Raw genomic sequence first — 144,179 nt, forward strand, 5'->3', positions numbered from 1 at the left:
AGAAACATTATGATGAATTTTTCACGTGCACAAGGAAGTTGTCCATCTACATGGTTTTTTAGCTGTTGTGCATGAAGATTTCCCAAACTCTTAAAGACATACATGCTGCTATTGCACACGCACATGAATGGACAATGAAATACAAGGGAGCCTTGCTTTCCTTTCATAAGAAATGAAGCCGCACGCAGAGCTAGACAAAGCACAGATCCGTAACTATGAGCAGATCCCTCAATTCATCAGTATCATTGAGGATTCTTATGCATTGTTGTTGAAGAGTTTGGATGTCACAGTGAGGACACACAAGATCTATTCAATCAGTTCCCCCACCAAAGCCATTGAGAAGAACCAAGTTGGGCTGGAGGTCGACAGGTACATGGGACAGTTCATGCGAGAGGCCACCAACGATGACTTGCAGCTGAATGTAGAAAAAATGTAGAGGTACATCAGTGGTCCAGCCACACTCAGGACAATGTTGCGCATGCTTCAAGGTGAGTTGGACAAAGGTTCCAAGACTGTATACCCAGAAGCCATGGAGGTAAGAGTATGTTTCCAGAAAGACATCACCAAGCAGTATGGGGACACCATAGCACAATACCAAGATTGGTATCAGTTCGTTACTAAAGGCCATCAAAAGGATGTTTCCACGTTGGTATTTCCCCAAGCTTCTGAGTGATGGTGTTTTTCTTGTTAGGCTGACTCAAGCCTAATTTGTCCCACATGGGTATATGTTGAAATTGTATATTATTTGGAAATATATTGTAAGTGAAATTCCAAGTGTCATTAGTGGAATGTGAACAGTCTCTATGTAATGTAAAGAGTTATTTGTAAAGGATTTGAAGAGTCACGAGGGTAGTTAAAGAGTCAAAGGGGAATTTCAAGGGTCATCCCACCCTTTGCTATAAATAGAACCTCATAATTCATAGACTGGGCTTTTGGGGAGCCAAGATTTTGGCTAGGCTTAGGCTTAGAGAAGGCTTGGGAGTATTGTGACAAGCCTTGGCTTCTCCAAAGAGTAGAGTGAGTACACTTCTTTGGAGGAGCAAGTGGTGTTCACTGTAATGTTTCACTATTGGGGCTAGTGGCTTTCAATGGTGTATGTATGGATTAAACTTTCACTTAATAATAATAAAACTAAGCCAACACATTTTCATGCATATGTTGTTATTGTAGTTCGATTATTTTGGTTAGATTAACATTGTATGTTGTTTAACTTACACATTTTCTCATGAACCATTTTGGCAACACTTCCATAATATCGCTTTTCAATTCCCAGATGTTCATTCGAACCCCTCCCAACATACCTTGGTGTTTGTGGAGTACTGAAGAAGGTATGTTCTTATTGATTATTTTGTCATCTTTTCTTTAGAACTCGTGACATCTTTGCATTATGAACTAGGTAGATAATAGGAAATCATGACAAATCTATAAAGATTTATATGCAACGCAAAAACACTAATAATTTCCATTTCCTATGCAAGAAAAGGGAAAAAACTAAAGACTGTCGCTCCAAAGAAAAAGACAGGGCCAAGCTAACCGCTGTCCCTTTGGCGGGGAACCATATGCAAACAAGACGATCTAAATTAAAACATCTCAGCCAAGGAAAGGAAAAAGATATTGACTCGGTGCAAGAAAACGACTGAATAACTGAGGATTAACAGCTTGGCGAATCCCTCAGGATCCTTTGATCCTGAGGGATCGCTGCTTTAACTATTTTTGCATCTTTGATATCTTCTCTTCAGCTGTTATAAGTAGGGCAACATTGCTAGCCCGAAAAGAGGAGGAGAGACTGCTAATTTTTATGTAATGTTGCTCTGTATCTGAAACTTTGATCATCGACTCTCATTGAGAAGTGATCCACTGTAACTCTGTTTTAATGCTTTAATACAAATTTGGTTGCTGTTCCATCTGTGATTCTAGAATAATTTCAAGCGGTGTATCCCTGGAGGCTAAGGGCCCGACCCTGGTGGAACACTTGTTCCTGTACCATTACCTTTAGTTCGTGTGTGGTTTGCATTATCAGTTGTAATTAGTAATCTGGCATGTTTTGTTATTTTATATCACAACTCTGTTATATTTACAATATCGTTCTCTGCAACAGGAAAGTCGTATTGCTCATTCTGACTTGATAACGTATTGATGTTCCTTTAAGTCATTAATGTAACATTACTGTCTTTACAGAAAGCTATTGATGTTCAATTGTGGAGTAATTGAGCTGTAATATTCTTAAGTTGGTACTACTGTATTTGCCTATGGTTTATACTTCATATGATTGCTGTTCCATTGACATTGCTGTTCCATTATGAATTGCGATCATTATCCTTTCTAACTAAGATCAATATTTGTGGTATCAGACTCAGATTATTGTTTCTCTTAATATCTCTGTATGCTGTGTGAGTTATTTATTCTGGTATTGTATATTCATCATTGGCTTTAGCGTTGTTCTATATTCCATTGATAATTGGTTGCCATTCCGTTTCTATTTGTTGTCCGATTTACCCTTTCAGTAAACATTGCCATCTGATTTTTGTAGGATACGATTACTGCACTTGTTCCTGTAGATTACGGTATTGCTGTTCATCAGACTTAGTTGCTGTTACATTTTCTAGTTGTTGTTCCATTTCTTAATTGTTGTTCCATTTCCTGTTATTTGCGTTATTGTTGCTTTGGTGTGCAGAACAATCTGAAACTATAGAGGGCGTTGGCATTTGTTGTCTAGCCCCCAGATTGATGATCTATTCCTTGATTACTTTTAGTTACATCAGTTTCCAAAGGGATGAGTTATTGTTACTGGACCCTTGACTGATAAATTGCTTAGTTTTCCAAGTGCATGATTTCGGCTTTAAAGTATTTTCCTGTAAGTAGATTTTCTTTCAAGCATTTTTTTACTCTTGCATTTCCTTGGGCTCTATACTACTAGCATTACTCTGGCAAATGACAACCTCAAACAGAGTACACTCTTTGAGATAACAAATTGTTCCTGGATTGACAAGTTAATGTGAGGTAATTAGAGGTGAAAAAGACCCTTTTTACGGCTCGACATTTTGGTGTTGTTTCCAGGAACAATGTAAACTTTGAAACGGGAACTGATACTGTTACCCGTTTCGTAGGGATAGCAAAAAAGTGACCTGATTTTGAAAAGGGGTGATGCAGAACGAACATGTTTTTTTTAGAGCATAGTTTTTGGAAGGAATGTCATGGGAAGGATAGCTTTATGTACATTACGTTTTAGAATGGTAGTGATTTTCATGCTGATTTTAAAAAGTGAGTATTTTGCATCAACCCCTTTTTTTAAAAGACCTGTTTTTTGGCTTTAAATTTTCTAATGTATAAAATGTAAATAATTATTTTGTAAATTTGATCATTTTTGAAGTGGTCGTTTTCTTCACATTTTCTTGTTTTTTATTTTAATTTTAACTTTTTTTTTAGTGAGGTTTTTATTGTTTTGCATTTTTAAATTAGGAGGTCGATATTTAGAATTTTCGATATTCTACATATTTATACATCCTTACTTAATTTTTCAATTCACATGAAATAATTTTTTCTAAAAAACAATATTTTTTAACAATGGACATAAAAATAACCATTTTTAACATAAATATAACTAAAAAACTACATGTTTTGATAATTTTTTGCTAGAATTGACATGTCAAAATCACAATTTTTATACGATAATTTTAACTAAAAATGGTTAAATAATAGCTTTTTTTTATGAATTTCATGTCAAAAAAATAATAATAATCACTTTTTTTTTCAAAAAATAATGATTAACTTAAAAATCAATGCGAAAATCACATATTACAAATATTGAACGTATAACAACCCTAATTGAGTGTTTATTCTTCTCATAAAATGTCAAAGTCAAAACATTGCAAAGCTTGATTTACAAGCATAACTTAAATTTAATCAACAATGTCACGTAATCCAAACTCTTCGTCCTCTAGAGTTTCATCATTGTCTTCTTCCACAATATTTTCTGTTTCCTTTTGCTCATTTTCCTCTTCTAATGGGTCTTTGATGTCTGCAAATCTCCCAATGTATGTCTTTCCAAACATTCCATGTAATGGTGGTTGGGGTTCCTTTGCCTTTTTTGCCACACATGATTTACTAAAGTCCCCTTTCTTCAACCCAATTTCTTGCATTGCATCTAGAAGAAATTGAAGAGCATTAATTCTTTGCTGAATGAAATTGCACTATAATGGATTTTTCTCAATTGCAATGCAATTTCTTCCTTTTTGAAGGCAGCATGCTAGTGTTGTACCTAATTATCAAGCACAATAGAAATAATGAAGTAAATTAGTACAATGGCATATTAATTAAAAAAAGAACATATTGAAATTCAAATCCATATAACAAAACTTACTTGAGCCAGAAAATAAATCCAGAACCCAATCTCCTTCATTTGACTGTCGCAAAGACATGGCTAAATCGAGCTCCTAAATAACATTGGGTTACATTGTTTAAGTGCTCAAACAGCTCGATCGAGTGCTTAAAAAGGGTTGAATTGAGCAATCATTTTTTCCACCCAAATGTGCCATCTCTTGCCAAAAAGTGTAACCCAACTCCATGCTTTCACCCTTATAGATTGTGAATTTCTAACAATGTATATCCTAATTATTATTATTATCCAATTTTAGGGTCATAGCCAAGCCAGACACCAAATTGGTGTATGAAACCCCCTTGTTTGTGGGATAAGAGACCCACCTCCACGCAACGATTTGATTATTTTCTACAAAGGCATACCTACTCTAACCCCTTCTGGTTTTTGAACCTACGACCTCTTAGGAGGAAACACATGCTCTTAACCATTAGGTAGTTGACCTGAGATGCCTCATGTTTAACTCTAATGTTATAGGAGCATTTTCTCAAGAACTCTATCCAATAATTGGACCTCACACACTCTATTGACCTCTAATTTCAATTTTGTGGCATTTCAAAGTTTACCCTCCAAAACTCATTTAAGGCCATAAATCACACTTAATATTGGTTTACTATATTTTTGAAATTTCTAATTCTTTATAACTAATCATTTAGTTTAGGTTGTTGTTTCTAAAAGGATATGGCCCAAAGCTTAATTATGTCCAATGTCACTTCATTATCCAATGATATGTAAGAAAGATCTCTTCCACTTGAATTAATAAGACAATAGAAACCTCACATACTCAAAACAAACATATTGAAAACCAATTTGATTCAATAGACCTAATCAAAACAAATAAAATCATTTTTCACATAAATGGCTTATTGAGATTAGTTTTTCATATTGTACAACTGTACATCGATTGACGCGTTTTTCATTTGATTTCATGGCGTACATTTTGCTAACAATGTTGACAAAATCCAATCCATTTAATGTTGACAAAATACGATCTATTTAATGAAGTAAAAAATTACAATAAAATTTTTGCCTTTTTGGAAATGAAGTTCTAAAACATCTTTAATCCATCTCTTTTACAGGGCATTGACAACAAACAAGCAGTTCACATCACAAGGCTCAACTGACATATTGCTGAGCATAGATGCTATTTTAGATTTGTTTTCAACCTCTTCAATTTCTTGCAATGATAATATGAATGTGTTGTGCCTTATTTTCATAAAAAGTTCACATCACAGGGCTAATGTAATTTGTCTTATTTTTTTTATCTATTGTAACAACGTAAATATCTATCTCTCTTTTTGTGTCTTCATATAATTATGTGTATCTCTATGTAAGAAAGAAACTATATAGCTACAAATAGAAAGTAAATAGTATATCTATCTTAAGAAACTAAATAGTATATCTATTTTAAGAGGAACATGATTATTCACAAATGAATGTACTATCTATTTGTGATGAACTTGATGATATATATTGTATTATCAAGATTCATTGTCTCGATTTTTGTTAGTAGTTAGTCACTTGATGACATATATTGTATTATCGAGATTCATTGTCTCCATTTTTGTACGTAGTTAGTCTGTTTTATCCATGTCTCGATTTTTATACTTAGTTGGCCTGTTCTATCCATGTTTATTTAATGTTCATATATGATATTGTTAAATTTATTTATTTAATTACAATAGTTTTTTCTTTTCTAACATATTTATATTGGTACACTCATATGTATGACTTTTTCGGGACATTAATCAAGAATTTCCATTGCAAATTTGTAAAAGAGAGATCTCAAATATAGTTTTTACTTCTCTATCCTAAAAAGAGATTTTTGTCTTGAATAAAGCTTGAATGATCTTGGATCCAGTTTCAAGTGCAGATCAAGAAAAAGTTACAGAGTATACCTAAGTAAGCAGCAAAGCAAAGTCAAAGGTAGATGGTCCTTTCCGTTCTTGTCACGGACTTCCATCCACCACTGTTGTGGCTCTTGTTATAAACTCGTTTCTTTTATCTACCACTGTTGTGGCTCTCGTTATAAACTCGTTTCTTTTAGACAAATTGGTTAGTTTTATCTCATGGCCAGTAGCCATTTGGATACAGAGTTTATGCGATATGTACACAGTGATAACGTAACGTTATAATAGACCCTGCGCTGATACTATCAAACCATTTTCGGCATATTGTATTTTGTTTCATTTACATGAAAGCATTGTCCTCTTTTTAAGCTACACATTGATCCTCTTTGTTTCATTTACATGAAAGCATTGTCCTCTTTTTAAGCTACACATGAAATTTGGAATTTTCACGCTGGCAAACTACACATTGATTATTTGATATCTTCTTTACTATCAAACTTTCATGGTATTTTTCCGATCGATCCTATTAAAATCTATAAAGCTGCAAGCATTTAACTTTTGCTTAGTGGACCATAAATCTAACTGTAGAGTATCTCGGCCTATATTTAGGAGGCAGTTACTTGAACCAGTGACAATGTCATTAATGGGGCAAATATGTTTCAGGGATTACGAATCATTAGGTGATAAATCTTTTCTATTTATGAAAAGTTATACCAGTGATAACCACCGTAATAAATTCATTGTTGTCTTCTTCAAACAGAAAAAAAAGGTTTCTATTACCTAGTGTAAAATATATTCATTTTTTTTAAATTGAGGAGAAACCCATTTACTTAGGATCTACGGAGCCATATCCGAAATAAATAATTGGAAAAAATAAATAGTCACAGCGTTGATCGCATTTACCTCATAGAGTTCTCAATCTGCACTGCAGTCATGTTCCTCTTGTGATTTGACAGTGAAAAAAATGTTTTTAAATGATGTTGTTACGGCGTTCTTTTATCTTCCATTATATCAACTTCGTAACATTAAGACGTTTGAAAGGAAATATTATTTTTCACTGTCACTGTGCAAAATTCTCCGTGGGTTATAATATGTCCTCGTATGGGATCTATTCGTGGGCACATATATTACTTTAATTATTTTAAATATATGGAAGAAATTGACATGATACTTGTTACTAAAGAGTTAAGATAATAACTTTTATTAATATACCTAATAATAGCCTTTATTAATATAAAATCAATAGGTAAGATAATAGTTTTTATTAATATAAAATCATAGTTTAATAATTTGCTCTGGTTGTTTCATGATAAAGATGACCATCTCCTTATGAAAGTTCTGCCAGTAATCACTGTTTGGGGCGATTCTCAGTTATTAATATACCTAATAATAGCCTTTATTAATATAAAATCAATAGGTAAGATAATAGTTTTTATTAATATAAAATCATAGTTTAATAATTTGCTCTGGTTGTTTCATGATAAAGATGACCATCTCCTTATGAAAGTTCTGCCCAGTAATCACTGTTTGGGGCGATTCTGAGAATCGCCCCACCACCCGGCGATTCTCAGAATCGCCCCAAACAGTGCTTACTGGTCAGAACTTTCATAAGGAGATGGTCATCTTTATCATGAAACAACCAGAGCAAATTATTCTTCTAAAATCTTAATATCCACCCTTCAAATCATTAACAAGTACAACCAGAGATCGACCTGAATCCGAGTGAGTGTTGTCTCCCCACGACACATTCCCACCGGGCCATGGACTAGGTTTCTACTCTACTGGCTTCGGGTTCAAGTGTCAGGGTTATAATATTCTTGGCATTGCGTTGAATTGGTACCGAGGTACTATATGCATTAATTACGTTGAGGTATTATGCGTCAATTACACTGCAGAGTTGCATTGAGAATTTGACAAACATTATATGGTGATAACATTATATCATATGCGTTATATTATATCATTACCGAATTGTATTTAAAATGGTCACCAATTTCCATGTCTGGAGGATGCGTGAAAGTTAGTGGAATTCCATGTTGTCATGGACTATCCATAATTGGTTGGACTATCTTAAGATGACCATCTCCTTATGAAAGTTCTGCCCAGTAAGCACTGTTTGGGGTGATTTTGAGAATCGCCGGGTGGTGGGGCGATTCTCAGAATCGCCCTGCCACCACCCAGCCGCCAGTTGTGGTGGCGGGGCGGTGGCAGGGCGATTCTGAGAATCGCCCCACCACCCGACGATTCTCAGAATCACCCCAAACAGTGCTTACTAGGCAGAACTTTCATAAGGAGATGGTCATCTTTATCATGAAACAACCAGAGCAAATTACTCTTCTAAAATCTTAATATCCACCCTTCAAATCATTAACAAGTACAACCAGAGATCGACCTGAATCCGAGTGAGTGTTGTCTCCCCACGACACATTCCCACCGGGCCATGGACTAGGTTTCTACTCTACTGGCTTCGGGTTCAAGTGTCAGGGTTATAATATTCTTGGCGTTGCGTTGAATTGGTACCGAGGTACTATATGCATTAATTACGTTGAGGTATTATGCGTCAATTACACTGCAGAGTTGCATTGAGAATTTGACAAACGTTATATGGTGATAACATTATATCATATGCGTTATATTATATCATTACCGAATTGTATTTAAAATGGTCACCGATTTCCATGTCTGGAGGATGCGTGAAAGTTAGTGGAATTCCATGTTGTCATGGACTATCCATAATTGGTTGGACTATCTTAAGATGACCATCTCCTTATGAAAGTTCTGCCCAGTAAGCACTGTTTGGGGTGATTCTGAGAATCGCCGGGTGGTGGGGCGATTCTCAGAATCGCCTTGCCACCTCCCCACCACCACAACTGGTGGCGGGGAGGTGGCAGGGCGATTCTGAGAATCGCCCCACCACCCGGCGATTCTCAGAAACACCCCAAACAGTGCTTACTGGGCAGAACTTTCATAAGGAGATGGTCATCTTTATCATGAAACAACCAAAGCAAATTACTCTTCTAAAATCTTAATATCCACCCTTCAAATCATTAACAAGTACAACCAGAGATCGACCTGAATCCGAGTGAGTGTTGTCTCCCCACGACACATTCCCACCGGGCCATGGACTAGGTTTCTACTCTACTGGCTTCGGGTTCAAGTGTCAGGGTTATAATATTTTTGGCGTTGCGTTGAATTGGTACCGAGGTACTATATGCATTAATTACGTTGAGGTATTATGCGTCAATTACACTGCAGAGTTGCATTGAAAATTTGACAAACGTTATATGGTGATAACATTATATCATATGCGTTATATTATATCATTACCGAATTGTATTTAAAATGGTCACCAATTTCCATGTCTGGAGGATGCGTGAAAGTTAGTGGAATTCCATGTTGTCATGGACTATCCATAATTTTACTTTCTCCTCAGGTAAGGGTTGGTTACTTATAAATATCGTCCTGAAGTGACGAATCCCTTTCTGTTTGAGTTAATTGCATATGTAATTGCTAGCACGTAATCGACTAGTGTAATCACATGGCGGTGGTATGTGTATTTGCTGACCGTTATCATATGGCAATGGATCATATATTTATTGTTATATGTTCAATATTTGCTGGTGGGGCATTGGCATATAATGAGAGAGTGAGCATTGTTGCAAGGAATGGTTATCATATGGCAATGGATCGTATATTGATTGTTATATGTTCAATATTTGCTGCTGGGGCATTGGCGTATAATGAGAGAGTGAGCATTATTGCAAGGAACGGTTATCATATGGCAATGGATCATATATTGATTGTTATATGTTCAATATTCGCTGGTGGGGCATTGGCATATAATGAGAGAGTGAGCATTATTGCAAGGAACGGTTATCATAGGGCAATGGCTCGTATATTGATTGTTATATGTTCAATATTTGCTGGTAGGGCATTGGCATATAATGAGCGAGTGAGCATTTTTATTGCAGGGAACGATAACGCTATAAGTGAATTTGGATACGAAAGAGGGGACTGACTAATAACAAAATCATATGGAATAGGTGTGACTGTCTCCAAAATAGCACCCTCAACAAGAAATCCTGGCTTAGGGCCTTCAGGCTGCCTCTTAGCACTGATAGGAGGCTCACCACGTGCTTTACCCTCTGCCTTCAATCGGTCATTGGTTTTTCTTCTTAACAAGGCATCCTCTGCGCACCTAGACGGTTGCACATGCTCAATTCGAACATGAACTCTCTTCTTGATAATCTTGTTACGAACCTCTTCCATGCCGATGGCTCGCTTCGTGACGTTCCAGACAACGCCGGTGCAGCCATGGTAGAACTTGTGAGGCATCCCTTTGTGAATCGAACCATTGACCTTAACGTCCACGTACTGACCTATCTTGAAGGTCCTGCCGGGTGGTAGGGCGATTCTCAGAATCGCCCCGCCACCAACTGGTGGCTGGGCGATTCTGAGAATCGCTCCACCACCCGGCGATTCTGAGAATCGCCCCAAACAGTGCTTACTGGGCAGAACTTTCATAAGGAGATGGTCATCTTTATCATGAAACAACCAGAGCAAATTACTCTTCTAAAATCTTAATATCCACCCTTCAAATCATTAACAAGTACAACCAGAGATCGAACTGAATCCGAGTGACTGTTGTCTCCCCACGACATATTCCCACCGGGCCATGGACTAGGTTTCTACTCTACTGGCTTCGGGTTAAAGTGTCAGGGTTATAATATTCTTGTTGTTGCGTTGAATTGGTACCGAGGTACTATATGCATTAATTACATTGAGGTATTATGCGTCAATTATACTGCAGAGTTGCATTGAGAATTTGACAAACGTTATATGGTGATAACATTATATCATATGCGTTATATTATATCATTACTGAATTGTATTTAAAATGGTCACCAATTTCCATGTCTGGAGGATGCGTGAAAGTTAGTGGAATTCCATGTTGTCATGGACTATCCATAATTTTACTTTCTCCTCAGGTAAGGGTTGGTTACTTATAAATATCGTCCTGAAGTGACGAATCCCTTTCTGTTTGAGTTAATCGCATATGTATTTGCTAGCACGTAATCGACTAGTGTTATCACATGGCGGTGGTATGTGTAATTCTCTTCTTGACAATCTTGTTACGAACCTCTTCCACGCTGATGGCTCGCTTGGTGACGTTCCAGACAACGCCGGTGCAGCCATGGTAGAACTTGTGAGGCATCCCTTTGTGAATCGAACCATTGACCTTAACGTCCACGTACTGACCTATCTTGAATGACCTATCTTGAAGGTCCTGCCGGGTGGTGGGGCGATTCTCAGAATCGCCCCGCCACCGCCCTGCCACCAGTTGTGGTGGCGGGGCGGTGGCGGGGCTATTCTGAGAATCGCCCCACCACCCGGCGATTCTCAGAATCGCCCCAAACAGTGCTTACTGGGCAGAACTTTCATAAGGAGATGGTCATCTTTACCATGAAACAACCAGAGCAAATTACTCTTCTAAAATCTTAATATCCACCCTTCAAATCATTAACAAGTACAACCAGAGATCGAACTGAATCCGAGTGAGTGTTCTCCCCACGACACATTCCCACCGGGCCATGGACTAGGTTTCTACTCTACTGGCTTCGGGTTCAAGTGTCAGGGTTATAATATTCTTGCCGTTGCGTTGAATTGGTACCAAGGTACTATATGCATTAATTACATTGAGGTATTATGCGTCAATTACACTGCAGAGTTGCATTGAGAATTTGACAAACGTTATATGGTGATAACATTATATCATATGCGTTATATTATATCATTACCGAATTGTATTTAAAATGGTCACCAATTTCCATGTCTGGAGGATGCGTGAAAGTTAGTGGAATTCCATGTTGTCATGGACTATCCATAATTTTACTTTCTCCTCAGGTAAGGGTTGGTTACTTATAAATATCGTCCTGAAGTGATGAATCCCTTTCTGTTTGAGTTAATCGCATATGTATTTGCTAGCACGTAATCGACTAGTGTTATCACATGGCGGTGGTATGTGTATTTGCTGACCGTTATCATATGGCAATGGATCATATATTGATTGTTATATGTTCAATATTTGCTGGTGGGGCATTGGCATATAATGAGAGAGTGAGCATTGTTGCAAGGAACGGTTATCATATGGCAATGGATCGTATATTGATTGTTATATGTTCAATATTTGCTGCTGGGGCATTGACGTATAATGAGAGAGTGAGCATTATTGCAAGGAACGGTTATCATATGGCAATGGATCATATATTGATTATTATATGTTCAATATTCGCTGGTGGGGCATTGGAATATAATGAGAGAGTGAGCATTATTGCAAGGAACGGTTATCATAGGGCAATGGCTCGTATATTGATTGTTATATGTTCAATATTTGCTGGTGGGGCATTGGCGTATAATGAGCGAGTGAGCATTTTTATTGCAGGGAACGATAACGCTCTAACTGAATTTGGATACGAAAGAGGGGACTGACTAATAACAAAATCATATGGAATAGGTGTGACTGTCTCCAAAACAGCACCCTCAACAAGAAATCCTGGCTTAGGGCCTTCAGGCTGCCTCTTAGCACTGATAGGAGGCTCACCACGTGCTTTACCCTTTGCCTTCAATCGGTCATTGGTTTTTCTTCTTAACAAGGCATCCTCTGCGCACCTAGACGGTTGCACATGCTCAATTCGAACATGAATTCTCTTCTTGATAATCTTGTTACGAACCTCTTCCACGCCTATGGCTCGCTTGGTGACGTTCCAGACAACGCCCGTGCGGCCATGGTAGAACTTGTGAGGCATCCCTTTGTGAATCGAACCATTGACCTTAACGTCCACGCACTGACGCCGGGTGGTGGGGCGATTCTCAGAATCGCCCCGCCACCGCCCCGCCACCACAACTGGTGGCGGGGCGATTCTGAGAATCGCCCTACCACCCGACGATTCTCAGAATCGCCCCAAACAGTGCTTACTGGGCAGAACTTTCATAAGGAGATGGTCATCTTTATCATGAAACAACCAGAGCAAATTACTCTTCTAAAATCTTAATATCCACCCTTCAAATCATTAACAACATCATATGGAATAGGTGTGACTGTCTCCAAAACAACACCCTCAACAAGAAATCCTGGCTTAGGGCCTTCAGGCTGCCTCTTGGCACTGAGAGGAGGCTCACCACGTGCTTTAGCCTCTGCCTTCAATCGGTCATTGGTTTTTCTTCTTAACAAGGCATCCTCTGCGCACCTAGACGGTTGCACATGCTCAATTCGAACATGAATTCTCTTCTTGATAATCTTGTTACGAACCTCTTCCACGCCGATGGCTCGCTTGGTGACGTTCCAGACAATGCCCGTGCGGCCATGGTAGAACTTGTGAGGCATCCCTTTGTGAATCGAACCATTGACCTTAACGTCCACGTACTGACCTATCTTGAAGGTCCTGCCGGGTGGTGGGGCGATTCTCAGAATCGCCCCGCCACCACAACTAGTGGCGGGGCAGTGGCGGGGCGATTCTGAGAATTGCCCCACCACCCGGCGATTCTCAGAATCGCCCCAAACAGTGCTTACTAGGCAAAAATTTCATAAGGAGATGATCATCTTTATCATGAAACAACCAGAGAAAATTACTCTTCTAAAATCTTAATATCCACCCTTCAAATCATTAACAACATCATATGGAATAGGTGGGACTGTCTCCAAAACAGCACCCTCAACAAGAAATCCTGGCTTAGGGCCTTCAGGCTGCCTCTTGGTACTGAGAGGAGGCTCACCACGTGCTTAAGCCTCTGCCTTCAATCGGTCATTGGTTTTTCCTGTTCCTTTTTTAAAGGGACATCATTTTTGTTTGCTGATCCTTTTTCAAAAGAATAGCACCTTGTGTTTCTACCGTTCTTTTTCATTTTCATTTTTTCTGTTCCTTTTTCAGAGGAACGACATTTGAGTATTTTGCTGTTCCTTTTCCAAAGGAACACTTTTGATTTTTTTTTTGTTGTTCCTTTTCCAAAGGAACAACACTTTTGATTTTTGCTGTTTCTTTTTTTCAAAGGAACAATGCTTTTGATTTTTGCTGTTCCTTTTCCAAAGGAACGGCATTTGAGTTTTTTGCTGTTCTTTTTCCAAAAGAACAACACTTTTGATTTTTGCTGTTCCTTTTCCAAAGGAACGACATTTGAGTTTTTGCTATTCCTTTTCCAAAGGAACAACACTTTTGAGTTTTTGCTATTCCTTTTCCAAAGGAACAACACTTTTGATTTTTGCTGTTCCTTTTCCAAAGGAACAACACTTTTGATTTTTGTTGTTCCTTTTCCAAAGGAATGACATTTGAGTTTTTGTTGTTCCTTTTCAAAAGGAACAACACTTTTGAGTTTTTTATGTTCCTTTTTCCAAAGGAATAGCACTTTTGATTTTTGTTGTTCCTTCTCCAAAGGAACAAAACTTTTGATTTTTGTTGTTCCTTTTCCAAAGGAACAACACTTTTGATTTTTTCTGTTCCTTTTCCAAAGGAATGACATTTATGTTTCTGCTGTTCCTTTTCCAGAGGAACGACACTTTTAGCACTTGCATTTTGGCTATTCCTTTTCCAAAGGAACGACACTTTTTGATTTTTGTTGTTCCTTTTCCAAAGGAACGTCATTTGCATCTTCGCTGTTCCTTTTTCCAAAGGAACGACACTTTTTAGCACTTTCGGTTTTTGCTGTTCCTTTTTCAAAGGAACAACACTTGTATTCCTTTGCCCTTCCTTTTTCAAACAACAACATTCTCGTATTCCTTTTACTTATTTGCTATCCCTTTTGTTTCAGGTCTTTTGAAGCACAACTATACATTCATACAATGGATACAAAGCTAGAGCATACTGAAATCAGCAAATTATATAAAATTGCTACTTTTACAAGAAATTGCTATAAACTGATAAAGAGGAACAAGCAAAGAACACAATTGTTCATCACTTTTGCCGTCATTACCCTACTAATACTGACATGATTGGTCATCTTTATCATGCTAGTTCTTTCAAAATTCCCATAATCTTCTTTGATAATTATTAATGGATAAGAACAAAGGGCTTGTATTTTTCTATTGAGATGTTAAGAATTCTTCCACCATTCCTACTCTTAAGGAGGGCCGAACCACCCTTTGTGTATAAAGAGGAAAACATTTTATAAAAAGAAAGAAAGAAGAATGTTTTGAATTGTCAAATGCAGGACAGGGGGTCTCATCAAGAGCCAGCCTACCATGATCATAAGGAAGAAAGAGAAGTGGCATTCCCGCTATGGCCACCACACCAGGGATGTGGTCCAAGAGGCACATCAAAAAAAAAAATATAAAGTCCTTGGAATAGGAGGTCTTATCACGAGCCGAGCTGCCCACCTTTCACTCCTTCCTGGTGAATGGCATTATGATTTAACTGGTTACCAAGCCAGCATAATGATCTCCATTTTGACACTCAACAATACTTCCTAGGCATGCACAAAGAATCATGGTTCCACGGGTGAAATAAACAACTCTGCCAAGGTTATGGAAACCTGTCGGCAGTAGAGCTCTGTTAATGGTATTGAAATCACATTTCTTATACACCAATAGTAATCATTAATACCCTTCTCTATCTTATACCTTTGTAATATGTCAAATAAGATTATGCATATCACTTCCCCGAACCATTAAACATGAAAATCCATCACAACCAATCATGACGGGAAAAGTAGACAGTGATCGCATTACACTCGTTGTGCACGTCAGTTGTCCTATCCTCCCAGCCTCACATCATGTAACCACATTTTCTTATTTATTAAGCGATCCTATTATACACCTCGATTTCGGTAACCTGCTCCTTTTTGTAAACATGGCATCTTGGCATACGTTGTTCCTTTATGACCCTGTACCAGAACAGATCGGCCCGCCGCTCCTTCATTTGACGGCCGAGGATGGCTTATCACATTGTGGGGGGGGGGGGGGGGGGGGGGTTGACTTCATAATTTTCTGACATACGTGTCAGGCTATTATTCGGCAAAATCTTACTCGGGAATAGCAAGGCTTAACGGTATCTCTTTTTTCAATTTTCATGCATTGTTGTTCCTAAGATATTTCCGTCTGCAGCAATTAGTAAGATTTGAATGAGCCTTGCGATTTCGCTATTTTCTTTGTGTTTCTAACAGGTTGAATAGCTTGCTGTTCCATTGCCGTTTTTGTATTTTTACAGTAAGCTAAAGCATGGGAGGAACGTAAATTCGAAGAGAACCACATGTATCGACAGTTTCTGATGCTGCACGGGAAATCCTGGCAAGGGCAGGGTGGCTAGTCTATCTTAATCATCTATAGGAATCCAACGAGACCGTGGCAATAGAATTCTTGCAGAACTTGCAAGAACACCACTCCACAGTAAAGGGAAAACACATAGTAGTTACTGATGATGTAATTGCAGACGTCTCGGGACTGCCAACCACTGGACCTGTGTGGACTCTAAAGAAGGAGAGACTGCAAAAGATCATGAAGATATTCCAAGATGAAGGTCAGAACCTAACAGTCCGAGGAAAGGGAGTCCTACCAGTAGCATTAGGAGAGCCATGGGTAGAATTGGCGAATATCATCCGGAGCTACATCACCTATGAAGGCAGGAAAGACGTGGTAAGACCATGACACCTTAAACTCTTAGCTATATTAAAAGAGAAATGCTTTGTGAACCTACCTGCATTTTTAAATTCATTACTTCATGATGTTGCCCGAAGCATGAAAAAGTCACAACATGTGGAATCGGTAGTAAGTCACCATGGACTAATACGGTTGATAGTTATCCATAGTCTTGCTCAGTAGCAGAGCAGCTGGGAGGAACTAATTGCTATGATAGATGGGGCGCCGACTCGGCCAGCCCCAAAACGAAAACATACTACCAGTACACCAAATAGACCATCAAAATGGAGAAAATCAGTTAGATTGGCACGGATTAGAGGGAGGTTGGAAAATCCCCAAGGGATTACCAGCCAGCCTGTGGAGATAGACGACTAAGGGGACAAGCAACCCCCACAATTGGAAGGAGAAGAGAATGAGAAAGAAGTGAGAGCAAATGAGGAAGGAGAAACAGAGGAAGAGATCGGGCAACTTGAGCAGGAGGAGGCAGAAATAGAACAACACGAAGAGAGTCCATTGCAGAATCCATTGCAGGAGGACGAATTGGCCAAAATTCTGGCCAATATGGGCGAATATGCCCAACCTCTTAGCCCGCTAGGCCTCCAGATTGAGGAAGAACCAAAAGAGAATTCTGCTCAGGATAAAAATGCACCTGAAGAATTGTGCGACGAGGAGGAAAACAAAGAAAATAATTCAGTTCATGATGTAAGCATGACAGGAGAAGAAAATGATGAAGACATAGAATGGGGAACAATCCGCTCCTAGTCAGACTACACCAAAAGAATTGCATGAGGAAGAAGGGGTGGACAAGGAAGTTACCCAGGAAGTAACAGAGCCAGCTAGGGTTTCTACTCCTGAGCAACCTAAACAAAACAGCGAAGGAGCACCCCTAGAGGAAAACCAGGAAATTTGTCAAGATATTAGTCCAGGCCTGAGTAAACAAATAGTTCTTCCTTCTAGGGAAATAGAAGAAATTAAACGACTACAAAAGGAACAGAAAATATTGCTAAATGTGATAGCCCAACTCTAATAGCAAATCAGGGTTTTGAAAATGAGAAAGAGAGCAAAAAGAACTTCAGGGGGAAGACATGCAACCACTACGATGAAACCCCCCAAGAAAAAGGTTCGAAAGACCCCTATTCAGCCTGTTGTTCAAAACCCTGTCAAAGAACAGTCTGCTGTTCAAACTGCTATCAAAGAACAGTCTGTTGTTCAAACCCATGTTGAAATGCGGACTGTTGTTCAAAAGAAAAAGGAACAACATTCCACTGTTGCCCATGTTGAAGTGCAAACGGATGATATACTGGCCTATGACAAGGAAGTTCAGACAGAGGAACAATCCTCTGAAGAGATACAAATTACAAACACAAGGTGACGCAATAGGAATATTCAAGTAAATATTCCATTGGCCAGCACTATGTGGGACAATGATCCAAGGATAGTAACCCTACGAGAGGGTTGATGCAAGCTCAACAAGTAGTAGAAAAAATTACCGAACAAACGATTCCTTGAGAAAAGTATGAATAATTGCAACAACAGCTAAGGAATGTCAATTTATCCGAAAACCAAGCCTTTGAAGGGTGGTGAAAAGAACAAGAAAAAGTCGCAAAGGTAACTCATAGATTAGATGTTGTTATTAGACAGATGGATACCTTATGCTCTTTGTATACTGACGTCCTAGCATGTGGAGCCCCTGCTAAGAATTATGCCTTGTTTCTATTGGAACGATATTTGCAATTGAAAATTAAGGCCATTAAAGTAGGAGCCCCTATACAAATTAATACTATTAATGATTTTATAAATTCTTGTATGCACTATGGAGTAAAGGTTCAAATATTACTGTGTGAATTCTACCTGCATAACCTTGTGCTAGATCAAGACACAGAACAAAACCCTGGCCCTTTCGTTGGGGATATCCAACTGCAGGCATTCATTTCGTTTGGAGTTAATCAAATCAAATGGCTTAAAGCCTATACTGCCTTCCAAAGACAAGAAAACAGATTAGAATTATGGGTAAGAGCTGAGCCTAGAGATCCATTACGGTTATGGAACAAACACAGGAGCCTCATGAGGACTCTGGGCGTGATTGACGCGTTAGGACCCATTCATACAGTAATCAACCGGCAAGGGATAGAATACTTGTTTACCATTAAGGACCTTGCCATTGCAGTTGCTAAATTTCGATATCAGCCCTCTAATCCGAACATCCAACTTAGGGAACCATTTAATTACGAGAACTTTAAGCTAGTCGTTGTTCGTTTGAACCTCTATGGCGAAGTTATCTTGACGACAGGGCCATCTTGGTTAGGATATAGGTTCCGGAGTCCGATTATTTGGCACCTTGCACCTGGATGCCAAGCCCTATATGAAATTCCTGAAGGTCAGACATGCCATCTTTTTGAACACCTAGTTAGGAATTATGGCTGTAGACCACCACATGAGATCCCATCTCTAGCCTACTCTCTCACTGCCTTACATGTCAACTACAATGTTTTCATGAGGGCATGAAAAAGGGTAAGCAGGGGGGTGTGTGGAGTACTAAAGAAGGTATGTTTTTATTGATTATTTTGTCATCTTTTCTTTAGAACTCGTAACATCTTTGCATCATGAACTAGGTAGATAATAGGAAATCTTGACAAATCTATAAAGATTTATATGCAACGTAAAACACTAATAATTGCCATTTCCTATGCAGGAAAAGGGAAAAACTAAAGACTGCCACTCCAAAGAAAAAGACAAGGCCAATCTAACCGTTGTCCCTTTGGTGGGGAACCATATGCAAACAAGACGATCTAAATTAAAACATCTCAGCCAAGGAAAGGAAAAGGAGATATTGACTCGGCGCAAGAAAACGACCGGATAACTGAGGATTAACAGCTTGGCAAATCCTTCATGCTCCTTTGATCCTGAGGGATCGTTGCTTTAACTATTTTCGCATCTTTGATATCTCCGCTTCAGTTGTTATAAGTAGGGGTAGCATTGCTAGCCCGAAAAGAGGAGAGACTGTTAATTTTTATGTAATGTTGCTCTGTATCTGAAACTTTTATCATTGACTCTTGCTGAGAAGTTATCCACTGTAACTCTGTTTTAATGCTTAATACAAATTTGGTTGCTGTTCCATCTGTGATTCTGGAATAATTTCAAGCGGTGTATCCCTGGAGGCTAAGGGCCCGACCCTAGTGGAACACTTGCTCCTGTATCATTACCTTTAGTTCGTGTGTGGTTTGCATTATCAGCTGTAATCAGTAATCTGGCGTGTTTTGTTATTTTATATCACAACTTTGTTATATTTACAATATCGTTCTCTGCAACAGGAAAGTCGTATTGTTCATTCTGACTTGATAATGTATTGTTGTTCCTTTAAGTCATTAATGTAACATTATTGTCTTTACAGAAAGATATTGATGTTCAATTGTGGAGTAACTGAGCTATAATATTCTTAAGTTGGTACCACTATATTTGTCTATGCTTTATACTTCATATAATTGCTGTTCCATTGAAATTGCTATTCCATTATGAATTGTGATCGTTATCCTTTCTAACTAAGATCAATATTTGTGGTATGAGACTCAGATTACTGTTTCTCTTAATATCTTTGTATGCCGTGTGAGTTATTTATTCTGGTATTGTATATTCATCATTGGCTTTAGAGTTGTTCTATATTCCATTGATAATTGGTTGCCGTTCCATTTCTATTTTCTGTCTGATTTACCCTTTTAGTAAACATTGCCATCTGATTTCTGTAGGATACGATTACTGCACTTGTTCCTGTAGATTACGATATTGCTATTCATCAGACTTAGTTGCTGTTACATTTTCTAGTTGCTGTTCCATTTCTTAATTGTTGTTCTGTTTCCTGTTATTTGTGTTATTGTTGCTTTGGTGTGCAGAACAATCTGAAACTATAGAGGGCATTGGCATTTGTTGTCTAGCCCCTAGATTGATGATCTGTTCCTTGATTACTTTTAGTTACATCAGTTTCCAAAGGGATGAGTTATTGTTACTGGACCTTTGACTGATAAATTGCTTAGTTTTCCAAGTGCATGATTTTGGTTTTAAAGTATTTTCCTGTAAGTAGATTTTCTTTCAAGCATTCGTTTACTCTTGCATTTCTTTGAGCTCTATACTACTAGAATTACTCTGGCAAATGACAACCTCAAACTAAGTACACTCTTTGAGATAACAAATTGTTCCTGGATTGACAAGTTAATGTGAGGTAATTAGAGGTGAAAAAGACCCTTTTTACGGCTCGATAGTGTTAGAGCTTCGAAATCTAAGATGGAAAAGGTTGTTGTCACAAGTGACTCTTCATCCTCTTGTCATCAAACAACTCTATCTCCACAAGACGAGGTGGGAGAATCTGTGAACCAACCTATTGAATTGTTACCTCCTCCCACCTTGTTGGTTATCATGTGATCTCATTTTCTCAACCTCCGTCCTTCAATTCCTTTGATCCTCTGGATTTTGGTGTCTTGTGTTCATCTGTTCTGGATTTCACATGTGGTGTTCACGAGGATCAAGTCTTCGACAGAGTTGGTGTTGAGAAGCCATCTTGTGCTATCATTTTTTATGAGTATCTGTGGGAATATGAGGAAGACGTCGTGGCAAAGGATGGCCTCCTTCTTCCCGCACCTCATCTACTCTATGTTGACATCTTTTGTGATTATGCCACTTCTAATTTTTCTCGTGAAAATTCATCCCCAGATGTCTCTACTTCCGATCACTCGCAAAAAACACAGGATGTCAGTATGTCATTTCATCATGGAGAGGAAAAATATTTATTTTCGAATCCAATCGACCTCTCATCTTTCATTTCTGGAAATTCAGAGGGTGTTTTTTTTGTTTCTCATCAACTCCTTTGTATGATTCGTCAAATCATGAGGATGTCGATGTACTTATCAAATTTTCTGAGTATGGCTATCATGATCTCTTCACTCATTCATTTGATCACGATTTTGATCCACTTACTGTTGGTCTTGTTAAGCCACCGGTCTTTGATGAACTACTTGCTAATGAAGTGGAAACCCCTCAAGATGTCGAGGCACTTCAACCCAATCTTATGGTTATGTAGGTTCTCGTAGTGTTGAGGTTAGTTCCACTTCCTCTCAGAAATTTTTTGAATCACGCCAGGCTCCTCATCACTCTCTCGTGCACATTGAAAATCAATATGATCTACAATTTTCACATCTTCCACCAGAATCACACGATCCTATCACTCATGCATTGGAGGAGTTATCCATAGAAAGTCATGTTGTGAAATGAACATTTTCTTCCTTTTGCATGTTCACTCATTTTTCAAGGCCCAAAGGGTGTACATGCTTGTCATCTATGCGCAATGTGATACAACACCATGATATGTCTGTAGAGTGCCTTTCTTGTGCTTTTAATATTTTCTTTTTTGTGGACGCATTAAAACTTCGAACGTGTTGGTTTTCATTTCTTTATCTTTCTTGTGTGCTAGTTTTCCTGAATATTTTTCTTATAAGTCGTGCCATCATTCACATGGGCCAACCAATGCATCGGTGGCTACATTGGAAATATCACTTCACATGAATAGGCCCATACACTATTTAGTTTAGGAGTAGGAATAATGTTTTCTTTCATGTTTTTATTTTTCTTAATTTCTTTTGCTTTCATTTTACTTCTTTCCCTTTTTTTTGTTTTGTTTATGCACCCTTAGGATTAGCTTTCCCATGAAACCATGTTTGGATTCTTGAGACAAGCAGAGTGAAATACAGGAGGACTTATACAAGTATCAACATTTTGTTATCTATCTATTCCCTTTCCTTATGAATATCTGGCATTTCTCTTAGTCAATGATACCCTGATGGAAAATGTTTTCCTTTCAAAGTGAGTCTTAGTGAAATCACAATGTGTGCACTTTTATCTAGTACCATCTACTCTAATCAGTTTTCTATATTCAATTAACCCTTGTCAACTCATTCAAGAAGAGTAAGGTGTGGGGGAAAACCTTAAAAAGTATGTCAGGGGTATATATAAACATCCTTCTCTGAAGGGACAACCTCTTCTGCTCTCAATAATTCAGGATCCCTCTTCTGCCTCATGAAATAAATAAGTGAATATGCACAGTTCTTTAAAAAATGAAAACTAAAAATTAAAATAAAGGTGAAAGAAGAGAAAGGCTTCTTGCACAGGGAGGTGAAGTAAATAACTCTGCCGAGGTACTGTCCAGGCTCACTGGCAGCGGAGCAATGCTTGTGTTCCTAAAGTGACTCTATCGGGGTGCTGTCTAGGCTTGCTGGTAGCAGAGAAACATCAAATATGAAAGAAGCCATGACGATTAAAGAATTGAACAATACTTCTAGAAGAGTTAGACTCACTTTATAGTAGACAAGGTCCATACATAGAGTTGGAGTTCTACCAGTTTATCCCCAATGTTGTAGTAGCTACAAAAGTTGTCCAAAATTTTCTGTATGCTTCATTTTGGAGCCTCCCTACTAAAATCCCAGCAACTCATCTCACATTGACCTAGGTATTTTGGGTTGTGTTATATTCTTTCCACGACTAGCCCACGTAGTTAATTGGGGGGTTAGAGGGGGGACGAAGCACCCCCTCCGTTGCGCCGATTGTGTAGCGCGGGGGGGGGGGTCACAAGGGGTTTGAGGTGTACCTGTAACCCCACTTTATGGGGTCCGGGGTAGCACCCTAGAAAATTTTGGTTTTGGACCCTATTTTAGATTGGGCAGACCCACCTATGGTTTTGTGCATGATTTTCGTACATGTTTTTTGGACGCGGTGGGTTTTGGTCCATGGTATTGGACGCGATGGTTTTCGGTCCATGGTATTGGACGCGATGGTTTTCGGTCCATGGTATTGGACGCGATGGTTTTCGGTCCATGGTATTGGATGCTTCGGCATGTATAAATATGTATTATAACACTGAAAGGAACATAATGAAAAATCAAGCTGGTAGTCCCGGTTTTGGGATCCAGGGGAAAATCTCTGTGTACATGTGTTTTATATGTTATGCTCTCGCATTGTTTATTTTCTGTGTTTTAGAATTTGTATGCAGGTAATTTATGTACGGGGTTAAAACCTACATTTGGTATCAGAGCTGTTTTGGCTTCAAGGCGATGCCTTTGTTGCTGAGGGGTTTCGCTCGGGCCTGTGGTAGACCTTGTTCAGTGGGAGATCTGCGAGATCGATTCTGGTGGTGAAAGAAGATGGCGAGCAGTGGAAAGATAGAGATCGAGAAATTTAATGGTCAGAGTTTTGAGTTATGGAAACTCAAGTTGGACGATTTGTTGGTGGATAAAGATCAGTGGATCACGGTAGATTTGGGTACTAAACCAACGAGAGAGTCCGATGAAGAACGAAAGAATTTGGATCAGAAGGAAAAGAGCACAATACGATTTTGTGTCTCAGATTCAGTATTGCTGAATGTATCAAGGGAAGATACGACAAAGGCTTTGTGGGACAAGTTAGGGACTTTGTACCAATCTAAGTCTTTGGTGAATAAATTGTTCCTACGGAAAAAGCTGTATAACCTGAGGATGAAAGATGGAGACTTGGTGACAGAGCATTTGAATGCTTTTAATACTGTGGTAAGTCCGTTAGCATTTGTTGATATTAAATTTTCAAATGAAGATAAGTGCATTAGTTTGTTGTGTTATCTACCAGATTCGTGGGATAGTCTGGTTATTTCAATAGGTAGAAATGCAACTACCTTGCAGTTTGATGAAATAGTCTCAGCCTTGTTGACAGAGGAGATGAGACAGAAAAATATGGAGAGCCAGGATGGTGATGTCTTGTCTGTATGAGGACGGTCCCAGAACAGAAACAAAAATAAGTCATTGAGTGGGAGATCTAAATCTAGAGGGAGATCTAAATCTCCAGGAAAACCTGTAAAGGTGGTGTGCTGGAAATGTGGAAAGGAAGGCCACTTTAAAAGGGACTGTAAATCTAAAGCTCCTAACAAAGGAAAGGGATCTGATGAGGCTCCTTCTACAAAGGTGAAAACCACCTCAGATGAAGGTGGGGATGTGTACTTGGCTTCTTCAAGTACACATGTAGATCATGAGGCATGGTTAATTGACTCAGGTGCATCCTTTCACTTCACTCCCCATAGAGAGTGGTTCTGCGAGTATGAGAAATATGATGGTGGTGATGTCTTCTTGGGGGATGACAAGAAGGCTAGAATCGTTGGACATGGAAAAGTAAAGTTGAAGTTGTAAGGTGGAAGGGTTAGAACACTTCTAGGTGTTCTACATATTCCTGCATTAGCCAACAATCTGATTTCCGTAAGAAAGCTGGATGATGCAGGTGTAAAAACAGTGTTCGAGAAGGATACCTGCAAAATGGTTCAGGGAGCACTGGTATTGAGGCAGGGAGTTCGGATTGGAACTCTGTATAAGTTGCAAGGTAGCACTGTTATTGATGGGTGCAATAGTTCTATGGTTCCTGAAAGTGGAGCAGAAAATCTGGTGGTCTCTGGAGAGAAGACCATGCAGTGGCATCAAAGGCTTGGACATATTGGAGAGAAGGGCCTTCGAATACTTCATGGTAAAGGTATGGTAGAAGGTATGAGTAATAACTCTCTGGATTTTGATTTCTATGAAAACTGTGTATATGGGAAGTAGAATCAGGTGAGTTTCCCCTCTAGTGGTAAGAGGGCGAAACATATATTAGAGCTTGTGCACAGTGATGAGTTTGGACCTGTGAAGGTTCCATCATTGGGTAAGTCTGTGTACTATGTATCATTTATAGATGACTTCTCAAGGAATACATGGATATATTTCCTTAAGAAGAAATCTAAAGTCTTTGACAGGTTTAAAGAATTTAAGGCTCTCGTGGAAAATCAGACAGAAAAAGAAGATAAAGGTGCTGAAGACAGATAATGGTGGAGAGTTTTGCAGCAAGGAATTTGAAGAATTCTGTAAGAAGTGTGGTATAGCACGATAGAAGACTACTCCATATACACCTGAGCAAAATGGAGTTGCAGAAAGAATGAACAAGGCATTGATGGAAAGGGCAAGAAGCATGCTCAGTGGTGTCGGGTTAGGATAGGAATTCTGGGCAGAGGCAGTGGATACTGCATGTTACCTGGTCAACAGATCACCTTCATCAGTTTTGGGGGATAAAACTCTACAAGAGGTACGGACTGGTAAGAAACCCTCTCTTTCACATCTGAGGGTATTTGGATGTGATGCATATGTACATGTTCCAAAGGAGAAACAAACCAAGTTGGATAGTAAATCTGAAAAGTGCATCTTTATTGGGTATAAGGATGGTTTAAAGGGTTATAAGCTTTGGAACCCAGTAACAAGGAAGGTTGTGTACAACTGAGATGTGGTGTTTAGAGAGGTGAAAGATGTTATTAAACATGAATTCCAAGCAAAGGAACATGAGAAGATAGAGTTTGAGCTAAAGGAGGAAGAACCAGACTCTACAACAGAGGAGGAATCAGAAGATGAAGAGCCACAAACTCCGGCTGTGAGAATATCAGTTCGAGAAAGAAGGCAGCCAGAAAGGTATAGTACATCTACTTTCTATTCAAATTTTGCTTTGTCTGTTACTAATGATGATCCCAGTACTGTGAAGGAAGCAGTGGATTCAGAGGATGGAAAACTCTAGAAAGAGGCCATGGTTGATGAAATGGCATATTTGCACAAAAATGAGGCTTGGGATCTGGTGGAGTTGCCGGCTGGAAGGAAACCCATTGGCAACAAATGGGTGTTCAAAAAGAAGAAAAATGTAGAAGGAAAAGTGGAGAAATACAAAGCTTGGTTGGTAGCAAAAGGTTATCCCCAGGTGCCGGGAATTGATTTTGGTGATATTTTTTCTCCTGTTGCCAAGGTAACTTCTATTAGATTACTTTTATCTGTTGCTGCTGCTTTTGATTTTGAGGTAGAACAGATGGATGTGAAGACAACATTTCTTTATGGGGATCTGGAAGAGGAGATCTACATGAAGCAACCTGAAGGCTTTACGGTGAATTGTAAGAAAGAACTGGTATGTAAGTTAAAGAAGTCTCTGTATGGGTTAAAACAGTCACCAAGGATGTGGTATCAGAAATTTGATACATTTATACGGGGACTTGGCTTCACCAGAAGCAAAGCAGATCACTGTGTGTATTTTAATTTAATTGGTGACCGTGTTATTTATTTCGTCTTGTATGTGGATGATATGTTTCTAGTTGGAAATGACAAAGAAATTATCAAGGATTTGAAGACCCAATTGTCCTCCAAATTCGACATGAAAGATCTTGGTGCTGCAAACTATATTTTGGGCATGGAAATTAAAAGAGATCATACAAAGAGGAAGCTCTGGTTAAACCAGAGGAAGTATGTTGAGACAATACTGCAGCGGTTCAATATGCAAGATAGTAAACCGGTGAAGGTTCCTATTCCTGTAGGTGTGAGGTTATCTGCTGAACAGTGTCTCAAGACACAAGAAGAGGAAGAGGGCATGTCCCGTGTTCCATATGTAAGTGCAGTCAGTAGCCTGATGTATGCATTGGTCTGTACTAGACCAGACATTGCATATGCAGTGGGAGTATGAAGGAGCACTGGACAAAAGTGAAGCGGGTTTTCAGGTATTTACGTGGCACTAGTGATTATGGTTTGTGCTACCAAGGAAGACCAGGAATGGACAGAGTGTTGGATATTCATGGCTTTGTTGATGCAGACTGGGCTGGAGATCTAGATCAGAGAAGATCTACAAGTGGGTATGTGTTTAACCTATTTGGAGGTGCAGTCAATTGGATGAGTAAGAAACAATCTGTAGTGGCACTATCAACTACAGAGGCAGAATACATGGCAGCCACTCATGCAAGCAAGGAAGCAGTTTGGTTGCAAAGATTTTGTTCAAGTATGGGGTTAGTACAGGAAGCTATAAGGATAGACTGTGATAGCCAAAGTGCAATTTTCTTGGCAAAGAACCCTGCATATCATTCAAAGACAAAGCACATTGATGTTCAATATCACTTTGTGAGGGATATGATAGAAGACAAAAAGGTGTTGCTGGTAAAGGTGGACACTTTGAAGAATACTACAGATGTATTGAGAAAATCTGTGGGCTCTTAGAAGTTCTCTTGGTGTAGAGAAACAATGGGCCTTTCAGGGCTGGAAAAATGACTAAGCTCTCTTATGGTCCCCTGTGGAAAGAAAACAACAAGTGGGATAATGTTGGGTTGTGTTATATTCTTTCCATGACTAGCCCATGTAGTTAACCGAGGGGTTAGAGTGGGGGCGGAGCACCCCTTTCGTTGCGCTGATTGTGTAGTGGGGGGGGGGGGGTCACGGAGGGTTTGAGGTGTACCCGTAACCCCACTTTCGCTGCCCAAGAAAATTTTGGTTTTGGACCCTATGTTAGGTTGGGCAGACCCACCTATGGTTTTGTGCATGATTTTCACACATGTTTTTTGGACGCGATGGTTTTCGGTCCATGGTATTGGACGCGATGGTTTTCGGTCCATGGTATTGGATGCTTTGGCATGTATAAATATGTATTATAACATTAAAAGGAACAAAATGAAAAATCAAGCTGGTAGTCCCAGTTTTGGGATCCAGGGGAAAATCTCTATGTATATGTGTTTTATGTGTTATGCCCCCGCATTGTTTATTTTCTTTGTTTTAGAATTCGTATGCAGGTAATTTCTATACGGGGTTAAAACCTACAAGGTACTTGTGATTTCATTGAGTTTATCTTTTTGTTTATAGCTTTTGTTTTCTTACTTGCATTGTTTTCTAACAACAAGCTGACCTCTTGACTTGGTTGCAATCCGGTTCTAGCCTTGCCTTAGTGACTTGCGCAATCTTAGAGGGCAACCAGCCTTTCTCTCAGGAAATGCATAGTTCAAGCCAACAGTGAGCATCAACTCTAGAATTGCATAAACCTAGTTGGAAGCATGCCTTTAGTTGGGAAGGTGCATAGAGCATGAGAGGTAACTGGATCCGCTAAGCCCAAGAATTGCGCAGAAGCATTCCCTTAGCAGCTGCCCGATGCATGTGCCAGTGGGACCGATGCTTGTGCCAGTGAGTTTCCCAATTCTCCCTGGAACTATGCAATTTCTCTGTGCATGCATGGCAACCTTTCCCCGAAAAAGTAAAAAGAAAAAATGTGAAAACTCATCCCTAAAAAATAGGGATCTATTTTTAGCACTCAATGTTACACTTGAGCTATTTTTCGAAACTACTGCCATGTGTCATTTTTTCCTAGATTTTTGGCCTTTGCGTCATAAACCCTAAATCAATAAAATCTATTTAATGGATGCCGCCAGAGTCATTTGCACATTCAAAACTGGATCTCTGGAATTCCTGAGGAGATCTAGGAACCTTTAGCACAGTCGGCACAACTTTTCTGGGTAAGTTTTGCTTTTCTAGTCTTTTGCTTCTTTTTTTATCGCTTTTGTTTCCTTGGCTTGTGAGAGTGTTGTTTTACCCGTTTTATTGAATGAATGCTATTGTTTTGATTTTTTTTTTAGCTTGTATAAGTGTTGTTTTACGTTTTTCATTTCCTTTTCTAAGTGTCGTATGCATAACCCAGTTTTGGCATGAACAATCGTTGTTGCAGCGGTTCTCTCCATAAGCTTCATTTTCCTTCTATTTGACTAATTCTTGCACTTTTTTTGATTGCATGCATCACCATTCACTCAAATATGCACCAACTATCACTCACACTTTTAGATCTTCTCGTTTTCATGTTTCCCTTGGGAAGTTTCGAGCTTCCTTGTCCCATATCTAGCTCTTCCCAACATGCAGTACGAATTCTTGGATCTCAAGGCTCTACCTTGGATCTAGGAATTATGGAGAGGATGCCAAGGACTAGCTCCAACTGCACACTGCACAGTCCTAGGAGCTACTCCTGGAGCCTTGGCCACTAGGATTTTGCAATACGTAATTCGAGCCAACACAAGCTAGAGTGAACTGCACATTGCACAGATCCAATTAGAATCACCTCCCCACTAGCAGCTGGGACTGCACAATGCGTAGCTCTAGCTGTCATTCTCTCATCTCTGAAACCCAAAATTGTGCAATCTATCCCAGTAGTTTCCCAATTTGTTGCTTTATTTATTCTTAAAGTGATTTTGATTTCAGTCTAACATTTACATTCCATTAATGTCCTCTTGGTCTCACCATTCACTCAGAGATACACCAACCATCAATCACAATTTTATATATGCTCGTTTTCATGTTTCCCTTGGGCAGATCTGGGCTTCTTTGGCCCAGATCTAGCTCTTCACGACATGCACTACGCATGCCTAGATCTCAAGGCTCTGCCTTGGCTCTAGGAATTGTGTAGAGGCTTTTAAGGATTAACTCCGACTACGCATTGTGCAGTTCCAGGAGCCAGTCCTAGAGCCTTGGACACTGGGATTGCACAATGTGCAGTCCCAACCAACATAAGCCAGACTGAACTACACATTATGTAGTTCAAGTCAACATCACCTCCTCACTGGTAGCTAGGATTGCGCAATGCGCAAATCTAGCTGACAGTCCCTCACCTCTGAAACCCACAATTGTGCAATCTGTCCTAGTAGTTTCCTAGTTTTTTGCTAGATCTGTTCTTCAAGTGATTATTATTTCAAGCTAACGTTTGCATGCCATGAGTGTCCTCTCTATCTCTAGGTATAAAAATTATTGAGAAGCTCTTCAGTAGTACAGGTAACATGGCTTACAAAGAAGTTACATCAAAGGATATTGTCGAGAGCAGCATTGGGGATGTAGTTTAACAAGTGTCAAAGAACTTGCCAGTCTATGCAGACACACAACTACTCATAGAGAAGAACATGAAGATAACATGGCAGGAAATCAAGGACATCTTTGACGATAGCTTCAAGGAAGATATAGAAGATCCACAGGTCTATGTCAACATCCACAACTCAGGCTTATATAAGGTTGCATGTAGGTACCCCGCCTTCCCATGCGTGAACATCATTCACTGAATTGTCTCACATACCGATCTTGAGATGATGACATTGAGCAGTGCTAATGGAACACAACTTGCTACCTTCAAGACGAAAATATATCATCATATGTATCACTTATCACAACCAGTGAACTGCATGGAAGCACTTTTCTATGCCTCCAACAATAATGTGAACACTAGAGGCATCGTAAAGCATTGGGTGAAGGAGCCGTCGAAGTTCATATTGACACCCAATCATGTTTACAAGACTAATTCACTCAAAAAGGCCTAACAACTCTTAATCATCTTTGCATGCCAATTGTACAGTCAAGAGAGCACGAAAACCTTTCTGTAGAATTGGGTGGTTGTATTGGACCAACTGGCGAATGAAGGAAGGCCATTCAATTGGTCAGATCTATTGGCTCTTCAGCTGAAAGTGCATATGACTAATGCATGGAATCTTCCCAAGGATGAGCAAGCAAGATTCTATATTTCCGCATACCTACCTGATGCAATATATGCCCAACATTAGTTTCCTAGCATGGCTTGGACATGGACACCATCAGAGACTGTTGTGAACATTTATTGCAAGTTGCTTTCTGAGTGCAACTACTGAGGAGTAATGGCGAGGCTATTTGACCATTTCACCATCCTATTTTACAAGTTTATCTTTGAACATGATCCACCTTGCATGTCCCAAGAAGCAATGGATGCATTACTTAACTTTGAAGATTGGTATGCCTCACTTGGTGGCACATTCATTAGGATGTTTGGTAGAGAGAAGCATATGCATGTGCTACCAAGGTTTTCCACATATAAGTTGGTCATGCAAGAGGTTGCATATCACATCTCCATAGGGTTATCAGCAAGACTGCATAGGAGGAAGAAGGCACCATGGCCTACTCTTCCTTTGCGGATTGGATTGTACGAGATCAGGAGCTTGAAGGATGTAGATGTCGAGGCCAAGAACTTAGAAAAGTTTGAGTTTGGCACCAAGGACTACAATCCATACGATCCCCACTGTATTTTCAAGAACCACTGTGTAAAGGTGTATTATCCATGGATCCACAGGACATTTCATTGGGCAGAGGAATATCCTTGGAGGTACTGTTACAACTCCTCTAAGCTCATTGAACTAGTTAGCATGTCTATAGAATGGAAATATGCTCTACAGTAGCAGCACCATAGGAAGCAACAAAAACATCAACAAACTGGAGCAAGATAGAGGCAAGAGTAAGATTGTTGAGAACCTAGACGCTGAGGAAAGCTACAAGTTCAAAGAATATCCTCTCATTGAGAAAGGAGCTTTGGCAGTGGAGGAAAAGAGGCAACAACATAGAAAGAGAGTAGAACGGAGGAATAAAGAGAAGAAAAGGTTGAAGGAAGCAGAATGGAAGTTGCAAGAAATAGAGAAGAAGCTGAAAGAAGAGTAGGAGCTAAGAAGGAGAGAGAGGGAAGAGAATCAAAAATAGGAATAGGAAGAAGGGAAAGGTGTGATCATAGAGAAACATGCATCAATACAGGTAGAAGGGTCAAAACAACCAACAAATGAAGAAGAGGGTGAGTAGTTACAGGATTAGGAACTTGCTTAGCAAATTGAGAAAATGGTTGAAGAGATGGACACGAAGTTGGCATAGGAGTCATAGGACCAAGACATCGACCTCATGCCAAAAGCATCCGAGGTTGCCCCACAGTATCCACCAAATCCAGTATCAGAACCAGTCTTGAGCGTGAAGGGAGAGGTCGTTCTCCTTGATGATGGTCCGTTGATGGACGTGTACAATATCTCATTTGATGAGTTGCAGAAGAGGATTGTACAAGCACAGAGAAATCATTTCCCGGATGATCAAGCACATAGAAAGGAAAGGGTGATTGTATCAGATGTTAGGAAACATCCAACTGCCATGGCCAATGCCTCTAAGGCTTATGCATAAGCCACAAGATCAAATGTCAAGTTCTTGTTAGAAGAGAATGATTAGATGACAAAGGACTTGCAAGAGGCCAAGCAGAAGGTAGAACAATCTGTAGGATCCGCTATGGTAGAGATGAGGAAAGTGATACTTGCTGAAGTATCGACTCTTGAGACCACCATGCGGAAAAATTATGAAGGATTTGTAACTGTGCTCAAAGAAGTTGTCCATCTACATGGTTTTCAACAACGGTGCATGAAGATTGCCTTAACTCTCAAGGACATACATGCTGCTATAGCACACGTATAGGAATGGAAAATGAAATACAAGGGAGCCCCGCTTCCCTTGCACAAGATAACGAATCCGCAGGCAGAGCTAGACAAAGCATGGATCCAAATGTTGATCTGGAACTATGATCATCTCCCTCCGCTCAACAGTAGCATTGAGGCTTCCTATGCATGGTTTTTCAAGAGTTTGGATGTCATAGTGAGGACACACATGATCTCTTCAATCGGTTCCCTCACTAAAGCCATTGAGAAGAACCAAGTCTAGCTGGAGGTACATGGAACAATTGATGTGAGAGGCCACCAATGATGACTTGAAGTTGAGTGCAGAAAACATGCAGAGGTACATCGGTGGTCCATCCACACTCAGGAAAATGTTGTGCATGCTTCAAGATGTATTGGAGAAAGGTTCTAGGACCATATGCCCAGAAGCCATGGAGGCAAGAGTCTGTTTCTAGAAAGATAACACCAAGCAGTATGGGGAAACCAAAGCGCAGTACCAAGCTTGGTATTAGTTCGTTACTGAATACCATCAAGAGGATGTCTCTGAGTTGGTCTTTCCCCAAGATTGTTAGTTACGGTGTTTGTCTTGTTAGGATGACTCAAGCATATTTTGTCCCACATGGGTATATGTTGAAATTGTATATTATCTGTAAATATATTGTAAGTGAAATTCCAAGTGTCATTAGTGGAATGTGAATAGTCACTATGTAATGTAAAGAGTTATTTGTAAAGGAGTTAAAGAGTCATGAGGGTAGTTAAAGAGTCAAAGGGGAATGTCAAAGGTCACCCCACCCTTTGTTATAAATAGAATCTCGTAACTCAAAGAATGGGCTTTTGGGGAGCCAAGCTTTTGGATAGTCTTAGGCTTAGAGAAGGCTTGGGAGTATTGTGACGATCCTTGGCTTCTCCACAATGTAGAGTGAGTACACTTATTTGGAGCATGCAATGTTGACTATAATGATCCACTATTGGGGCTAGTGGTTTTCAATGGTGTATGTATGGATGGAACTTTCACTTAATAATAATATAACTGAGCCAACTTGTTTTCATGCATATTTTGTTATTGTAGTTTGAATATTTTGGTTTATTTAGCAATGTATTTTGTTTAACTTACACATTTTTTTATGAACTATTTTGTTTGCAATTGTATGATTCTGGTTGAAGGCATGTTTTTGGATTAATCTGTCACTTTGGTTTGTGGACTATTCCGTTTCTAGCTTGTGATGTCATTCAGCTCGTGTGTTCCTTTCAGGCTACGTACTAATACAACCTTCTAAGGGATAAACTTCCTTTTCCCCTCTTAGTGTTAGAATTCCCATGCATCTCACTTGACTCACTACAAGGTCATACACATGCTCCTAACAAAGTCATTATACTTACCTCTGCATGCTACCACAATCAAGGCGCTACATTACCACCCATTGTTGGGACTTCTACTCCAAACGGTCCAAGGTCTAGTTGGGGCTTCTTACCGAGGAGATCCCCTCGAATGTTCGCAGCTCCAACACTGTCAATAGGTACTTATCTTTTAAGGAAGGAGGGGAAATTTATAGCTCTCTCTTGATCCTTTCCATCATGCAAAAATCATCCATCTACAAACTCATCATTCTTGTCTTCATCACTAGTTACTTTCCTTCCTTACATGAACTAGGGTTTTTTCTTTTAGCGGAAACATTGATATAGGTCTAGCTATAGGGTTTTATCCACAAAACCTAGGGCTTTCTTATCCAAGCCTTTTTACCTTGCTAGGGTTTATAAGCCCTAGAATTCCAATTTTCATCTACACATTTATTATATGCACATTTCCTTTTCATATGAAAATTCCTAAACAAATAGAACCTTTATGCCCATTGCACATGTGATGAAATTTATCATTTTCGTTAATTAATCAAGGATGTTCCATCAAATGATTATCATTGGTCCTTCTAAACCAAGTAACTTGAATTCCTCAAAAACATTATAGTAACAATAATAATTTGTCCTTAGAGACTTGGTCATAAATGATAGTGATCCCATTCTTCTTTTTAATTTGCAGAGATTAGACTCCACCATTTTGGGTTGGGAATCCACTTAAACTTTCCACATTTACTGCAGAAATTTTGAATAATATGACACTTATTCATAGAGATTATCCCGATTATACACTATTGCGGAATACATGCATAATACATAACCTCCTCTACGTTGATCATCAATTTGTAGTATTCAGAAACAATCGCATGCGCACATTGAAGCATCAATCGCACATATCAACACAGTATATCATGGGGAAAGCATACAGCTGAAAAACACCAACTATCTGTATATTATATTGTTTGAGAACATGTAACAATACATAGTACAATACTCCTCACAAGTACTGAGTACTATCTCCACCTGTTACAAACAAAACTAGCTCAGATCCGAACAAGTCACAGGTTCAAATCTCCTCTGCTGCTTTTCCTGCCTTCACTGCACAATCCAAAGTGAAAATCGTGTGAGCACAAGCTACAATTGCCTTGGTATTGGCCCACACTGTGCAATCCTCATTGGCATTACTCAATCCATGCATGTGCAAAATCTCATGCACAACTATAGTCACAACTGATAGCAATCTCAACCTCTAACACCTGTCTCCACTGAACTGTACATGCACTGAGTTAACCAATGTATTCTTTAGTTGCTTTATGAGTTAAAAATTAGTGAATAAATTAACAATTAATTCACATCACTCATCACTAGTGTATTCTTTAGTTAGAATAAATACAAGTAGTTCAACTAAGTCAAACTGAACACAACTCCATCAACTCCACATCCAACTCCACAGAACTCACATGCATGAGTTCTAACTGAAGTCCTCCATGTAATAGCTCAACTAACACATAAGCAACCACATGATTCCTTTTTTCAGCTACATGTGCCACTTCCGTAGCTCGAACTGAAGTGCTCCAAGAGAATAAGATAATGTTTAGAGTCCAAATATTACTAAGGGCTAATAATATTTGACTGTTTCTATTTTTAGCCTAGTAGCGTAAAAATAGACTCTGATCACTCCACTGTGAACCAAAAATAGAAGTCCATCTATTTTTCCCAACATGACCAATCATCCATAAACATCATCCTACAACTCATAAACCATGATCCATATGTCTAAAAATAGACTTTGCACCAAAAATACCCTGCAGGACCACTTAGTGAAGGCGAATTCTTTCCACTAAGCTCCATCATCTTGTTGCATTCTCGACACTCCCTCTCAACAAGATATGGATTATCAGTAACCCCTATCCTGCAACTTTGGAATGTTCTGCATGCAACACATTTTCCCGGTCCACTTGCTCCAACAACACTTGGAACAAAAACACTCCCAACTGACCACTCTGTTGGGCTAGGAAAATACTCTGATGCTGAAGCTCTACCTGCTGCTGACAAGTGCTCCCTCTCTAAAATCTGCGCTACTGCAACATCTCCATGCATCTCGCACCATTGCACACCTCTCTGTGCCACCTAGCACTGTTCAAAACACTTGTGCCTCTCGCATTGCTGTAGCCTGCTAGCTATGCGCTGTCCTAGGATTCCCTACACTGTCGCTCTCTTTGCCGCTCCATCCGAATCTATCTCTACCCAATTAGTCAATTCCTGCTACTCCACATCAAGGCTCCCGTAGCAAGGTCTCATCCAAGAGGTTGGGTACCTCAAGGATCCTGCCCCTCCTCCTTGGTACGATCAATCCACATCACCCCACCTCCTACCTGGAGGTATTGGCTGCATGTGATCCCTCAGCCCACCTTGCTCGAAGTTTCCCCCTACTGGAGGTCTCTGTATGAGTAGATGTCTCTACTCGATCTCCTCTCAGCTTCCCTTGTTGTGGCTGCTCCACAATTTCCTGAAGCTGCTGCACCAATCGTGGCTCCTCCACAATCGTCTGAGACTTCTTTTGGCTCTGATGTTGAGAGGTAATATACCCTCCCTCTCAACCACCAAGTCTCCATCAGTTGCCTTGCTTCTCAAGGCTTTGCATGCATCTACATGCAACTGATAAAGGTTCCTGACTTGAACCCCTATCTTCCGGGTTTCTCCAGTTGTCTTGCTGCGCAGGAAATCCTTTCCCTCGCTGAAGACAACATCATATCCCTTGTCTTCTAACATCACCACAGAGATAATATTCTTCTTCAATCCTGGAACATGCATCACTTCCTTCAATCTGAAGGGTTTACCAGACTCCCTCTCAAAGGAAATGGTACCGACACCATTCGCACTGTATCAACCATCATCGCTCATCTCGATGTGAACTCGAAGATCCTCATCCATATCAGAAAACAAATCTTGATCTCCTGTCATGTGAGAAGACGCACCACTGTCCAAGAACCATATCGATCCCATCACACTTGATACCAAGTATGCGATCAGCGAAAAATCCAGCTCAAACTGCGAGGCTGAGGCCTCTCCCGCTGTAGATCCAATAGCTTGCTTATTTTTCTTCTTTTGCAGACAATCTATGGCATCTCCATTCTCAGCTTTGATGTTTCTGAGTTTATCCTTGAGCGCCATTCCACCAACTCAAAACTCAACCGCTTCTGATCTAAAATTCATGAGAACAAAGTATTTCTTGTACAGAGATTGATTGTATGGGCATTCACCGAATATCTCACCTTCCAAAAGAAGGATGAATCCGAAGGCTACCTGGCCCGATTACAGACTCTGCCTAAAGAAATAAAATGTAAACACTTAGTGAATAGTAGATCTGATGATCAACAGCTCTGATACCATGTATAAATTTTGAATAATATAACACTTATTCACAGAGATTATCTCGATTATACACTATTGCAGAATACATGCATAATACATAACCTCCTCTACGTTGATCATCAATTTGCAGTATTCAGAAACAATCGCATGTGCACATTGAAGCATCAATCACACATATCAACAGAGTATATCACGGGGAAAGCATACAGCTGAAAACCCCCAACTATCTGTATATTATATTGATTGAGAACATGTAACAATACATAGTACAATACTCCTCACAAGTACTCAGTACTATCTCCACCTGTTACACACAAAACTAGCTCAGATCCGAACAAGTCATAGGTTCAAATCTCCTCTGCTGCTTTTCTTACCTCCACTGCACAATCCAAAGTGAAAATCATGTGATCACAAGCTACAATTGCCTTGGTATTGGCCCACACTGTGAAATCCTCATTGGCATTACTCAATCCATGCATGTGCAAAATCTCATGCACAACTATAGTCACAACTGATAGCAATCTCAACCTCTAACACTTGTCTCCACTGAACTGTACATGCACTGAGTTAACTGATGTATTCTTTAGTTGCTTTATGAGTTAATAATTAGTGAATTAATTAACAATTAATTCACATCACTCATCACTAGTGTATTCTTTAGTTAGACTAAATACAACTAGTTCAACTAAGTCAAACTGAACACAACTCCATCAACTCCACATCCAACTCCACAGAACTCACATGGATGAGTTCTAACTGAAGTCCTCCATGTAATAGCTCAACTAACACATAAGAAACCACATGATTCCTTTTTTCAACTGCATGTGCCACATCCGTAGCTCGAACTGAAGTGCTTCAAGAGAATAAGATAATGTTTGGAGTCCAAATATTACTAAGGGCAAATAATATTTGATTGTTTTTATTTTTAGCCTGGCAGTCTAAAAATAGACTCTGATCACTCCGCTGTGAACCAAAAACAGAAGTCCATATATTTTTCCCAACATGACCAATCATCCATAAACAGCATCCTGCAACTCATAGACCATGATCCATATGTCTAAAAATAGACTTTGCGCCAAAAATACCCTGCGGGACCACTTAGTGAAGGTGACTTCTTTCCACTAAGCTCCATCATCTTGTTGCATTCTCAACATTTACAAAATAGGTCCCTTCTCCCAAACACACATAACATTAGCAACAAATCATTTTAACGGTAAATGCAAGATTTCCCCCATCAGTACATATGGCATCAATACTTTAGAAGCCTAGATCTTTGCAACAACAAGTTCGTTAAAAGAAAATCTTCAATCCAATATGTCTTCAATCATTTATATCATTAGCCTATTATATTAGTGATAGGACAATACTAGATATGAAAATGACTTGAATTTTTCATGGGAACTTTGGTCTCTAAATTTGGTGAAGAACTCGACCTCTTCACACAGTGACATAATTTTTTTGGTTCAATTCATTAACATGTTCATTCAATTTCATTTTGTCTCAACAAGAGACCTCATGGATCTAATTCAAGTTCAACTTTGTACATGATTGATATACCTTCAAAATTCTTATAAGTATGTTGAGATTTCCTTCAGAAATTTTCCTTAGGAATGTAAGCTTAAGATAATCTTTAAAAATGGCTTTAAGTCAGCCTAACAATAGTCAAATTTAGGTTATGATTTCCTCAAAAATTGTGATGAGTCTCATTATAATTTAGCCTCAATCAATCTGAAATAGGCCTTAGGAATATACTAGGTCCCTCAAGAGGCTTCTACAATAAGACCAAAGGTTGTGACCTCTGAAAGAACTTGACATACTTCAGACTTCCTACACCATAAATCTTTGGTTGGTTCAACAGGCCCTTCAATTTATTATAATATATCTTAGACTTGTTGTGAAGTTTCATTCAATCTAGTGAATAGGAAACACAATGAAGATCAACCTTAAACTTTGATGCTCAGAAGAATCTCAGACTCAAACCAAATTACTCCACATTAGGCTTTCAATTAGTGTGAAAATTGTTTGAAATTTGTGTCTTTGGAGAGATCCCAAATAATTCCACAGATGTCTGCAAAGAATGAGGTTCCAAATAGGCCTTAGAACAAATTGTGTACAACTACCAAATCACTCTAAAACAATCTAAAACAAGGGCCCTCAGAAATGGACTTAGATTTGTCTCAGGATTTGGCCTTGTATTAGCCTCAAAAACCTAGAGAATAACTTCAGAATCACAACGTGTGGATGCCACAGTCAGCTACAGTGATTTGTTTCAAGAGGATTGAATTTTGGCCTTAGGATGTATGCATTAGAGGGCTGAAAAAAATGTCAAGACTAGAATGAAGTAATGGCATAGACTTTGGTCAAATCACTCCTAATACCCAACAAAAATTCATTAACCAAATAATTAATTCCCAAATAAAAGATATGTGTGAACTTGATTAATCTCTTGAAATGAGGAGGGTTAATGCAAGCCCTAGATTCAAACTTTGTTGAATTATCCAAGGTTTCTCTTCCACCACAACTCTAATACCATGTTGATTTTCCAGATTTCCTAGACTAATAATTACTTCCAATGATTTTGATCCATTAATTTATCTCATGTTCATCATTAAAAAAGTACACATAAACCTTTAGTAGTAAACAATAATTGTAGAATGATCAAGAAGAGATAGCCAAACAAGAGGACATAAGATTTACCTTGGGAAAACCCCAACAACCTTAGAGAAATTTGTCCATTCAATAAGGAACACATTGACTCTTTCCAGTAAAAATAAGAAACAAGAATAATTAGAATCAAACTAAGGTCAAACTTGGTCAACTAGCATAAGAGTAGTCTCATAAATTTGGTCAACTTGAGCCTTAGACAATTCATCCTTCTTTCCAGCCCTAGATTAGGCCTTAGAATCATATTTGTTTCCAATCCTAGATTAAGCCTAAAATGTTGCCTTAAATTGGTTTGAATTTTGTTTAGAAGTGAGCTAAATTCTATCTCAGAAGAGGAGGATGAATGAACTATATATAAGCACTTCAGGAGCCTTAATGCATGTGTCCCTTCACTAGGGCCAACATGACAAATGGAGGAGCTTTTACATTTTGGAGGAAAAATTCATGTTTTTTAAATTCAAATTTTCTTCTTACAGATCTGACTTGAAGTACAATTTGTATTTGTCAATTTTGGAGGGCTAATACAAATTATGAAGATCGACTGAAACTACAAAAATCCAACAAAGAATAGATCATAGAAAATATGAATTTTGAGATTAGATTAGAGTAGAGGAGAGGAGATGCAGAGAAGAGATCAAAGTAGATCTGAATGCTAAGATTAGATATGAGCCAAAGGTGAAGATATGTATTGTAAAGACAAAATTTGACTGTGAAAGAAAGCTAAAGAATTGATATATGGGTTCTTTACATAATGGTTTAGTTCATATTTGAATTGTTGAAGTAACTTTAAAGATCCAACAATGAACCGATGTCCAAAGAAAATATGAGAAGGTGAAGAAGAGATTTCGAGGAAGATCAAATTAGAGCAGAGATCAAGAAATTTATATGGGTAAGATTAAATGAACATCTATGGATTTGAGTTTCAAATTTTGGTGAAAAATGGATTTAATAGGAAGCATGGAAAATTTTAAGGATGGAAATTTATCTTAAAGATTAGAAACCTTGGCAAATCTTACTAATCCATAATATGTGAATTATAAAATGTTTGGTGATATTTTAGTAAAAATATTCAAACTTCTAATGATCTTATATAGTCTCTATAAAATTTTGGCGATTTTTAAGGTAAAATATTTTTTCTTGTAAAATTTGGGCAAATCATTTTTAGAAAAAAATGGGAATTGGTGATGTTTTTTTTGGAAAAAGGATGGAAAATTAGCCCATCTGCGAATATTAGCCCCTAAAATTTTCCTTGTTAGGAAGTGCAGGTTGGTGCCTACAAATCAAGAGATAGGAATCTCTTTCAGGTTGGTGCTTGTAAATTTGTTGGCCCACCAACATATCCCCTACATTTTGACCCAAATGAAGTGGCCCCTATTATAATTTTTGAAAAATTTTCCCTTCTAATTGCACATGATTGATCAATAGTTTCCTCTATCTTCATCATTTGGATTTTAATGCTTCTTGATCCTTCAGGGTTTATCATGCTTGCTTGGTATTGAGTGAGTTTTCACATTGATTTTGGTTTTGTTACTACCCTCACTTTTCCACTGGTTTTCTAATGGATGCACTTTTGACATATGTTGTTCATGACTTGAATTATTGCTTCTATCATTATGGCTCCTCTCTTCGATGTGTTCCTTCTTTAAGTTTCCTTGGCCTTGGTTTAATTCAGATTCCACATGGCATTCCCATAACTTGAAAACATGTGAAAACATTTATATATTGATGAATAATATGTTAATTTTTAAGGCTAAATTGTTATCTGCTATAGATAATTTCATTTTTCAAACTTTTTCATTATTTACATATTACATTCACACCATAACATCATATCATTATTAACAATTATGTGGAGAGAACAATAGCATCAACAATGCAACAGAACAATAAGCAAAGAATATAAGAAAAGTATACACAATAAAGACACCAGGATTTAGGTCAGAGACCAAGGAAAAACCCCACAAGTGGGAAAACCCGACCAAATTCTTCTCCTATTAGATATCCATCAAATGTTCAACTGAGAAGCAAAGTATGATAATTATTAGACATCATCATCAATCACATTAGGCCACCTAGGGCGAATCCAACAATAGACTGTATCATAATGTCATAAGAGCATGGTATACATCCTTTTCACTATTGTAAAGGTTTTGACATCATTTAATATCATAGAGATAAACCATAAATAAAAGTGTTAATTTCATTGTCACTATCATTCATCAACAAGATCATTGTCACTACCACTGTCAGTGATCAACAAGCTCATTGTCACTACCACTGTTAGTCAAGTTTATTGTTTTCAAGGTTACTATCATGTCATTTATCAAGGTCACCGTTATACATAAATATCACAGTCACTTATCAAGAGCACATATGTATCAAGTTTGATATTATATATAGGGTTACTGCCAAACTTCAATAGATCACTATCATGTAGGTTACTTTTATACATCAAAATCAATATCACTCAAGGTCCATGCCATACAAGTTTATTGCCACACCAAAAGGTCACTATTATGTCAAAGATTATTGTTGTCACCATGGTGACTAATGCAATATATATTTATTTCACTGTCATATAAATGCAGGTGACTGATATAGGGTTACAATTAATGAGAGTATGTTATTACTATCATCAAAGGGCACCCACCAAAGCCATATACATAACATCACAATCATGCATCAAGGTCAAGGGAAAATTAGTAATATAATTCGTTATCTTACATCCAATTGCACATAGTATAGGAGAGTGATGCCAATGCCACACTAAGATATAAAGATTGATGCCATTGTGGAATTGATATGCACCACAAAAAATATAGAGAGTGATGCCACTATAGAATTGATACCTGCAATACAATATGTAATGTGAACCATTATAATACAATATTATTGACATACGATGCCGCTGCTATGTGGTGTGACAATATAATACCAAGTCACTATAATACAATATCACTATAATATGAACCATACAATAAAACGAGTCATTGTACAAAGCGAATCCATACCACGAAGAGGTATATGAATCACAAAATCCCAAACTAAACTAGTCCAAGTGGGAGGATAGATGTCCCTTTTATAGTTGATCGATCATATGAAGGGACACGCCCCTTACGACAGGCCGACTTGATAAGGTTGAATTGAAATCTAGGAGGGAAAACTCAAATTCAATTTCTTTTTAACATTATTAAATATATTTTCCAAATAATTTCTTTCCCAAATTGCTATCAAATTAACAATATTAATATTTCTCTATTATCCAATTTAATTTTCCTTTTGAACCATATAAATCTTTTATGGGGCAACATAGCCTTTCCTTTAGGTCTTTGGGTTTTCCTTGGAGTAGTAGGGTTTCTCATGGGAAATTCATCCCATATAAATCTTTTATGGGGCAACATAGCCTTTCCTTTGGGTCTTTGGGTTTTCCTTGGAGTAGTAGGGTTTCTCATGGGAAATTCATCCCATATAAATATTTTATGGGGCAACATAGGATTTCCTTTGGGTCTTTGGGTTTTCCTTGGAGTAGTAGGGTTTCTCTCATGGGAAATTCATCTCATATCTGCCCAAATTTCAACATTGTAAATAAATAATTGACTAGAATTTAATGCATTACATGTGTAAATAAATGTAACACTAGTAAATATGACCTATTATATATTTACCTACTAGTAAATATGACCTATTATGTAACACTAGTAAATGTAACCTATTATATATTTACATTAAAAGTTATTTTTATTTTATATTGTAAATATTAGAAAATAACTTGTACATGTATAAAATATAACACTATTGATAATTACAAATTCACACATATATTATAAACTTAATTTAAAAAGTAAAAATAAAAGTAAAAAAGGGAGAGAAAAACATAAAAATCAAATGTGTACACAATAAAATTTATGCATCAAAAGGTGAATTATTGAGCCTAGAGGCTCATTGGGCGGAGAGACTCATTGCACGGAGAGGCTCATTCCCCAACCCAATATGATGTGTAAGGTTATCTGTCCATTATCAAAATTGAAATTTTGTTCATCTTGGTCAAAATAAATAAATAAAAAATAAAAAATCTAAAAAAAATAACTATATAAAACATTTAAATAATATCTACTCATAAAAAAATTTGTACGTGAAGAAATTGAATCTATCTAAAATTATGTTAAAAAGTATTTAAAATGAATTTATACTGATTGATATATATATATATATATGGTTTATAAGTGATTTCGGTAAGCCTAAACTAACGAGAACCTAAGATAATTAGTTGAGAACCTACATATAAGAAAGAACAATTTACATATTGCGAAAATAAAATGCCTACCGCGTATATAGATATTAACGCACACATATATTACATTACATTGTTGGGAGCACCACATTTCTAGCAACCGAAACCTTGGCTTCGATGCCTTTCATCGCAGTTATTAGCAATTTCGGTCGTGAAGAATTAAACCCATTAATATCAACACTAATGAATTCTTTAGTTAGTGTCAAGTTCACAATTTTAGCGTTGCGAGTTAAATGAATGCATGGAAATTTTATTCCTGGTCAAATTATTCGATGCTTTCTAACTAATTAGTTGACATGTTAATTGCTAGCCCATATTGTAGTGAGGAAGTCGCAACGCTCTGCCGTAATTAAAGAAAAATGGTAAAAAACCAATATGAACAATGGTTAAAGAAAGTAAAAAAAATCAATATGACCAATAGTTACATGCCAAGTCATAATTGGGAGTTTATTTCAACTCATTACTAAAACTAGTATAGATCTATCTTAATCACAGATCTAGTAAAAGTTGAGAATGATCAAATCTCTTGAGGTGAAAACTTTTTATAGAGTGTAAAATCTGACATTGCCACTTAGATTATTGATGTTTTATTATACTTTTAATTAAACAAACCAAATCCATATATTCATTTTTTTATTATTATATGTGACGTGAAATATTTTATTTATGGTTGAGAGTGAGTGAAATATTTTTACCACTTATTATTATGGTCACTAAGACAAATTATTTGTGTTTTATAATACTTTTAACTAAACAAACCAAACAAATATATTCATTTTTGTTTTTAAGGAGAGAAACTTATTCTACAACCCAGCTTGAGAGATGTGTAAGTATGTCCGTGTTCAAATGAAACACAGACATACTTAAAAAAAAATATGTTATTAAAATAATCTATAAAACATTGAAAGATTCACGTGGCAATAATTCACTGCAATGCAATAACAATCACTCTTTGGAGAACAATTTTTACCATAAATAAAATCCACAAGGAAACTGTGTACTAGTTCAGCAAAGGTCAAATTAGACCAACAACTTTAACTGTTCAACTACATAAAATCTACCTCATCTTCATGTGAAAGCCGACATGGAAAATAACCCATTCATCAAAATTGAAGGGACACCGAGTTTTGTTTCAGTTCGGTTGAAGAAATCCAATTCACATGAAAATATTCTTTGAAATTGTGGTTATAAGAATTCAATCTTCTTCTTTCTTTTTTTCTTTCTTCTTTTTTTTATTTGGTTTTAATTTATAGTAACTATATAGTCTAAAATTTTATAGTCACTCTTCCATATGAATCCAATTTATTTTACAAATATGTCTGTTGGATTTTAATGATAACTTTGGATCATTTTTTTGATAGGGTTTGTTGTAGAAGATCGCAACTTAGATCTGTTATCATTCAGGTTGTTCCCCAAAAGCAGTGGAAAAGGGAATACGGCCGAGGTAACCACTAACCAGTGTTTTAGATACAGATTTTAGCCTATCTGCAGCCAGAGAGGGCTCTCTCTTTATGATTTAGCTTTGTTTTACTATATGTTAGGCTAGTTATGAGGCACAAGTATTTGTTTGATGCTTGGAAGGTGACATCCAATAAAACAGGGCTGCAAAGTATGAGAAGTTCAGACCATTGGGTTAATGGAGTCAAATGAAAGTAAACTTCTGGGTATGGTTTATTTGGCAAAGGAGGAACTATAGAGCAAGATAATTAGCCATGGAACAATTTTCAAGCTGGAATAAGATGAAATGAAGTCAGGGAATGAAAGGCAGTTAAGAATCTTTCATTATGCTAACAATGGGAATGTGTATGAATATTACCAAGGAGCAGTTAAGAATTCCTTAATTGTATTCAGGGTGTAAGAACCAGGGAGACAGGAGAAGTCAAGAATTCCTGCCTATGCTAGTCTTGAAGAAAACATAAAAATTGATAGGAATTGAACACAGAGTATAGCAAAGTAAATTCTAGGCTATTCTTTTTTCCTACAATTTAGAACATGATATATAGATGATATATAAGACACAGGAACAATAAAACAAGAGTTAAAAATACTTATTGATCCATGAGGTAATACGAGAATTCTGTAACATATTCTTCCGCCATAAATTCCACGACCAACAAATTCATCAGTAAAGCATTCCAGTAATCTTTATTCATAAGGGTTCTCAAAATTTACAGCGCAGGTCCAGAATGATATTCACCAACCAACCCCCAATACATCTCTAGGGGAGGTATTTATACAAAAAGAGTTACAAAATATCTCATAGAGAAAATAATAAATTTATCCATCTACTTCTTCAAAGGCAATAAATGACATCAAAAACAAAGCGCAATGAATGTAGGAGCAACTTCCGTTGTACTAGTTGCCTTAGGTGGTCTGCTATACTTGACTTTTTGACTCAACAAGTCGGCTGGTAGCTGTCTCTTCAATTTGCGTTCCTGCGTTGCTATCACGGCCCTGTCATCTGTGTCCGATTTTTATTTAATGTGTTTTGGCGTGAATTCCTTTCTCTGTTATTTTCATTTTTCTGATAGGTGGCATCTGCATTGAATTTGATTTAATGCAAATGACTAAAAGAGAGTTAAAACTACCTTGGTAAAATCTCTAACATGCTCTGCCACCATTGGTCTGTTAGCAACTGGTGTCTTTGTAGTTTTATCAATATTTCACCAGCTTCAGTATACCTTTAGAAATTGGGTTGGACTTCAAAAAGATGTGTTATTTCATGCTCAATATAGAACATATTTTCCAACTTGTCATATAATCTTTTTCCAGAGGGAGGCACTATGTCTTTTGAAGTGCTTGATGATGCTGTGATCTGATTGGCAACATATGTAATCACCCTGTGAGCATATTGTTCATGTGTCAACAGCCTCTGATTGCTGGTTAACAAACTGGCTAGACCCCTTTGCTGTAAGGCTGTAAACTTTTCTGTAAAAGAATTTATTTCTACTTGCATTTCTTGACATTTTCTCTCCAGGTTTTGCACAAAATTCTTCATAGTCAGAACCTTTTTAATTGTCAAAATTGTATCTGTTCTATCTCTGATATCTAGAGCTGCTAGTTGCTCTCTGGTATGAGTATTCAAAAAATGAATTAGTCTATTGGCCTACTCGGGCATGTTTCTAAATAATGCTATGGAATTTTGAATCTCCACTCGAGCTATTTCCATCAGTTCAATTTGCTCATGGATAGTCTGTATTGATCTCCATTGATCAGTGATGGACTGGCCAATCTTAGTCCACAAAATCATTTTGATTTCTGATAGAGTTTTATGGAGAGTCAGATCTTTCTCCAAGATTTTACCTTATTTTCCAAGGCCTTTACCTCTCTTGTTTTCTCAGCCACAATTATTTTTGATTTATCATAGCTTACCTCCAACTTGGCTAGTTTTTCTTTGGTTTCCTTTAGCTCTGCCATTTGGAGTTCTAAGGCCTTTATTTCCTCCATCATCTTTTCCATGCTCATGCTGGTATCTGGAATTGTTGTTGTTGCAGTTGTTGAAGTATCTGTGGCTGCTGTACCTATTGTCGATGCTGGGGCAGTGGGAGGGACTGATGTTGTTGCTGTAGAAGGAGCAGTTGTAGCTATTGGGGCTGTTTGAGCTGGCTAAGAGGCCAAATCTCCCTATTTTTCCTGCAATGCTTTCTCCAAACCATGCTCTGTTTCACTTAGCCTTTGATTAATTTTTATTAACAACTCCATCATGTCTTCTTCTTCTTTTTCTTTCACCATCTCTGTGGTCTGGGGATGCATAGTAACTAGCAGTTTTAACTGTTTCTTGAGGGCAGCTATGTCATCCTCCTTTTTCTTTATCAGTGCTTTTATTGCCTTAGGATCCTTGGGATTATGTCCCAACTCAATGATGATTTCTTTTAAGGACTTTATCTTGTTGTCCTTGGCCAGAGAGGATACCTTTTCCAACTCTAATTGAGCAGATGTATTGTTTAGTGAATTTTGCGATTGCTGAGCTAGTATGGCTTTATCTGCTAAAGTGGAATAAACCATTTCACCGGTTTGTTTGTGCAGCTCAACTTGGTCCAAAGGGTGAATGTCTTTGGCAAGAGCCTCCAGGTTTGTTCTAATATAATCGGCAGCTGACTGTGGCTGCTGCATTGTGCGCTTGAAATGACTCAAGATCAATTTCACTTCCTTGATATCATAGGCAGACATCAATCTCTGATGTTTGGCAGGAGTCAATTTGAGGAACTGATCGTAAAGCTGATTTCTTATTGGATCATTTTGTGCTTTGATCTCCATGAATGGCCTCTTAATATTAGAACTCTGTTTGCTTTGTGGCCGTGCTGATGAAATTTTCATACTAGGCTGTTTTCCCGATTGCTGTCCATGAGAACTGGTAGGTGATTATGTCCCTAGGGAAATTAATGGACTGGCTGCCCTTTCACTTCTCGAACTCTCAATAATCTCCTCTATAACTTCCTCTTCAGGTAGAGGATCCACTCTCTGCCTCTTTGCTTCTGGCTGCTCTGTTGGCCCACTTATGGGTGTGGCCTCTTCTTGGTCCCTTTTTCTGCCCTTCTCCTCATTGAGAGGAGTCTGCAATGCGGGTATCTCTGGTGCATTGGTCTGGGCAGGAGGAATTTGCCCTTGGCCTTGCTGTTGTGATGATGTAGGCTGATCTGTGACTTCTTGTTGTTCTGAATGCATCACTTCTTTGCCTTTGGATGTGCTTGCAGGAGGAGTATCTTTTTGGGCAAGTTGTTGTGAAGTTGTAGCAGCTGATGTGCCCGCTCCAATGTGTTGAGGCAATTTGAAAGGGACCTATCCAAAAGAGTCCAGGTCAAGAGTTTTTTCAAGGTCTTTCATTGCCTGCTCCATTTTCTCTTCCTCAGTAATCTGTTCTACTAATGTGCCCTCTACCCATTCATCTTGATTAGCATACTGTTCTATATCAGGGATTATACAATGTTCATAGCCTGATAGCCTATATTTTGTCTTTCTATCATTGATAAATCCTTTTGGGTCATAGGGTACCCACCAAAAGCTCCATTTTAGTTTGAGCTGCTCACTTAATATCCTTTCAGCATCTTTCCACCCTTCCTTTTTGTTAATGATGAGGGGGCCTAGTTGGTTTCTTAGCTTCAGCTGAGTCTTTTTCCTCGCTTCATAAAAATGAGTCAAATCTAAGCTAATAAACTGCCTAAAGTATTCAAGGGCAAACAATCTCATAAGCACATATCTTGGAAGCTTGTAGGGGCACAATTCACAGCCATAAATCCTGATCTCTATGTGATTTTGGTAAAAGTACCAGTCACCTATTTTATAGCTTTTGGACAACTGCAAAATTTTCTGCATTTCCGCTGAGAGTCTAGGAGGGGGACTTCTCATCAGCAGAGATGAGACTGGATATATGAATAGATCAATGAACTCACAATAAGTATAAGGAGAATTATGGACTATATGGAAGACTGGGGTCCAAAATATGACAGATCTCCTTTCTCCTTTTGCATCCAATTTCTTGACAGGGAACTGAAAACTATTTGTTTGATAGTATAAGAACAGATGATATATATACGATGTATACTTGAAAACCCCTTATTTATTTAGGCTCATGAATTGTTCATGGATTTTGTTGCTAATGAAGGTAGCAAAGTCAAACTTGATGGCAAGAGGGTGTCCTAGAATAAATATAGACATCAGAGCTAGAATGGTTTCATCAACATACTCACTTGTTCTAAAACCCAGGACATAGGATATCATGTTAATAACAGTTCTCCCAACTTCATTGAAATAAACCTGGTGAAAAGGAGGTGAGTCTCTGGGCTGGGAGTTTGGGCTCATGAATAACTTGGAAATTCGGCTTATTTCTGCAGAGGATAGTTTGGAGCCTTGGTCCAACAAATGTTTCATAGACAGAGGAGCTAGAGGCTAATTAGGCTTGAAATGCAACATCTCATTGATTGAGTCAGGAGTGATATAGAACAGGACAGTGCCATTTGGGGACATGACTGCTCTTTGAGTGGGCTCATAGTTAGCACAGCACAAGCAGATTATATCTGGAAACACATTGACTGATGGAAGATAATATATGGGCAGATTGGACTCCCAGATGCTGTAGAGATCAGTCTTGTTTAGGTAGCTATTTCTAATTTCACAAAATGTCTGCAGATGGTTTTTGATACCCATTAAGTCTTGTATTTGGAAGTCCCTATCAGCTAAGGGCAACCATTCCAGCTCCTTATGTGGTGCATTCAAAGGGGTGACATTGAGGGCTACTAGAGGTTCCATTCTTCAACCCTCTGTGATTTTTTAACTTGAAATTTTGAATTTTCACAGCAACGGTAGGTAAAATATCAGTTTATGGGGCTTTCTGCGGGGATTGCAGGCCGAAATAAGCTTAATTTCAGCTCGATGGGAGAATGTGCAGAGGGAGACAAAGTTCACAGGTTTTCTTTGAAAAATGGGCCGAACAGAGGTTAAAATGCAGAGGTTCGGGGGCAGCACTATGCTTTTAATTCGAAATTTGGTTCTACGGGAAATTTTTTGGAGAAAAACTTGGAAAAAAAAGGTTTGGGAGAAGAATTTGGGTAAATACCTATTTTATGGACGCCTGGTGCACAATGTGGGTGGCAGACTGAGCTAAGGGACCGAGCAGCAAAGTTGATTTCCCTGGGTGGTGGACTGTGCAACGAAAATGGCGTTTTGGACGTTGAAGATCATGCAAACATCGCGCAGAAGAAACAAGGTGAAATGGACAAAAAATGACGTTTAACGACTTTTTGACAAAAAATTTGATTTTGGCGGGTTTTTGGCACGCTTTGTTCAGGTGATATCAGCATGACGTCATGATTTTGTCGTATAGTGGGGGTACGGAGGCCGACTTAGCAGTGACGTGGCAGACACGGTGGATGATACAGAGGTAGGTGGCAGATGACATGTCTGATGACGTGAGGGTGACGTTGGTGCGGAGGGGGCATATGCGGTAAGTTGTTTGGCCCCTGCGCTGCCTTTGGGCCATAGTGGTTTTGTCAGAGGGGGCAGCGATCATGCCGGGCGCCTGACACCTGTCCTCTGTATGACGACAATACCACCCATCCCCCGGATGCTATCATTCGGTGTATAAGGGCTAGCGATATGCATGAGGGCCGTCCGATCTGGGGGATCGGATTTGATGGCTGGCGGCATGTTGAACAGGCGGAGGTGTAATATATGGGACCTGCCATAACATGCAAACATCGCGCAGAAGAAACAAGGTGAAATGGACAAAAAATGACGTTTAACGACTTTTTGACAAAAAATTTGATTTTGGCGGGTTTTTGGCACGCTTTGTTCAGGTGATATCAGCATGACGTCATGATTTTGTCGTATAGTGGGGGTACGGAGGCCGACTTAGCAGTGACGTGGCAGACACGGTGGATGATACAGAGGTAGGTGGCAGATGACATGTCTGATGACGTGAGGGTGACGTTGGTGCGGAGGGGGCATATGCGGTAAGTTGTTTGGCCCCTGCGCTGCCTTTGGGCCATAGTGGTTTTGTCAGAGGGGGCAGCGATCATGCCGGGCGCCTGACACCTGTCCTCTGTATGACGACAATACCACCCATCCCCCGGATGCTATCATTCGGTGTATAAGGGCTAGCGATATGCATGAGGGCCGTCCGATCTGGGGGATCGGATTTGATGGCTGGCGGCATGTTGAACAGGCGGAGGTGTAATATATGGGACCTGCCATAACATTTTATTGTTTTGTAAGGTTTTGTGGAGTATCACAATGTATTTCAATTTTGGGTTTGCGTGTTGGTTATTTAATCAACCAAGTGTTAATTAAATCCCAAGGTTATACGTGCGCGGGGGGGTTATTATAAGGTTCCAAGTGAACCTATAATTCCTGAAATGCCATGTTTTATGGCTATAATTTCCGGGGGTTGGGATATTTAGATTTTTAGGGACTTTTTAATGTTATTTTATGTATAATAGGGGTGGGGAAAACTTTAAATAGGCGATATATAATAGAGTTAAAGCATTAATATGGTTTTGTGGATAGAAAACGCCAAGTTTATAAGGTAAAAACTTAGGTTTTTAAGGAAATGAAAGGGAAATGGAAGGATATTTTTACACAAGAAATGTGGCTTGTTTTGGCTAAGTAAACACAGAGTTCCACTTGGTATTTTTCATGAAATGAAGCGAGCTAGGACCCCTGAGCAGATCTCACTTTCCTTGAAGGGATGGTAGTAAGTATTCTTGGGGAAATGAAAGGGGAAATTAGTCATGCTCCAACTGTTTTGCAGCCACTTTGCCATGGTACCTGTGATAGCCATGAGATAGATCACAAAAGGGACAAAACTGTTCATGAACTTGCTTCTCCAACATCCAACTGCCTACTTAGCCTAGTACACCTAACATTTTTTCTTCTTTTTCTAGGGTGCATTTGAACTAGCAAACCCTTTCTCTTTTGTTTTTCTTTTAACTTTCCTCCTATCTAAGTCTGCCCTTATCTTTTCCAGGGGCTCAGATTTAGCTGTTGAGCACCCTTGCTTCTCTACCTGACTATTGATCTGCCAAGCTTAAACTGTTTGAACAGACCTTATTCTCTAATTCTACAACAAGAAATTTAAGCATGGATTGGCCAAGATTGAGCTGTTTGGCCATCCATCAAGTGTGATAGAAGTCACTGATTGCACATTCTGAACTTGTTTGCACAAAATAGGATAGTAGTGGCATTTTGGACTAGCACACTTTCCTGGTCTTTTCTTTGGGGTTCATTTTCTTTCTTTCTTGACTAATTCATTCTTTTTGCCCTTTGATCTTTCTTTTAGGGCATACCCTCTTTACATTTTTTTAGATTTTTTGGTTTTCTGAAAATATGGAACCTTTGCAACATGGAAATGATGATCATATTTGGCATTTCCACAGTCAATCATGAAATATGACACCTATTGGTATAGGAACCTAACAGTGGCTCCACTTGGGCATGGCTTTTCCAGGTGAAAAGCCAAGAACAACAGGTCAGATGGCCTTATATTCAACTTTGGTTGTAATCTGAAATTTCCTTTGCTGAAGACAAACAAACTGTATCTTTGTGGCATGTATACATTTCTCATGAGCTGATCTGAACATAATTACGGCTCGGTCTTTGCTAGTTTGTTTGAGTATTTGTCATCATTTTTATAGCTCCCAAGTTTGCTTCTTCATTTCTTCTGATAAACTCAAAGTATAACACAAAAAGGTGGTACAATTCCTTCCTTTTCCCTTAAAATTTGTTGCATCTCACTCCCTACCTTATTGCTGCAATAAACTGCAGAAAATAGACACTATTATGTACAAAATACAGTCTTAACACCTTAACAAAGAGGATCAAAATAATGCTTGAGCATTCGACCATTGACTGGCCAATCCTCTGCTTTTGTACCATTTACGCTTCTCAAAAAATAGGTGTTGTTTCCTTGTACAACCTGAATGACAAAAGGTACTTTCCATAGGAAATCAAATTTGCCATGTTTTCCTTTATCTTCCCTCCTAGAGTCCCACTTTAGCACTTTGTCTCCTATGAAAAAATCTTCTGCCTTTGTCCTTTTGTCAAAAATCTTCTTCAGTTTCTCTTGTAGGACCTGAGATCTGTGATACACTTCTTGTCTAGTCTGCTGTAAATTAATTGTTTGATTGATTCTTCTTTAAATATCATTGGGTTCTGCCTGTATTTCTTGCAGTAATTTTATCACAGGGACTCCCAAAGATGAAGGGAATACTGCCTCCATGCCATAAACCAACTCATAGGGGCTTGTCCCAATAGATCTCTTTGTGGTTAACCTGTCTGCTCAAAGTGCATTAACAAGCTTTTTGTGCCAATTCTTCTTATTTTCCTCCAATACTTTCTTTATGATGTTGATCAAGCTCTTATTGGATGATTCAGCTAGACCGTTACCTTGAGGGTAATAGGCTGTGGAGTAGGCCAAGGTAATATGGTATTTGTGACAAAAATTGATCATTCTTTTAGATTTAAAGGCATCAGCATTGTCAGTTATTATCTTTTCAGGACAACCAAATCTAGATAGAATATTGGTTTTTAAGAATTGCATGATGATTGAGTCATTGGCTTGCATACAAGGGATGGCCTCTATCTATTTGGTGAAGTAATCTGTGGTAGTTAAAATCCACTTATGTTGGCCAGAGGAGGAAGGGTGAATTTCTCCAATGAAATATAAACCCCATTGTTGAAATGGTCTTTTAGTGGAAATGGGTTTTGGGGGTAAAGGTAATAGTTTTCTCTTGCCTTTAAAGATTTGGCATTTATGGCAAGAAATTACAAATTTCTTTACATCAGCGAATAGGGAGGGCCAATAGAAACCAACTCTTAGGATTTTATCCGATGTTGACTTCCAATACAAATGTCCACCACAGTCCCTTGCATGAAATTCCTTGAGTACTTTGTCAGTTTCATCTTGTGTTAGGCAATTCATGAAAATGCCTTCATGATTTTTCTAAAATAAAACATTGTTTAGAATACAAAACTTTGAAGCTTTCATTTTCAAGAATCTCTTTTTAGTTCTGGATAATCCTGGAGGAGCCTGTAGGTTTAACAATACATAAATTATATCAGAATACCAAGGTGATTGTAAGAAGGCTTGATTGATCTGTGGAGTCACCATCTCCTGTTCGTTATCTAGTTCATTGATGTCAAGGGCTTGAAAATTGGTTTCAGTCATCAATTTGGCTAATCCTTGTCCTTTTATCAGTTTTGTTGGCTTAATTTCAAGGTCATATTCCAAAATGTTAGCTATCCATTTGCCCCTCTTACTTTCAATTCCTTCTTGAGTTAGAATGTATTTGACCACGGCATTTGGGACATAAGCTATCACATGAGAGTACAAGATATAAAATCTAAAATCCTTGATGGCCTTTACAAGGGCATAAGCTTGTTTTTCCATGATTTGATATTTTAAAGGAGCATCTCTAAGTGCTTTGCTAGAGAAAGCAATGGGCTTCTCACATCCTTGGTCATCTTTTTGTAATAGGATAGCAGCAATAGTATGCTCAGATGCAAAGGAAAAGATTATGAAGTCTCTATCAAACTTTGGGCTTGTAAGGACCGTGTTTTGGTTAAAGCTATTTTGATTTCCTCAAAGGCTTGTTTAGCTTCTATTGTCCATTTGACTTTAGAATCTTTCTTCAGCATGTTATTCAACAGTCTTATTAGTTCAGCCAAGTTGGGTATGAATCTTCTTAGGAAATTGATCTTTCCTAGAAAAGCTTGCAATTCTTTGATATTTCTTGGGTGAGGCACTTGGAGGATAGCTTGTATTCTGTCCGGGTCAACTCTAATGCCATCTTTTGAAGTTATATGACCTAAGAGCTTGCCTTCTTCTAGGCCAAGCAATGACTTCTTTGGGTTCAATGATATGCCATATTTTCTACAAATTAGGAACACTTGTCTGAGATGTTCTAAATGTTCTTAATCTGATTTTGAAAAAGTAGCGAGGTCATCAAGATATATGACAAGGAAATCATGGATCTCCTTTGCAAATGCTATGTCCATTGCTCGCTAAAATGTGGCCCCTGCATTTTTAAGTCCGAAAAGCATTTTCACATACTTGAAGGTTCCCCAAGTTGTTGTAAAGGCAGTTTTATCTTGATCATCTGGGTGAACTACGATCTGATTAAATCTTGAGAAGCCATCTAACGGTGAAATCCTATAAGCTCCCACTACCCTTTGCAAAATGTGATCCATCTTGGGTAAGGGGTAGTGGTCTTTGAGAGAAACTTTATTCAGGTTTCTTAAATCAACACACAGTCTTATCTTTCCCGTTTTCTTCCTAATAGGCACTAGATTTGAAATCCATTCTGAAAAATCTAATAGGAGCGATTATTCCAGCTTGGTACATTCTTTTGACTTCCTTTTCAATGAGAGGAAGGAAGACTGGAAAACCCTTCTAAGTTTTTGTTTAAAAGGCTTTTGATTTTCTTTTAAAGGTATTGTGTGTTGGATAATTGAGGTATCATAGGACTTGAGGTCCTCATAGCTCCATGCAAAGACATCTTGAAACCCTTTAAACAGCTCAATATATTTCAGTTTTTGGTTGGGAGGCAAGGCTTTGGACAACTTCACCATCTTAGGATTTTGTGCAGTTCCTATATTACAGTCTTCAATTTCTGCGTTTAAACGCTGCATTTTTGGCTTTCTTGGTATATGATTTGAATAAAAAATATCCTCCAAAGGAGTCAAGCCTATGGGCAAAAAATTATCCTTCAACTCAATTACTTCAGACTCTCCCTCAGCAATTTCATCAAGGTCCATTCGTTTCAGGCCTTGTAAATTTTTGCTGGTAAAGATTGTTGGGTGCAAAATGCGATTTGTTGTTTCAGCTGATATATTTTTCTCAATTTTATCTGTTTGATGTTGATCACAAAGGGTGCTTGTGTCTATGTTTGTGCTTGAGAATTCCTCTTTCAAAGTCAAGAAATTATTGATTTGTGTGTCATTTTCAAACACCTGCCAATTTTTGACATTGTCTGGGACAGTAGGTCTGTGTTTAATTTCAGCAGTGAAGTTGTGATTAGGCTCAAATGGTAGCTTGTAAGTGCTGGCAAAAGTTGCCAAACTATGCGCATGTAAATTATGGTTTCTTGGAATTTTGGTGAGCTGAGACTCTAGAAAGCTATTGAGAATTTCCATTGCTACTCCTCTGTAAGCTCTTAGCCTAAGATCATTTGTAACAAAGTTTCCCTTTATCTGTTGGATAATCAAATCTGAGTCCCCTAGAATTGAAATTTTAGTTGCCCCTAGACTTCTAATCAGTTTGAGACCTAGCAACAGAGCCTCATATTCGGCCATATTGTTTGTACATCTAAAATTCAGTCTATATGCATGTCCTTCAGCATGGTCATTCTGCATGTTGTGTATCCAAATGCCTGCCCCTGCTCCCAATTTATTCACTGACCCGTCAAACTCTAAGTACCACAAGATTTCTTGATTACCACTAGGATGAGGAGTTTTAGAAACTGTCTTAGTGGGAAGATTTGGATTTTGTGAGTCATATGGTTTGGCTTGTTTGTTTGTTGCATTAATTATTTCAACAATTTTTTGATCTTGAGCAGTAGATTCTTCATTTATCTCTCTTGCTTGTGCTAATTGTAGAAGTTTGTCATTAGTTTTGGGGCACATTTCAGCATTATATAAGATAAACGAATCCATATCTGAATGCATGGAGTAAATGGGAAAGTTTTGGAGTTTCTCTTGACTGCTGACCACATACTTCATCAATGTTTCCTGGTATAATTTCTTTGGCTGGCCAAAGACTGAAATGGTGGCATAAGACATGTCTAATTGCAAAGATCCTTGGAGTTTTGCACCCCAAGATCTGGACAAAAGCATTCCATACTTTGGTGGGATATCAGCTACCACTACATCCATTAAAATAGTCTTGGTAGGGTATTGCACAAGAGATACACACAAATCCTTGATTAGGCCTAGACACCTGACCTGGCTGGAATCAAATGAAAACAAGTCTTTATATGGCTGTGGGATATCTAGGTCCAATCTTTCCATCACAGACTTAGGCATTAGGTTATGGGAAGCTCCTGAATCAAACATTGCATTATGTAGCACTTTGTCATGAATGTTTAGGCTTACATAGAATGGAGGAACTCCTCCATCTATTGTTTTACCATTTACCTCAGGACCAAAAATTAGTTCTGGTTGATCATCTAAAACATTGACTGCATCTCTATTCTCTGATATTTGAAGTGACCTGTTGATTTGTTCCCTATAAACCTCATGTTTAGCCAATTCAGACAGTGGAATGGATATTTTTAATTTGCCTATTTCTGTTTCTAGATTGAAAGGTTTTTCCACTTGAATTTTTGTATTCCAGGCAGCAAGGCTTTCCTTTTTTTCTGTGTTTTCAGTGATCTTTTCTCTATCAGAATTGCTGTTTGAAACTGGATCTGCTTTGAAATTATTTTTTAGGAGGGCTGTTTACATTTTCTTTCGAAGGAAAGGAGGTGGATGGCTGATCATTTGATGGTAACTGTAAGTCTGATATGTCCTCAACCATGGGTTCTTTTGGGTTGAGGTCTGTTTTAGCAGGGAATTCTGTCAAGGTGGTTTTATCCTTTGCCTTCTTAGGCTGCTTGGTATCTTTCAGCTTGCTAGGTTCAGGCACATCTACCGTTCTGCTTCTCAATTTGTATTGTTTATGTACCTCATAGACGACTGCATCATACCCTTCTCTGAAATCAAATGATTCTCCAGATTTGGTTTGAAATTGGTTGAAATTATGGGCTTCTTGGTCATCTTGTGTTAAGAAGATTTGTTGTTCACTGTTTAGACCCATTAGGTTGATTTGAGTATCCTCTGTTGTCCCACTATAGGTTGAGGCTTTAGCATTGTTTTCTTGAAATGGAGGCCTGATATTTTGATCAGGGCCAGCCTTCCCGATGTTAGGATTTTGATTTTTTCTAAAGTTTGGATTTCTAGTGGTGTTACTTGGTTGACCTTCCCAAGAGGATTTTCTCTCAATGGTTTCCACTCTATCACCCAATCTATCCATTCCTTTGATGATTGCATCGATTTTTTGCTCAAATGCAGAGGGCTCTTCTTTGAAAGGAGTCCTTCTTTCAGCTCTAGCTCAGGCTCTTTTAGAGATCAGATTGGCCTCTACACTGACCGCTATGTTCTGCATGTCTTCTAAGCTTGGGGGAGCTCTTTCCCTTAGTTGATATGCCATGTCGGAATCAAATCCATCAGGGAATTTGATCAAGGCCAAGTATGGTGGAGATCTAAGGTTCTGAGGAATCGCATTGTAGACGTTATTGAATCTAGCACAGTAGTCTTTGACAGTTTCTTGTGGGCCTCTTTTCAAGCTTTCATATTCGGACAGGATATGCAATGGGTCCTTCTTCTTTTCGCATCTATTCAAAAAGGTTTGGTAAAGGGCATCCAGATCAGCAATTGTGTTTGCATCAAGTCCCCTAAACCAGGTCCTCACATCACCGGTTAAACTTTGAACAAAAATTTTCATTCTAAAATCGTTATCATCAATTTCATAATTCTCAAAGTAGTCCATCATTTTCTTAGTATGTTGCTAGGCTGTGTAGGAGCCAGTACCATCAAAATATGTAATTTTTCTTTGATAATCTTAAGGCATAACCCCTGGATTTGTAGGCAACTACAAGGGGGCATATCGGTTTGCCATATTTACAGGTATAAATGGGACAGCTGGAAGCACAGGGATAACAACTGATATAAGCGGAGTGGATGGGGGAGTGGAAAAGATGCTTTGGAGTGATGATGGTGAACTAGAAGAAGCTACAGCCATAGTAGAAAGGGTTGCCGCTTTTCGAGGAGGTGATTGGGTAAGGTTTTGCTGAAGTATGTGAAGATTTAAATCAACGGAACTTTATAAACTTTCTTGTCTTTTAAGATTCTTAGAGATCAAGTTAGGGTTTTCAAAAATAGCTGGAGGATTGGGATCTGGATTTGATCTAGTGTAACGAGTTTTCTTCTTTGGAGCCAGCTCTAAATTTGTTTTTGGTATTTTCTAGAGATATTTGAAGGATGATGCTTTTGACAATATCTTTCTTAGGAAAGTATGAATTATGAGGGTGTTGAATTTTCCTAAAGATCTTTTGAAAACAGAAGGAAACTGATCAAATTTTTGAGACAGTTGTATAAAGCCTAATGTTAGACTGGAGATTGACTGAAGCAGCTTAATTTACTCCTGTAAATGCACAACAAAAACAGTTTCAAAGGCTACCTGGCTAGCTTTAGGTTTTCCATCTGTAGCTTTAGAAAATAGACAGCAGTACCAAACACAGTCATTCAGTCCCCAGTTGAGTCGCTAATGATGTTATCACTCAGGTTGTTCCCCAAAAGCAGTGGAAAAGGGAATACGGCCGAGGTAACCACTAACTAGTCTTTTAGATGCAGATTCTAGCCAATCTGCAACCAGAGAGGTCTCTCTCTTTATGATTTAGCTTTGTTTTGCTATATGTTAGGCTAATTATGAGGCACAAGTATTTGTTTGATGTTTGGAAGGTGACATTCAATAAAACAGGGCTGCAAAGTATGAGAAGTTCATACCTTTGGGTTAATGGAGTCAAATGAAAGTAAACTTTTGGGTATGGTTTATTTGGCAAAGGAGGAACTACAGAGCAAGATAATTAGCCATGGAACAATTTTCAAGCTGGAATAAGATGAAATGAAGTTAGGGAATGAAAGGCAGTTAAGAATATTTCACTATGCTAACAGTGGGAATGTGTATGAATATTACCAAGGAGCAGTTAAGAATTCCTTAATTGTATTCAGGGTGTAAGAACCAGGGAGACAGGAGCAGTGAAGAATTCCTGCCTATGCTAGACCTGAAGAAAACATAAAAATTGACAGGAATTGAACACAGAGTACAACAAAGTAAATTCTAGGCTATTCTTTTTTCCTGCAATTTAGAACATGATATATAGGTGATATATAAGACACAGGAACAATAAAACAAGAGTTAAAAAGACTTATTGATCCATGAGGTAATACGAGAATTCTGTAACATATTCTTCCGCCATAAATTCCACAACCAGCAAGTTCATCAGTAAAGCATTCCAGTAATCTTTATTCAGAAGGGTTATCAAAATTTACAGCGCAGGTCCAAAATGATATTCACCAACCAACCCCCAATACATCTCTAGGGGAGTTATTTATACAAAAAGAGTTACAAAATATTTCATAGAGAAAATATCAAGCAATAAATTTATCCATCTACTTCTTCAAAGGCAATAAATGACATCGAAAACAGAGCGCAATGAATGTAGGAGTAACTTCCACTATACTAGCTGCCTTAGGTGGTCTGCTATACTTGACTTTTTGACTCAACAAGTCGGCTGGTAGTTTTCTCTTCAATTTGAGTTCCTGCGTTGCTATCACGGCCCTGTCATCTATGCCTGATTTTGCTTTAATGCGTTTTGGCATGAATTCCTTTCTCTGTTATTTTCATTTTTCTGACAGGTGGCATGTGCATTGAATTTGATTTAATGCAGATGATCAAAAGAGAGTTAAAACTACCTTGGTAAAATCTCTAACATGCTCTGCCACCATTGGTCTGTTGGCAACTGGTGTCTTTGTAGTTTTATCAATATTTCATCAGCCTCAGTATACCTATAGAAATTGGGTTGGAATTCAAAAAGATGTGTTATTTCATGCTCAATATAGAACAGATTTTCCAACTTGTCATATAAGCTTTGTCCAGAGGGAGGCACTATGTCTTTTGAAGTGCTTGATGATGCTATGATCTGATTGGCAACATATGTATTCACCCTGTGAGCATATTGTTCATGTGTCAACAGCCTCTGATTGCTGGTTAACAAAATGGGTAGACCCATTTGTTGTAAGGCTGTAAACTTTTCTGTAAAAGCATTTATTTCTACCTGCATTTTTTGACATTTTCTCTCCAGGTTTTGCACAAAATTCTTCATAGTCAGCACCTTTTTAATTGTCAAAATTGTACCTGTTCTGTCTCCGATATCTAGAGCTGCTAGTTGCTCTCTGGTATGAGTATTCAAAAAATGAATTAGTCTATTGGCCTGCTCGGGCATGTTTCTCAATAATGCTCTGGCCTTTTGAATCTCCACTCGAGCTATTTCTATCAGTTCAATTTTCTCATGGATAGTCTGTATTGATCTCCATTGATCAGTGATGGACTGGCCAATCTTAGTCCACAAAATCGTTTTGATTTCTGACAGAGTTTTATGAAGAGTCAGATCTTTCTCCAAAGATTTTACCTTATTTTCCAAGGCCTTTACCTCTCTTGTTTTCTCAGCCACAGTTATTTTTGATTTATCATAGCTTACCTCCAACTTGGCCAGTTTTTCTTTGGTTTCCTTTAGCTCTTCCATTTGGAGTTCTAAGACCTTTATTTCCTCCATCATATTTTCCATGCTCATGCTGGTATCTAGCATTGTTGTTATTGTTGTTGCTGAAGTATTTGTGGCTGTTGTACCTATTGTCGATGCTGGGGCAGTGGGAGGGACTGATGTTGTTGCTGTAGAAGGAGCAGTTGTAGCTATTGGGGCTGTTTGAGCTGGCTGAGAGGCCAACTACCCTATTTTTCCTGCAATGCTTTCTCCAAAGCCTGCTCTGTTTCACTTAGCCTTTGATTCATTTTTATTAACAACTCCATCATGTCTTCTTCTTCTTTTTCTTTCACCATCTCTATGGTCTGGGGATGCATAGTAACTGGCAGTTTTAACTGTTTCTTGAGGGCAGTTATGTCGTCCTCATTTTTCTTTATCAGTGCTTTTATTGCCTTAGGGTCCTTGGGATTATGTCCCAACTCAATGATGATTTCTTCTAAGGACTTTACCCTCTTGTCCTTGGCCAGAGAGGATACCTTTTCCAACTCTAATTGAGCAGATGTATTGTTTAGTGAATTCTGCAATTGCTGAGCTAGTATGGCTTTATCTGCTAAAGTGGAATAAACCATTTCATCGGTTTGTTTGTGCAGCTCAACCTGGTCCAAAGGGTGAATGTCTTTGGTAAGAGCCTCCAGGTTTGTTCTAATATAATCGGCAGCTGACTGTGGCTGCTGCATTGTGGGCTTGAAATGACTCAAGATCAATTTCCCATCCTTGATATCATAGGCAGACATCAACCTCTGCTGTTTGGCAAGAGTCAATTTGCGGAACTGATCGTAAAGCTGCATTCTTATTGGCTCATTTTATGCTTTGATCTCCATGAATGGCCTCTTAATATCAAAACTCTGTTTGCTTTGTGGCCGTGCTGATGAAATTTCCATACTAGGCTGTTTTCCCGATTGCTGTCCATGAGAACTAGTAGGTGATTATGTCCCTAGGGAAATTAATGGATTGGCTGCCCTTTCACTTCTCGGACTTTCAATAATCTCCTCTATAACTTCCTCTTCAGGTAGAGGATCCACTCTCTGCCTCTTTTCTTCTGGCTGCTCTGTTGGCCCACTTATGGGTGTGGCCTCTTCTCGGTCCCTTTTTCTGCCCTTCTCCTCATTGAGAGGAGTCTGCAATGCTGGTATCTCTGGTGCATTGGTCTGGGCAGGAGGAATTTGCCCTTGGCCTTGCTGTTGTGATAATGTAGGCTGATCTGTGACTTCTTGTTGTTCTGAATGCATCACTTCTTTGCCTTTGGATGTGCCCGCAGGAGGAGTATCTTCTTGGGCAGGTTGTTGTGAAGTTGTAGCAGCTGATGTGCTCGCTTTAATGTGTTGAGGCAATTTGAAAGAGACCCGTCCAAAAGAGTCCAGGTCAAGAGTTTTTTCAAGGTCTTTCATTGCTTGCTCCATTTTCTCTTCCTCAGTAATCTGTTCTACCAATGTGCCCTCTACCCATTCATCTTGATTAGCATACTTTTCTATATCAGGGATTCTACAATGTTCATAGCCTGATAGCCTATATTTTGTCTTTCTATCATTGATAAATCCTTTTGGGTCATAGGGTACCCACCAAAAGATCCTTTTTAGTTTGAGATGCTCACTTAATATCTTTTCAACATCTTTCCACCCTTCCTTTTTTTTAATGATGAGGGGGCCTAGTTGGTTTCTTAGCTTCAGCTGAGCCTTTTTCTTGGCTTCATAAAAATGAGTCAAATCTGAGCTAAGAAATTGCCTAAAGTATTCAAGGGCAAACAATCTCATAGGCACATATCATGGCAGCTTGTAGGGGCACAATTCACAAACATAAATCCTGATCTCTGTGTGATTTTGGTAAAAGTACCATTCACCTATTTTATAGCTTTTGGACAGCTACAAAATTTTCTGCATTTCAGCTGAGAGTCTAGGAGGGGGACTTCTCATCAGCAGAGATGAGACTGGATATATGAATAGATCAATGAACTCACAATAAGTATAAGGAGAATTATGGACTATATGGAAGACTGGGGTCCAAAATATGACAGATCTCCTTTCTCCTTTTGCATCCAATTTCTTGACAGGGAACTAAAAACTATCTGTTTGATAGTATAAGAACAGATGATATATATAGGCTGTATACTTGAAAACCCATTCTCTATTTATGCTCATGAACTGTTCATGGATTTTGTTGCTAATGAAGGTAGCAAAGTCAAACATGATGGAGGGAGGATGTCCTGGAATAAATATAGACATCAGAGCTAGAATGGTTTTATCAACATACTCATTTGTTCTAAAACCTAGGACATAGGATATCATGCCAATAACAGTTCTCCCAACTTCATTGAAATAGACCTGGTGAAAAGGAGGTGAGTCTCTGGGCTGGGAGTCTGGGCTCATGAATAACTTGGAAATTCGACCTATTTCTGCAGAGGATAGTTTGGAGCCTTGGTCCAGCAAATGTTTCATAGACAGAGGAGCCAGAGGATGATTAGGCTTGAAATGTAACATCTCATTGATTGAGTCAGAAGTGATATAGAATAGCACAGTGCCATTTGGGGACATGACTGCTCTTTGAGTGGGCTCATAGTTAGCACATCACAAGCGGATTATATCTGGAAACACATTGACTGATGGAAGACAATATATGGGCAGATTGGACTCCCTGATGCCATAGGGATCAGTCTTGTTTAGGTAGCTGTTTCTAATTTCACAAAATGTCTGCAGATGATTTTTGATACCCATTAAGTCTTATATTTGGAAGTCCCTATCAACTAAGGGCAACCATTCCAGCTCCTTATGTGGTGCATTCAAAGGGGCGACATTGAGGGCTACTGGAGGTTCCATTCTTCAACCCTCTATGATTTTTTAACTTGAAATTTTGAATTTTCACAGCAACAGTAGGTAAAATATCAGTTTCTGGGGCTTTCTGTGGGGATTGCAGGCCGAAATAAGCTTAATTTCGGCTCGATGGGCGAATTTACAGAGGGAGACAAAGTTCATAGATTTTCTTTGAAAAAAAATGGGTTGAACAAAGGTTAAAATGCAGAGGTTCGGTGGCAGCACTGTGATTTTAGTTCGAAATTTGGTTCTACGGGAAATTTTTTGGAGAAAAACTTGGAAAAACAGGGTTTGGGAGAAGAATTTGGGTAAATAGTTGTTTTATGGACGCCTGGTGCACAATGTGGGTGGTAGACTGAGCTGAGGGACTGAGTAGCAGAGTTGATTTCCCTGGGTGGTGGACTGTACAGCGAAAATGGCGTTTTGGACGTTGAAGATCATGCAAACATCGCACAGAAGAAACAAGGTGAAATGGACAAAAAATGACGTTTAACGGCTTTTTGACAAAAATTTTGATTTTGGCGGGTTTTTGGCACGCTTTGGTCGGATGACGTCAGCATGACGTCTTGATTTTGTCATATAGCGAGGGTACAGAGGCCGACTTGGCAGTGACGTGGCAGATGTTAGCCTCCTGTTGCGACAAGTATTCATCTTTCATGATCGACATTTTTACATGCCAAATATGTCATACTTTGCATGCGGCAACGTTCCATATTTGCTACAGAGTCCAAAGAAGTGTCCATGAAGGTGTGCTAGTCTAAGCGCCACTGCTATGTTCCATTTTTGATAATTTGATCCATTTTTGATGAGTTTTCAGCTAAGGGAGGGCCAAGCAGCTTAATCTTGGTCTCCCTAGGTTTCAATTTCCTGTTGTAGAATATAGAGAATCATTATCTGTCCAAACAACTTAATCTTGGCATATTTGTAGATAGGTAGAGAAACAAGGGTGCTCAACAGCTTAATCTGAGCCCCTGGATGAAATAAGTGTAGATGTAGATAGGAGGACAGCAAGAAGAAAAGAATGAAAAGCTGGGTATGCTAGTTCAAGTGCGCCAAAACCAAAAGAAGAGAAAATTCTAGGTGAGTAGGCCGGGTAGGTAGTTTTGTGGCTGTAGAATCATGGCTTGTGATCCATTTCGTTTTTTCAAGTGTCATACCTATTCATATCACGAGTTTTGAGGCAGTTTTTCATTTGAAGAACTTCAAACGAGGCATGACTAACTCCCCCTTCTTATTTTTCCCCAAATCATTCACTAACCTCCCCATAGAGGTCAAGATATGCTTGATATCTCCTTAGTTTCATCATTTTCCATACCATTTGCCTTGGTAAAGATCTACTTTACTCAAGTAATGTTCATGCTTCCTCTATGAGTCGGTTTCCCCTTTAAAGCCTAAGATTCCTATCCTTAGCGCTTTCTTCACAAAATTCATATTAACTCTTAACTCTATTATGTAAATCCCTCCTTATTTCCCCTGCCCATACTAGAAAATATGGTAAAAATCCCCATTATTTACATATCCCCTCCTCTGGTTGAAATATAACCATAAATATCACTTGGGAATTTCTAAGTTTACTTGAAACTTAGTAAGAACCCTCAGTTTGCTCAAAAACCATCTTCCTAAGGTGTTTGGACTCCTTCTAAAACACAAAAACCCCCTTCAAGTGCTACCGGACTCCTTCCAATGCATTAAGGACCTTTCCAAAGCTTTAAAAAAGCCCTTTTCCGATCACATAAATCATCCTCCGATCGCATTAACCCTCTTCCGATTGAGTGTTTCCTCTTCCGATGAGTTTTCCTCCCCTCCGAGGTGATATCGCTGTCAGAAGTCGCAGCATTCATTCATCGCCCCCCCCCCCCCTTTTTATAAACTCCCCGATATCAATTCGCCGATGCAATTTCGCGATTGGCACTCGCAAGGTTCTGTATCTGTATATATATCCCCCCCTCCCATCCTCCGATGCGATATTGCTATCGCACCCGAAAGCATATCGCATCGCGATCCGCTCATTTTCGCAATATTTCCCATTTTCGCACAACCGCATGCCTTATCGCTTTGTCTGATATCGACAATCGCTCCCATCGCCCCGTACATATAAAAGCCAGTGCCCCCTGTCCCCGCCGATTGCCGATCGCCGATTTAATCTCCCCCGTACGGCCACGTCACCTTGCCACAACACCCTGCCATGTCACTGCCGTACTGGGACCCACTACTGACGGCATACTGACGTCATCACTAAAGGAAGGCACGAAGGGCGCAAATCGCAGCAAAGAGAACCTGGAATGAAAAACTGAGGCAGTTTTCAATGCGCGATTAGCACATCGCTAAGAAAAAATGACCAAAATGGAAGGCTTCATATCGCTCGGCTACCAGGAGGCCCGAAAAATCACAGTTTTGATAGGATTTCTTCATTTATGTTCATCGGCCAGCGCCGATAGCATTCCAGAGGCCACGTAAATCATTTGCAGCAGCCATTCTTGCCTGAAAGGGCAGAATAGGGGTGATTTGACAGTTTCAAACACATCAAGGAAGAGAAAGTGGCCTGATTCAAGTGTTAAAGAGTATCAGAGGAAAGATGAAGCCTCGATTAAATTAAACAGTATCAAATCGAAGCGGGTGAACATTAAGGGCCCCCAAGCAAAGTCAAAGAAAGTGGTAAAACCATTTAAAGGCTCTCAGATCATAGTTAATGCATATCAAAACCACTCAAGAGCAGGGGATCAAAGCCCAAAGCACAGTTATGGCTAAATGAATAGGACAGAGCCATAAGGACATATTTCGACCCATTTTTGAGGCGAATGCCCCAGCGCAGCACTTAGATATATTCCTGCATTAATTCCGCGACAAGATTAGATTAAAAAATGCATTTCCCTCAGACCTGTTTAAGGTCTGCTGTAATAGATATTTTTAGTTATTTTCCCTATATAAACCACCCTAATTCATTGTTTAAAGGGTTGGTTGGTTGATAATCCTGATGCTGGACTCGCACTGTATGTTTGAGAGTTTCTATAATCAAAGACTGTTGAAAAGCTTGGAGGATGGACTGTCTGTTGTGTTATTAATGGCTGAAGAGTGAAATATAGAATTCTTGCGTTGCTACATGGCCCAAGAAGTGTTTCTTACCTCTATTTTCAATTCGCATATGTTTATATCATACATATATTACCATCTAAGTTACAGAAAGAAAGATTAGCTTAGAATTTGCGTGGCTGCACTATATGCTCAGTTTCTGTGACTTCTATATGTTTTCTTCTGATTCAGGCATAAACATGAATTCCTCATGGCTCGTATTTGCTCTGTTTCATTCATGTATGACTGTTATTTAGGAATTCTTGACTGCTCCTAAATATAGTTCACTCGCCTTCCCTCTGCTAAGCTGAATGAGAGATTCTTAGTTGCCTTTCATTCCTTAGCCTTCATTTCATCCTTTTAGCTTGAATGATTGTTTCATGTGTAGCTATCCTGCTCTATATTCCTCTTGTGACCAAGAAAACGCATCAGCAGCCCAACTCCATGACTCCATTCCCAATGGTTTGAACCTCTCACACGATGCATGCCTCCCTACTTGAAAACATCAATCATCCCACCAAAACTTAAACAAAAACCCAAAGAAGCATATAACTAGCCTAAAATCAACCCAAAACAAAGTTAAAACAGAAAGAGAGAGCCCTCTCTGATTGCAAGTAGGCTAGGACTTGCAGTCCAAAGATTGGTTTGTGGTTACCTCGGCCGTATCCCTTAAGGAGCCAAGGGAAAACCTGAGTGATAACATCATTGGCGACTCCGCTGGGGAACTTTTTCAGAAAATTCCAAAAAACAGGTTAGAAGCTGGATCCTAAGAAGAAAACACATAATACTAGGTCAAACCCCGACGCAAATACACCAGCTGTTTTTGAAAATCCCAATTTAATCTCTAGAAACCTCAGCAAGCAAAAACAAGGAGACCTTGCTAATTCTAGTCCTAAAACCATTCAGCCTAGCTGTTTTCCAACCCCTGTCAAAGTTTTATTTCATTCAAACCCTACTTCCCCTAGTTCATCATCCACCTCTCAAAGCACTCCTTCCACACCTCCATTCCCTGCACATACTCCCGTTACCACTATTATTACCGTTATTCCAGTCGTTCCATTTATCCCTACTGCTCCAAAAGAAACAGAGCTAGAACTGAGAGAAGAACCACCTTTAAGGAAGAACCCTCAGCCTTAGACCAAAAGCTGGATGCTATTATCAGTGGCATGCATAGACTGGGAGATAGAGTGGAAAGCGTTGAAAGGAAGTCTACATGGGAAGGAAAACAGCCCAATACCATAAGGAACCCAAATTTCAGGAAAACTCAGAACACAAATGCTGGTAGGTCTAGCCCAGACCAGGATATAAGGCCTCCTTTCCAAGAAAACTATACAGAAGCATCCACATCTAGTGAGCAGACAGAAAACCCTCATATAAACTTGATGGGTTTGAAAAGTGAACAACAAGTATTCCTGACCCAAGAAGACCAAGATGAGCATGGCTATAATCAATTTCAGACTTAGTCTGGTGAGTCATTTGACTTCAAAGAGTATAAACTGAGAACTAAAACAATTGATGTGCCCGAGGCCATCAAGCAGAAGGAATCAAAGCAGTCTAAGAAGATCAAAGAAAAGGCTGCCCTCATAAACAATGCTGATAAAACAGTCCCAAATCCAAAACAAGTAACCATAGAGGATATCACAGATGTTCAACCCTCTGAGAATCAGCCTTTTGTATCTTTCCCCTCAAAGGAAAACATAAACAACACTCCTGAAAGCCTTTCCAAATCAGAAATAATTCAAGAAATCAATGAAGAGCAACAACAAATCGCTGATATTCCCATGGAAAAAGGGAAGCCTGCCTATCACAGCACTAAAACCCAATCAGAGAAAACATTTGATTTAGAGGCAGAAATAGGTAAACTTAAGATATCCATCCCTCTATCTGAACTTGCTAAGCATGATGTATATAGGCAACAAATCCAAATATCACTTCAAATGCCAGAGAACAGGGATGATGTTAACGTCTTAGATAATCAACCAGAATTACTTTTTGGTCTTGAAGTCAATGGTAAATCAGGACATGGAGCTGTTCTACCCTTCTATGTCAGTTTGCACATTCATGATAAAGTATTGCATAATGCTATGTTTGACTCAGGTGCCTCACACAACCTCATGCCCAAAGCTGTAATGGAGAAGCTAAACCTTGATGTTACAAGACCCTACAAAGACTTATTCTCCTTTGACTCAAGTCAGGTCAAGTGTTTAGGCTTAATCAAAGACTTATGTGTCTCCTTAGTCCAATACCCAAACATGACAATCCTCATGGATGTGTTTGTTGACATTCCACCAAAGTACGACATGCTATTATCAAGATATTAGGGAGCAAAACTCCAAGGATCTCTCCAATTAGACCTCTCTTATGCCACTATATCCGTCTTTGAACAACCAAAAAGACTATATAGAGAAACATTGATGAAGTATGTGGTAAGTAGTGAGGAAAAACCCCAAAACTTCCCTATCTATGCAATCCGTTCTGATATGGATTCCTTCATATTGATCAATGATGATAGCTACCCACCCACTACTGAGAAGCCTTTGCTTTTGGAACAAGAAACATGCATCAATGAAGAATCGGTTGCCCATACTTATGAAACTATCAAAACGACCAATGCAACCAGCATACTAGAAGAACTTCCCCAAACAGAAATTTCAAATCTGCCCAAACCTAAAATGGTTGAAACTCTTAATACTAACCACAAGCAAGAAATCACATGGTATTTATAGTTTGATGGCTCTTTTAACAAGTTAGGAGCAGGGGCAGTTGTATGGATCCACAACACACATAACAATCATGCACAAGGTCATGCATATAGACTGAATTTCAAATGCACCAACAACATGGCCGAGTATGAGGCACTCCTCTTAGGCCTTAAGCTGCTCAAAGCTTTAGGAGCTGCCAAAGTGTCTATTCTAGGTGACTCCGACCTACTAATCCAACAAATGAAAGGTAACTTTGTTACTAATGACAATAGAGTGAGGGCCTATAGGACAGCTGCCACTAATATACTCAATGCATTCTATGAATCCAAGCTTGCCAAAATTTCTAGAAGCCACAACATACATGCTCATAGCCTAGCCACTTTTGCTAGTACATGCAAGCTTCCCTTTGAGCCAAATCACCATTTCACTACTGAGATAAAACATAGGCATGCTGTCCCAAATAATGTTAAATATTGGCAAGTGTTCGAAAATGATACCCAGATTAACAATTTCTTCACTCTTCAGCATGAGTTTTCAAATATTAACATTGACATGGATGCTATGACGGATGAACAACAACAAACAAATGAAAATCAGCGGGCTATAACAGCTGTAATAGCGAATTAAATGCTAAACCCAACTGTTTTTGACAATGCAAACATAGAAGAGCTTAAACAAATGCATTTGGAGGAAATAACCAAAACAAAGGTCGAGATCATTGATCTAAAGGATAAATTTCTCCCTGCTGGCCTCACTCCATTAGAAGATATGTTTGACACAAATGATGTTCCCAAAAAGCCAAAAATGCAGCCCTTAAACGCTGCTATAGAAGAACACAACATTGGGAAAGCAGAGAAGCCCAAAATGATCAAACTATCTCAATCTTTGCCACCTGATCAAAAGCCCAAATATGTTGATTTGTTCAAAGAATTCCAAGATGTATATGCTTGGAGTTATGAGGATTTGAAGTCCTATGACACCTCAGTGATCGAACACACAATTCCCTTAAAACCAAACCAAAAGCCCTTCAAACAAAAACTAAGAAGAATCAATCTCGTGCTTCTCCCTTTGATTGAGAAGGAAGTAAAGAGAATGTTTGAGGCTGGCATAATAGCACCCATTAGATTTTCTGAATGGGTGTCGAATCTTGTTCCACAAGAAAGAAGACAGGTGAGATTAGGCTATGTGTGGACCTAAGAAATTTAAACCAAGTCTCCATAAAAGACCACTACCCATTGCCAAAAATGGACCACATCCTACAAAGAGTAGTGGGGTCATCTAGAATCTCTTTGCTAGATGGCTTTTCAGGTTTTAATCAAATACTGGTTCACCCGGATGACCAAGACAAGACAGCCTTTACCACACCGTGGGGAACATTTAAGTATGTTAAAATGCCTTTTGGACTAAAGAATGTTGGTGCAACATTTCAAAGGGCAATGGACATTGCATTTGCCAAGGAAATCCATGATTTCCTAGTTGTCTACTTTGATGACTTAACCCCCTTCTGCAAAACTGATCAAGAGCACCTTAAACACCTTAGGCAAATATTCATGACATGTAGGAAATATGGCATTTCCTTGAATCCCAAGAAGTCTCTCTTTGTCCTTGAAGAAGGCAAACTACTTGGCCATCTCATTTCAAAAGAGGGGATTAGAATTGATCCTGAAAGAATTCAAGCCATCCTTCAAATCACATATCCAATTAACATAAAAGAGTTGCAAGCATTCCTTGGAAAGATCAATTTTCTTAGAAGATTTATCCCAAACTTAGCTAAACTAATAAGAATGCTAAGCAACATGTTAAAGAAGGATGCCAAGGTAAAATGGTCTCTTGAAACCAAGCAAGACTTTGAGAGTATCAAAGCTGCCTTAACCCAAGCCCCTGTCCTCACCAGTCCACAATTTGAAAAAGATTTTATCATTTTTTCTTTTGCATCTGATCACACCATAGTTGTTGTCCTTTTACAAAAGGATGATCAAGGAAATGAGAAGCCAATTGCATTTTTTAGCCGAGCCCTTAGGGATGCCCCTTTGAAGTACCAAATCATGGAGAAGCAGGCCTATGCCCTTGTTAAAGCAATCAAAGATTTCTGAGTTTACATTTTATATTCACATGTGATTGCCTATGTCCCGAATGTTGTTGTAAAGGACATATTAAACCAAGAGGGATTAGAAGGAAAAAGAGGTAAGTGGATTGCTAATATCCTTGAGTATGACATTGAGATAAAGCCAACCAAGCTCATAAAGGGACAAGGTTTAGCCAAACTGATGTCCGAAACAAACTTTCAAGCCTTAGACATTAACTAGCTGGACAATGAACAGGAGCTGGTGACTCCATAGATCTGTGAAACCTTCTTGCAATCCCCATGGTATGCTGATATATGCTTTGTATTGTTAAACCTGTTTTCTCCCCCAGGATTGTCCATAACCAAGAAAAGATTTTTAAAAATGAAGGCTTTAAAGTTTTGTGTCTTAGATGGTGCATTATTTTGGAAAAATCATGAGGGCATATTGCTTAATTGTTTAACCATGAATGAAACTAACAATGTCATGAAAGAATTCCATGCAGGGGACTGTGGAGGACATCTATATTGGAAGTCCACTGCTGATAAAATTTTAAGGGTTGGTTTCTATTGGCCCTCTCTATTTGCAGATGTAAAGAAGTTTACTACCTCATGCCACAAATGCCAAATCTTTGAGGGCAAAAGAAAGCTGCTGCCCTTGCCCCTTAAGCCCATCTCAACCGAAAAGCCTTTTCAACAATAGGGTCTTGACTTCATTGGAGAAATCCATCCCTCTTCCTCAGGCCAGCACAAATGGATTCTAATAGACATAGACTATTTCACCAAGTGGATTGAGGCCATCCCATGTAGGCAAGCTAATGACACCACCATTATCCAATTCCTCAAATGCAACATCCTTTCTAGATTTGGCTGCCCTGAGAAGATTATCACTGACAACGCTGCTACCTTCAAATCCAAAAAGATGATCAATTTTTGCCATAAATTTCATATCACCTTAGGCCATTCCACAACCTATTACCCTCAAGGTAATGGCTTGGCCGAATCATCCAACAAGAGCCTGATTAATATTATCAAGAAGATCTTAGAAGAAAACAAGAAGAACTGGCATAAAAAGCTCACAAATGCCCTTTGGGTAGACATACTTTCAACAAAGAGATCCATTGGGATGAGCCCTTATGAGCTGGTGTACGGCATGGAGGCCAGGTTTCCATCTTCTTTGGGCATTTCCATTATGAAGCTGTTACAAGAGATTTAGGCAGTACAAAATGATATTCAATGAAGAATAAATCAGACCATTCATCTTCAGCAAACCAGAGAGCAATTGTATGACAGAGCTCAAATTGTGCAAGAGAGGCTGAAGAAAGCATTTAACAAAAGGACCAAGGCTGAGGATTTATGCATTGGCAACAAAGTTCTAAGGTGGGACTCACGAAGAGAAGACAAGGGAAAGCATGCAAAATTTGATTTTCTATTGAAAGGCCCATTTTTTATCAGCGCTGTGCAAGGCAACAACATGTATTTTCTCAAATCTATAGATGACAACACAGTTGAAGACGGCCCTGTAAATGGCCGAATGTTGAAACATTATCGAGATCCCTTTTAAAGGGATACAATGCCCCTGTGTATATATTTGTATATTAGTGTTTGTATATATGTCAGCGCTTTCCTTTTATGTTTGTATAAGCAATCCGATTGCTTGGAACAAAGCAACGTTGTTATATCAAATCAATTTCAGTTAGAAGTGCTACAATCAAGCTTCCCACTTCAGTCAATAGTATCAAAACAGAGGAGCGTTTTAGGTTTCATATCAGCACCCTTGGTCAAAGCAAAAATAAGGGAAATACATCAGTTTTTGATCCATGTTTTGAGACTATTTCAAAGGACAGTGCTCAGGCAACATTGTACATAACATTAAGCACGCAGAAGAAAGCAGGTGACGCTATATAGTTCACAGCAATTTAGTTGAGGAGAGTGTTGTTCAGATCTCAAAATTCCAGTCTTTTAGCAGCCAACGAAGAATTGTTTTCAGTTCCACAGCAACAATAGAAGATCAAGGCAGTCTGACCTGCTGTTCTTGGCTTTTCACAAGGAAAAGCCATCCCCAAGTGGAGCCACTATTAGCCTCTTGTTTCGACGGGTATTCATCTTTCATGATCGACATTTTTACATGCCAAATATGTCATACTTTGCATGTGGCAATGTTCAATATTTGCTACAGAGGCCAAAGAAGTGTCCATGAAAGTGTGCCAGTCCAAGTGCCACTGCTATGTTCCATTTTTGATAAGTTGATCCATTTTTGATGAGTTTTCAGTTAAGGGAGGGCCAAACAGCTTAATCTTGGTCTCCCTAGGTTTCAGTTTCCTGTTGTAGAATATAGAAAATCATTATCTGTCCAAACAGCTTAATCTTGGCAGATTTGTAGATAGGTAGAGAAACAAGGGTGCTCAACAGCTTAATCTGAGCCCCTGGATGAAATAAGTGTAGATGTATATAGGAGGACAGCAAGAAGAAAAGAATGAAAAGCTGGGTATGCTAGTTCAAGTGCGCCCAAACCAAAAGAAGAGAAAATGCTAGGTGAGTAGGCTGGGTAGGTAGTTTTGTGGCTGCAGAATCATGGCTTGTGATCCATTTCGTCTTTTCAAGTGTCATATCTATTCATATCACGAGTTTTGAGGCAGTTTTTCATTTGAAGAACTTCAAACGAGGCACGACTAAATCCCCCTTCTTCTTGTTCCCCAAATCATTCACTAACCTCCCCATAGAGGTCAAGATCTTCTTGATATCTCCTTAGTTTCATCATTTTCCATACCATTTGCCTTGGTAAAGATCTACTTTACTCAAGGAATGTTCATACTTCCTCTATGAGTCGGTTTCCCCTTTAAAGCCTAAGATTCCTATCCTTAGCGCTTTCTTCACAAAATTCATATTAACTCTTAACTCCATTATGTAAATCCCTCCTTATTTCCCCTGCCCATACTAGAAAATATGGTAAAAATCCCCATTATTTACATATTCCCTCGTCTGGTTGAAATATAACCATAAATATCGCTTGGGAATTTCTAAGTTTACTTGAAACTTAGTAAGAACCCTCATTTTGCTCAAAAACCATCTTCCTAAGGTGTTTGAACTCCTTCCAAAACACAAAAACCCCCTTCAAGTGCTACCGGACTCCTTCCGATGCATTAAGGACCTTTCCAAAAAAACCCTTTTCCAATCACATAAATCATCCTCCGATCGCATTAACCCTCTTCCGATTGAGTGTTTCCTCTTCCGATGAGCTTTCCTCCCCTCTGAAGCGATATTGCTGTCGGAAGTCGCAGCATTCATTCATCGCCCCCCCCTTTTATAAACTCCCCGATATCAATTCGCTGATGCAATTTTGCGATTGGCACTCGCAAGGTTCTGTATCTGTATATATATCCCCCCCTCCCATCCACCGACGCGATATTTCTATCGCACCGGAAAGCATATCGCATCGCGATCCACTCATTTCCGCAATATTTCCAATTTTCGCACAGTCGCATGCCTTATCGCTTTGTCTGATATCGGCAATCTCTCCCATCGCCCCGCACATATAAAAGTTAGCGCCCCTGTCCCCGCCGATTGCTGATCACCGATTTAATCCCCGCCGTACTGCCACATCACTGCCATACTGGGACCCACTACTGATGTCATACTGACATCATCACTAAAGGAAGGTGCGAAGGGCGCAAATCGCAGCAAAGAGAGCCCAAAATGAAAAACTGAGGCAGTTTTCGATGTAATTGCGCATCGCTAAGAAAAAATGACCAAAATGGAAGGCTTCATATGGCTCGGCTACCAGCAGGCTCGAAAAATCGCAGTTTTGATAGGATTTCTTCATTTATGTTCATCGGCCAGCGCCGATAGCATTCCAGAGGCCACAGAAATCATTTGCAGCAACCATTCTTGCCTGAAAGGGCAGAACAGGGGCAATTTGGCAGTTTCAAACATGTCAAGGAAGAGAAAGTGGCCCGATCCAAGTCTTAAAGAGTATCAGAGGAAAGATGAAGCCTCAATTAAATTAAAGAGTATCAGATCGAAGCGGGTGAACATTAAAGGCCCCTAAGCAAAGTCAAAGAAAGCGGTAAAACCATTTAAAGGCTCTCAGATCATAGTTAATGCATATCAAAACCACTCAAGAGTAGGGGATCAAAGCCCAAAGCACAGTTATGGCTAAATGAACAGCACAAAGCCATAGTGACAGGTTTCGACTCATTTTTGAGGCGGCTGCCCCAGCGCAGCACTTAGATATATTCCTGCATTAATTCCGCGACAAGATTAGATTAAAAAATGCATTTCCCTCAGACCTGTTTAAGGTCTGCTGTAATAGATATTTTTAGATATTTTCCCTATATAAACCACCCTAATTCATTGTTTAAAGGGTTGGTTGGTTGATAATCCTGATGCTGGACTCGCACTGTATGTTTGAGAGTTTCTATAATCAAAGACTGCTGAAAAGCTTGGAGGATGGACTGTCTGTTGTGTTATTAATGGCTAAAGAGTGAAATATAGAATTCTTGCGCTGCTACATGGACCAATAAATGTTTCTTACCTTTGTTTTCAATTCATATATGTTTATATCATACATATATTACCATCTAAGTTACAAAAAGAAAGATTAGCTTAGAATTTGCGTCGCTGCACTCTGTGCTCAGTTTCTGTGACTTCTATATGTTTTCTTCTGATTCAGGCATAAATATGAATTCCTCATGGCTCGTATTTGCTCTGTTTCATTCATGTATAACTGTTATTTAGGAATTCTTGACTGCTCCTAAATATAGTTCACTCGCCTTCCCTCTGCTAAGCTGAATGAGAGATTCTTAGTTGCCTTTCATTCCTTAGCCTTCATTTCATCCTTTTAGCTTGAATGATTGTTTCATGTGTAGCTATCCTGCTCTATATTCCTCTTGTGACCAAGAAAACGCACCAGCAGCCCAACTCCATGACTCCATGCCCAATGGTTTGAACCTCTCACACGATGCATGCCTCCCTACTTGAAAACATCAATCATCCCACCAAAACTTAAACAAAAACCCAAAGAAGCATATAACTAGCCCAAAATCAACCCAAAAAAAATTTAAAACAAAAAGAGAGAGCCCTCTCTGATTGCAGGTAGGCTAGGACCTGCAGTCCAAAGATAGGTTTGTGGTTACCTCGGCCGTATCCCTTAAGGAGCCAAGGACAACCTGAGTGATAACATCATTGGCGACTCCGCTGGGGAACTTTTTCATAAAATTCCAAAAAACAAGTTAGAAGCTGGCTCCTAAGAAGAAAAAACATAATACCAGGTCAAACCCTGACCCAAATCCACCAGCTGTATTTGAAAATCCCAATTTAATCTCTAGAAACCTCAGCAAGCAAAAACAAGCAGACCTTGCTGATTCCAGTCCTAAAACCATTCAGCCTAGCTGTTTTCCAACCCCTGTCAAAGTTTTATTTCGTTCAAACCCTACTTCCCCTAGTTCATCATCCACCTCTCAAAGCACTCCTTCCACACCTCCATTCACTGCACATACTCCTGTTACCACTATTATTACCGTTGTTCCAGTCGTTCCATTTATCCCTGCTGCTCCACTTATCCCTGTAAATATGTCTAATATATATGCACCGTTGCAGTTGCCAGCAAATCCAGGGGATATGCCTTAGGATTATCAAACTAAAATCACATATTTTGATGGTACTGGTTCTTGCACAGCCCTGCAACATACCAAGAAGATGCAAGAATATTTTGAGAACTACGAGATAGATGATGATAGCGTGGGAATGAAGATTTTTGTCCAAAGCTTAACAGGAGATGTAAGACCCTGGTTTAGAAGCCTTGCTGCAAATTCCATAGCTAACCCAGAGGCCCTTTACCAAATATTTCTTAACAGATGGGAGAAAAAGAAAGATCCCTTGCACATATTATCTGAATATGACACCATCAAAAGAGGCGCTCAAGAGGCTGTCTTAGACTATTGTGCAAGATTTAACAATATTTATAATGCAATACCACAGAACCTCAGGCCTCCACTTGATCTTGCTTTGTATAAATTCCCTGATGGTTTTGATACTGACATGGCTTATCAGTTAAGGGAAAGAGCCCCTCAAAGCCTAGCAGACATGCAAGATGTTGCTATTAGCGTAGAGGCAAATCTGATTGCCAAAAGAAATAGAGCTAGAATTAAGAGAAGAACCACCTTTAAGGAAGAACCCTCAGCCTTAGACCAAAAGCTGGATGCTATTATCAGTGGCATGCACAGACTGGAAGATAGAGTGGAAAGTGTTGAAAGGAAGTCTACATGGGAAGGACAATAGCCCAATACCATAAGGAACCCAAATTTCAGGAAAACTCATAACACAAACACTGGTAGGTCTAGCCCAGACCAGGATATAAGGCCTCCTTTCCAAGAAAACTATACAGAAGCATCCACATCTAGTGAGCAGACAGAAAACACTCATATAAACTTGATGGGTTTGAAAAGTGAACAACAAGTATTCCTGACCCAAGAAGACCAAGATGAGCATGACTATAATAAATTTCAGACTCAGTCTGGTGAGTCGTTTGACTTCAAACAAGGCTATGATTCAGCTGTCTATGAGGCCCACAAACAGTATAAACTGAGAACTAGAACAATTGATGTGCCCGAGGCCATCAAGTAGAAGGAATCAAAGCAGTCTAAGAAGATCAAAGAAAAGGCTTCCCTCATAAACAGTGCTGATAAAACAATCCCAAATCCAAAACAAGTGACCATAGAGGATATCACATATGTTCAACCCTCTGAGAATCAGCCTTTTGTATCTTTCCCCTCAAAGGAAAACATAAACAGCACTCCTGAAAGCCTTTCCAAATCAGAAATAATTCAAGAAATCAATGAAGAGAAACAGAAAATCGCTAATATTCCCATGGAAAAAGGGAACACTGCCTATCACAACACTAAAACCCAATCAGAGAAAACATTTGATTTAGAGGCAGAAATAGGTAAACTTAAGATATCCATCCCCCTATCTGAACTTGCTAAGCATGATGTATATAGGCAACAAATCCAAAGATCACTTCAAATGCCAGAGAACAGGGATGATGTTAATGTCTTAGATAATCAACCAGAATTAGTTTTTGGTCCTGAAGTCAATGGTAAATCAGGACATGGAGCTGTTCTACCCTTCTATGTCAGTTTGCACATTCATGATAAAGTTTGCATAATGCCATGTTTGACTTAGGTGCCTCACACAACCTTATGCCCAAAGCTGTAATGGAAAAGCTAAACCTTGATGTTACAAGACCCTACAAAGACTTATTCTCCTTCGACTCAAGTCAGGTCAAGTGTTTAGGCTTAATCAAAGACTTATGTGTCTCTTAGTCCAATACCCAAACAAGACAATCCTCATGGATGTGGTGGTCGCTGACATTCCACCAAAGTACGACATGCTATTATCAAGATCTTGGGGAGCAAAACTCCAAGGATCTCTCCAATTAGACCTCTCTTATGCCACCATATCTGTCTTTCGACAACCAAAAAGACTATATAGAGAAACACTGATGAAGTATGTGGTAAGTAATGAGGAAAAACCCCAAAACTTCCCAATCTATTCAATCCATTCTGATATGGATTCCTTCATATTGATCAATGATGATAGCTGCCCACCCACTGCTGAGAAGACTTTGCTTTTGGAACAAGAAACATGCATCAATGAAGAATCGGTTGCCCATACTTATGAAACTGTCAAAATGACCAATGCAACCAGCATACTAGAAGAACTTCCCCAAACAGAAATTTCAAATCTGCCCAAACCTAAAATAGTTAAAACTCTTAATACTAACCACAAGCAAGAAATCACATGGTATTTATAGTTTCATGGCTCTATTAACAAGTTAGGAGCAGGGGCAGGCGTATGGATCCACAACACACATAACAATCATGCACAAGGTCATGCATATAGACTGAATTTCAAATGCACCAACAACATGGCCGAGTATGAGGCACTCCTCTTAGGCCTTAAGCTGCTCAAAGCTTTAGGAGCTGCCAAAGTGTCTATTCTAGGTGACTCCGACCTAGTAATCCAACGAATGAAAGTAACTTTGTTACTAATGACAATAGAATAAGGGCCTATAGGACAACTGCCACTAATATACTCAATGCATTCTCTGAATCCAAGCTTGCCAAAATTTCTAGAAGCCACAACATACATGCTCACAGCTGGTGGGCTCCAGTATTGTAGCAATAATGCAACAACTCCTGGAGCTTCCTATCTCTAATTTTATCAACCCGGTAGTTCGTACAAACTTGGAAGCGATGGTGCTGTATGCACAAGTACTAGCTCTTGTCGCAGCTGTCACTTGGTCAGCTGGCACAAGTCCGCTAGGGTTCAAGCCAACTTCTATATGCTCTCAGAAGAAGCTTTATGAGTGATGGACGAAAGCTATCTTGAAGAAAGCTAGCCTACTTTGCAAAAAGGAAACTGAAAGCCAACAAAGCATGGAAACCCTAGTAAACCCTAATTTGACTAGCTAGACCCTTACTATGCAAAACTGTGAATGAAACCACTACCAATAATGCCATTACTTGCAGTGAACTGAAATACATGCATCTAAGATACTTGCATCTGAAAAGACATGTTTTTGTATTTTTTCATTAAGTGGTTGGATTTATTGTGATGATGCTTTTGATTAGGGTTTGGTTGTGCAGGAGCGGTTGGAATGGAAGGAAAGCATGGGCAAGGTCAGGATGGCTAGGGGAGGTCCCAGAGGGTCTCTAGCATCAGTCCACAGAAGTCTACCACGTTCGGATGCTCAGCAACCGAGTTTGCAGGCTTCTACAGGAAGTCTGCAGGGGATCCTACAGGAAACTCAGGGATTTCTATAGGAAGTTTGTGCAATTCTACAGGATGTTTGACCGTGGAAGTTTTGGGAGATGGTGAAGTGTTGGAGTGGTGTGGGAGGATAGGTGAGATGGATATGGAGCTGGTGATGGCTCAGGAGTAGAGAAATCAGATGGAGGAAGAGTGCATGCAGTGGGTTGATGGCTGGAAGGATGGGATCAACAAAAGGTCAAAAAGATGAAGCTACGTGGCAATGGATGAATTGGAGGGTAAACGAGCTGGACAGAGGCCGAGTAGGTGTCTTGAGGAGAGGTTTAAGAAGAAGAAGAAGGAAGTGGAATGATATGGAGCAGTGTAAATGAAACAAACGACTTATGCACCAAAAACGAGAATTCATTAACCTATGATAACTGTGCCATGAAACCTATGAACAGCAATGGAAAACCAAGAAATGAAACTCGTGCATGGAAGTGGAATGTAGAAGTAGGCTTCAATATCAAAAGTGCATGGATGGATCTTCAACGAAAATGACTATGTTGCAGCTTGCATGGAAGTGAGAAGAACTGCGTTTCTTTTTGGTGGTCGGTTATGGACTGCACCCCAATCCCTAAGCAGAGATGGCAGTGAGATCTAACAACCTTTTTCTGGAGCTCCAATGAATTATATCTATCCTCTTCTAACCTAAGCAATTGGAAACAAATTCACCATAAACTAATCCTATTCAATCTCATGAAAAAGACTAAATTAACAGACTGTAAATTCGAATTGCATGTTAAATTAAAAACTCAAAGTGCTGGAACGAAATGCAAACAACATTACAACACCGAGGAGATCTATTGCTCTCAGGTTGGGCCCTAACCTGAGAGCTATAGCTCCCTTAGAAACTCAGAATGAGATCAAAATCTGCCTGCCTTTATTCATAAACGAAAATCTGATGTCATGCCAAAACTGGCTTACAAAAGGAACAAAACACCGAGCTGTAGCTCGTACTTCCAAATTACAAGAGCAATACAAAAGTTCAAAAAGCTTCTATCCAAGGCTACGGCCTCAGTATTTATGCAAAATGATCATCCAACAGGTGTCCTTGATTTGTGGAGCTCGGCTGTCCAACTGAAGGTTAAACTGCTGATCCTGTAGAACAGTTATAACTGTTGTTCCTGTAGAACAGTTATAACTGCTGTTCCTGTAGAACAGTTGGCTGCCTCTAAGCTCGGTGGGGAGATTGATTGGAGCTCGGAGCTATGGTGGGAATCACGAGGAAGGTCCCCAAGACCGTGGACATCCTCTCCTAAAAACCAGCAGTGCCACCTCACTGTCTCCTTGTCTCCTTTCTCATGGTCTTTGCTCCCTTTTAATGCCAAAACCTGAAATCATCATGTATTAGTCACGTGGATAGAATGCCTACCCTTCTTCCTACAAACAACACGAATAAACCAAGAAATGAATGCATAAGCAATAAAAAATGAATGGTTTGAGCAGAGCAAGTAGGCCAAATGAGCCCAAATTGTACCAAAAATTGGGGCTCATCATCACCCCCCAGCTAAATTATTTGCTCATCCTTGAGCAACTTAGTCCAAATCTTCATCCTTCATTGCTTTCACTGCTTCCCTTGCATCCCAAGGCTCTGTGGTAGTGTCTTCTCTGTGGATATGAAACCCTGCTTTCCTGTTCACCTCTTCCCATTGTTGACTGTCATCCTCCTCGGTATTGCCTTCAGTCAATCCTAGCAGTAGTGGTGGGCTGAGTTTAAGGCCAATCCAGCTGGCCTGGAGGCTTTGCATGGACTTCTTGTAAAGTTCAACCCTTGCCAAAGCTTCCCTCATCCGAATGGGGGTATGGTACTCTCTGATTTTCAAGCTGTGTGCCAGGGTATTCCATCTGCGTGCACATGCTTGGGCAGCATTTTCTCCCAACAACCTTTCCATGTCTTCAAAGTGAGCTATGGCTTGGGCCTGTTGGTCCATAAATCTCAAGGAAGCTGTGGGATCTGTAGCCAACTGTTGGTGGGCTGAGATGAGTGCCACCGGATCCTCTAGTTCTGGTCGAATGAACAGTGGCTCGCTCACTTCTCGGTTCATGACCGATTTTGCTTCAGCTGCTCTTTGATCCTCATGGTTTAACCATGAGGCGAATGCCATCAATTGCATATCACCCAAGGCAATATTGGGATCCCAGGAGACTTCATCAGGCAAAGCCAAATTGTGGAGGTAAAACTCTGCTAATTTGGCTTTGTCCTCTGATGAACTAGTACTGCACAATTCAGAAAATTGCTGTGGGTTTTGGATATGTGAAATACCTCTTTGTGCCAGGGTGTTTATTTGGAACTGCAGCCATTGATCTTTTAAGAACAATCCATAGGATTTTGCAGGTGGTCTGCACTGAATTGCCTCCATGGCCCAACTGGCCATGCAGGCTAATTGTGCTTCCTTTTGTTGCAGCTGTTCTCTTAGGGCTTGCACTTCAATTTTTGTTTGCTGTTCTGCTTCCTGTAGAAGTGTCATTGGCTCTTCAAGACTGGTGGTCAGCTCCTTTTTGCTTTGTTGTTCATTTGTGATGTCCTTGGAGGATGTTCCTGCCCCTGCCCTTAGTTCTTGTAGCTGCAATCTCAACTTCTGATTTTCTACCTGTAGAAGCACACGTTGGCAATTAGCCACATGTTTAGCCATGGTGAATTCACTCCTGACCTCCTTGAGTTGTTCTTGTAAAGGGCCTATGTCCGCCACACCCTTTGATTTGGCGATCTGCATCCATGTGTGGGAACGGACTCTTTCTTCCTCTAATGCAAAAAATAAAGGCACAGTAAATTTCTGCGGTATGATTTTGCCCGCCTCTAAAAAGGTATAGTATGAATTCAGATTAGGCGAAGGGCTAGGTTCTGGTATATGTTCCCTTTCTATCTCTTTAGGTGGTTCTACCTCACCCTCCCTTGGTGGTGATGAGAGTCCTTCTCCTTCCCTCTTTTCCGTTTCCTGTAGCCGGGCCAGAGTATCCTGTAGAACATTTTCAGCTTCCTGTAGCCGAGTTTTTTAGGTCAACAAGTCTAACCTTTCTTGCCACGTATTTTTCTTTGGACTCCCCTTCTCGTAGGTAACTGTGATCCTGGAGGGTGACTTTTCCTTGGGAGAAGCAGGTGTATCTTCGATGACGATCGGGCTACTGGATTGAGGCTGTGGCTTGCCCGTCTTTATCCTAACACTTCTGCGAGCTTTAAAGTATAGAGGGGTCTCCCTCTTCCTCTTTTCTTTTGGCTTAGGTGGCGTGCTGAGGCCAGCTAATACAGCTGCTGCCTCCCGTGCCAGAATGTCCACCTTCTTCTCTTTGGGTTTCGCCTTTTCGGGGCTTCCTGTAGAAGCCTGTTTCTGCAATTTCGGGCTTCCTGTAGAAGCCTTTGTCTCTGTTTTCGGGCTTCCTGTAGAAGCCTGTTTCTCAATGATTTTTGGACTTCCTGTAGAAGCCTTTGTCTTTGTTTTTGGGCTTCCTGTAGAAGCCTTTTTCTCAATGATTTTCGGTTTTCCTGTAGAAGCCTTTGTTTTTGTTTTCGGGCTTCCTGTAGAAGCCTGTTTCTGCTTTCCTGTAGACACAGGTGTCTCCACCTCCGCTTGCTTGCCTGCCTGAGTTTTGCTTTTTGCTTTGGTTGCAGGTGCTGTTGAGGTACTTGGGCTGACGTGGACCACCTCAGCTTTGTCCATTCTGCTCTTCATCCTCTTTTCTCTTGCTGACAAGATAGGTGTGCCACCTTTTTCTTTGTCCTCCTTTTCCTCATGCTTCTTCCTTTGTTCTCTCTTCTGTACTGTGGTCGGGGTCTTCTGGCCTTCTTCTCTCTGTCCCTCGGCCACTGCTTCTTGTTCCTCACTGCTCGAGGAACCCGTTTCTTCGATCAACATTTTAATGTCTCCATCTTTTGTTAAATTCCGGAAGGATTCCCATGAGAGGGGGGCCTTATATGAGTGCAGCGAATCCTCCACAAGAAGCTTGATCAACCCATGGTGGGCTATCTGATCTGGTATGCCCTCTTTCAGCTTTGTGACACACTCCATTAGAGACTGCAGTAGGTAATAAGGGATGCTTAGTTTTTGTTCTACAGGAAGATCAATTCGGTGCCTCAATTCAGTGAGCAGCCGAAAGTGATATGCATACACGATGCTGAAACGGCCTTCACAAGTGATATATTTCATGATTTGCAAACTGACTTCATTCCATGGTGGCAACAGGCTCGTTCTTCGCACCCCATTTTTGTCCTCCGAGAATTCTTCCTCAGGTGGAAAGAATTCTTTCTTTGCCTGCTGGCTTAGCTTTCTTTCTTCCTTATCCCACGGCAAACCCATAGGAAGTTCTGTGATCCGACTGATATGTTCCGGGGTGAGCTTGAGGCTTAGACCTCTGAAGTTCACTGTGGCCAGTGTCTGGGATTTAGGCTTCAGAGCCTGTAAGAATTCTTCGGCCACTTCATCATCGTAACCCTGCAGCTTATCACAAAAAGGCATCCATTGTGCTCTGGTGAAGAGCTCTACCACTGCCGGGTTTTCCCTTAATTTGGTTGAATCAGTGGGTTCCCGTCTTATAAACCCACCCGGCATGATGAACACTGTTGTTTTAATTAAAGGTGGCAAATGCAAAAGAGATTTGGTCTATTAAGACAGAGCATGCACATAATCCACAAAATTCAACACAGTTTACTTATACTGACATCCTGTAGAACGACAGCATAGGCACAGCAAACAACAATTCCACCAATATCTTTATGACCAGACTGTGGACGATGGTCTTGCCACTCTTACTAACCAGTTGCATGAAGAGTTCAGGGTTACCTCTTTAATTGGCCACCTTTTTTCCGTGAGGCACCCGCTTCCCTGTAGAAGACTGCGTTCCTGTAGAGACTGTGCGCAATTCTCGGGGAGGACTGTAGTTGGCCCGCGCTCGAGGTGTGCTTCACCGGCGTTCTGGTAGCCAACAGCTCGGCGTATCAAAGTGCAGAGGAGATCAGAATAGCCACCCGAGTTTGAAGTGGTGGTTGATAAATGCATGCGCATGATCTAGCTGATTAGATTTTGAATCGGCGCAATCCGTGGCGCGGGGGGTGAGCTGTCCCCGCCGGACCGTTGGGCGACGTCATCCATCATTCGCCTGCGTATTCACTTGCTGCCGCATCCATTCCCACAGATCTGCCGCCGCCTATTTCTGCTAAACTCATTGTTTCCGACGGGAGTGTTTCTCACGTGCGTGCCGCTCATTCTCTTTGTCGTGGCCACCACCCAAACATCCAATTACACTTTAACTAGCCGACGTGGCCAGTCGACTGGCCATACGGCCGCTCAACCATTCACTTTTACGCCATGCAAACAATTCAAAGTAAAATTCATGCGATTTGATGGAAGGAAGGGTCGAGACACTTACCTGCGTGGCTGCACACGATTTTTCCAGTCTTTGGACGATGGTGAGTGGATCTACCTGCTGCATGCGAACTTACACAGACCCGGAGGCTCATGGTTACAGGCTGCCGACGGTGGAGTGGATGCTTGGGTTGCATGCGCCCGCGTTTCCTTGCAGATGGCGGTGCTGTGAATGGTATCCACTCTAGCAGGTTGAACTGTTACAGGATTCCCGCGAGGTGTCTCGTAACAGTTCTTCCTCCTTGGGTGCATGCTGCACGACGGAGGATCTGGCCTTTCAATCACGTTCCCGGAGCTCTTGATGCCTGCGGTATGAGATCCCAGCATTTGTTTAACTTTGAAAATGGCTTTTCCCGCGAGAACTCATCGATCTGCTTTGTTGGTGCAGGGAACTCGGTTGCATGTCGACAAGGATGGTGGAGCAAGGTGACCGCGATGTGCAAGGGTGCCAACAGAGGCTTGCATGCATCCAAACCAATCCGTAGTCGCTAAATCTCCTTTTAAGATGAATTCTGGGCCGTCCCAAACTTCTACAGGAAGTTTCCTGTAGAACACAGAGCTTCCTGTAGAAAGTTCGGCCTTCCTGTAGAAAGTCTGTACTTTCCTGTAGAAAATCCGCGCCTTCCTGTAGAAAGACTGCATCTTCCTGTAGAAAGACTGCATCTTCCTGTAGAGGACTCAAACCATGATAAAATTGCACATACTTTGAAAAAAAAACATGGGTACCCTTGGAGGAGGTGCTGGTGAGGTCTCTTGACAGCATGATAAGGACCCTTGGCTTTGAGTTGAAGGGCTTCCTCTCCTCCATAGAACATCTGCAACCTGCATGCAATTTTACCATATTTTGCTTATTGTTTTTTTTTTCTTTTTTTCTTTTTTTTTTCTTCTTTTTTTTTGAAAGATAACAGGGGTGCCTCAAAGAGGTTTTCACCCGTGCCATCTGCCCTGAGCGCCTCAGAGAGGTTTTCACTCAAGGATCTTTTTCAAACCTTTTCTCCTTTTTTTTTGAAAGACAATAGGGGCGCCTCAATGAGGTTTTCACCCCTACCACCTGCCTTGGGTGCCTCAGAGAGGTTTTCACCCAAGGATCTTTATTATTTTTTTGCTTTATTTATTTATTTATTTATTTTTTTTATTTTTATTTTTTTCATATCCCTCAGGGTATGCCAAAAGCAGAGGCAGAACCCCTCTCTAGGACCAATACAGATTTCTCCACGGTTTTGATGAACTCTTGTCTTGAGAGAGGTCTCCTGTAGATCTTCAATCGATGCCCATTGACAAGCATGGGAATGGCTTCCTCATCAATGGTTCGAATGAGGACAGATCCATTGTCATGGCATTTCTCCACTGCATATGGTCCTAGCCATCTGGTTCTCAGCTTCCCCTTGAAGTCTTTGTATCTGGAGTCATACAACAAAGCCCAATCTCCCGGCTGAAATTGCTTGTCATGGAGATGTTGGTCATGCCACACCTTTCTCTGAAGTTGAACCACTTCTGAGTGAAGGAGGGCCTGCATTCGGTGCTCATCCAGGCCATTCAGCTGCAGTAGCCTTTCTTGTTGTGCATGGCTGAGATCCAGGTCCAGCTGAGCTGCCATCCTCAAAGTGTTGTATTCAAACTCAATGGACAGCAAAGCTTTCTTCCCATAGACCAGCTCATACGGTGTGAAGCCGGTGGTGGTCTTCCAGGTGGTGTTGTAAGCCCATGTGGCTTCAACCAGGCGATCTGCCCAGTCCTTTCTGCTGCTGCTCACCACCTTAGTCAAGATCCCTTCTAATGCTTTATTGGTGACTTCCACCTGCCCATTTGCTTGAGGGTGATAAGGGGTGGAAGTCCTATGCTTGATCTTGTGATGGGCTAGTAGATCTTCAACCAGGTTGGAGGTGAACTGGCTCCCTTGATCGGTGACCAGCTCTCTTGGATAGCCAAACTTATAGAAGATGTTTTCTCTTAGGAACTCGGCCACCTTTTCTTCTGTTGCTGCTTTGATTGCTTTGGTCTCTGCCCACTTTGTCAAATAGTCAGTACACACAATGATGTAAGTCCTTTGCCTCGAAGAGGGGTTGATTGGGCCCACAAAGTCCATGCCCCACTTCTCAAATGGCTCAAGAGTCACTTGAGGTTGGAGAGGCATCTCATCCCTTTGGGTCGGTTTCCCCATTCTTTGGCATTGGTCACACTGACTGACATATCTTCTGACATCTTGATGAAGTGTGGGCCAATAGTAGCCTGCCTGCAGGATTTTGAAGGCAGTTCTCTTTGCTGCAAAATGTCCTCCACAAGGCCCATCATGACAAGTGAGGAGGATATCAAAGACTTCCTCCTCCCTTACACAACGCCTTAAGATCTGATCGGGGCCAAGCTTGAACAGATTGCCCCCGATCCAAGTAAATGAGGCACTTTTTCTGATGATTCTGCTCTTCTCTCTGGAAGATAGGTGTGGAGGGAACTGTGCTGAAACAAGATAGTTTGCTATATCAGCAAACCATGGAGAGAGTACTGAAATAGCAAACAGATGTTCATCGGGCATCTGGTCATCCACTGTTCCATCCTCATCTGCATACAAATCCAATCTAGATAAAAAGTCAGCAACAACATTTTCTCTACCTGGTTTGTCAACAATGGTCAAATCAAACTGCTGCAATAAAAGTAACCATCTAATAATACGAACATTCACATCTGGTTTATTCATTAAATATCTAATAGCAGCATGGTCAGTATGTACAAAGGTCTGGTAACCAGTAATATAATGTCGGAACTTGTTCAATGCATGGACCACAGCCAAGAATTCTTTCTCGGTTACAGTGTAATTCAGCTCAGCTTTGGACAAGTTTTTGCTAACAAAGTAAATGGCATATGGAAGTTTTTGCTCAACTTGTCCTAAAGCTGCACCTATGGCTTTGTTCGAGGCATCAGTGTGGATGTGGAAAGGTAGGGCCCAGTTTGGACCTCTCAGGATTGGGGCTGACACCAACTTGTCCTTTAATTCATTTAAAGCCCTCTGACAATCGTCAGTCCAATTAAACTCCACATCTTTTGCCAACAGGCCAAACAATGGCGAGGCTAGCTTGCTGAAATCTTTAATGAATCTCCGGTAGTATCCTGCTAATCCCAAGAAACTCCAGACATCCCTTACCTTTTGGGGAGGTGGAACCCTCTTGATGAGAGCAATTTTGTTAGGATCCACCTGCAACCCTTGGCAAGAAATGGTATGGCCTAGCACGGTCCCTTCAGTCATTAGGAATTCACATTTTTCAGGACTAAGGGACAAGTTCATCTCGGTGCATTTGGTTAGGACTTTTCCCAGGTTGGACAATGCTTCCTGGAAGTTGGCCCCATAAGGAGTAAAGTCATCCATATAGATTTCCACCGCATCATGGACCAGCTCCGAGAAGATGCTCAAGACAGCTCTCTGAAAGGTAGCAGGAGCATTGCATAGCCCAAAGGGAAGGACTCGATAGGCAAAGGTACCCCAAGGACAAGTGAAGGTGGTCTTATCTTGGTCTTCCGGGCTGATTTGGATTTGGTTGTACCCGCTAAACCCATCCAGGAAAGAGAAGAACTTCTTTCCTGCCAGTCCATCCAACACTTGATCTATGAAAGGTAGAGGGAAATGGTCCTTCTTGGTAGCTTTGTTCAATTCTCGGTAGTCCACACAGATTCTCCATTTCCCATTTTTCTTGGGAACCAACACTAGAGGGGACACCCATTCACTATCTGAGATGGGGTAGATGAACCCGGAATCCAACAGTTTTTGCAATTCTTCCTTGACAATGTCCTTAAGGGCTGGATTCATTCTCCTCTAAGGTTGCCTAACCGGTTTACAATCCTCTTTGATGTATATATGATGGGTACAGACCGAAGGATGGACTCCTTTCATTTCCTTATAGCTCCAAGCAAAAGCATCTAGGTGGTTGGCCAACAGACTACACAGCTCCTTTTCCTGGGAAGGAGATAGGGAGGAGCAGATCTTCAATGCTTTCTCAGGGCCGAACTCCACATTCTTGACTCTGGGAGTAACAGGGTTGGTTGTACAAAGATCCACTAAGGTGCTGGCTTGGGCATCCTCCACCAATTTCTCTAAGGGTAGTTCATTGGAAGGTGGATTCTGGATCAATGTCTCGATCAAGTCATCCTCGGTTGGGGGGTCTCTTCTAGTGGTATCTAAGGTGCACAGAGGTGCTGAGTACACCTCGTCTTCCTCTCCTTCTTCCAACCAGAGTGGTAAGTCATGCTCTAAGGAGGGTTGGGCAGGAGGGTATAGGACTAGCTGCTTGGACATGGGACCATTTTTGATGGTCATGTTTCCTGCACGACAACTTATGTAAGCATCTGCAGTAGCTAACCAAGGCCTTCCCAAAATGAGAGGATATCCAGTAAGCTTGGCCTTTGGTTGCAGAACCAGGAAGTCTGCAGGGTATTCCCAAGAGTCAATAGAGACCAAGACATCCTCCACAATCCCTTCGGGAGTCACGGTGGAGCGATCTGCTAATTGCAGTACTGTCGAGGTCTTCCTCAAGGAACCCTGAAGATTAAGCTTAAGCATGGTATCCCTGGTCATCACATTAATGGCAGCCCCCAGATCAATCAAGGTGTGAGGTATAATGGTTCCATTGATGTGAACATCTACTACAGGACTTCCAGGATCTAGGTACTTTGGGCAGATGACTTGTCCTAACATAAGGTCAGACAGTTGTCCTATGACATTGATAGTTGAGGCATCTTTCTTCCGTCTGCCTGGGTGTTTGAAACACTTCTCCTTAACCAGTTTGTTGTATATTGGCACATCCTTGATGGCTTGGAGAAGTGGTATTTTTACACACAACTGCTTGAGCTCACCCAGAAGCTCATCCTCTTCTGGGTTGGGTTGTGTGGTGGCTGTTAGTCTCTCAGGAAAGGGTGGAATAACCTTCGGTTCACTTTCCTGTTTATCTTCCTCATCCTCTGGGGGAGGAGGTTGGCGATCTGGTAGAGTCTTTCCAGATCGAAGATTGATCTCCTGGATCTCCACAGCATAGGTAGGGCATGAGGTTTCCCCAGTGTATACCTGCTGGGCCTGTCTATTGTTGGGGTTCAGGTTCGGTTGAGCAGGCATTTGAGGTTGCCTTGGAGGAGCAGGAGGTAATGGCTGAGGTTGAACTGGTGGTGGAGGCAAGATGGCAGGAGGAGTGTTGTATTGGGGCCTCCACCCCGACTGAGGTGCATTCCATTGAGGCTATGGCTGGGCATGTGAGTGATATGAATGAGAAGTAGGTTGAGTGGGGTACTGAGGTGGATAAGACCATGGAGAAGGCATGGACCATGAAGGATGAGCAGGGGGACCCCAGGAAGGCATAGGAGTCGATTGGTTGGGGTTGTAATAAGCTTGAGATGCCCCTTGCATCCCCTGCTGATAAGGTCTAGATCCCTGTGGCCTCCTTTGGTTGAGGTAATAGAGAGGTTCAGTGGGAGCTTCCGCCCCTTGGTACATGGCTTTAAACCCAGGTAAGGTTGGACACTGATTTGTGGTATGGTCCTCCTCACAAACGAAACACACTTCAACCGAATGCAATGGACATTCGTTCTTAGGGTGTCTCCTTGTGCACCTAGGGCAGAAGACAGCCAAGGCTCTCTCAGCTTCTTCTTTCTTTTGCTGAATCCTGAATGTGTCAAGCTGCATGGAAATGGTCTGTCTCACCTCACTCTTAAGATCTTCTAATTGATTTGCAAGCTCATGTTTGGAGAAAGGGACACTAGTTGAGAGGTGGTTTCCTCTACCTCATTTCTGAGCTGCCCTGGAGTGGTTTCTAAACACAGTCTTGATGTCTGTTGTGGGGAAAAGTATCCAACACGGAATGACCCTATCCCACTCTAAGGGTGATAGTTCCTTAGCAACAGTCAAAGCAAAGCTATCTAAGATTACTTCTTTATGACATGCAAAAGAGGAAAGGAAGAGATCCACTTACCGATGTCTTGCGCAAATGGTCGATCCAATCTTCTCTCTCTTTGCTGCTCGCTCCCAGCTCCTTGTCTTCTCACGGGCCCAGCTACACAAGATCCTGCAAACAAGACGAGAAAGGGAAACTACAAGAAGCATGCATTCATAATTGATTCAAGGATTAGCATAAATCAAATACGCAAGTAAGACAATACATCATTGAAACACATGCGAATAGAAGAACCTCAAATGCTTTATTAATGGAAGAAAGTAAGGTTCAGGCGGTGATACAACCATAAGAGGCCCAATCCAGCATCACCTTCCCGACGGAAAGAAATCTCCTCTTCACCTCCCTCAAGCAATCACCCAATACCCTCAACTGTAAACCAACAGCAATTCTTTGCACAAAATTCCGGCCTCCAGATCCCATGGGATGAGATCCTTATATAGAGTTTTGGAGTGAAGATAAGTCAGCTTGATGTGTGACTGTTGTCCTCTTCAACCCCAGTTGTTCTTCAGTTCTTGAGTCCACTTGGAGATTCTACCTTCCACTCGGAGTTTTAGAACCTCTTACTCTTCACTTAGGCGAATCTTTTGATCCAAGTGTCATTTTGGAAGCTTCCTGGGCACTGACACATTGAGGAAAGATTCCTCCACATGTCCAAACTCGCTCAGCGCAGGTAGCCTTTGATGAAGTTGACATTCAGCGCAGGTACACCATGGAGCAGTTGACATTCAGTGCAGATGCTCAGTGGAGCAGTTGCTTTGATCCAAAATTGACCTGTTTTTGAGTGTTTTTCAGTGGAGAACTGATCTGAAGTGCTGTGGTTTGCTGACCTTGTTCCTCTAGGGGTAGGAACAACATGTTTAGGGACTTTGGATCCCTCAGATTATCGACATTTCATGCTTCATGCTGTAAGGCACAAAAATGTCTATAACAGTTGCCCCCTAAAGTATGAGGTCGTTTATCGGGTGAAATGCTTTATTAGGAGGATCCGAAGTTCATTCAATCGTCGGGAGGTGACCTATAACAAAATACAAGACAATACATTATTTTTCATACTGCTTTCATGATCTAGCTGATGCGGGCATTTCCCATGCTCAGCTTTATAAATACATTTTCTGTACATAAACAGACGATCGTCTGATAGTAGACTGATAATTCTCTGCTTAAATTATCATCCTTTTAGTAGGATGATCATCTGTTGCACATGTCTATGTCTTTATCTCCTGAATATATGTCGCAGCCCGGATGGATGAAACTAGATCCGGGGTCTTCAAACTTGTCCGATCTTCACTCTTAGTACAGGTCGATCCATGTGAGAATTTCTTGGAGTCGAACATGGAAAGACATCGCTTGATTACCAGTCAATGATGTAAACTGTTAACAAGCGCGAGAGGAATCACCGATAATGATGATGACCCTCAAGGTACTGCAGCACAATTCACGTGGCATGAATATAGGATTTGGCATCGAACACCACGCAAAGTCTCCCGGTCGAAGGTCATTAATGTATACCTGTCGCCGGAAGTGAGAAACTTGCCATTGAGGCATGCAAGCTTCAAAGTACTGAGGGGGTGTTCCTAGATCAACTTCTTGGATAATGAGCTGATGTCGACAAGAAGCGATCTGTCAAAGGAGGGCCTTAATGAATCCCACATCAGTGACACGGAACGGAGCTAGTAATTGTGATGATGGTGAAAACGATCTGTGAAATATGATTCAGGGTGGCGGCCATGAAAGGATGAAAGATGATGTATGGCAGTGGATGGGACCTGGTTGACACTCTCTGAATGACATCTCTTGAACATATAATGACACTGATGTGATGGATCGGTAGCATTACCCCAAATGTGGATGGCATGGCGAGACCATGGTGAAGGGACCGGTGAATGAAAACAACCCAACCCGATGTTTTTACGGAGGCAAAAGTGTCATGTTCAAGAGCGACTTGCTACCATTAAGCTTTGAGGTTCTCCCCATTTTTCCCCAGTCATTTCTGACCAGTACCTCTTTATTTTTGTCAAGCTTGAGGAGGATAACATATGCTTGTTCTATAACCTGCCCTTCGGGCAAGCCCATCGCTATATTTTAACGAGCCTAGCGATAGGGAAACTCGTTCTCGTCTAAAGACAAGTTTGTCGCTATTCAGTATTTTTAACGAGCCTAGCGACAAAGACAACTCGGTCCTTTTCATTTTTAGAGAGTCTAAAAAGGGTACATAAAGTCAACTCCAAAGGTCCTTTTTCGTCATCTAATCCCTTAAGTCCGAAAAAGTATAAAACAATACAGAAGGGATGAATGTTCGATAGCTTTATCGAGCTGAACTAGACAAGCGCTCGATATTTTTGTGCAATAATCCCTCAGGCCCAAAAAGATTAAAATCTAGAGGAGGGATAGCTCTTCCGGTCCTTTTAATGAGCTGGAAGGCCAAAACTCGACAAACTTTTCATATTTTACGAGTCAGTGAAAAGAGCTCAAAGAAGACTCGTATTTTGAGGAACGAGTGATAAACAGGGATAGCAGTAGATTCCAGGTACAGGTTGGAATTTTCCAATCACGGCAGTGTCACAAGGATGGCTAGGTGAAATCACTCTTTGCAGCTGTTCCTCAAAATAGGTAAACAATCAAGTGGATGTGAATGATCGGCCAAATGAAAAAGTGGAGGTGACGGTGCAAACACGACCAAGGCTTTTTATGGCTGATGAATTTACGGTCTCAAATGGTTATTTACCGGTTCATTTTTTCTGGATGAGCTCGAACTCTGGAGGAAGCTTGCTCACATGCTTATGTTTATTTTTTAACGAGCATGAATTCCGCGTTAAAACTGCTCGGTTTTGCGTTTATTTTTTAACGAGCATGAACGTTGCCAAAACTGCTCGTTTTTGCGTTTATTTTTTAACGAGCATGAACGTTGCCAAAACTGCTCGTTTTATAAGATCAAACTCATATTTTACCATGACTAGTCTTTTCTTTTTCAGAGATAGTACTGTATCATCCATTGCTGCAACAAACTTAGTTAGAAATAGATATTATGAGGTAAAAATGCTAATATTTCACTTTGAACTACGTAAAAAGCAATTAAAAGATATTTTTACCTCTCATTTTACCATTTCATTTGCATTTGGCTTGTTGGAGCTTTGGAGGTGCCTCTTCCTTTTGATTTTTCACCAGCTGATTTCGGGAGATTCTGTGGACGATTCTCAGCGCCGTCTGGACCAGGTAGGAGCTAAACCTTAGCTCTCCCTTTTCATGGTTTCATTTTCCAGTTTTGTGCCCGTTTTCTTGCCCCCATGAGCCCCTGGGGTTTCATTAGGGCGCTCTGCCATCAGCGCAGGTGCCTCATTCGAAACCTGCGTTGGGGTTCAAGCTGTTTAAGGGCATTTTGTCCCTCAACGCAGGTGGGACCCTTCTCTACCTGCGTTGGGCGTAGAAAAGCTTCTTTGTTGCACAATTTTTCATGGAAATTTTGCCATTTTTTCACCAAGTCAGGGATCTTACTCCTCCTCTTATTTGTTTTGCAGAGTTTATTGGAGCAGAATGACTCTTACATGGCGAGAACGAGAGCATGAAGAGGAGGACATGATTGCCCTCCATGATCCTGTTACGGTGAACGCGCTGCGGAACTGCGGCTTGCTAAAATTCTTCCGCATTTCTAGCATGAGGGCACAGATACTTTTACTGCAGTACCTGCTTGATGCTTGGGATCCTGTTAACCAAGTGTTCCAGATTAGGGGCAAGTCCATCCCCTTGACCATAGTGGACATTTACTTCTTGACTGGGTTGTCAAGGCGGGGTGCCCCCATTTCCTTGTCCGGTTCGGCCCGAGGGAGTGATTCCGTGAGAGACTATGTCCGTCAGTATTGTAGGGAAGGGTCCCAGCCGAGCAGAGACGGCAAGGTTACTATCTGTGAGGTCACTGACAGGTCTCTCAGGTCTATTCTGTACACGATTTGTAGGATGGCCGGTAGTGCATCCCCTCATGTTGCCAACAGGTCTTATGTGCAGCATGCCCTGGAGTGTCTTCAGCCGAAAGTTTTTAACTGGTGTGATGCAGTACTGGTTCAGATGAAAAGCCAGTTGACCAAAGTAAAGGACGGGAAGCTGAAGAATTTTGGTTTTGGTTCAGTTCTGACTGCCTTCGCTTTGGAGAAGATACCACTGATGCAACCTCAGTACATTGCACTCGACTTGCCTTCTCCCACTGAGCCACGCATGCAGAGGTGGGTTGACCACATGTCCAGACATGCAGGTCAATCTCAGATTACCTTTACTGACACCTTCTTTAGGTGGTTCGAGCGGCAGGATATGGCCTTTTCCGAGTATCCATATATTGGCATGGATTTCCGAGGTGATCCGGATTTGGTGCTACCGGATGGCGAGCAGTGGGGCGATCTTGGTAAAATCTTGACCTTATCACTGTTTACTGTTTCTTTATTTATAATGTCCTTGTGCTTTACTCTATCAAGACTCTAGTCAAACTCATGTGTGCATGCAGATGTTGGTCCTGTCCGTCCAGCAGTTCGTCCGAGAGCTCCGGCCGCTGCCCCAGTAGGGGAGGCTCCTGGGAGAGCTATTCTCCGCGACCTTGACTTGGCCGAGACTCTAGCAGCTGTGCAGGAACAGGTCGAGGGTCTTACCCTTGGGATTCCGGATGTACGGATCGACGAGTTGCCTTTACGATTGCAGCGACATACTGCTGGTGTTCCTAGACGATGGACTCGTCTTCTGCGCATGATTGCACAGGCCGTGGCATGTTATCATGAGCATCACTAGGCTAGGGTGCCCCCTAGCCATTTTTGAGTTTTGGGGTCATATGACCGATTTTGTCTTGGTTACAGAACATTATATGTAAACCTTAAACAGTTATATATATTTTTGATTTTCGGTGTTTATTCTAGTTTTTATGTGATCCATGTATGAAACATCGACGATGCTTCTCTTTTTATCAATTTTGCAAATGTCTATCTAACACATAGTTTGCTAATGAGTCGGTTAATGTGTTTAAGTTTCTGGAAATGTGTTGATATTGGATAAAATCAAACTGTCTTTCCAAGATTTTAACCCTTAGGAACTTGCGATAAATAGCTGGATTTTGGACAGAGTAGGTACCATTGAGTTGTAGTACCACGAGCTGTGAGTCTAACCTGACGACTAGCCGGCGTATGCCATGGGTGATGGCATCAGAGAGGAGCTCTATCAACGCGCTATACTCAGCGATGTTATTCGTTGATTGACCAATACATATCCCCCTGAAACTCACTAACTCGCCGCTTGGGTCAAAAATGGCCCATGCTGCAGAGGATAGGTTCCTCGAACTACGACTCGCTCCATCGGCATATCCAACCCACGGTTCCAATGGATTTGACATCTGCAATAAGTGTAAAAAGCGGATTACTTAAACCGAAACAAACGCTTTAGCGAAAACAAAAATGTAACAAAATCATACGGGTTACTATTAGGCATAGTAACGCTTAAGGTATAACCCGTTGCGGGGTTGCGCCAGTGGAATCCCGTCATAATCTACCAACTCGTAGGCTCCTTTTGCTAATACTCTCTTAACAATATAAGGGCCCATCCATAAGGACTTAAATTTCCCAGCCCCCAATTTGTCGGATTCTTGGTCATAAAGTAAGACCAAATCACCTTCTGAGAAGACGCGAGGTTTGACATTTTTGTCGAACTGCGCCTTGACTCGTTTCTTATGGGCTTCGTTAGCCAAAGCGGCATCACGACGGGTTTCATCCAACTGGATTAATTCCAAGAAACGAGCCTCTTCTTCCGAAGTTCCGGGGAGGAGATCAATTGCGAGTTTAAGGGACGAGATTTCACACTGGATTGGTAGGATCGCCTCCAGGCCATACACCAGTTGAAATGGTGTGAACCCAGTGGCATTCCTTACCGATGTTCGGTAGGCCCACAAAGCCGAGTACAAGATCAAATGCCATCTTCGTTTGTGAATCCCCACCATCCTTTGCATCATGCGCTTCAGGACCTTGTTGATTTCTTCAACTTGTCCGTTAGCTTGCGGATAGTACGGGGTAGAGCTGTCGTGGGACAATCCTAGTTTGGCAGTTAATTCAACCATCATGTGATTGCGAAAATGCGATCCATGATCTGTTACTATGGCCTGTGGTATGCCGAATCTGGCGACTACATGATTAAAAAAGAATAGGGCTGTTGTTTCACCAGTATTATCCAATGTAGGCATCGCCTCGGCCCATTTGGTAAAATAGTCAACTGCGACTATAATATACCCATGCCCCCCGGTCGAGGTGGGGTTACATTGCATGAAATCGATGCCCCATTTGGCGAAAGGCCCTACAGCTATTATTGGCTGTAAAGGAGCGGGGGGTCTTCTGGTTTTGCTATCAAAAATCTGACAAGCATGGCAACTTCTGACTGCGGTTATGCAATCTTTGAACATGGTTGGCCAGAAGTATCCTGCTCGTAAGATTTTTTGTGTTGTAGCATATCCAGATTGATGCCCCCCACAGGTGCCTGAATGACATTCATTCAGGGCTTTTTCGGCCTCCTCATGGGTGAGACACCTTCTCAGAACCGTATCGACACCACGACGGTAAAGCGTATCACCGACGATCATGTAGTCTTTTGCTTGGTATCGAATGCGTTTTTGTTCTGAGTGGGAGGTGTCTGGTCGAAACTTTTGGGTTTGGAGATAAACTATTATATCTCCATACCACTCATCACTTGCTGATATCAGAAACAAACTCTCGTCCACGATCGATTCTTTGGACGTTTCATCGTTGGACGATGATGGGAGATCACATAATAATTCCGCGAAAACTAAAGCTTTCTTTGATTTGGATTTCACAAATTCCAGATCAAACTCTTGAAGGATAGCTATCCATTTTGAATATTTTCCCCCAAGCAACTGTCGCGACAGTATATAAGTCATGGGGTTGCAATCTGACAATACGGTGGTCTTCCTGAAGAGGACATAATGGCGAAATCTTTGTATCGCTTGAACAGCAGCAAGTGCTAGCTTTTCAACATGAGAATATTTACTTTCTGTATCATTTAAGTTTTTACTCAAATAATATATAGGGTGTTCAATTCCGTCGACTTCTTGAACTAAAACCATTGCAATGGTCGTATCTGCTGCAGCCAGATACAGGTTAAAGTCTCTTTGATAGTCCGGGGCGTACATTAATGATGCTTTTACTAGCGCTTCTTTCAGAGCATCAAAGGAAGCTTGCGCAACCTGGTCCCAGACGAAAGGTACATCCTTTTTCAAGAGACGAGTATAACCTTTAGCAAGTTCTGCGTAATTTGGAATGAACCTCCTCAGAAAGTTTGCTTTCCCTTGGAGTTTCTGAATCTGAAGCAAGTTCGAAGGTGGAGGCAAATTAATGATTGCCTGCACCTTGCAAGGGTCGAGACGAATCCCATCCTTGGAGACTATAAAGCCGAGTAAACGACCAGAACCGACGCAAAACACACATTTGTGTGGATTGAGTCTAATCTTGTAGTGTCGGCAACGCAGAAATATCGCTCTTAAATGTTGCGGATGATCAGTCCGCTTTTGCGAATGAGCCGGAAGATCGTCGAGATAAGGTTGAACGATGTTCTTGATGTCATGGAAAGCATAATTCATTGCTCTCTGAAACGTCGCCCCTGCGTTCTTTAAACCAAAGGGTAATTTTCGATAAGCGAATGTGCCCCACGGACAAATAAATGCAGTCTTTGACTGGTCCTGTGGGCGGATATTTATCTGATTATACCCAGAAAATCCGTCCATAAAAGAAAAGATTTCACATCCGGCGCATTCATCAATTATCTGGTCGATGAAGGGTGTAGGGTATTTGTCCTTTGGACAAGCTTGATTCACATCCCTATAGTCGATGCACACTCGTATTGTTCCCTGTTTTTTCATCACGGGGACAATATTCGATACCCAATCGGTCAGAGGAACTGGATAGACGAAACCAGCATGGAGGAGTTTCTCAACTTCTGCCTTAATGGCAGCGGCTTTCTTGGGGTGCACCTGCCGAAGCCGTTGTCTTACTGGTTTGACATCAGGATACATCTTAATTTCATGTTCAACGATACTCGAGTCAATGCCTGGCATTTCATCATATGACCAAGCAAAGACATCTCTAAATTCGCGGAAAAGAGCTTTATATATTTCCTGTTCTGAAGGGGAACAACCTTTGCCGACATAAATATTCTCTACAATGTCTGTTTTGGTCGAGATATTTATGGCTATAGTCTCTTCTATATTGGATAGGTTTCTCTCGGAATCCACCGTATTTACAGTATTTGTTAGGAATTCAAATACTGAAGGGTGATACAGGTCGCCTTGAGTATCTTCCTGAGGAAGGGAACGATGGTGGTTATCATCCCATGGTGCCCCCTCAATCAACATTGACTGCAGGATTCCTTCGTCACTTGCATGCACTCGTGACCAAGGATCCAAAGGGGTACCACATTCTCCTGACCTGTCTACCCAAACGCTTGACGAGCGTTGATTTGGGCTCGCCTCCCATGCCTGAAACATTGATTGCTACAATATTTCGATTGGGCTCGGATGCAACACCATTGCACGATCCATGATGACTTTGTCTTTTGCGACTTTCGTGGAAGATATCATGTTGCAGGTTGCTACCAACGGTACATTCCCTATGTACATAGGATTCGGTAGCGAGAAAGTCCCCATCATCGTGGGGTCTTTCAGCAGGCCTACTCCGATATCTTGGATTAAATGGTCGTTCTCATGGATCATGGGAATGCTTCCTGTAACTTGTGAACCATTAAGGAGGAAGTTCTGTTGGTCGACGACCGTAATCCCTCCTTCAAACGGGAATGCGATCTTTCTAAAATAAGTCGACACGACAGCTGCCATGGCATAAATCCATGGTCTTCCCAGCAGGATGTTGTAATCCAGATTCCCATCTATGACTTCAACATCAATCTCTACTGTTTTTCCACCTAGTTCAACCTTCAAGTTACTTAGAATACCGTAAGGGGTATATGTCCTACCGTCGAATGCTTTTAGTGTTGTCGAAGATCTTGACAAGGTTGGCGACCCTAATGTTTTCCAGCAACTCATCGACATAATACATGTAGATGCCCCCTCATCAATAATGGTTCGATGAACAGTTTTGTTGAGGGCTTTCACTTGAATAAGGAAAGCTAGTTGAGCTGGTAACTGAGGGTCATATCCTTTGTGATCAAAGGACACAAGATTGGAATCCTTAGGATCAACCCCCCCTATTGCCGATAACAACGCTTGCCTTTGGGATGGACAATTTTGTAGTACCTCTAGAGTCGACATAGCGGATGGCGATTGGGCCAAATCTTCTACTATGTTATAATGCTGCGCCGCTCTGGCGCGAGGATTAAAGGTCGACTTGTGTACTACACCCTTAGGTGGTTTTATTGTTAACTCTGGCATTATGGGTGGGACAACTTCTGTCGAAGTCGTTGTCGAACTACTAGGTTGATCTTTACCTTTTTCGTTCGACAGTTGCGGATTCCCGTAATCTTTGTTCCTTGTCGAAATCAAAGCATCATTCTGCTGCTTGGAGATCGATAACATTAGCACTTGTGACGGGGAAGCATTTCCACTATCAACCATATTTTGACCTGGATTGGGAAATGGATCTGTCAACACAGCTGGGTTCTTTGGACTTTTAAAGAATCTCTTGAGCTCAGCTTTGTATGGACAATCTGTTGTCTTGTGATCTTCGTCACATATCATACAAGTCCATTTCTTTTTCCCTTTCTCAGGAGGGTTTGAAGAAGTTTTTTCAGGTGACTAATCGTCCTGTTGCTTCTTCTTCCCTTTGTTTTGCTTCTTCTTGCTTCCTGGTTGATTGGTTTCTTTGCCTTTATCTGCTGATATGGCATTTACTTCCGAAGCAAGAATCTCTTCATGGGCATTTTGATCTGAAGTCTTACGGGCTTTCTGGGATGAAGCCTTTTTCGATTTCGCGCTTGCAGTGCCAATCACGCCATCCCCGGCATGAGAGTCAATATTCGATTTAGGAGGTGGAGGAATTGAAAATTCAGGTCTAGGGGCGTCAGGTATTTTGTCGTAGAGCGTGCCAGACTGAGTATATACTAAGTCTAAATATTGAGCACGAGCGATGACTTGCTCCTCTGTTACGACTCCCCCCTTGGCCACATCTTCCGTTATAGCCGGAAGTAATGACTTTATAAACCATTCAGCTAATAGCTGATCAGGAACGTATGTTTTCACCATCCTACGACGCGACGCCACTCATGTATATGATCTGATATGTGAGTAGCTGTCGTCTGTTTGAAGTTGGTCAGTATCTCGGTTCCTGTTTCATACCTGATTGGTAATTGAAAATGGGTTAATAAAGTCGTGGCTAAGGAGCTGAAATTGTCGAAAGAGGCTCTTGGCAATTCTATATACCATTTGGCCGCCGGACCTGTCAATGTCCTCTGGAAGAGGCGAAGTCTTATCGAATCATCGTTTAGAGTGTTCGACGAACACCACAGATGAAAAGTCATGACGTGATTCGACGGGTCTTCACCTGGATTTCCATTGAATTTAGGAATGTCCGAAGGGAGTTTATGGGGAATCGCTGGCCACCAAGGGGCATAAGCAATCGGATCGTTCGTCAACCGATGTAAATCGGGTAACTCTAGAGTTGCTACGAATGGCAGCTGTTGACTCAGATTAGGCGAAGCGTACCCAGGATACGATGGGATTGCCTGAGCAGTTGGTCTTTGCATACCGGCATAATGTACTTGGTGCTGGTATGATTGATACGGTTGGTGGACTACCCCACTGTAAAGTGGTTGGTTTGGACCGTTTTGTATGTACGGTTGCCCACTGTTCGCAAAAATCTGCTGCTCGGTACCTTGGTACACTTGCTGGAATTGCGGTTGTTGATACTGCACCAACCATGGTTGTGACGCCATGGGTTGTTGTGCTATACTAACCACTGGACCAAGATGAGGGGTAATGGTACCCGTTTGCGCTTGTGCCGCCCCGCCAGTTGGCGATTGTGGTTGAGTTGCAGGGTCAAAGGGCTGTTGCATTACAACCTGAGGAAACTGAGGTTGACATACAATAGGCATCGTCTGAACTTGCGATACGGTTACAATCGCTGGTGTCGTCGGGATGTTCGTCACAGGCATTTGTTGTTGCATAGAATACACAACTCTTGGTTGCTGGGGTAGCATAGTTATCCAACCACTTGTAGTTATTCCAGTATAACCTGAATACGGTTGTGAACTCCCGTATGGGTAACCTCCCGGAGGGGGTAACGAAAAAGCATATTGCCCCCCATACGGTGGTGGTCCGGAACTGAAAGGATTTATCAAACCTTGAGGACCGGATTGCCCAAACTGATTTCCGAAAGGATCAATTTGTTGAGTTCCAACATAGGAGTTACCGGGTATTATCCCGGGAGAACAAACAGGAACAGACCATATTGTCGTCATGGCCCCCGAAGGGGCTCCCTCCAGCTGTTGAGAGCTGGGGACAGATGGTATGCCGGCGAACATTGTCGGAGTGACTGCAGGGGGTTCTGTTGTCGCTGTGTCATTTGGCACAGTCCTAGATGTTGACGGTTGTTCAGACATTTTGAGTCTATCCAGTAGATTGCCTAGTGATTCTTCAGGAACCTCCCTGGGTGATAGGCTAGCCTCTGATGCAGAAGGAAATAGAGTGATCCCTGCTCCAAAATGGGTTGGAGTAGTTGCTTGCGGATCTTCTACAATTTCCTCTATTGCGATCAGACCAGGTGGAAGAGGAAGACCGTCAGGTCCGTAAAATATTTCTGGTGCCGAAGAAGGGGTTGTTTCGACAGCGACAGTTGTTTGAGGAGCAAGACTCTCTGAACCGATCACCGATGGAACTGATTCAGTAACACAAGTATTTGCTCTCAGACTAGGATCAGCGTTACCGTCCCTCTGGGGCTGTTGAACTTCTTCAATATGGGCAGGGTTTCCAGAAATGTTTGGAATAACCGGAACCTCAGATGTCGTTGGAACACTTGTTCTAACTTTGACAGGAGATTTGGAACCGGTTGAACGAGTTTGCTTTGCCCGGGTTGTTTTCGATTCCGGAGACAAAGACGGTTGACTCGTAAGCTTCCGCGAACGACGGGTCATCGATTGACTTTCTTCCACGGTTGCGGATTACTTGATCAACCAACAATACACAGGGTAAAAATGTGTTTTCGAATTGAATTAATTTTAGACGCTTTTTAAAGACACAACTTGCTTTTTCACTTTTTAAGAGTCGAGAAAAAGCTAAAGATGACTCTAGTCTCCTTCGATGTATTAACGAGCCCGAAGTGACAAATTCTCGGATGGACTTTTTCAGTTATAGAGTTTGAAAAAGGCCAAAAGAAACTACTCTGGAGTTCTAGGCAGAGGGTGTGCCAAACCTTTCGCGAAACCACAGAATACGTTTTACGGTACGAGTGGTCGATCTTCGTGAATGCTGTGTTCACTGCATCGCGATCAGTAGGGCGGCCGACACGGCTTCCTATGGATAAAGGCTTTGTTCCTATAGGGGTCTCCCAATATACGCGACGGTACGCGGGAGCACAAGTCCGTATTAGTGCTATCGTCCCTCAGGAGGAATCACCCACCTTCGTAGAGATCGACAGTCACTATGTTTAACGACGCCGGAACACGTCTCTACCTAGACCTCTACTGTGTTTCGTTATGTTTCAAAGCGTTGTTATGTAAATTCAGTTCGTTTTAGGTTGATCTTGCTTAGCAGTTTGCCTTTATGGATCACCACGTGATGTATGATACAACTCCTAAATGTAGTCTAAGAATGATAAGCAAGCTTTTTTCAATTCTTTCAACTTATGAAAATCTTAACTACTGAGGGAAAAGAAAGACATCATCTTTTCAAACAGATCATAGAGCACACACTGATGCACTTTCCTAAATCGACATGCAAACTGTCAAAATGCACATGCACAATGCAAGTATTTCTTTTCTTCTTCCTTAATGTTGATGTATTACAAAAAGAAAGCTGTTGTATGATTTCGAATTCAATTTCAAGCGAAAGCAAACAAGCTTTTGTCCAATAATCAAAAGAACACCTTAAGATTCACTCGTTTCAACACAAGAAATACTGAAATCCGAACCATATAACGAAAGCAAATGCTCAAGCAGCTATGAACAGCAATAAACTAGCTCTTAGAATCACAACGACACTTTATCACAGGTCTAGATCCAAGAGGCCACAACAAGACTAGTTCACTTTCGCTACGGGAAACTGTGAATGAAAGTAAGAAATACAATAAGAACAATCATGGTTTCTTCACACAACCGAGGCGGAATGATGGCAAAGAAAGATAGTTTCAGATGGGTATACAGGTTGACAACAGGCTGCAAAAACAATACTGAAAACTGGGCAACAGAAGGCAGGGAACCCCAGTAGCACAATGCAAAACTGGTTCAGCGCAGGTAAGACACTGTCAGTTTGACATTCAGCGCAGGTAGCCCCTTCGGGACCTGCGTTGCAGCGCAAGTAGCCTTCACTGCAGCTGCACTGAAGAGAAAACTCTCGTCTCTCTTTGGTTTCGGGTCACAGATTGCTCAAAAATCAATTGTTTTAGGCCAAATCAGAGGCTATCAACCAGGTATACACTAGAGGATGATTAAAGGAAGATGAACACTATCACAAAGAGCTAATAAGAGTCCTTGTGGATCAGCTCTTCAAATCATAAACATGCCCAGAACTGAGCTAGAGTAGCTGCCCTCTACTTTGCCTTCGAAGGATTCGAATGCAGTTCGATTCGGTACTCCCTTTGTTTAGGAAATGAATAGCAAGAAACACAAGCTACCAACAAGACACGTTCCCCAGTGGAGTCGCCAGTTTGTTGTGGGGAAAAGTATCCAACACGGAATGACCCTATCCCACTCTAAGGGTGATAGTTCCTTAGCAACAGTCAAAGCAAAGCTATCTAAGATTACTTCTTTATGACATGCAAAAGAGGAAAGGAAGAGATCCACTTACCGATGTCTTGCGCAAATGGTCGATCCAATCTTCTCTCTCTTTGCTGCTCGCTCCCAGCTCCTTGTCTTCTCACGGGCCCAGCTACACAAGATCCTGCAAACAAGACGAGAAAGGGAAACTACAAGAAGCATGCATTCATAATTGATTCAAGGATTAGCATAAATCAAATACGCAAGTAAGACAATACATCATTGAAACACATGCGAATAGAAGAACCTCAAATGCTTTATTAATGGAAGAAAGTAAGGTTCAGGCGGTGATACAACCATAAGAGGCCCAATCCAGCATCACCTTCCCGACGGAAAGAAATCTCCTCTTCACCTCCCTCAAGCAATCACCCAATACCCTCAACTGTAAACCAACAGCAATTCTTTGCACAAAATTCCGGCCTCCAGATCCCATGGGATGAGATCCTTATATAGAGTTTTGGAGTGAAGATAAGTCAGCTTGATGTGTGACTGTTGTCCTCTTCAACCCCAGTTGTTCTTCAATTCTTGAGTCCACTTGGAGATTCTACCTTCCACTCGGAGTTTTAGAACCTCTTACTCTTCACTTAGGCGAATCTTTTGATCCAAGTGTCATTTTGGAAGCTTCCTGGGCACTAACACATTGAGGAAAGATTCCTCCACATGTCCAAACTCGCTCAGTGCAGGTAGCCTTTGATGAAGTTGACATTCAGCGCAGGTACACCATGGAGCAGTTGACATTCAGCGCAGATGCTCAGTGGAGCAGTTGCTTTGATCCAAAATTGACCTGTTTTTGAGTGTTTTTCAGTGGAGAACTGATCTGAAGTGCTGTGGTTTGCTGACCTTGTTCCTCTAGGGGTAGGAACAACATGTTTAGTGACTTTGGATCCCTCAGATTATCGACATTTCATGCTTCATGCTGTAAGGCACAAAAATGTCTATAACAATGTCCTCATAAGGCAGTTGGTAAATGTCCCCCCCAGCTAACATGTGAAGGGTATCTAAGAGGTCTTCAGGAACTCCTCGGAGCAGGACCAACTTGAGGGATTCAGGGTCAAGTGTGCACCTGGCCCGCTTATAGCTTAGTTGGAACCTCTCCTCATATTCCTCTAAGGACTCATCATTTCCCATGGACATCCGAAAGATTTCCCCCTTTGTTTCCTTGGACCTACAGTAATCCCGGTACTTGGTGTTGAAAGCTTGCTGCATCTGAGCCCAAGTGGTGATACTATTCCCAGGTAAGCCCATGAACCAGCGTAGTGCTGCATCCTTAAGAGTGGAAGGGAAAAGTTTCAACTTTTGCTCATCTTCAGTATAGTCATAGGTTCTACAAAGGACAGCAAACTCAAATAGGAAGGTATCCGGATCTTCAGTGGTCAGCCCATGGAAGTGAGGTAAGGCGGAGGGGCTAATGTTCTTCATTTTCATCTCTCCATTGGTCTCTCGGATGGGGAAGGCACCTTCTATTCTCTCATCTTCTCTTCTATTGTCAACCATAACTTCAGATGGAGTGGTCTCTAACTCTTCTTCTACTATAGGATCTTTGGATATCTCAGGATGTTCACCTATAGGTTCTTCTGGGTCACTGTCACCAAAGAAGAGAGAAGGGTGACTCAGTGATGTGGTGGGGGTGTTTGGTAGGAATTTGCCTGATCTATCTCGGTTCCTAGAAGGCATGAAATGGAAAAGACTTTCTTTTTCTTTTGATTGTTTTTGCTTTGCTTTTCTTTTGGTACCTGCAAAACTGAGACATATTGATTTACAACTAACTATGAAAGATGCAGAATTAAACTGAAAGTAGGAAAGAACTAATCTACTTTGCTCAAATGAAATTGCAAGAATGAAAATTCTAGTTTACGCTTGCAGAAAGGAAATGCTAATCTATGAAAGCAGGAAATGCTTAATCTATGAAAGCAGGAAATGCTAATCTATGAAAGCAGGAAATGTCTATGCTACTTTTGCAGAATGGAAATGAAGTAAACTAATTAGCAGAAGGCAAGAGTAAGAAAGTAGAAGAAAAGCAACAATTACTAATACTCTGACGCTTCCCCGGCAACAGCGCCAAAAAGATGGTGGGCTCCAGTATTGTAGCAATAATGCTACAACTCCTGGAGCTTCCTATCTCTAATTTTATCAACCCATTAGTTCATACAAACTTGGAAGCGACGGTGCTGTATGCACAAGTACTAGCTCTTGTCGCAGCTGTCACTTGGTCAGCTGGCACAAGTCCGCTAGGGCTCAAGCCAACTTCTATATGCTCTCAGAAGAAGCTTTATGAGTGATGGACGAAAGCTATCTCGAAGAAAGCTAGCCTACTTTGCAAAAAGGAAACTGAAAGCCAACAAAGCATGGAAACCCTAGTAAACCCTAATTTGACTAGCTAGACCCTTACTATGCAAAACTGTGAATGAAACCACTACCAATAATGCCATTACTTGCAGTGAACTGAAATACATGCATCTAAGCTACTTGCATCTGAAAAGACATGTTTTTGTATTTTTTCATTAAGTGGTTGGATTTATTGTGATGATGCTTTTGATTAGGGTTTGGTTGTGCAGGAGCGGTTGGAATGGAAGGAAAGCATGGGCAAGGTCAGGATGGCTAGGGGAGGTCCCAGAGGGTCTCTAGCATCAGTCCACAGATGTCTACCACGTTCGGATGGTCAGCATCCGAGTTTGCAGGTTTCTACAGGAAGTCTGCAGGGGATCCTACAGGAAACTCAGGGATTTCTACAGGAAGTCTGTGCAATTCTACAGGATGTTTGACCGTGGAAGTTTTGGGAGATGGTGAAGTGTTGGAGTGGTGTGGGAGGATAGGTGAGATGGAGTGGAGTTGGTGATGGCTCAGGAGCAGAGAAATCAGATGGAGGAAGAGTGCATGCAATGGGTTGATGGCTGGAAGGATGGGATCAACAAAAGGTCAAAAAGATGAAGCTACGTGGAAATGGATGAATTGGAGGGTAAACGAGCTGGACAGAGGCTGAGTAGGTGTCTTGAGGAGAGGTTTAAGAAGAAGAAGAAGGAAGTGGAATGATATGGAGCAGTGTAAATGAAACAAACGACTTATGCACCAAAAACGAGAATTCATTAACCTATGATAACTGTGCCATGAAACCTATGAACAGCAATGGAAAACCAAGAAATGAAACTCGTGCATGGAAGTGGAATGTAGAAGTAGGCTTCAATATCAGAAGTGCATGGATGGATCTTCAACGAAAATGACTATGTTGCAGCTTGCATGGAAGTGAGAAGAACTGCGTTTCTTTTTGGTGGTCGGTTATGGACTGCACCCCAATCCCTAAGCAGAGATGGCAGTGAGCTCTAACAACCTTTTTCTGGAGCTCCAGTGAATTATATCTATCCTCTTCTAACCTAAGCAACTGGAAACAAATTCACCATAAACTAATCCTATTCAATCTCATGAAAAAGACTAAATTAACAAACTGTAAATTCGAATTGCATGTTAAAGTAAAAACTCAAAGTGCTGGAACGAAATGCAAACAACATTACAACACCGAGGAGATCTATTGCTCTCAGGTTGGGCCCTAACCTGAGAGCTATAGCTCCCTTAGAAACTCAGAATGAGATCAAAATCTTCCTGCCTTTATTCATAAACGAAAATTTGATGTCATGCCAAAACTGGCTTACAAAAGGAACAAAACACCGAGCTGTAGCTCGTACTTCCAAATTACAAGAGCAATACAAAAGTTCAAAAAGCTTCTATCCAAGGCTACGGCCTCAGTATTTATGCAAAATGATCATCCAACAGGTGTCCTTGATTTGTGGAGCTCGGCTGTCCAACTGAAGGTTAAACTGCTGATCCTGTAGAACAGTTATAACTGTTGTTCCTGTAGAACAGTTATAACTGCTGTTCCTGTAGAACAGTTGGCTGCCTCTAAGCTCGGTGGGGAGATTGATTGGAGCTCGGAGCTATGGTGGGAATCACGAGGAAGGTCCCCAAGACCGTGGACATCCTCTCCTAAAAACCAGCAGTGCCACCTCACTGTCTCCTTGTCTCCTTTCTCATGGTCTTTGCTCCCTTTTAATGCCAAAACCTGAAATCATCATGTATTAGTCACGTGGATAGAATGCCTACCCTTCTTCCTACAAACAACACGAATAAACCAAGAAATTAATGCATAAGCAATAAAAAATGAATGGTTTGAGCAGAGCAAGTAGGCCAAATGAGCACAAATTGTACCAAAAATTGGGGCTCATCAACAGCCTAGCCACTTTTGCTAGTACATCCAAGCTTCCCTTTGAGCCAAATCACCATTCCACTGCTGAGATAAAACATAGACCTGTTGTCCCAAATAATGTTAAAGATTGGCAAGTGTTCGAAAATGATACCCAGATTAACAATTTCCTCACTCTTCAGCATGAGTTTTCAAATATTAACATTGACATGGATGCTATGACGGATGAAAAATAGCAAACAAATGAAAATCAATAGGCTATAACAGCTGTAACAACCAAACAAATGCTAAACCCAACTGTTTTTGACAATGCAAACATAGAAGAGCTGAAACAAATGCATTTGGAGGAAATAGCCAAAATAGAGGTTGAGATCATTGATCTAAAGGATAACTTTCTCCCTGCTGGCCTCGCTCCATTAGAAGATATGTTTGACGCAAATGATGTTCCCAAAAAGCCAAAAATGCAGCCCTTAAATGCTGCTATAGAAGAACACAACATTGGGACAACAGAGAAGCCCAAAATGATCAAACTATCTCAATCTTTGCCACCTGATCAAAAGTCCAAATATGTTGATTTGTTCAAAGAATTCCAAGATGTATTTGCTTAGAGTTATGAGGATTTGAAGTCCTATGACACCTCAGTGATCCAACACACCATTCCCTTAAAACCAAACCAAAAGCCCTTCAAACAAAAACTAAGAAGAATCAATCCCGTGCTTCTCCCTTTGATTGAGAAGGAAGTAAAGAGAATGTTTGAGGCTGGCATAATAGCACCCATTAGATTTTCTGAATGGGTGTCGAATCTTGTTCCCACAAGAAAGAAGACAGGTGAGATTAGGCTATGTGTGGACCTAAGAAATTTAAACCAAGTCTCCCTAAAAGACCACTACCCATTGCCAAAAATGGACCACATCCTACAAAGAGTAGTGGGGTCATCTAGAATCTCTTTGCTAGATGGCTTTTCAGGTTTTAATCAAATACTGGTTCACCCGGATGACCAAGACAAGACAGCCTTTACCACACCGTGGGGAACATTTAAGTATGTTAAAATGCCTTTTGGACTAAAGAACGCTGGTGCAACATTTCAAAGGGCAATGGACATTGCATTTGCCAAGGAAATCCATGATTTCCTAGTTGTCTACCTTGATGACTTAACCCCCTTCTCCAAAACTGATCAAGAGCACCTTAAACACCTTAGGCAAATATTCATGACATGTAGGAAATATGGCATTTCCTTGAATCCCAAGAATTCTCTCTTTGGCCTTGAAAAAGGCAAACTACTTGGCCATATCATTTCAAGCGAGGGGATTAGAATTGATCCTGAAAGAATTCAAGCCGTCCTTCAAATCCCATATCCAAGAAACATAAAAGAGTTGCAAGCATTCCTTGGAAAGATCAATTTTCTTAGAAGATTTATCCCAAACTTAGCTGAACTAATAAGAATGCTAAGCAACATGTTAAAGAAGGATGCCAAGGTAAAATGGTCTCTTGAAACCAAGCAAGCCTTTGAGAGTATCAAAGCTGCCTTAACCAAAGCCCCTGTCCTCATCAGTCCACAATTTGACAAAGATTTTATCATTTTTTCTTTTGCATCTGATCACACCATAGTTGTTGTCCTTTTACAAAAGGATGATCAAGGAAATGAGAAGCCAATTTCATTTTTTAGCCGAGCCCTTAAGGATGCCCCTTTGAAGTACCAAATCATGGAGAAGCAGGCCTATGCCCTTGTTAAAGCAATAAAAGATTTCCGAGTTTACATTTTATATTCACATGTGATTGCCTATGTCCCGAATGTTGTTGTAAAAGACATATTAACCCAAGAGGGATTAGAAGGCAAAAGAGGCAAGTGGATTGCTAATATCCTTGAGTATGACATTGAGATAAAGCCAACCAAACTCATAAAGGGACAATGTTTAGCCAAACTGATGTCCGAAACAAACTTTCAAGCCTTAGAAATTAACCAGCTGGACAATGAACAGGAGCTGGCGACTCCACAGATTAGTGAAACCTTCTTGCAATCCCCATGGTGTGCTGATATATGCTTTGTATTGTTAAACCTGTTTGCTCCCCCAGGATTGTCCAGAACTAAGAAAATATTTTTAAAAATGAAGGCTTTAAAGTTTTGTGTCTTAGATGGTGCATTATTTTGGAAAAATCATGAGGGCATATTGCTTAATTGTTTAACCATGAATGAAACTAAAAATGTCATGAAAGAATTCCATGCAGGGGACTGTGGAGGACATCTATATTGGAAGTCCACTGCTGATAAAATTTTAAGGGCTGGTTTCTATTGGCCCTCTCTGTTTGCAGATGTAAAGAAGTTTACTACCTCATGCCACAAATGCCAAATCTTTGAGGGCAAAAGAAAGCTGTTGCCCTTGCCGCTTAAGCCCATTTCAACCGAAAAGGCTTTTCAACAATGGGGTCTTGACTTCATTGGAGAAATCCATCCCTCTTCCTCGGGCCAGCACAAATGGATTCTAACAGCCACAGACTATTTCACCAAGTGGATTGAGGCCATCCCATGTAGGCAAGCTAATGACACCACCATTATATAATTCCTCAAATGCAACATCCTTTCTAGATTTGGCTGCCCTGAGAATATTATCACTGAAAACGTTGCTGCCTTCAAATCCAAAAATATGATCAATTTTTGCCATAAATTTCATATCACCTTAGGCCATTCCACAGCCTATTACCCTCAAGGTAATGTCTTGGCCGAATCATCCAAAAAGAGCCTGATTAATATTATCAAGAAGACCTTAGAAGAAAACAAGAAGAACTGGCATAAAAAGCTCAGAAATGCCCTTTGGGCAGACATACTTTCAACAAAGAGATCCATTGGGATGAGCCCTTATGAGCTGGTGTATGGCATGGAGGCTAGGTTTCCATCTTCTTTGGGCATTTCCATTATGAAGCTGTTACAAGAGATTCAGGCAGAACCAAATGATATTCAACGAAGAATAAATCAGACCATTCATCTTCAGAAAACCAGAGAGCAAGTGTATGACAGAGCTCAAATTGTGTAAGAGAGGCTGAAGAAAGCATTTGACAAAAGGACCAAGGCTGAGGATTTCTACATTGGCAACAAAGTTCTAAGATGGGACTCACGAACAGAAGATAATGGAAAACATGCAAAATTTGATTTTCTATGGAAAGGCCCATTTGTTATCAGTGTTGTGCAAGGCAACAACACGTATTTTCTCAAATCTATAGATGACAGCACAGTGAAAGACAACCCTGTAAATGGCCAAATGTTGAAACATTATCGAGATCCCTTTTAAAGGGATACAATTCCCCTGTGTATATATTTGTATATTAGTGTTTGTATATATGTTAGCGCTTTCCTTTTATGTTTGTATAAGCAATCCGATTGCTTGGAACAAAGCAACACTGTTATATCAAATCAATTTCAGTTAGAAGTGCTACAATCAAGCTTCCCACTTCAGTCAATAGTATCAAAATAGAGGAGCGTTTTAGGTTTCATATCAGCACCCTTGGTCAAAGCAAAAATAAATGAAATACATTAGTTTTTGATCCATTTTTTGAGACTATTTCAAAGGACAGTGCTCAGGCAACATTGTACATAACATTAAGCACGCAGAAGAAAGCAGGTGACGCTATATAGTTCACAGCAATTCAGTTGAGGAGAGTGCTGTTCAGGTCTCAAAATTCCAGTCTTTTAGCATCCAACGAAGAATTGTTTTCAGCTCCACAACAATAATAGAATATCAAGGCAGTCTGACCTGCTGTTCTTGGCTTTTCACAAGGAAAAGCCATCCCCAAGTGGAGCCACTGTTAGCCTCCTGTTGCGACAGGTATTCATCTTTCATGATCGACTTTTTTACATGCCAAATATGTCATACTTTGCATGCGGCAACATTCCATATTTGCTACAGAGGCCAAAGAAGTGTCCATGAAAGTGTGCTAGTCTAAGTGCCACTGTTATGTTTCATTTTTTATAAGTTGATCCATTTTTGATGAGTTTTCAGTTAAGGGAGGGCCAAACAGCTTAATCTTGGTCTCCCTAGGTTTCAATTTCCTGTTGTAGAATATAGAGAATCATTATCTGTCCAAACAGCTTAATCTTGGCAGATTTGTAGATAGGTAGAGAAACAAGGGTGCTCAACAGCTTAATCTGAGCCCCTGGATGAAATAAGTGTAGATGTAGATAGGAGGACAGCAAGAAGAAAAGAATGAAAAGCTGGGTATGCTAGTTTAAGTGCGCCCAAACCAAAAGAAGAGAAAATGCTAGGTGAGTAGGCTGGGTAGGTAGTTTTGTGGCTTTAGAATCATGGATTGTGATCCATTTCATCTTTTCAAGTGTCATATCTATTCATATCACGAGTTTTGAGGCAGTTTTTCATTTGAAGAACTTCAAACAAGGCATGACTAACTCCCCCATCTTCTTTTTCCCCAAATCATTCACTAACCTCCCCATAGAGGTCAAGATCTGCTTGATATCTACTTAGTTTCATCATTTTCCATACCATTTTCCTTGGTAAAGATCTACTTTACTCAAGGAATGTTCATACTTCCTCTATGAGTCGGTTTCCCCTTTAAAGCCTAAGATTCCTATCCTTAGCGCTTTCTTCACAAAATTCATATTAACTCTTAACTCTATTATGTAAATCCCTCCTTATTTCTCCTGCCCATACTAGAAAATATGGTAAAAATCCCCATTATTTACATATCCCCTCCTCTGGTTGAAATATAACCATAAATATCGCTTGGGAATTTCTAAGTTTACTTGAAACTTAGTAAGAACCCTCATTTTGCTCAAAAACCATCTTCCTAAGGTGTTTGGACTCCTTCCAAAACACAACAACCCCCTTCAAGTGCTACCGGACTCCTTCCGATGCATTAAGGACCTTTCCAAAGCTTAAAAAAAGCCCTTTTCCGATCACATAAATCATCCTCCGATCGAATTAACCCTCTTTCGATTGAGTGTTTCCTCTTCCGATGAGTTTTCCTCCCCTCCGATGTGATATCGTTGTCGGAAGTCGCAACATTCATTCATCGCCGGCCCACCCCCCCCCCCTTTTATAAACTCCTCGATATCAATTCGCCAATGCAATTTCGCGATTGGCACTCGCAAGGTTCTATATCTGTATATATATCCCCCCCTCCCATCCGCCTACACGATATTGCTATCGCACTTGAAAGCATATCGCATCGCGATCCGCTCATTTCCACAATATTTCCCATTTTCGCACAGCCGCATGCCTTATCGCTTTGTCCGATATCGACAATCGCTCCCATCGCCCCGCACATATAAAAGCCAGTGCCCCCTGTCCCCGCCGATTGCCGATCGCTGATTTAATCCTTGCTGTACTACCACGTCACCCTACCACATTACCCTGCCACGTCACTGTCATACTGGGACCCACTGCTGACGTCATACTGACATCATGCTGACGTCATCACTAAAGGAAGGCGCGAAGGGCGCAAATCGCAGCAAAGAGAGCCCGGAATGAAAAACTGAGGCAGTTTTCGATGCGTGATTAGCGCTTAGTGCTAAGAAAAAATGACTCAAATGGAAGGCTTCATATCGCTCGGCTACCAGCAGGACCGAAAAATCGCAGTTTTGATAGGATTTCTTCATTTATGTTCATCGGCCAGCGCCGGTAGCATTCCAGAGGCCACGGAAATCATTTGCAGCAGCCATTCTTGCCTGAAAGGGTAGAAAAGGGGCGATTTGACAGTTTCAAACACGTCAAGGAAGAGAAAGTGGCCCAATTCAAGTGTTAAATATTATCGGAGGAAAGATGAAGCCTCGATTAAATTAAAGAGTATTAGATCGAAGCGGGTGAACATTAAAGGCCCCCAAGCAAAGTCAAAGAAAGCGGTAAAACCATTTAAAGGCTATCAGATCATAGTTAATTCATATCAAAACCACTCAAGAGCAGGGGATCAAAGCCCAAAGCATAGTTATGGCTAAATGAACAGCACAGAGCCATAAGGACAGATTTTGACTCATTTTTGAGGCGACTGCTCCAGCGCAGCACTTAGATATCTTCCTGCATTAATTCTGCGACAAGATTAGATTAAAAAACACATTTCTCAGACATGTTTAAGTTCTATTGTAATAGATATAGATATTTTCCCTATATAAACCACCCTAATTCATTGTTTAAACGATTGGTTGGTTGATAATCCTGATGCTAGACTCGCACTGTATGTTTGAGAGTTTCTATAATCAAAGACTGCTGAAAAGCTTGGAGGATGGACTGTTTGTTGTGTTACTAATGGCTGAAGAGTGAAATATAGAATTCTTGCGCTGCTACATGGCCCAATAAGTGTTTCTTACCTCTGTTTTCAATTCATATATGTTTATATCATACATATATTACCATCTAAGTTACAGAAAGAAAGATTAGCTTAGAATTTGCGTGGCTGCACTCTATGCTCAGTTTCTGTAACTTCTATATGTTTTCTTCTGATTCAGGCATAAATATGAATTCCTCATGGCTCGTATTTGCTCTGTTTCATTCATGTATGACTGTTATTTAGGAATTCTTGACTGCTCTTAAATATAGTTCACTCGCCTTCCCTCTGCTAAGCTGGATGAGAGATTCTTAGTTGCCTTTCATTCCTTAGCCTTCATTTCATCCTTTTAGCTTGAATGATTGTTTCATGTGTAGCTATCCTACTCTATATTCCTCTTGTGACCAAGAAAACGCACCAGCAGCCCAACTCCATGACTCCATGCCCAATGGTTTGAACCTCTCACACGATGCATGCCTCCCTACATGAAAACATCAATCATCCCACCAAAACTTAAACAAGAACCCAAAGAAGCATATAACTAGCCTAAAATAAACCCAAAACAAATTTAAAACAGAAAGAGAGAGCCCTATCTGATTGCAGGTAGGCTAGGACCTGTAGTCCAAAGATTGGTTTGTGGTTACCTCGGTCGTATCCCTTAAGGAGCCAAGGGACAACCTGAGTGATAACAGTGGACACGGCGGATGATACTGAGGCGGGGTGGAAGATGACATGTCTGATGACGTGAGGGTGACGAGAGGGTGACGTTGGCGTGGAGGGGACATAGGCAGTAAGTGGTTTGGCCCCCGCACCGCCGTTGGGCCATAGTGGTTTTTTCAGAGGGGCAGTGATCATGCCGGGAGCCTGACACCTGTCCTCTGTACGACAGCAATACCGCCCATCCCCTAGACGCTATCGTTGAGCATATAAGGGCTAGTGATATGCATGAGGCTCGTCTGATCTGGGGGATCGGATCCGACGGCTGGTGGCATGTTGAACAGGCGGAGGTGTAATATATGGGACGCGCCATAACATTTTATTGTTTTGTAAGGTTTTGCGGAGTATCACAATGTATTTCAATTTTGGGTTTGCGTGTTGGTCATTTAATCAACCAAGTGTTAATTAAATCCCAAGGTTATACGTGCGCAGGGGGCTTATTATAGGTTCCAAGTGAACCTATAATTCCCAAAATGCCATGTTTTATGGCTATAATTGCAGGGGGTTGGGATATTTAGATTTTTAGGGACATTTTATGTTATTTTATGTATAATAGGGGTGGGGAAAACTTTAAATAGGAGCTATATAATAGAGTTAAAGCGTTAATATGGTTTTGTGGATAGAAAACGCCAAGTTTATAAGGTAAAAACTTAGGTTTTTAGGGAAATGAAAGGGAAATGGAAGGATCTTTTTACACAAGAAATGTTGCTTGTTTTGCTAAGTAAACACAGAGTTCCACTTAGTATTTTTCATGAAATGAAGTGAGCTAGGACCCCTGATCAGATCTCACTGTCCTTGAAGGGATGTTAGTAAGTATTCTTTGGGAAATGAAAGGGGAAATTAGTCATGCTCCAACTATTTTGCAGCCACTTTGCCATGGTACCTGTGATAGCCATGAGATAGATCACAAAAAGGACAAAACTGTTCATGAACTTGCTTCTGCAACATCCAACTGCCTACCCAGCCTAATACACCTAACATTTTTTCTTCTTTTTCCAGGGTGCGTTTGAACTAGAAAACCCTTTCTCTTTTGTTTTTCTTTTAACTGTCCTCCTATCTAAGTCTGCCCTTATCTTTTCTAGGGGCTCATATTTAGCTGTTGAGCACCCTTGCTTCTCTACCTGACTACTGATCTTCCAAGCTTAAACTGTTTGAACAATCCTTATTCTCTAATTCTACAACAAGAAATGTAAACATGGATTGGCCAAGATTGAGTTGTTTGGCCATCCATCAATTGTGACAGAAGTCACTGATTGCACATTCTGAACTTGTTTGCAAAAAATAGGATAGTAGTGGCATTTTGGACCAGCACACTTTCCTGGTCTTTTCTTTGGGGTTCATTTTCTTTCTTTCTTGACCAATTCATTCTTTTTTCCCTTTGATTTTTCTTTTAGGGCATACTTTCTTTACATTTTCTTAAATTTTTTGGTTTTCTGAAAATATGGAACCTTTGCAGCATGGAAAGGATGATCATATTTGGAATTTCCACAGTCAATCATGAAATATGACACGTATTGGTATAGGAACCTAACAGGATCTGCAGCCTGATAGCTTTTGGATAGATTCAATTAGATTTTCTTTATTTATTTTATGATCTTTTAATGCTAATAACTAAATCTGTTTGTGGTTTCTTGCAGATTGTTTGATGGACTGACAGAGTTAGTTGTGTTCTATTTTGTCATTCATACTCTTATTTTCATTCTATACTTTTAGGATGTTATGTAACAAACTCACAAAATAGAAGAAAAGATAGATCAATGACTTAGAAATTATCCTCTTCGAGGGGGACACCTCCTTTACATTACATAAATGAACAATTATTGAATAATACAAATGACAAGACCTCATTTGTATATATAGGAATCTAAGGGTCACAATATAATTAGAGTCCACATAACAATAATAATGTAAGAGCACAACAATAACAATAGTGGGCTTCTATGGAGCACAACAATAACAATATGGGGGCTATATGGACACAACAATAATAATAAGGGGGCTACACTAACAATAACAATAAGGGGGCTACATTAGTATTATAGAGACCTAACATACCCATCTCCTTCAAAAAAGTGTTGTCCTTAATGCTTGAGTAGTTATGGATGCCTCTGTACAAAATTCTCATCCTCCCATGTGGCATCTTCAGCAGGTAAGTTCTTCCATTTAATGAGATACTCTGAAATTGATCGATTTTGTAGTTGTCGGGTTCTTGTTTCTGTGACTACTTCAGGATCAAATATGATTGTTCCTTCTTTGTCAAGTTCTCGCAACATTATTTGAACTGGAAGCTTGTCCCCGATAACCTTCTTTAAGCATGAAACATGGAAAAATGAGTGTACTCAAGAAGATGCAGGAAACTCCAATTTGTATGTCATAGTATCAATCTTTTGCAACACCTTGTAAAGACCGTAGTACTTGGGTCATAATTTATTATCCTTCTTAACTTGCTTGAGAGACATTTGTTTGCATTGTTGTATCCGTAAGAATACCTAGTCACCTACATCAAAACTTATTTCACTGTGATGCTGATCTTCCTGTTGTTTCATTCGATTATGCGTCAAAGTGAGGCTATCCTTTAAGAGTTAGAGAACTTGTTATTGATGCTCAATGTGATCCTCCACTTCTTGAACCTTATAATTTTATTTTAAAGCTGATGTGATGGATGGTGGATGATATCCATAAAGTTCCATAAATGGGGTCATTTTTGCTGCAGCATGGAAGTAAGTGTTATACTACCATTTAGCTAGAGGAAACCACTTGACCCATTGTATTTTTTTATCAGATACAAAGCAATGAAGATATCCTTCCAAACATTTGTTCACTATCTCAGTTTTCCCATCAGATTGAGGGTGATAATATGAGCTATGAGCTAATTGAGTACCAAGACAAGAAAATACTTTTTTCAAAAAATTTCTAGTGAAAATGGGATATCTGTCACTTACTATAATCTTTGGGTTTCCATGAAGCTTTTGAATTGTTTTCATAAATGCAGTAGCAACTGTACTGGATTTAAAATGATGAGATAATGCACAAAAGTGTGCATACTTGGTAAGTTTATCAACTACCACCATGATGGCACTACTTCCTTTAGACTTGGTTAAACCTAAGATAAAATACATTGAGAGCTCCTCTCAATACTGACTTTGAATGACTAAAGGTTGTAACAAACTCGGGGTCGTATTTGTGGCAACTTTATTTTGTTGGCAAACCAAACATTCTACCATAGACTTTTGAATATCAGATTTAAGGCCATCCCAAAAAAAATCCTTCTTGACCCTATGGTAAGTTTTTAACAATCCTAAGTGCCCTCCTAAGGGAGAGGTGTGCAATTCCAAAAGAATATTTTGTTTGAGTTGGAAATTCTTACAAAGATATAAGCGATCTGTGTACCATAATGAATCATTTTTCTAGCTAAATGTATCATATGTATTGAGATCTTGCTGCAACTTTTGAATGAGTGTCCACACCTCTTCATCATTCTTCTATTCATCCCTTGCTTCGGTTATCCACTGAGGTTGGATAATAGAAATGGCACAAAGCAATGCTTCTACATCCTCATCCTTTCTTGAGAGTGCATCTGCAACAACATTTTGCTTCCCTATTTTGTAGGTGATTTCAAAGTCATAACCCAACATCTTTGTCACCCATTTTTTCTTCTCTTCTGAAGATAATCTTTGTTCCAAAAAGTAATTAAGACTATCATGATCTGTTTTTACCTTGAAGTGTCTTCCCATTAGGTAAGGTCGCCATTGCTTTAGTTCATTTAGTATTGCCGACATTTCCTTCTCTTAAATAGGTTTGTGTAAATACTTTCCCTTGATTGGACGACCTTCAAAAGTAATGGCTAGTCTTCTTTCTTGCATTAAAACAACACCAATTCCATTTCCTGAGGCATCAAATTCCACAATAAAGGTTTTTGTGAAGTCTGGTGTAGCTAAGACCGGTGTTTGGTGTTGAAGAGTGTAACTATGTTCGGTCTTCATAAATGTACTTATGCAATGTATATGTCAAATTAATGAAAAATAAATTTTTATTATTGTTATAGTGACTTATTAAAGCATGGGTTTCATGCTTGGGTCATCTTTTTATTAGTCAGTCCCCATTTTAGACTCCTAGGATTAATATTGAGTCATTAGAGTCATTGTACATTTTATGAGACCCTTCTTGGGCTTTTGAACTATGTAAAAATAATGATTTTTTAGTCAAAAATGAATTATGTCACCTCCACACTAGGTCGGCCTCAACTAGGCAATTAGATCTCACCAGAAGCCTATATATTGGAGCAGATTGAATTCTTTTGGACACATTCTCTCTCACAAGTTAGCTATCGAAGAAAGAGCTAGGAAAAAGTGCAAAGTTGAAGAAGGAGGCTAAAAGGTGTGAAGTTGGTCAAGAAGGAAGGGAAGGACAAAATTAAAGTTTTGGGCTATCTATATCTCTCTCATGTGGGCTACTTTAAGAGATCAAAGTCTCTTTGTCAAAGTCAAAGTTGTTGCTGCTACCAGTTGCTGCATGTTGCTTCTAAGTTGAATTTGCTGGGGTTGAAGTGTTGCCACTGCTAGGTCGAAGATTTGGATTGAAGAAGGAAGGTTGGGCTTGGTGTGGAGGAGATTTGTGTCTAGGTTGAAGAGTCTCACGAAAAACTATTGAAGGAAAATATTTTGACTGGTTTTTCCCCTAGATAGGGGTTTTTCCCTAGTAGAGTGCCTACATCTTGTGTCTTGTGTTTTTGTGATCTTCATAAACACATAATTTGGTAATTGATTGATGAAAGATAATACAACAAATAAGTAAAAGAAGCCAACATAATTCACAAGTAATTATCAAGAAAGATAAATATAACCCTAATTCTACTAGCATTGATTTCTCAACATGGTATCAAAGCTAAGGTCAAAGAAGATCGAAGATCACTTCATTGGCTTGAAGGAAATGATTACTCCCTATGATAAAAATGGGATTCAATATTGTAGGAAGATGGATCAAGAATATCTTCTACTACTTATTCAACAAGGTAAAGAGTCAAGGGTTCTCAGCTGCACTTATAGGTTCACTTAATGATGACAATGCATGGATCATTGACAGTGGAACATCAACGTATATGATGGGGGAATGTAAACAAATTAAAACTCTATCAAAGGAACCATATTCTCATGAAGTGGAATTGGGAGAGAAAAAAAGCTATGTTGTTAGAGGTCTGGGATCAACATATTTGAAGCTTGAGAATGGAGCTAAACTACATCTCAATAATATACTATATGTTCTGAGTTTGAAAAATAATTTTCCTTCAATTTATTTCTTAGAAGATAAAGGGGATAGAGTTGCTTGTGTTGATGGAAAGGTCTTGGTTTTGGGAAAACATTCAAGTATTGATCAGGCTAGGGTTATTGGAGTTCATGAAGGAAGCTTATATATAGTCATTACACCACCTCCTCAAGCTCTAGTTCATATGGAAACCACTCCCATTGAACTATGACATAGAACATATGGTCACTTTCACTACAAGGTCATTCCCACTCTTAATCAACTAGTTCATGACATCCCTGATATCAAAGAAGATCGTGAAGGAGTTTGCAAGGGATGCTCTTTGGGAAAACATACAACAAAACCATTTTCATATAGTGAAACAAGGTCTAAATAAATATTAGACCTCATATATTCTGATGTGTGTGGGCCTATGTTTGAAAAATCACTTGGAGGTCATCTTTACTATGTGGCATTCGTTGATGATCACTCTAGAAAGACATGGATCTACCTTCTTAATAAAAATTATGAAGTATTTGAGAAATTCAAGGAGTTCAAATGTGAAGTAGAAACCCTAATCGGAAGAAAAATAAAGACTTTTAGATCCAACAATGGTGGGGAATACACTTCTAAAGAATTGATTTCACATTGTAAATAAGCAGGAATTAAGAGGGATCTTATTGTTCCCTACTATCCGAAACAAAATGGAGTGGTTAAAAGAAAGAATAGGACAATTGAAGAAGGTATATGAACAATGCTCCTTGATCAAGACTTACCAAAATTTATATGGGGAGAAGTAGAAATGACAACTGTATATATTAAGAAAATAAGTCCTCATAAAATTCTTGAAAATATGACACCTGAGAAAGAATTCACAGGGAAGAAGCGAAGTATGGACCATATCCGAATCTTTGGGATTCCTACCTATATCCACATTCCAAAGGACAAATGAAATAAGTTAGATTCTACACGCATTAAAGGGATATTCATTGGCTATAATCTCTCCTCGAAGGCATATAGAATCTATATCAAGGAAGGGAGACACATTGAAGTAAGAAGGGACTTTGTATTTGATGAAAATCAAGCCTACAAAATATCCTAGGACATTCTGATTGATTCTGATGAGGAAGACATACCTATATTTGAAAAGAAGAAGTACAACTTGACAATCCATGTACATTTCAAGAAGAAGAAGAAGGACCAAGTAAGCCTATACAACCCATGATCATATCGAACACAAGGAAGAGGCCAAATTGCTTAAAAGCTACTCTTGAAGATGTTGAAGGACATAGTGTTGTGAAAGGAACCTTTAGAGAAAGCAAAAGGATGAATATATATTATGGATATGTTGCATATATGAAAAAACTAATTGAAGATGAACCATCTACATTTGAAGAAGCTGCTCATCAAGAACTATGGAAGAAAGCTATGCATGAAGAATATTAATCCATCATGAAGAATGGGGTTTGGAAAATTGTTCCTATACCTAGTGACAAATCGGTTGTCACCTAAAAATGGATCTACGAGATCAAACACGCTATTGATGGAAGTATAGAAAAATACAAATCCATATTTATTGCAAGGGGTTTCTCTCAAAAGGAAGGCATAGATTATGAAGAAACCTTTGCACCAACTACAAGGCATACTACCATTACATCTTTGGTTTCATTGGCTACTACAATGGGATGGAATATCCATCAAATGGATGTGAATGCAAAATTTATGAATGGGACCATCGATGAGGAAGTATACATTGAGCAACCCTAAGGCTTTGAAGTAAATAGCAAGAATACTCATGTCTGTAAACTCAAGAAGGCCCTATATGGTTTGAAGCAAGCTCCTAGCGCATGGTATTGGGTTCGTGAAGAGTTACGTTGATCCTAATATCTACATCAAGGTTGTGGATAATGAGCCACTCATTATTCTATTGTATGTGGATGATATATTCATTATAGGTATGGAATGAATAATACAAGAATGCAAGAAAATGTTGGTAGTTGAATTTGAGATGAAGGATCTAGGACAAATGCACTATTACCTAGGTCTGGAAGTATGGAAAAACCATGGGGAGATATATTTGGGGAAAGGAAAGTATATCCTCAAATTATTTCAGAAATTTGGGATGATGGATTCCAAGCCCATGACTACTCCTATGATCACCAATCTTAAGAAGTTGAGGAGTTTTGACCATTAGGGGACGTTTGAGGTCTAAAATGGGCCTCCTAAGAAAAATGTACAACAAAAATAAACTTTATAAGAATCAATAGGATTTAAGATGATGATGTCAACCATGGGGGATGATTCACCATTTTTGGAGTAAAAAAGTAAAAATATTAAATAATAATAAAATAATAAAACTACTTTTTCAACTCGTATTTTTAACTTATCTCCCTAAGATTTTACTCAAATTCCGAGCAGGAGTATTTGTTGGATGAAAAAATTGATTCCTCATCCAAGGAGTACCCATGTTGCATACTTTCGATGAACCCCGCTACACGAAAAATGAGAAATACATGAAAACACGTTATTCCAATCATATTTTTCATGTATTTCTCATTTTTCGTGTAGCAAGGTCCATCAAAATTATTCAACATGGGTACTCTTTGGATGGGGAATCAAATTTTGCATCCAATGAGTGTTTCCACTTGAAATTTGAGTAAACCTGTAGGGGGATAAGTTGAAAATACAAGTTGAAAAAATAGTTTTTTCTTTTTTCCCTCTAAAATTTGATGATGTAATCTAATATTATTTTATTATTTCCACTATTATTTTATAATTTCCTTAGGAGGCCCATTTTAGACCTAAAAAATCCCCTAATGTCAAGTCTTGTGGATCCTACCTCCTATTATCAGTAGATGGGTTCTTTGATGTATCTGGTAAATATTAGGCCAGATATATGATTTGATGTGAACATTCTTAGTCATTTTCAGTTGGAGCCTCGTCATGGTAATTGGATAGTTTTGAAGCATATATTGAGATATCTTCGTGGAACTATACATCACTCCCTAAAGTACAATAGCAAGGAAGTCAAGTTGATTGGCTTCACATATTCTGATTGGGGTGGCAGTGAGATCGATGGAAGAAAAACTATTGGTGGATGCTTTAGTTCGGGATCTGCCATGATCTCATGGATAAGTAGAAAGAAAGATCCTATTGCATTGATTAGTGTTGAAGCAGATTACGTGGCTGCATGTGAAGTAGGAAAGGAGGTTGTATGGTTGAGGAAGGTTATGATAGATTTGTTCGAGAAGCCTCTGGATCCTACTGTGATAAATTGTGATAATCAAAGTTGCATCAAGATGTTTGGAGATCATGTCTTTCATGTTAGGAAGAAGCATATCAACAATAAGTTCCACTATATTAGAAACTTGGTGCAGGATGGGATTCTGAAGCTACAATATGTCCCGACAGATGATCAGGTAGTTGATATACTAACAAATTCTCTTCCTAATAAGATGTTTGAATATCTTAGAAGCATGCTTGGTTTAATTGATATTGTTGATCTTGTTGATGATGATAAAAGTTTGGAAGATATTTTTTGAGGCTTTGTGTGTGAGGCACATTGCTTGGGAGGACATATGGTCGGCACTATGCATTTATGTCTAGTTCCCAAAGTAGGGAGGGTGGTGTTGGTCATGAAGCTCTGACCTTGAATATGTACCTAGATCCCTGGGTTGATGGTTAGCAAGTAAGCTTGATGGTATCTAGAGAGGATGAAAGCTTTAGTCCATCTTAGTCCCACTCGAATAGATTTCCCTGGTCAGTAACCTAGTCTGTGACATTGTGGTGCCTAAACTGTTGAGAGACCTTGAATAGATTTCCCTGGTTAGGAATCTAGTTCATGGAATTGTGGTAACTAGACTCTTCATAGTTCATATAGTTTGAGATCTTCCTTATTCTTGTTATGAATACCTCCCTAGTTAAGAGGAAGTGTTGAATAATGTAATTAGGTTTGGTCTTCATAAATGTATTTATGTAATGTACTTGTCAAAAGAATGAAAAATAAATTTTTATTTTTGTTACAATGACTTATTAAAGCATGTGTTTCATGCTTGGGTCATATTTTTATTAGTCAAAGTCCCCATTGTGGACTCCTAGGATTAATATTGAGTCATTAGAGTCATTGTACATTTTATGAGACCCTTCTTGGGCTTTTGAACTATGTAAAAAGAATTATTTTTTAGTCAAAAATGAATTATGTCACCTCCACACCAAGTCGGCCTCAATTGGGCAATTTGACCTCACTAGAAGCCTATATATTGAAGCAAATTGAATTCATTTGGACACAATCTCTCTCACAAGGTCAATATCCAAGAAAGAGTTGGGAAAAGGTGCGAAGTTGAAGAAGGAGGCTAAAAGGAGTGTGAAGTTGGTCAAGAAGGAAGGGAAGGACAAAATCGAAGTTTTGGGCTATCTATCTCTCTCTTGTGTCGGCTACTTTAGAAGATCAAAGTATCTTTGTCAAAGTCGAAGTTGTCGCTGCTACCAATTGTTGCCTATTGATGCCAAGTCGAAGTTGTTGGGGTCGAAGTGCTATCACTGCTAGGTCGAAGATTTGGATTGAAGAAGGAAGGGTTGAGTTGGTGTGGAGGAGGTCTGTGTCTAGGTTGAAGAATCTCAGTAAAGAATATTGAAGGAAGATATTTTGACTCTGTTTTCCCCTAGATAGGGGTTTTTCCTTGGTAGAGTGCCTACATCTTGTGTCTTTTGTTTTTCTGATCTTCATACACACATGATTTGGTAATTTCTTAATGAAAGATAATACAACAAATAAGTAAAAGAAGCCAACATAATTCACAAGTAATTATCAAGAAAGAGAAATATAACCCTAATTCTACTAGCATTGATTTCTCAACACTTGGCACATTGCCTCTTTAAGATGTTCAAAGGCCTTAGTTGCTTCTGGAGTCTAATAAAATGCATCTTTCTTAAGTAATGATATTAGAGGTGGCACAATTCTCTCATAATTCTTAACAAACTTGCGATATTAACCTATCAACCCGAGAAATCCTCGAAGATTCTTTATGGTTGTGGAAAGTTTCCATTCCTTAATGGATTTAATTTTATTAGGATCTACCTTAACACTCTCATGAGATACGATATGACCCAAATATTCCACTTCCTATACTCAAAAGAAACATTTAGAGATTTTTGCATATAATTGTTTCTCCTCCAATAGTTTGAGCATCTTGTCAACATGTTGAACGTGATCCTTCCAAGACTTGTTGTAGATTAGTATATCATCAAAAAATACTAACACAAATTTTCTAAGGGTTTGAAAAAGGAATTCATCAAACCTTGAAATGTGGAAGGTGCATTAGTAATGCCAAAAGGAATGACCAAAAATTCATAATGACCCTCATGAGTTCTAAATGTTGTTTTTAGAATGTCTTCATTATTCATTCTAATTTGATGATATCCTAAACAAAGATCCACCTTGGTGAAGTAAATTGCTCCATGTAATTCATCCAACAATTCATCAATGATATGAATGGGAAATTTATCTTTAATAATGATCTTTTTGAGCTCCCTATAATCCAAACACATACGCCATGATCCATCCTTCTTGTGCACCAACACTACTGGAGTAGAGAAAGAAATTTAACTAGCTTAAGCTATACCAACCTCTAGCATTCCTGCGACCATACGTTCAATTTCACTCATTTGAGCATAAGGATATCTGTAAGGTCTGATGTTTGGAGGAACACTTCCTGGAATAAAATGAATAACATGATCATGAATAGGTGGGAGGCCTTTGGGAGTCGCAAACACATTGGAATGATTGCCCAACACTTTTTGGAGATATGGAGAAATATATGATTTTGATGTTTGAACTTCTAGTGATCATAACTGTGCAATTACACCTCATCGTTCTTTCTTCAGACGCTTTGTCATGCCATTAGAGCTTATTATCCCTCCTGGTTTCCCTTCTATACCCCTTAATTCAACTTCCTTTCCTTCCAAAACAAAATTCAAGAAATGTTCTTGAAAATTGAAAGTTATTGTCCTCTAAGATTATAACCATTGGACTCCTAGTACAACATCAACACCACCCATTAAGATGAAAAGCATTGGACTGTTCAATACATATTCCCCCATGGTTAGATTGATATTATGACACTTTCCCGAGAAATTTATAGTTCCTCCATTTGCAACCATCACTTGACACTCTCGTGTTGGATATAGGAAGTATTTCAATTCCTTGGCTATCTTACAATGAATAAAATTATGGATGCTACCTGAATCAATCAACACTATTCCTTTTTTCTTCTTGATATATCCTTCTTTCTTGAGAGTTTGAGGAGTGATAATTCTTGCTAATGCATTACAAGATATGGTAGGATTCATTTATTCTTTATCTGGGGTTGGTTCCCGGTGTATATCCTCCTCTTTTGATGTTTCTTGTTCATTTTCTTTCTCCTCTTCACAATCTATGTAGAATAATTTCCTCTCAGCACACTTATGACCTTTAGTGTATTTTCTATCACAACTGTAAGAAAGCCCTTTTTCTCTTTTTTCCTCCAATTGTTGTGGTGTCAATCTTGTAGTTTGTGGAATACTAGGAGCAACAACACTTCCATCTTCATAGTTGTGAGTGGTAGACTTCCTTGTTGCCATAATTTTGTTTTCACCTTTTCTTGCCAGCATGAATGTCTTCTCTAATGAATCAGGTTCCCAAAGGTGAACCTCATTTTGGATGTTATATTTTAAAATCCCTATGAATACATCAATCATATACTCCTTTGGAATATCGGCTACCCTAATATTCAATTTTTGGAACTCTTTAATGTGCTCCGCCATTGAACCCTTTTGTTTGAGATTTATTAATTGGCTAAAGAAGGTGTTGCTCTTTGTATATTCATCATGTGCTATCATTTACTCCATAAAAGTTGACCAGGTGATAAGTGGTTTACAAGAAAAAATCCATTTATACTGTACAAACTAATTGGGTTCTAAATATAAAGATGCAATACATACCTTTTGTGAGGGTTGCACATCCTATAGATCAAAATATTGCTCCATTTGTAGTATCCATTTTACCAAATCCTTTCCATCAAACATCTTAATATATATATTTGGAATGATATGGTTCTTAAACCCCACGTTGTAGTCTCTAAAATCATAATTCATATTCCTTTTGTCCTCATCATTATTTTCATGGATTACCTCGTTGGGAAGCCTTTCTTGCAACAACTTTGTCAACCCTTCAACTTGACATTCATCGCATCCATGTCTACTTTAAAAGCCTCCATTTTTCCTTTTTATACCATCCATGTCACATTTTATTTATGATTTTAAACCATCCATGTCACCTTTTAAGCCATCCATGTACCCTTTCAGTTCATCTTCGGTTGCTCTTTGTGAGAGAAACATTTGGTGCACTTGGTCTCATAATTTTGATATATCATGCTGCAATTTTTCCTCTTCATGTGTCATAGTAGAGCTTTCTAAGGGCTTAATAGGTGTAAAATTATTTTGTTTTGGAGGTATTTTAGAACCCAATACTGATATATATGCTTCAATATTCCCTTAGAATCACTTCAAACTGATTTTTCAAACAAAATTTATGCAACTTTAAAAAACAACTACACACATTTTTCTTGATTTTAGGAGCTCAATCTTTAATTGGATGTAACTCTGTAATTTTGGATCTCCAATGTCTGAAATTCCTTCCGATTGTATTCCTCTTATTATTCTTTCTAATTTCACAAGTCATACCAAAATTGGATTCTTCAAGATAATGTTATGTCAAATATACCACGATGACCTAATTATGGACTAGTTTAGTAGAGGGAACTTATATGTAATTACACGTGTCACTATTTCTGAATTTGGACTTGAAATTGATACAAAAGAAACAACATTCCATTATGTTTTTTCCACTTTTTACAAAATTCCAATCCGATGTTTGAAGAGAAAGTTATGATGATTTTCCCTCAATCACTTGTTTGATACTGAATTCTGGAGCATGAAAAAACCTTAACTTCTTTGGACCATATCTCAGAAAATATAGTGAAATAAGATATTAAATTATGGAACAAAGCTCATCAATATTTCATATCCACAAGGTCACAATTTTAGCTTCTGAAGCTTCGTATAAAAACAATTATAGAGAAAATTCCACAATGGCCTATTTGAAGCAAAGGAACCCTAGAATCCAAAGGTCTGATACCAAATGTTATGCAACCAACTCACAAAATAGAAGAAAAGATAGATCAAAGAACTGAAAATTATCCTATTTGAGTGGGAAACCTCCTTTACATTACAAAAATGAACAATTATGGGATGATACAAATGAAAAGACATCCTTTGTATATATAGGAGTCTAAGGAGTCACAATATAATTAGAGCCTACATAGCAATAATATTGTAAGTGCACAACAATAAAAATAGTGGGATTCTATGGGGCCCAACAATAACAATATGGGGGCTACATGGGAACAAAAATAAAAATAACAGGGATACACTAACAGTAACAATAAAGGGGCTACATTAGTCTTATAGGGACCTAACATAGGATCTAGATTCCTTTACAAATTCATTTTCCAGTTATATCGCTTTTGTAGCTAATGATTGTCGACAATACAAAACGTCATATAAATGGAATAGATAACATTCTTTTACATCATTTTTTTAGTTACATAAGTGTAATGCTTCAAATATATTTTTTTTCCAAAAAAATACTTTAGAAATTTTCATTGTCAACTTAACAAAAAGATTATGCAAATTAAATCATAAAATTAATAACAAATATGGATATATATATATTTTGCAACTAAAGAATATACAAGATAAAACATGCAGAAGAAATCAGCCTTATTTTATTAAATAAAGAGTGCATATAATGCTGGAAATTGCTGAGAGGATGGCCTACCAAAGATATTTGTTACAATGCTGAATCAGGTCACCAAAATAACTGAACTAATATTCCCAACTAGTGAATTCTAGATGAATTCACCAAGGAGAGAGATGGGTACTCTCCCACTCTCGCTAAATCACCCAAGGATTTCCATCCCAGGGCTACTGCTGAAGATGCGAACTCCTGGTTCTCCAAACCTCTCCACAATAAAAACACTTATCTCTAAGATATCTCAAATGACCTCCTCCTCATTTTAAAGACTCCATGGATAGATCTACAAGCGTTTATAAGAATCTTATTTTATTATTTTATTATTATTCTAGAAGACCATCCTTTGAATTTATCTTAAGTGACTTTTTTAATTTTTATTTATTTATTTCACTTAAGACACTTTTGGCCTTTTTCCTCCAATTAATTATTTTTCCCTTTTTAATTAAATGACTAATTAAAGTAATTTTTATCAAGGAAAAAGGAAAATTTCCAACCATACTCTCTCTGACCACTGGAAGTCACTTCTCAACATACCATCCTATATATCTTCTCATTTCAGTTCCAATGAGATATTACATTAAGGCGTTTCATCAAATATTCCTCATGGAATGCCACCTTAAGCATAATTCAATAAGTAATGCCCAGTAATAACCTCGTTTTATGGGAATTGTCCAAAAGCCATGGAACTAGAAACAAGTTGTGCAGAATTATTCATGATGATCAATATGCCAAGTGAATGTTGTTGGATCCCATAAATACTCCTCAAAACTCCCTTAGGACCCCTAATGACATAATCCTGCTCCCGCAACCTAGTCTTCCCGTGCCCTAGAAATCCACCCTAGTTGTACTATATATTAAACTAAAAACCGGCATGTGACAAATTGTCCCACCCCAATATTTCTTGCCCTCAAGCAATCTATATCTGTCCACTATACAGGCATTTTCAAATTGATACCAGGATCCCATATGAACCATTGTGCCATGTCATGCCTCCATGCTAACCAGTCATGAATGGATCCGTCAAAATTACCTGGATCCAAAACCCATCTTCACATCATCCTACCATCAATGGATCCACCTATATCCCAAAGCCACCATGGCCAATCACCATTGTTGATACCCCATGGCTCTGGTTGTGCTTTGTCTATGGTTGTAGATGTTGCTCCACCAATATAATACCAACTCATCACCTCTCTCCAGTTCAATCCTTGGCATAAACCAAGGTCAATCCCACTATGTTGATGTTGGGCTAGTGCTACTAGAATATTGATGAAATATCAATCCACATTCCACTTCCCATTGAAACATGCATTAACCCCCACATCTAAGGGCTCCTTCTATACTGTGCCCCTGGCTAAGAATGATACTCCATCAACAGGAAACCAACTCATGATCTCCCACCAATCCGAATATGGACACCTGTGTAAGGAAAATGTCTATTATGCTCATGATGGTCCATGCTCAACTCATGCTGCTATGTCCATTTAGTCAACAAGATTTTTCTATGAAATCATTCCCCTCTCTCTATAATGGGAAAAGTGGGAAATTTATGCTGCAAGCCTTGTCTATGTACCCTTGGAGATGGATGCTACCTAAAAGTAATACAATTTTGAAAACTGTTTGTGTATCTGTCTGCTCTGCATAAATGGTTAATCCAAAATATGGTTGCTCATCCTCCTCTATCATAGGATCAAGATGAACCTCCAAATGACTCTTCACAAATGAAACATCATGCATACTGTGCATATCACCCTCCTCAGCTAACTCGTGATCCTCTATTTTCTCTCTATGTTGAATCATTAGTCACTCATCTACTCTCTAATATCCTTCCCTGATGGGGACAATCTATTGCCCATAATACTCCTCCATTGAATACAGTTGCATATCTTGGCTACTATCAACAACTCCAAGTGACTACTCATAGTCCTCAGAGGCATCCTAGTAAGAAACCATGGACTCAACTTTAATAGAAGAATCCTCATCTAGAAAGGTAGAAGGAACCTTCTCCTGATCTACCTCTGCCATCTCCTCCATGTCACTCAAACATGAGTGGTTAGGTCCCCAAGGTTCCTTACATATGAAGAAAAGATGCTTCCTCCTCAACTCATTCTTGTTGCATGGTCCACCAATCCTGAGAAACTCCTCCTTTGTCAACTACCTCCTGAAAAAAATTATGCTCTACTTAACTAACCTTTCGGCTAGTTCATAAGAAGCAAGTGAAACCAATTGTTCCTCCCTCCAAATGGCTAGAAACATATATTACAACATCCTACAAATGGAATTACGACCTACCATACATGAAGACAAAATGGAAAACATGTTTGTTTTGACCATGCCAGGTTGATGTTTCCTAATGTTAACAAAGCATTGGAACATTTGGAGAATCATTTCATCACAATCCAAATCAAACATGATGTCATAGGTTTCAACAATTTTATGACTTCTAGAATATCAAGCTTCTTCCCAAAGGTAGGACCCTCACTGTTATCCAAGTCCTGCAAGGTCTCCACTATCAGCCTAAAGACTCTCATCATAATGTTATCATTGTAAGGGGTTGTAGGTGCAATCAATATTGTGACACTATTAAGATAGGAGGCAATCAAAACTTTGACCCATTCAAAAGGGTGCTCCAAATACTTATGTTGTACTAGGGCAAGCATGGTTGGTTTTAGAGCCCAAATCAAGCTCTTCCCATTTGACTAATGCACCTTGGAGAGAAGTGAAGAAATTTCTTCCAATTTGAGAAGGTATTTTATTGTAACCCCCTTTAAACTCAAATCTCTCCTACGTGCATATATTTTGGGTCCCATATCATGTTCTTTTTGTGCCTACGCTTGTTGCAGCATAGAACCTATCCCCTTGGAAAATGATTTATTGATCGTTGTTCCTAGTTTATTAATGGAGTTTATGAAGGTTTTATCCATGTTTTAGTTCAAAGATGACAAAGACATCAAAGTTGGCATACCTTATCCACTCAATGGGACAACAATAAAATTTTGATCACATGGCTTACTGACTCAATACATAGGCTTCTCACTTCAATACATACTCATCCCTCGCAAGTCACACTCAACAATTACATAGAGGTCCAACTATAATATGAACACCTCATGTAAAATCACCATACTCTGCCACTAACTTAGCGAATATTAAAAACTTTCTTTGATAGCTTTTAGCAAATAGTTAGCAAGAAGTCCTTTCGTCAAACAATTTGCAGATAAAGTGGAAACACTTGTAACATAAATAAATATGAGAGACAAATGCTTGAGAGAATTATAATGCTAAAATGATTTCAAGGAATATGGCACAACTCCAACAATATAGTAGACTTCCTCGCCCTTAAGAAATGATAACACTTGTCTCAAGAAGTAACTTAGCCCTTAAGGAGAACTTGATCCCAATAGATAATCTCAGTCCAATAGACAAATTCAAGTTTCAAGTTTCAGGAAATGAATTTGGCTCTGACAAATAAACTAGGCTATGGCAAACAAATTAGGCTCTTATAAATAAACTCATCCCAACAAATAAATTTGACCCTAATAGACAAATCTGGCTTTGCCAAATAAGTATGATAAATGGAACAATAATATGACTTTAGCAAATCAAATTTCTTCAGAAAATCTCGAGAAGTAATTTTGTTGAAATTTTAATAAATTCCAACAAAAATTGGAGTCGGTGAATCACAATTTTTCCATTGAAAAACGCCACAATAGGAAACCTAGCCAAATTTATTAATAATCTCTCTCTCTCTATCTATCTTTTTGACTAGGAAAATTTAATCAGCTACTACACTAATAAATTCAGTTTCTACAAAATAATTCGACCCAACAAAAGAAATTCATCTCGGCAAGAGAAATTTGATACAGCACAATAAATTTATCCCAATGGAATAATTTTATCCCATAAAGATAAATTTGGCCCAACAAAATAATTTTGGGATAGCAACATGAATTTGACTCGACAAAATAATTATGATAAATGGAACAATAATACAACCTCAACAAATAAAAATTCTCTAGAAAATATCCAGAAGTATTTTTGCCAAAACTTTAATAAATTCCAACAAAAATTGGATAGTCAGTGAATCACAACTTTTTATTGAAAAAAGCCTCAACAAGAAACCTAGAAAAATTTATTAATAACACTGAGGAAATAAATTGAACTACTGCAAAATAATTTGACCCAACAAGATAAATTCAGCCTGGCAATAGAAAGTTGGCACATCAAGATAAATTTAGCTCAATAAAATAATTTCATCCTGTAAAGATAAATTCAACCCAACAAAATAAATTTGGCCCAGAAAAATAACTTCGACACAACAAGATGAATTCATCTCAACAAAATAATATCAAACATGCAAGAGGAATTTGACACAATAAGATAAAATTGGCCCAACAAAATTGCTGAAATAATAAATTCGCACTACCTAGAAATTACGTTTCTATTGCTGAAGATGATCTAGTTTTTCTGCCCTCAATACTGCTCCAAAATTTTAAAAATTTAATCTGAGACTCCTCACACAAAACCCATAAAAACCTAGAAAAATCTTGGGCAGATTCCAGCTACTCAAGAAAGCCCCAATTTAGTGTGAATTTCTTAGTCTTCCCATCTTCGCACACTGCTCCAATTAAGATAAATTCATACCACAATGCTCCAACTCTTCATCCCTACAAATTCACTATAAAAGCACTCACTCAAATCAGAGAAATCTCTTGCAAAACCTCTAGAAAATAGGTTAAGAAATTTAACCCATGAACTTGTCTCGTTTATTCTTTAGAAACAATATGGCAACATGACACTTTGATTTTAACTCACAACTGGCCAAAATCATGCTCTGATAACACTATAATGTTATAAATATATTTTGCGCCAAAATATTACTTTAGAAATTTTCATCGTCAACTTAACAAACAGATTATGCAAATTAAACCATAAAATTAACTGCAAATCTAAAAATATATATATTCTGCAACTGAAGAATAGACAAGATAAAACATGCAGAATAACTAAACCCTATTTTATTAAGTAAAGAGTACATATAATGTTGGAAATGGCTGAGAGTATGGCCTCCCAAAGATATCTGCTACAACAAGTCTAAATAGAGCCAACACAATAACTAAACTACTAAGCACAACTTGTGAATTTTGGACGAATTCACCAAGGAGAGAGATGGGTACTCACCCACTGTCTTTGAATCACTAGAGGGTTTCTGTCCTGAGTGTACTACTGAATATGGGAACTCCTGATTCTCCAAACCTCTCCACAAGAAAAATACTCAACTCCAAGATATCCCAAATGATCTCCTCCTATTTTTAAAGACTCCATAGATAGATCTCCAAGCCTTTAGGAGCATATAATTTTATTATTTTATTATTATTCTAGATGCTCCTCCCTTAACTTTGTCTTAAGTGACTTTTAAATTTTATTTTATTTCACTTAAGTCACTTTTTTCCTTCTTCCTCCGTTTAATTAATTTTCCCCTTTTTAATTAAATGGCTAATTAGAGTCATTTTTAATCAGGAAAAATGATAAATTCCCACCATACCCACTGTAAGTCACTTTTCAACATCCCATCATGTAGATGTTCTCGTTCTGGTTCCAATGAGTTATTACACTAAGGTGTTCCTTCAAATATTCCCGTCGAAATACCACCTAGAGCTTAATTAATTAAGTTATGCTCAATAATAACCTCATGTTACAGGAATTATCAGAAAGCCACGAAACTAGAAACAAGTTGTCCAGAACTACTCATGATGATGGATATGCCAAGTGAATGTCATTATATCCCATAAAAACGCCTCAAAAATCCTTCAGGACCCCTGATAAATAATCTTGCTCCCATGACCTAGTAATCTCGTGCCCTAGAAATCCACCCTGGAAGTACTATAGAGGAAAATAAAAATGGGGACATGATAATAAGTCTCTAGATATCTTTCTCTTTTATATGTGTAAACTCTTTTTAGTATAATTTTTATATGATATCACTCATTGTACTTTAGTAATTGTACATTAAAAGCGAACTTCTAATTCTGTTATTGCATTGTATTATATTATTTATTTTAATTTGTAATTTTGGATGCATTAATATAGAGCATTGACCCTAGGTCCAATGTAGATATAAACTTAGGATTACTTTAGGATTTTCTCATTCTTTTATTCAAAAGAGGAGGAGAGATCCATAGGCTAATGAAGCCTCTAAATCCATAAGGAGCTGTTATTTAAATGACTTAGGTTGTGTGAAGAACTTCATATAGGGTCACATCCCCTTGTTGAGATATGGTCCCAAAAGCCACATCAACAAATGCAACTAGAAAGAGGGTCTACGGTAAATTAATGAATTAAAACATTTAATCCCTTAGCCTCTATTTTTTTTCATATTTAATCCTTCTTCTTTGTGTCATCTCACCACGCACTAGAAGGTAGGTTAGATGACAATCTAACCTACTTGGAGTCGAGTTTTTGTTGACACATATAAACAATGGCCCCTGCCCAAATCATTGTATGAGAACATGCTTTCAACTTTTCTTTACCCAATATTCCCAAAAAGACTATTTCTCTCTTTTCAAGACTCATATTTGATGATGATGGGAGCACACCTGTAGAATACCATCTTTCTAAATTTGATTATAAGTGTTTAAATTATAATATCACTAATATTAATGTTTTATGTATATTATTTCCTCTCACTTTTCGAAGTTAAGTATTGGTTTGATTTTTTTTTTTATTTTTTTATTTTTTTATTTTTTTATTTTATTTATTTATTATTATTATTATTGTTATTATTATTATTTATTTATTTATTTATTTATTTTTTTTTCAGTTAATTCCACTCATTCTCGGTCTGAGTTTGTAATTGAGTTTTTAACTGATTTTACCAATCATGATTATGATGAATTAGAGGAAGAATTGAATTATTTTAAGAAATAAAATGGTGAATTGTTAGAATATTTCACAATTAGGCTCATACATTATTGTACTAGATTTCCTATAAATGAATGGTTTTGGTATCTCATTTCTCATCCAAATGAACAAAACCAATTAGTTGGTAACCAATATGAATTAGATATTGATACTCATACACACATTGGTTTGAAGCTTCATAATAATCTTGAAGATTTAAAAGTTGTAGAAACACCGCAGATTTTGTCAACTTCTTTCATTTTGTTCAATCAACGGAAACACGATATTTTAAAAGATATCATTATCGCTCTTGATGATTCTTCTTCGTCAATGCCTACTTCTAATGAGGAAGAAGCTTTAAAGAAATATGGTTGTCATCCTCTTCAACATACTACAACTATTTCAAAGTGAAAGAGGATGAATCTAATCTTTGTAATCATGTTATCGATAGATCTTCTTCTAGTTTACTTGAAGAAGTTCAAGATCAACTATCAAGTAATGCCATCTGTTATCACCTAGAACTACAGTCACATGTATATAATTTTTGTCCTAAGTTCACTGTCAAAAATGGGTGTCAAATGGTTTTTGTCCTATGTTCTTACTTAGGGGTCATGTTTCTAAAGGGTTTTGATGTGAATCATTCTCAAATACCATTGGTCATCCTCCATCATGATTGCATAAGCCATGTCTTATCTTGTACATGTCACTGGTCCTTTCCGTATTTTCGCAGTGCAGTTTTATTGGTTAATTTTGCAGCGCAATTATTATTTAGCCATTTCGCAGCGCGTCAGCATCCAGCCATTTCGCAGCGCATTTTGCCAATTTATAACTAACTGCGCTACGAAATTGGGGAATTGTTCAAAACCATAGCCAATATCTCACCCATATCACCTTTGTCACCTATGGGTTTTGTGAGAATATGATATATGCATAGAAAAGCCTGTTTCTGCAAATTGATGGTGAAGTTTGTAATTCATCTGAGTTATGGCTACAGGTTTGCTTGCCTTCTAGTGAGAGTTTAAAGTTTGCTAACCAGGATAAAAGTCCTCAATCAGCTCCACTGTCAATGACAGCTGATGTTAATAGAAAGGTGGCTTTTGAATAAGGTGCCAATCATAAGAAGGAAAGCACATAGGTGTATAATAGAAGATGATGGAAAGCGGACAATTTATGGCTACCTTGCCAAACCATCAGACATGATCCGGATTAAGCCATTCATAAGTAAATTGTCAATTGAAAGCTACATGAAAAAGGTCTTGGAACCCATTCATCTATATGTTCAGTTAGTGTGTGATGATAAATGCTTTATTTGGTTTGACTGATGGAGGAAAGATTCACCAATCAAATTGAATTAGAAGAAGGTGAACTAGTTGAGCAGAGTTGGGAATGTCGGTCAGATGATCCAAATCATGGCCAAAAGACTGCAATTGATATTAACAAGGATGGAAAAGATACTACAGATCATACAATTCAAGGAGGTGCACCATATCAGCAAAACATTAAAAGAGCGCGTGGTGATTCAAATCATAGTCAAAGAGATGCAATCTTATGCAAAGATAGAAACAAAAGTGAACATGTCATTATGCGAGAGAATGTACAGCCCCATCAAAGTTGAAGGATTGACATTTGATAGTGGAGGTTACAACATCAAGACAGGACCAAGATGTCTTATTGAACTCATGAAGTTTGACATGGGAGGTTCTGCAGCAATTCTTGGTGCAGCAAAGGCTATTGGTCGAATTAAGCCTCCCGGGGAGGTCCATTTCATTGTTGCTGCAGGTGAAAACATGATTAGTGGCACTAGTATGCGGCCTGGTGACATAGTTACAGCTTCAAACGGGAAGACAATTGAGGTAAATAACACGGATGCTGAAGGCAGGTTGACATTGGCAGATGCTTTGGTTTATGCACAGTTTCAAGGCAGGCATATTTCTCTGTTTAAGTAGTCAACTTCCAGGAGGTATTTAGAGCAGCTGAAAGAATATTTTCGAAAATTGAAAGAGGTTTTTATTCCTAACATACTGAACTAGAAAAACCTCTTTCAGTTTCTTTAAATTGATTATGAGCTGGGAGAAACAAGTGACTAAAAGTTGCATTACAAAACTGCTGTAGGTGCAGTTTTTAATTTCCTGTTTTACACATCTTCTGCAAGGATCGATTCTGGACAGCTGGAGTATTTTTTCAAAAAACCAAAAGAGGTTTTTGTTAAGCACGGATTGATTCACAAAAACCTCCTTCAGTTTTTCCAAATACGTTTTCTGTGAGAAATTATCAGCTCTGTCCCAAGACATATTTTTCAGCCAGAACAGCAGTTTCGTAGCGCGCTACGAAACTGCTGTAGGTGCTGTTTTATGATGAAAACAAAGAGTTTAATGATGGGATCAGCAAATTTTTGAAGAAAATGCCTAAGGAACATAAGGGAGACCACATAAGACTATCCTAGCTATTCAGAGAATGACAAGTGTGCCTTTTGGAAAAGGTGAAATATTTTTGTCTTTAGTTAAACCTTGATAAAGGTACTTTATTACCGGTTATTAGGGTTCTGATAGGAAATGCATACGGAGATTTTGGTTTATACACCTGTTTAGTCAACAAGGCCTCCAACACATCTGAAATATGGTGATGCTCATCAATTTTGGGGTATTAAAGAGCTGGGAACATGTTGCTTAACTTTCGAAGGATGGTGGGAGACAAGGACCGGGAAAACAGGGGACTTATCTTGAGGATTAATGAACCATCTACGCAGCCAGTATCCAAAGCCAGCTTGTTCATTGCATTCTCCTCCAAGATATCTCGGCCAAAACAAAAAGAAGATAGATGTCAAGAATCAAGAAGGAATCATGCTACGAGGAGGACAGATTTTGAGTTTTGATTAAATTAGGACTCTTTGTAATTACAGTTCAGTACTTATGTATTTAATGAGTTAGTTAAACAGAAGATAGGAGTAGTTAATAGCAACCTTCGAGCTCCCCTCATGCTGGAGGAGGAAGCTCAAGGTGGTTAAGAATGTATTCCTATATATAGATCAAACTTGGATGTAATAGGGGTTGGATGTTTTGGAGAAGACTGTTTTTGGTTTATGTATAAACAAATTTTAGTAATGCAAATGACTGTGTTTTCTTCTCAGGATTCACAATGGATCTTCTTGTTCAAATGTATGATGGTTTATTCTCTTTAATGTTCTTTTACAGTTTGGTTAATGCATAATCACTCAGAACTCATGAATCATGCTCTGACTTCCTGTATGCCTAGGCAAACTGTGTTTCATGTAAGTTATGTTTGAACATTAGATGTAAAGTGCCCTGATTTCTATGAAAGGATAGTGTTATTGTTTACTGAGATATTAGTGACTCCATAAGCCCAATGGGAAGCAATTCTGTCCAGCCAGTACATTTTTCATGTGTCTTGTAAGAGTTAGCCATCTTGTTCAATATCAATAACCTATGAGAGAGCCCTCTCAGACTAAGGAGGCTAAGCCTTAGTTAAAAGCCTGGTTTGAAACAGTTACACAGAGTCTTGCTGATTAGCAGCCTTCAGTACCTGATTTTGTGATAACACCATCATTAGCGAAAATATTTATTTTTCATTTTTAATTGAATTGTCTTGTGACAATGAACATCACTTTGTCTTAGAAAATATTTCATGTTCATATTTTTTACTAGAGCATACAACAACGGTTGATCACTTTATGAAAGAATAAAACCCCACAAGTGGAATCATATGAGCCTACCATTTTAAGAGGTGCATTGCATATTCTTTATTCTTCTACATATTATTCATTGTACCCTTACATATTTAATATTTCTATGAAGCCACACATTTTATATTATTTTTCATTGTTAAATTGTAATAAGGTGCAAATTAATAACAATTTTTATATAGAAGATAAAGGAGAAACTAATATTTCGTCTCATGAATCCATTACTTCTTATTTTGATTAGTTACCTATATGGGGATTAAGAAATGATTTAAATGTGTATCAAATTGCGCTTTCTATTGACTTACCTCAATTTGTGTTTTTAGACGAATCCTGTATTTATCTTAATTAGTTATTTGAGATTAAAGATTATAATCAATCAAACATTGTTACTAGTTGCTATCATGGTATTGATTACAAAAATTTCACAACAATTGATGATGATTATGGAATATTGATTAATCTAGTCACTTTGTCTTAAATTGAAATATCTAGGCTCAATAAGGATTATCATGAAAATGGGACAATCTTTCAATTTAAAACTATGACAAGTTCTCATTCTCTTGATGTAATCGCTGAAATGGACCCTATTAATAATACTAAGATTCTTTTACACGATTCTTTTCATTACAATTCTTATCAAGGTCATTTTTCATCTACACAATTTTATGATAATATTTGTACATACCGGGATATGATTGAATATTGGCTTGAAAAATCTTATCAAACAAAGTTACTGAAGAATGGTAAGGATATGCTTGCTTTGTTTATCAATGAAGATAATGAAAGTGAGTGTGACTTGTTTATTTTTATTTTTGAAACACTCCAATTTGTCTTACCAATTGAGGATTTCTTTGTCTTTGTAGGATTGAATGATCCAGGTGGATGTTGGTGGCCACCCTCCTATTCCACCTAGACCTCCAGTCGGTTTCATCCGTTTCCTTGTTTATTACAACATTTACTATTTTTAGCACTTTTTCAAGTCCTAAAATTCTAGAGCAATTTTGACCCCCTAAACGACTTTTTTTTGAGGTCTGCAGTAGGCCCATAGCCATAGGGACAAGCCTATGCTAATCTTGTAGTACTCAAAGAGATATTTCCAACTATGTATTGTACACACCAAACAAAGATAATATGGCCAAGTTACGACCTCGGGAAGTTGGCTGCCCAAATAACCCTAACGGGGCC

At 39.5% G+C, this 144,179-nt stretch overlaps 1 pseudogene; it reads right to left on the reverse strand.

Annotated features, from left to right (window-relative positions):
• Positions 1 to 13,246: 13,246 nt before the first annotated feature.
• Positions 13,247 to 67,473, reverse strand: LOC149168990 (large ribosomal subunit protein eL21x/eL21w pseudogene; annotated as a pseudogene).
• Positions 67,474 to 144,179: the final 76,706 nt, after the last annotated feature.

This window comes from Pinus tabuliformis, chromosome 4_2 (assembly GCF_031772625.1).
Source record: "Pinus tabuliformis cultivar Carrire ecotype Pingquan chromosome 4_2, CPIR1, whole genome shotgun sequence".
Lineage (NCBI taxonomy): Eukaryota > Viridiplantae > Streptophyta > Pinopsida > Pinales > Pinaceae > Pinus > Pinus tabuliformis.